Source organism: Lynx rufus, unplaced genomic scaffold, assembly GCF_022079265.1.
Source record: "Lynx rufus isolate CCGP_SWC_20201006 ecotype Redwood Valley unplaced genomic scaffold, mLynRuf1.p SCAF_9, whole genome shotgun sequence".
Lineage (NCBI taxonomy): Eukaryota > Metazoa > Chordata > Mammalia > Carnivora > Felidae > Lynx > Lynx rufus.
Window position 1 is genome coordinate 103919020 of NW_025814897.1, and position 144179 is coordinate 104063198.

At 43.7% G+C, this 144179-nt stretch overlaps 5 protein-coding genes, 1 long non-coding RNA gene and 1 pseudogene across 6 annotated transcripts; 2 read left to right on the plus strand and 5 right to left on the minus strand.

Moving 5' to 3' along the window:
- Positions 1-2243: 2243 nt before the first annotated feature.
- On the plus strand, positions 2244-35540 carry DTX4 (deltex E3 ubiquitin ligase 4). Its single transcript, XM_047071133.1, has 9 exons — positions 2244-2454; positions 10540-11266; positions 18156-18217; positions 18554-18715; positions 20485-20546; positions 22006-22158; positions 25185-25346; positions 30855-30944; positions 35307-35540. The coding sequence occupies exons 1-9, from the start codon at positions 2244-2246 to the stop codon at positions 35538-35540; spliced, it is 1863 nt and encodes a 620-aa protein (XP_046927089.1).
- A 5783-nt stretch (positions 35541-41323) lies between these two features.
- On the minus strand, positions 41324-44260 carry MPEG1 (macrophage expressed 1). Its single transcript, XM_047071087.1, has one exon. The coding sequence runs from the start codon at positions 44180-44182 to the stop codon at positions 42029-42031; it is 2154 nt and encodes a 717-aa protein (XP_046927043.1). The 5' UTR covers positions 44183-44260; the 3' UTR covers positions 41324-42028.
- A 3153-nt stretch (positions 44261-47413) lies between these two features.
- On the plus strand, positions 47414-84252 carry LOC124505846 (uncharacterized). The gene is made up of 3 exons (XR_006960716.1): positions 47414-47801; positions 76391-76636; positions 82174-84252. It is a non-coding gene; the product is annotated as an uncharacterized LOC124505846 (long non-coding RNA).
- LOC124505844 (olfactory receptor 5A1-like) lies at positions 61693-62655 on the minus strand. Its single transcript, XM_047071910.1, has one exon. The coding sequence runs from the start codon at positions 62653-62655 to the stop codon at positions 61693-61695; it is 963 nt and encodes a 320-aa protein (XP_046927866.1).
- Positions 84253-87360: 3108 nt separating the features above from the next.
- On the minus strand, positions 87361-88351 carry LOC124505845 (olfactory receptor 1440-like). The gene has a single exon (XM_047071911.1). It carries the CDS (start codon positions 88306-88308, stop codon positions 87361-87363), a length of 948 nt encoding a protein of 315 aa, XP_046927867.1. The 5' UTR covers positions 88309-88351.
- A 31269-nt stretch (positions 88352-119620) lies between these two features.
- On the minus strand, positions 119621-120565 carry LOC124506344 (olfactory receptor 1440-like). Its single transcript, XM_047072393.1, has one exon. The coding sequence runs from the start codon at positions 120563-120565 to the stop codon at positions 119621-119623; it is 945 nt and encodes a 314-aa protein (XP_046928349.1).
- An 11931-nt stretch (positions 120566-132496) lies between these two features.
- Positions 132497-133413, minus strand: LOC124506086 (olfactory receptor 1440-like; annotated as a pseudogene).
- Between the last annotated feature and the right edge of the window lie 10766 nt (positions 133414-144179).

Sequence of the window (144179 nt, forward strand, 5' to 3'; positions counted from 1 at the left end):
GAGTCCAACTAAGTTTTGAATACCAGTTTCCCTTCTGGCTATATAGGTAAACTGGCTCAAAATCCTCAAATGTCCTAAGTCGCATTTGTAAAATGGGAATAACAATGGCTCGTGGTAGGATAAATTGAGATATCCTTTACTCCTTTCTCTTTCGTCCTTGAAACCCTGAAATTTGATGTCTTAATGAAGGTGTTGACTGAGTTGGATTGGGAGACTGGCCTTAGGGAGAGACTAACCGGATCTCCAGAAGTCATGCTAGGGAGATTTTGGCGCGGGGGCATCATCAAGAGTGAAGCTCAGGGGCGCCTGGGTGGCGCAGTCGGTTAAGCGTCCGACTTCAGCCAGGTCACGATCTCGCGCTCCGTGAGTTCGAGCCCCGCGTCGGGCTCTGGGCTGATGGCTCAGAGCCTGGAGCCTGTTTCCCATTCTGTGTCTCCCTCTCTCTCTGCCCCTCCCCCGTTCATGCTCTGTCTCTCTCTGTCCCAAAAATAAATAAACGTTGAAAAAAAAAATTAAAAAAAAAAAAAGAGTGAAGCTCAGAGTAGACCTTTTTGGAGGCTGGACGAAGAACATGTATGATTGCTTTTTTCTTTTGCTTCTTATCTAGAACCCTGTGAACAGGGAGACGAGGGAAGAAGGATGAAGAAGAAATGGAAAATGCTAACGATAGAACAGGTGGCTGTAATTCAAGAGGGAGCAAGAGAGGGAAAGCAAATCTTCCGAAACAAAAGACGAAGTTCACGACATTATGAAAGAAAATGGTTATTTCAAAGAGATTCATAATCCCAGCCCCTAACACAAACTGTTTTTATTTCTGTATCGTATCCTGCATCTTCCTGACCATATGAATTCATGTATGCGGTCGCCAGTCACCTCAGCAAAACGAAGTTTGCGTTCTCTGGCAAAATTACCGTGAAATCCTGATGTTAATCTGCCCTTCTAGGTTATTTTCCATATTAACGAGCGATGACGAAAATAGCCAAGTCTAGCTCGTGTCTGTCCTGCTCTCCCAATATTTTGGTCCCAGAAACCCTGCAGAATAACTCAATTTAGCCTGTATCTCCCGGACGACAGTAACGTTGAAGCAGACCAGAAAAAAACACATTTGCCCTCTAGGAGGACGATATAAACCCATCACCCTCCAAATCGCTGCAACCCTTTGCACCGGGTCTCAGGAGCAGAGGTTAGAGGCGAGCGGCCGTGCGTGGCCACTGGCCCGCACGCGTCGCCCCGGGCCAGCAGGGGGCGTGTGAGCCGCGGGCGCCCCCCTCCGGGGCCCGGGCCGCCGGGGGCGTGGCTCCGCATCCTTGACGGACAGCTGAGGATGCGGGCGAAGATGAGGTAATAGGAGCCGGAGCAAGGAGCGCGTGGGGGTGCGGGCGCGCGAGTGTGTGCGAGTGTGTGAGTGTGAGTGCGTGCGCGAGCCGGAGACACCGCGTGTCTCGGCGCTGGCGCTGCGGACCCCGATCGCGCTGAATTAAACGCGGAGAGAAAGACCATTCCGTTTCTGGGAGGGAGGCTGCAGAGCGGCGGCGCGCGACAGCTGCGGTCCCGGGGCCGCGTCATGGCCGGCCGCTTTGGGGCGCCTGGGGACGCGGGAAACCCCCGCGGGCGCGCGTTTGCCTTAGCGCCCCGCTCGGGAGGGGCGCTCCATTCTGGAGGCGACTGAGCAGAGCCGCAGGGAGGGGGAGCTCTCGCCGCGGCGGCCACCGCGTCCGCGCGGCCGGAGGGTGGGCAGGGAGGGGCGCGCGGGGAGGGGAGCCCGGCGTGCCTTTCCGAGCGCGAGCGCGCGGCGAGCTCCCACCCCGCCGCCCGCAGAGCCCGAGGCGCAACTGGTGCGAGGGCCCGGGGCTCGCGTCGCCGCCAGCCCAGCTCGGGCCGCCGGGGCTCCGGCCGCGCGCCCGCCGGGGCTTCGCGAGGCGGGGGCCTGTCTGCGCAGGGCCGGGGCTTTGCATGAAGCCGCTCGACCCCACGGAGCGGCGGCGGCGGCAGCGGCGGACCCCGGCGGCGGCGGCGGCGGCGCGCGGTCGGAGCCGGGCGGCCCGGGTGCCCGGGCCCCGGTGGATGCGCGGCTGGGGAGCGGCCCATGGGCCGGAGCTGAGGCTGCCCGGGGCGGCGGGGCGCGGGGCGGGGGGCGCGGCCGAGGCCCGCGGGCGGCGGCGCAGGAGGAAGCGGAGGAGGACCGGCGCGCGGGGCCCGGGAGGCAGGCGGCGCGGCGCGGCCGCCGCGGCCCGGGGCTCGCCATGCTCCTGGCCTCGGCCGTGGTGGTCTGGGAATGGCTGAACGAGCACGGCCGCTGGCGTCCCTACAGCCCGGCCGTGAGCCACCACATCGAGGCGGTGGTCCGCGCCGGCCCCCGCGCCGGGGGCAGCGTGGTGCTGGGCCAGGTGGACAGCCGTCTCGCGCCCTACATCATCGACCTGCAGTCCATGAACCAGTTCCGCCAGGATACCGGTGAGCCGGCGCCCCTGCCCCGCCCGCGCCCACCTCCCCTCCCTGCCCTGGGATCTCCCGCCTCGGGAGCCCACCGGGACCCACCCAGTCCGCAACTCCGTGCGGCGTGTCACCAGGAGGTGGTCGTGGAGGGGGCGCTTTACTCCCCGCCATCCCCTTAAGATTGCCCCCGCAATAAACGTCCATGCAAGTAGTATCCGTGTTCTGCTTGTGCAAATCGAGCTTCAACCGAGCCCCTAAGAACCGTCCCCCCGTCCCATCTCGCGCCCCCCTTTAAGCGCTTGGTGGCCCCAAGTCCTCCGATGTAGAAATTCCAGGGCCGGCCCAGCCCACATGCAATCCCAGCCGCTGGGAAAGGTTTCCTGCATCCTCACACGTTGGCTGACCCTGCTTTGCCTCAGGCACCCTCGGGGCCGCCACCTGTCCCCCTCACCACCCACCTTACTGCCTCTGCCCCTTCTGTGTGGGTTGCCTTCCCGCAGCTGGGTCCTGCGGGGGGAGGGGGACTCGGGGGAGGGAAGAAGGGGTTCCCTGGAGGCATTCGCTGTGGTCTAGCAGGGGAAGGGCGGGCGCCCTGGGAGGAGAGCCTGGAGCTGCTGGGGGATTCCAGGACATGAAACACCCCGGATGCTGTGGCATTGGCCAGTACCGCCTGTGCACTCCAAGTGCTTGAAGCAACAGGCCAGAGCAGATGGAGAGAGGAGGGGGAGGGCCGCGGCTCCGGAATGCCTGGCAGGAAAGCCGCTCCCTTTGTCCGCCTAGGAGGAGGTGGATTCCTAAGGAGAAAGGGTCCCCAAGCTTCCTCCTGAAACTGACACGCTGGTCTTCCAGAGCACTAAACCCCCCATCTTTTCGTGAGAATCGGGTTGCCACTGTGGCCACCACAATCCCACTTGCCCCCTGACCAGGCTTTGCAGGTCAGAGCAAAGAAGAGGGGCTCAGGGTGGTGGGTCAGTGGCGGGAGGGGCAGGACCCAGCTGCTTGTCTTTGCTCAGCTCGGGGTGTCCAGGCTTAACTGAGGACCTGGGACAAGTCTGCCTCCTCTCCAGGAGTCTCTGTCTTCTTGGGGGTGGGAGGTTGTTTCTGGAATTCTGGCCCGGCTTTCCGGAGATTGTGACCCAGGAGCCTGGTGAAGCAGGTGTGGTGGGGAGGGGCTAGAGAGGATGGGGGGGGGGAGTCCCAGGGGATCAGAGAACAGCTGCTTGAGCAGGGCATCCCAGCCTCCTTGGAAAGCCCCCACATCCTGTGTGCTAATTAGGATTGTCATGGGAAAGGGGTGTCTTTCTACCCTTGCGTCCCCATCTTCAGTCCTAACTCCCAACGGCTTCTTTGCCAGGGACTTTGCAGACACCGGCCAACTGAGTAAAGCCTTCTGGGGAAAGGATTCCAGAAGTGTTAGCATCTGGAGGGGCTCCCTTAAACCCCGGTGGTGGGAAAGGCAGGGAGGTGGAACTGAGAGACACTGGGAGGGAGGAGGGAATGGGGAGGAATGTTAGGAGATTGAGAAAGAGGATTAAATGTGGCCAAGGGGAGGGAAGAGAATGTAACTGGGCAATTGGGGTAAAGGTTGTGGAAGTGAGGCTGGAGGCAGCAGACTGTTGGGGGGCGGGGAGGAGGGGGGGTTGGTGCGCTGAGCCCCGGAAGTGGGACCCGGGAGATTAGCAGTTAAGACACCTGACCCAGAATTCCAGTCCTACTCAGAATAAACAGGCAGGTGTTAGCTTCTCTATTTCAGACTAAATCTCTGCAGCATAGAGAGAAACACCCTGGTGACATGCTTGTCCCAGTCCCTGTCCCACATTTGGGTAGGGGTGAATTTAATCAGTGTTTAGGGGTATCTTAAAGAGGGGAATGAAGAGTCATGGCTTGAAACGCCCTTTCTACCATCAGATGTGAAATTATGGAGAAAACTGGGTTAAAGGACGGAAGCCGTGTCCCCCTCCCAGGTCCGGCCACCCTTCCCTGAAGACAGGCTGACCGTGGCCTGGTGGTTAGCAGTTCAGTCCGAGGCTGGGGCTTCTCAGATTTTAGACCAGAGGCAGAGAGCTAGTAGCCCGGATCATTTTAAAGACTGCCTCAGGGTGTGTTTTACATTCTTGCCTGTCTTAGAGGCTCACGACTCAGGCTGCTTCTAATGGTCAGTCGATGAATGATCCCGACGGCCTTCCTCCCGGTGCCAGGCCCTGCGCTGGCTGCTGAAGGCACTGGGCTGAATTCCCAGGAATGCTGGGCTGTCAAGGAGCTTGTCAAAGCAGAATAGAATCTCTGGGCTTCTGGGCTCGGAGCCCCCTCCTCTCCCTTCTCCACCAACAGACACGCAGCTCCTCTCAATGTAGCTCATTGATGAGGCCATGACAGGGTAGGAACTTCATACTGCGGGCGCCCAGGCAACCTCAGCCAAGCCCTGGCAATGTTTAATTAAATTACCCGCCATCCCCAAGCCACGGTTTGAAGCTGGGAACCAGAAACATCCCCAGAAACAAAGAAGAGCTGGAAGTCCCCCTGCCTAGAGACTGAGTCCTCTTTTTTTTTTTTTTTTTTTTTTTTTGCCTCCTCTATGTGGGGACATTTCCTGACACGGGAGCTTTGTTTTTTTTCACAAGTTGCCTGGCTTGCTGCAAGAGAGGCCTCAGACTCTCGGCTCCCCTGGGCTCCAGCCTCACCCACCCCGTCTCCAGGGAGATGGCCGGGAGGGTACATGGGCCCTCTGCCGCCTTTGTTTGCCCCGGGCCCTTCCTCCCCACGCGGCCTCTGGGTTCCAGCTTATTTGCACTCTGCTGGTCTCTGGCCATCGTGTTTCCGTGTTTCCGGCTAGGAAATCTGGAAGAAGGGAGGAGATGAAGCGAGGTAGAGGTGACAGTCTTGGCTGCTTCCAGAGCCTTGCTTGGGCCCTGTGCCTGTACGGTCATTTGCCTTGATGGGGCTCACCTTTTCTGTCCAGGCAAGTGACTGGAGTGCTGTCCTTCAGCATCGCCGTCCCTTGTATCTTCTGGGACACCTGATTGCCACCACCTCCAGGGCTCCAGCAGCAGGACGTGGGGAGCCCGGGCTGTGAGTGGGGAGAGTGACTCAGGCTGTCATCCCAGCCTCGCTGGCTTCTGTGTGACCTTGAGCAAGTCCCTTGGCTGCTCGGGCCACGTTTTTTTCTCTGTAGAAGGAAGAGCAGCCTTGAGAGTCCCCTGGCTCCCTTCCTGTCATCATTCAGATGGGCAGGTGAATGGGTTTGGCCCCCGCACCTGTGAGGATGCTGCTTGGAACTGGCCTGGTGTGAGGGAGCGTCCTTCCCAGCTCAAGAGTGTTCTCTGCAACTTTTGCCTTTTCTATGTCTTTAATGTGGTGACAAAGGTCAGATGGAGAGAGATGACAGGTTTTGACAGAAGCTGATTCTTTGGGCCCCACAATACCCTCTGCCCTGTGTGAGCACCGGAGCGGAAGAGGCAGGTGTCGTGATCGATACAATATGGGGGATGCCCCAGGCCCCTTGCACACACACATTGTCTTGTTTGATCCTCACAGCGATCTTAGGAAGGACCTATTGTCCCCATTTTATAGGAAAGGAAACAATCTGGAAGAGACTGAGTTGCTCTGAGTTTTACGGCTAGTCCATGGCAGAGCTGAGATTCCAAACGAAGTGTCCCACGCTCTACTCTGTCATCAGTGAATGCTTCTGGAGCGCCTACTTCATGCAGGCGCTGTTCCAGGCGTGTGGGATGTAGCAAATGGCGAAACTTCCAGGGCTTTGCCCCCACAGGACATTCCAGTGGGGCTGTGGGGCGCTTGGGAGGCCCGGGATCTCTCTGACACAGCGATGTACAGATGCGGGTAAAGTCCCTTTGAGACTGGCTCATGCCTGAAGGTGTTTCTCCCTTTTCCCAGGAGCCAAAACATCTCCGGTGCTTTGGAATGCAGGTGTCTGAGCTGCCAGGAAAAACTGATCTTCTTTCTCTTTCTCCCCGCTTGGTTTATGAACATTCTTTATTCCTATCCCATTAGCGGCCTTTTCTTTGGGTCACCGCACTCAAGGACTAAATGGATTTCTCAGATCATCTGGTTCGTGGGCCTGACTATAGAGGAGGCCAGGACTAGCACATTCCAGACAGAGCGGACTCTGAAAATGATCAGAGACACGAAATCCCGCGACGAAATTCTTTTGTACCACGGCGTTTGTTCTGAAGTCTGCCTTCTGTCTCTAAATAACCTGCTGGGGCTGAACTGAACTCAGTGTCTTTCCCTCCAAAAACTGGCTCTTCCTCTTGAAACCCCTCTGCCGGCAAATGGTGTCCCCATTTTACCCCTTGCCCGTGGTCGAGACCTCAGGATTCTTTGACTCTGTCACAGTGTTGTTCTGGTGCCCAATGTGTAAGGCAACGTAGACCGTGTGGCCAGCTGTTGAAATTAGTGTGCATGATGAAAATCCAGGACGGTTGTTCGCATGCAGATGCCCAGGCCCAGGCCCTGGAGATGCTGGTGATTCCTCATGGCAGCCAGTGGGTACTCTAGAAGTTGTTAAGTACCCCCAGGAGATTCTGGAAACTCTCTTGGAAAGCATTGAATTCAGCTACTCATGGTCACTTCCTACCCATTTCTTCTCTGTAGGGTCCCTCCAGTCTGTCACCTCCTTTTCGTCTCCACTGCCCATACCCTCATTACTTCTCACTTGGAACTCATTAACAGAGCAACTCTGGTCTTGTCACTTCTCTGTGTCACAGACTTCACTGGCTCCTCATTGCCTACAAATAAAACCTTCACAGCTTGGCGTTCCAGACTGTCTACGCCTCAGCTGTGACATAACTTTCCGGGTTTATCTTCCTCTCTGCCTTATATCTTCCTCAATTCCTGACAAACGGATGTCCCTTTTATCCTCCTGCATCAGAGTTCTCTGACACCCCCTCCCCGAACTATTCACAAAGTCCCTTCTACTGAAACGCCCTTCTTTGCCACTTTCGCCTGTTGAAATTCTCCTTCTCATTCGAGCCTCATCCATTTCTTGAAATGTCCTCCGAACCATCATTGCTTCCTTTATCCAGTCGGTATTTATGGAGCCCCTAGGAAATGTTGGGCATGGGTGGGGGGGGGGTGAAACCACGAGCAAACACCTGGGTGCCCACTCTCGTGGCATTTGGGAGTCCGGTGAAGAGATACAGACATTTACCAAATTAATCACACCAGCAGATGTGTAACTGCACATCAAGATAAATGCTGCAAAAAAAAGACAAGAATGAGAATCTGATCTGGTCAGGGCAGTCCAGAGAAGTTTCCTGGAGGAAATGAGCGGAAATCTGAACTATGGGCAGCAAAGAGGATGCCAGAGTGTCTTGTGGGGCGGGGGGAGTCCCTCGTTGTGCAAAGGCCCGGCCAGGAGAAACGTGGCAGTGGGGAGAGACTGGAAGGGCCAGCGTGGCAGAAATGTAAGCAGAGTTATTAGGGTGTGAGGCGGCTGCAGAGATGGGAGGGAGTGGAGAGGGTCAGGTTTTGACCTAAGGAGAGCGCACGGAAGGGATTCACGCACAGTGGGGATGTGGGCAGGTTTTCTCAGCCCACATGCATTTTGTTGGCACCCTTCCCGTGGCATATTCTGCCTCATAAATAGTCATTCGCCCCCCTTGTCTAGTTTTAGACTGTAAGCTGTTTGAGTAGTGCCTGCATTCCCCAAGGCAGCCAGTGGGGACCCGGCAACATGTGACAAATGACTAAATGCCGAAGTAGCCACAAGTCTACCGTGCCTTTGTGGAGTCCTCATTACTGCCTCCTTGGGCGCTAGAGCAGAGCTGGAGGGTTGTGACTCTGCCTGCACTCGAGGCACCGTAGGAAAAAACGCCAAGACCCTGGTCCACATGGGGCACATGCAGATCTGCACCCCAGACCTCCTGAGGGGGGCCTGGGCTGGGAGAGCATTTCAGGAAATGGATGGCAAATGGCACAGGACCCAAATGAGGACAGTCTCGATAGGTAGAAATGGCAAAGGAGGGCATTTCGGTGCACGGGACCTGGGGAGTAGTAGGGGAGGGGGTCAGAGACCCGTGAGGGAGTGCAGGACGATAAAAGGCCATGCGTCTGCCTGGAGTCCAGGAAAAAAGCAGCATGGGGGCGGTTGGGGGTGGGGGGACATAAACCTGGAAGGGTATGGGAGAGCCACAGCTATTGGGATTGATACCACTGTTGTAAAAAAAAAAAAGCCTCTTAAGCATACTTGTGAGAATCGGACACATGAATTGCCCCCGCTTCGCTGGAGAGAAGAGAAAATAGGGTCATTTAAGCTCTCAAAACTTCATCTCCTTCATTTCATTGATCATATGGGATGAGATAGGGGCTTTCTAAATAAGAAAGATTGTATAAGGGGTTATATGCAAACTCCCCCCCCCCACACCCCACACCCCACAGATATCCTCTGAACTAAACTTACCATGACTTCTCCATCCCGCTTGGACATATAATAGAAAATAAATTACAATGATAATCAACCAACTTTTATTGAGCTCTTGGCATGGGGCAGGTGCGATTTCAGCCCCTTCTATTCATTCCTTCCTTTAATCCTCAAATCCACCCTTTGAAGTAGCTCCCCAGGACCCAGGCAGATGCAGACGAGGAAACTGAGGCTCAGTCGCACAGCTGGAAGGGACAGAGCCTCTGCTGTTGGACCCAGAGCCTGTGCTCTTTGTCCCCCAGTGAGCTGGCTACTTACGAAGGAAATGGAGGCAAACCGGGGAACTACTGCCCACCCCCCTTCTTCCTCCTCTCTTCCTCCCATCCCGCTCCCCCCTCCCCAGATCCCCCAGCAGCGTCCTGGTGCTGAATAGGGGATTGTTTTCTTCACCCTCCTGCCTCTGAATGTTGATGTTTTGGGTCATTAAGGGGCTTGGAGTTGGGGTGGGGGGCGGGTTATGACCCTGAAAAAGGACTGAATAGACATTGTTCCTTTTCTTCCCCCCTTGAATGGAATTCTGTCCCCGGCCTTGGTGTCTCCCTCTGGGTTGGAGGAGGGGATGGGTCAGAGGCCTGTAAAGGGGAGCCTTTTCCCACCACTGATGGATAAGGCCTAAGCTGACAGATGCGAGATTCAGGCACTCTTGGAGCCCTCCCAGGTCCCCTCACCCTGCCTTGACCCAGGCATCTTCGGCCTTGATGTTGATAGCCATGAAATGAGCCCTGATTGGGCATGAGTCTGAATTCAGTCTTAGGGTGGGTCGGGGAGAAAGAGGCAACAGTTACAGACTTCCTTTTCCTTCGAGTCCCTTTGAACCTGTAGGTTCATTTCTTCTGTACTGCTTCCCTGAAATAATCCTGGCCTCTTCCCTGCTCTCCCTTCCCCCAGTGAGACTAAAAATCAAGACAAGCCTATCTTTAGGATGGCTTGAGCTTTGGGAAAGAAAAGTGTTAGAGAAATAGAAAATAATCATGATCATTATTACTGTTTTGATAGAAGATTTAATGCTCGAAAGTGTAAGAGTTCTGGCAACCTGATTTTCTATTTTTGTTTTTGCTGCACCCTTAAAGGGGCAGAGAGGGAGCTCTCACTCCACCAGGCTGGGCTGGCTTCCTGGGGGTCTCATCTTCTTCCTCTGCCCTCTAGGCTGTCCTGACTCTTTGTTCTTTTCCTCCTAGCCCTCCGGGCAGGGGCATTTGCAGGGTAGGGGACAAGTGACAGGCTATTTCTGAGCGCCTACTGTGTGTCGAGGGCTTTATGGGCCTTAGTGCAAATTTGCAGGGCGCAGGAGAGATCCAGGACGTGGCATCCATATTCCAATACATATTTGTTTGTTAGATGAATAAGCAGATCGCATTTATTTTCACAAAAACTCTGCAAAGGAGTCCTTGTTTCTCCGGGAAGGAAAGGATGTTGGGGATTTCTACGTAAACTGGGAAGTGAATGAATTTGGCTGCAAACCAAGGTCTCCGGACTGCAAACCGGCAGGTGCTTTTTTCTGGTACCCCACATAACCCCACACCCTTCACGCTGTCACTCAGATGCTCCCACCCCACCTCAAAGCTGATACCCCAACAGGCAGCCCAGTGCCCGCCGGGACCAACCAAATCCGGTTTCATTCCCTGCTGACCCCTACCCTGTGCTCCGTCCCCCTCTGCCAGGGACCCTGCGCCCCGTTCGCCGCAACTACTACGACCCGTCCTCGGCGCCCGGGAAGGGCGTGGTGTGGGAGTGGGAGAATGACAACGGCTCTTGGACGCCCTACGACATGGAGGTGGGCATCACCATCCAGCACGCCTACGAGAAGCAGCACCCCTGGATCGACCTCACTTCTGTCGGCTTCAGCTACGTCATCGACTTCAGCACCATGGGCCAGATCAACCGGCAGACGCAGCGCCAACGCCGCGTCCGCCGGCGCCTGGATCTCGTCTACCCCATGGTCACGGGCGCCCTGCCCAAGGCCCAGTCCTGGCCGGCCAGCCCCGCGTCGGCCGCCTCGCCCGCGGCCCCGCCCTGCTCCTGCCCACAGTGCGTCCTGGTGATGAGCGTCAAGGCCGCCGTGGCCAACGGGGGGAGCGCGGGGCCGCTGCAGCCCCCGGCCGCCCGCAAGCACATGCCCCCGTCTGGGGCGGCCAGGCTGCCCCCCCCACCAGGCCCTGCGGCCAAGCCGCTGGACAGCACGGGCACCATCCGAGGCCCGGTGAAGCCCGTCCCGTCGCAGGCGATCCGGCGACAGGCCTCCGGCACGCCGGCTGGGGTGACCATGGGCTCTCCTGCCAGCCCCCCCGGAGCCAACGGCAAGACGGGAAGGGTGGCCCTGGCGACCTTAAATCGGACCAACCTGCAGCGACTGGCCATCGCCCAGTCCCGGGTGCTGATCGCCTCTGGGTAGGTACTTTCACCTGATGCCTGTGAGCGTTTAGGGCACAGGACCCGACTGACCTGGGCCAGAGGTGAAAGGGGGCTGCCTGCCAGGACTTAAGCTCCCTGTCCTCTTGTCCTGACCCTCCGGCTGCAGGTGGAAGGCAGCACGGTGTGGTGGGTAAGGGTGGGCTTGGCCTTTGGGGTCCACCGGATCTGGCTTCTAAAGGAGACGCTGCCACAGCTTTGTGATTTGGGGCACGTGCCTAACATCCCAGAGTCCTAACTTCCTCCTCCGTAAATGCCTTCGATAATCCTCCCCATTAGGGTCACTGCTGAGGGTTGAAGGTTATGCACACCACGTCCTAACAGGCAGTATTAAGGGGGCTCCCACCAGGATCTAGGTTGGGGGCTTTATCACCTCATTGAATCCTTACAGCAACTCTTTTTTTTTTCTTTTTACCATGTATTTATTTTTTTTTAATTTTTTTTTAATGTTTTTTATTTATTTTGGGGACAGAGAGAGACAGAGCATGAATGGGGGAGGGGCAGAGAGAGAGGGAGACACAGAATCGGAAGCAGGCTCCAGGCTCTGAGCCATCAGCCCAGAGCCTGACGCGGGGCTCGAACTCACTGACCGCGAGATCGTGACCCGGCTGAAGTCGGATGCTTAACCGACTGCGCCACCCAGGCGCCCCTACCATGTATTTATTTTTGAGAGACAGAGACAGAATGTGAGCAGGGGAGGGGCCGAGAGAGAGAGAGGGAGAGAGAGAGAATCCCAAGCAGGCTCCAGCCTCTGAGCTGTCAGCACAGAGCCCGACACGGGGCTCGAACTCACAGACTGTGAGATCATGACCTGAGCCGAAGTCGGATGGTCAACCGACTGAGCCACCCAGGTGTCCCGATTACAGAAACTCTTCGAAGTAGGCATTTGGATCCCCTTTTACCCAGGAAGAAATCAGAGGTTCTCTCGCTCAAGGGCAGAGAGCTAATCATTGGCTGAGACCAAAATTCAAACTTCAGGAAGGCTGATGCGAGAGCCAGACTCTTTTCTGACTGCCATCCTGCTTCTCAGTCACAATGCCCGGCATACAGCAGGTGCCGGATGAGACTTAGCTCCCTTCCTCTGGTCTCTCTGGAAACTGGAACTCCAGTTTGGAGCTAAGAGCCCATATTTAGTAAGCACTTACTATGTGTGCCAGGCACCTTCCGTGCGTTGTCTCAATTCTTCCCGTGACAGCCCAGTGTTGTCGGTTCTGTGATCACTGCTTTTTATGATCTTCTTGGTCCCCCTAATCGTCAAATGGGGGAGACCCAGGTCCACATGGTGCCCACGGCCTTTGCCTGCCAGCTCCCGATTTCTTGTGAGATTGGCCTCTCACGCCGGCCCCATCTTCCTTTCCTCCAGAGGGGCCTGGCCCTGCCTGTGACCCCTGAGCCCCAGACTGTCCGGGTGGTTTGGACTGAGGTTGTACACCCAAGTGGGAAATTCAGGCTGCCCAGGGGAGGCCATCTGCACACACAGGTTCAGCGCTGGGAGACAAGGAGAGGCAGGTGTAGTGGGGAAGGAGAGACCCGGCCTTCCCTCGGGCCTCTGCCCTAAGCTAAGCCAGAGTCTGCAAGGCCCAATTTCCTCATGTGCGAAATGGGGAACCTCACGCTTGCCTTGCCTGCCCCATGGAGTCCTTGTGGAAACCTCCACTAAGGGAGTGCATCCCTGGAGAATTTACCAGATGCACCTTCCAGTATTATCTCATTCTCTGACCTGGTGCACCCAGTATCAGGCTCGGGCACGCGGTTCAGAATTCACTTCCCAAGGCGGGCCACACAGCCCATGTGTCACAGAGTGGGGGTTGGGGCCCAGGGTTTAGTCCTCTAGTCCTCTGCCCTTTTGGCTAAAGCTCAGCTCCTCGCCGTATGCGAAGGCAGTTTATAAATGGTCAAGTGCAGGTCAGATGTGTGGGGTTTTCACATGACTCCTTCTGAACTGGCAGAATATTTGGTAGAGGGGAATGGGCACCTAAACCACACCACTGCTCAGTTTCTCCCCAAGGCCACACAGCAGCGTCCTGGGGGCCTCTGACAGAGTACCAGGGTAATTATTTGTGCGGCAGAGGGAGGCTCATATAGTGGATGAGAAACCCAGCCTCCAGCACCTGACTGCCCCGGGCTGGAACCCAAGTTCCTTCGTGTGCAACTTGGGGCAAGTTTTGCACCCTCTGTCTTCAGCTTGCTCCTCTGGAAAGTGGGGACAGTCATAGTACCTTCCTTATCAGGGCTGTCATGAGGATTAAAGGCAGTGCTCAGCGTGTGGATTTAGCCCAACGCTCGGCATAGTAAGAGTTTGGTCAGTATTAGCTGCTATTAATATTGTTGTTGTTAATGTGTATCTATTGAATGTGTGCTGTGTAGTCGAACTGAAGTCAAAGCTGAGCAGCCTCTAACGCCCCACCTCATTTCTGGCGCCCTTGGCAAAAGCCAAGTGACCTCGTGCCATAATTGAGGGCAAGGACGCCCTGCTCACTTTAAACCTCACTGAGGAAGCCGACAGCTCTTTATCTCCACTCTATTCCCCCTGCCCGCCAGCCCAGCGGAATCGGAGCCGGAGAATGGAGTGGAGAATGGAGTGGAGGTCCGGGGGCAGTGCTGTTTCAAAAGGCCTATAGAAACACGCTTTTTTCTCCGCTCTGTTTTCCTGACAGGGGAGGCCCCGCCCTACCCTTCTATCTTCCAGCCCCTTCCCTTTTCACCTCTTACCACCACCCTCACCCCCACCACCATTTTCTCCTCCAGTCTTTCTTGGCCATTTAATTAGCGTGCTTATTCCCTTTGTCTGGCATTGCCGTCCACCTTCTGTCGTGGAATGGCCCCTTCCCTCCGCCCTCCCTGTCCGTGAGCTCTTCAAGCAACTTTCCCACGGAAAAAAGGAAGACCGGGGGAGGGCGGGAGAGGTGGGCTGAAGAGAAGGGTTTGAGGGGGAACAAAAGACCCTGTGAATTATTCAGACACACAAGCAGGGGGTTTGTAAAGAGAAAAGAGGGGGGCTGTGTAGTGGGGGGTGGGAGTCGCCCCTCTGGCCCTCTCCTCCAGAATCGAGGCTTCTCTATCTCCAGCGAGACTTCGGTTGCTGGAGAGACGAGACCATTGTCCTGTAGGAGGATTCCTGGGTTGGCTCACAACTCCAAAAACACCCCACTGTTTCTCACCATGGTATCTGCAGAGCTTTTCTCCTGCCATCAGCCCCCTTCTCTGCCACAGTGCCAGCTCTTGTCTTTTCTTAGTTTTATATGTGAGGGACAGAAATGGAAACTGAGAACAGCCCAGCAGAATGGGGAGGGGGTGTCTTCCGATGCTGAGGCCAGACAGCTTTGGCCGAGCTGGAGGATGTGAGAGGCATGCCAGTGATTGGCCTGCTGATTTCTGGAAGGAGGGCTCAGGCATGTACCGGCGGGGAGGGGAATGGTGGAGGGGGGTGTGTGTGACCGGTGGGGACTCCATGGGCCACCTCCACGGCCAGCCGCCTCCACCGCTTTCATTTTAACCAGTCACCGAGGGGGAGGGCTGATCAGGTGTTGCCACCTCAACAATCCTGTGCACTGCCCGGGGCTCCGCTTTGCACTTTGCCCTCCGTGTCCTCAAGAATCAGAAAATTGGACTATTCCAGCAGGAAAAGGCTTTATCAAGCCCGACTTCCTCTTCCAGTTGAGAAACAAAAATGTAAACAACCCCCAATTTGCATGGGGCTGGCCCGTTTATAGAGTATTTGACCTAGATCCTGAATCCTCACAGGGACCCCATGGACAGAGATGTAGGGTGGCCCTGCTCTTGGGTGTGGTAACTTGGATGTGGTCACCGAAGTGCAGAGGGGCCATGGGGCTCTCCCAAAGGAACAAGGTCAGTGCCAAGCTGGGCTGGAAGGCAGGTCTCCTGACCCCTGTGCAAGCCTCCTTCCACTGTACCCTTCTGTATTTGGTCAGCAGATCTCTTCCTCCTCAAGTCCACTGCCACCATCCAGAGACTGCTGACAAGTTTTCCCTTTCCTGGCATGGCCCCCCACCACGGTATTCCCGGGAGTCCTGCGTCCTCATATGGACCCTCCCTCTCTTCAGACCTGGCCCCGTCCCTGGGTCCCTGGGCTGCCCAGGGTGTGCTAGGGGGACTCTTTCCTGGTTAACCAGATTGGGTGTGGAAACCTGCCAGTCCAGTTTGTGGGAACAAAGGTGGCTTTTGTCACCCAGATCACAGCTACTTATCTCCTGGTGGGGGCAGTGGGGGGGGGGGTTGCTCGGAGCTGGTAAGGGGGTGGGAAGGCAGGCGCAGGGCTGGGCTGTGAGCGTTGCCCCCTGGTGGGGAGCCAGCGAACAGACACAGGCCGCCAGACTGCTTCACTCCTTTTCCAGACCAGCAGTGGGGAGGCCAATCAGTCCCCGCAGGGGACCCAGGGCTTAGGTGGCTGCCTTGCTCTTAGGCATTGGGGCAGGGAATCTTCAAGAAGTCCATCCCCCTGGCACCTGCTAACTCCAGACCCTCACAGGTTCACAGGTGAGGTTGTGAGGAGTTACTGGCAGGTTTGGGGCTCCAGTCTGGTTTCCCTGACTCCAGTCCACCATGCCGGGCCTCGCCCTGGGGGGCAGGCCATAGAGTCCAGAAGCAAGGCTGGGCCTCTCTTCTTGGCCAGCTTTTCTTGGTGTTGAATTCAGCTTTCCCCTCTCCCCATCCGGGTTTGATTTATCCTGGGGGTGGAAAGTAGGCTGCGGTGGTCTGTTGAGACACAAACGCTCCCACATCTGTTCTTTCACATCCTTCCCACAGCCCTGGTGCACATGTCATCATCCCGGGGAAGGGACAGGGGCCCCGGAAGACTCAGCGTAGCCGGGGAAGCACCCATCCCTGTGGGCATGTGGGGGACAGGCAGACCCTGTCCTCAGCCTTGAGGCCCCCCACTCCAGCCCCTCTCTCGTAGTCCTAGATTTATTCCACACGCTCTTTGTTCCCCATGTCCTCTGTCTGCCACGTGGGGTGACAGAGGGGTCACAGAGACACAAGAGCCCAGCACGGCGAGTGGCTACAACAGCGGGCTCCGGAGCCAGATTTCCTGGGTTTGAATCCTTAGCTGTGTGACCTCCATCGGGTTTGCTCACCCTCTCTGTGCCTCAACCTCCTTGCCCATTAAATTGGAGCTAATGATAACGGCACCTCCTGTGGAGGTTGTTGGAAGTCTTAGATGGATTTGTGCGATGTGAGCGGTTAGAACCATGCCTGGTACCAGGTGGGCTCTTCAGGGTCACACACGGATGAAGGGCCACAGGCTGTCTTGTTCACCGCCATGTCCCCAGGCTCTAGGGGCGAGTCCAACCGGAAGGAGGGCTCTGTATGAATGAGCACGTAAGCAAATAACGAACACTGCAAAGAAACAACTGAACACGCCCCTTCCCCTCCTGTATTCCCAGCACCACCCTACCCCCCAACCCCCCATAGCAGATCTGCTGGCTTCTCAGGCCCTCTGGCCCCTGGAGTCATCTGTGACCTAGTCCATTGACGTCCTCGAGCTCCCTTTCCCCCTCCGAGCCCATCTGTGGAAGCCTGGGTGGCAGGGGCGATGGCGCACAACCCAGCCCCACATGTCCTCATGTTTTTCTATTTGGCGTCGTGGGAGGCCTCGCCTTTCCAGGCAGCTGTGCGGACTCCTCTCCAGAGCCTGGCTCGGGTTTCTGGGGAGAAGGACAGAAAGAGGAGGAGGCTTTGCCTGGTATTTAGATTTCTCAGCGAAAAGGAGGGGTAACAGCTGTTGGAGCAGTGGTTTCCCAATGTCAGGCTGGGATCAACCTTATCTGGATCCTCTCCGGAAGCGAGAGAAAATGCAGGTTCCGTGCCCCCTCCCCCCCCCATGGGAATTCTGATTCAGGCCTGGGGCTCTGTCTTTTTAAAAGCTTCTCAGGAGCCACTTGGTACACCCACCCGGGCTTGAACTTGCCTCTCCATTTTTCATTCGCTCCACAAACACTCACTGAATGCCTGCTACTGTCAGGCTGTGAGGATATTTGTCCGTGTGGAGTCTTGATTCTGGAGGGGGCGAGAGTAAAGCAACAGCTTATTTTTTAAAAACCATCAGTTCCAGGGCACCTGGGTGGCTCAGTCGGTTGAGCCTCCGACTCTTGGTGTCGGCTCGGGCGATGATCTCGCGGTTCGTGAGTTCGAGCCCCGCGTCAGGCTCCATGCTACGGCCCAGAGCCTCCTTGGGATTCTCTGTCTCCCTCTCTTTCTGTGCCTCTCCCGCTCATTCTCTCTCTCTCAAAATAAATAAACTTAAAAAAATGTTTTTAAACCATCAGTTCCCTGGGGGAAACAAAACAAAAACCAAAGAGAGTGAGGCAAGAGGGCTTGAGAGTCCCGGGGTGGGATGGAGGGGTGGGTCTCGGTATTAAATGAGATGGTCTCAGGAACCTCACAAAAAGGTGAGCCGAGACCAAAGGATCTGTAGGAGGAGGCGAGGCAGAGAGCATTTCAGGCAGAAGGAGCCACATAGGCAAAGGCCCTGAGGCAGCAGTGTGGCCCAGCTGGAGCAGGATAAAATGGTGAGGGGTATGTGAGGAGACCAGGAAGATGAGGATTGAGCGCGGCGGGGGGGGGGGGGACGTTGGCAGGTCACGCGGAGCTGTGTGGGCTTTGCCGGGACCTCGAGAGACTTAAGGAGCCATTGCGAATTTGGGGGGTTCCGAGGGGAGGGGTGACATGGTCGGACTTAGATTTTAAACGTTAACATTTCCTGCTTGTGGTGCTAAGAACCGACTCTGCCTTGAATAGAGATAAGTAGTTTCTGTCGGAAAAGGGACCCCTCAGTGAGGGGATTTTGGGGGTTCCAACCCCACCCCACTTGTCAAAACCGTAATGTGTCTGCCCTTTCCTTCCACAGGGTCCCCACTGTGCCAGTAAAGAACCTCAATGGGTCCAGTCCTGTTAATCCAGCCCTGGCAGGTAAGCGCTTGCTTTACGGCAGGCGGGGGGGGGAAAAGGAAAGCTCGGGCCAAGGAGGTGGTGAGCATTTACCGCAAAGAAAGAATTGAATGAAAGCAAATGTGGATGTTGGGAGCGGGGTGGGGAGGGCGGGAAGAAGCACAGCTTCTGTTGGAGAGGAGCAAACGCACACATTTCTGGGGCAGGCAGCGCGGGCCAGGGGAGGCCGAGTGAGTCACGAGAGCTTGTGCCGGGGAAACGGGGGGGGGGGGGGGGGGGGGCGGGTTCCCGGGGAGGGCGGTTGGTGGGATGCTGGGAACTAACTCTGCAGTCCGAGCTCACGCCCTGCCCTTCCAGGAATCACCGGGATTCTCATGAGTGCAGCCGGGCTGCCCGTGTGCCTCACCAGGCCGCCCAAGCTGGTTCTCCACCCGCCCCCGGTCAGCAAGAGCGAAATCAAATCCATCCCGGGGGTTTCCAACACGAGCCGCAAGACCACCAAAAAGCAGGCCAAGAAAGGTATCAGCCTCCTTGTCTTAGGGGGTGTGGGAGTCAAAGGCGTGGGCCTCGGCCGTGGCTTTGCCGCCATCACCCAAGGTCATACCCGTGGCTTCACCCTCTGTGCCTTCGTTTCTGCGTCTGCTAAGTGGGCCCAACTACCCCCTGTTCTGCTGATTGCACCAAAGTGGATTGTGCGTGAGAAGGAAGTGCAAAAACACGGTCCGGAAATATAGAGACACAGAACCACCAAGCGTGACGCATAAAATACGATACAGGGGACTGTCACTGTGGCCCTGGAGCCAGAACAGCCTGGGTTCCAGTCCTGACTGTGACACGTCCAAGTCATGTGACCGCAGAGCGCCCTTTTTCTTTCCTTTACAATGGGGTAAAAAATGCTCACAACAAGTATGGGGCAGGTGTGCCCCAGAACGCATCCATGACAGGGAGTGACCACTGCCCTGTGTCCCCCCAGAGCCCCTGGGCTGACCATTCGAACCTTCCTTCAGGCACTCCTTCCTCCCTGTGCACAGTCCCGTCACCAGGGGGTCCAGATGTGTGTCTACCCTGTCTCAGTCCTGCGGCCGGTCTTTCTGGCCACTGGTGTTGGTTGTTCAATGTCTTGACCGTCACCCCAGGCCCCCACCTTACAACCTTGTTTTGAAGGGTCCGTGAGATCTCATGTATATTGTAACTGGGCCCAGGGCCTGGCAAGCAAGAGGCTCTCAATGAACAGAAGCTTCATTCTTAGAAGCGGGCTGGTGGGAAGGAAGGGCCTGCATCCTGGGTTTTGGCGGTTGCATGATCTGCTTCCTCAAACCCTTGCCCTACTTTTCTACTCCATCAAAAGTTCTCTGCTTAAATGAACTCAATTGCCCTGTTCATAGTCTGATAGGAAATGACAGGATTTCACACTTTCCCGCGCTTCCTGTGATTATTAATAGCACATGTTGGACCCTTAGCTGGAAAAGTGCTAAAGGTCTATGCGTCCATTAGCTTCTTTAATTGTCAAAGCAACCCTTTGAGTGGGCGCTCTTGCTTTGCCTGATCTCACAGGTGAGAAAATAGAAGCTGAGAGAAGCTAAGAGGGGTCCCCAGGGAGGCACTGGTCCTTTTTAAGGTTGTATCATCCTGTCTCCTGCCTTCAGACTGGGCTGCCTCCTAGAGGTCCAGCCCCCAGAGAAATTCCAGAATCGCTGCAGCCTGTCAGGATGCTTCCCTGCTGCTGGTCTCCCGCACCGTCAGCGGCCAAGGAAGCTGTGGGCATAGCTTCCTGCTTTCCCATGAAAATAAAATCACTTTGACACCACATTACAGACCGAGACAGTACTCGGCACACTGTAAAAAGCATGTGATAAGCCTACCTCATTTCTTTTTTTTTTTTTAACACGTAACAGTTTACACAGTGCTGTCTTCTGCTACCTCGCCTCATCGTTTGGGCATGCCCAGGCTCTTTGATTACACGGAAGAGAGCCCCACACCACCCATCTCAGTTAAAAAGTGGGTTTGGTGAAAACAGGCCCGGGGCGGGGTGGGGGGGGACTGTCAGGAAAAAGACTGCGGGAGGGAAAGACAGGCAGGCACACCTCCCACCTTCCCAGACACCTAGCTCCTTCCTCCTCCTGCCGATTCCCTTTCAAGATTCTTAAATGTGGTTGCAGAATGAATTCCTCCCCCTGCCTGCTTTGAGCCTGGCTGCTGGCTCCCCTCTCCGCATGCCCAGCCTGATGAGGCCGTTTGATCCCTTACCTCTGTCTTGGTGGCCCACCGACCACCCTGTCCCCCCACAGGTAAAACCCCAGAGGAGGTGCTCAAGAAGTATCTGCAGAAAGTCCGGCACCCGCCAGATGAGGTGAGCACAGCGGGGAGGCAGGGCAGGGTTCACCCACAGCTTCTCCTCCGCCGGGGTTTTCCACAGGTTGCAGCAGGAGCGGATTTCTGCGTCTTGGCTGCTACAGAGCCCCTCAGAGTTGACACAGGGCTCCAAGGTTGGTGGTCTGGAGCCGTAGACCGAGGCTGCATTCTAAACCACCTTCCCATTAACAGTCTGAATGTAACAAAAACGGCATGACAAGCTCTGGGAACTGACGTTTATTTCTTCTTCTTCTTCTTCTACTTATTATTATTTTTTTAAGGAGGCTTGAACTCATGACCCTGAGATCAAGAACCGAATACTTAACCAACTGAGTCAGCCAGGCGCCCCATGGGAACTGACTTTTAAATGGGCTTGATGTAGACCGGTGGTTCTCAGCCAGAGGGAGTTCTGCATGGGGGGGGGGGGGTGTCTGGGGGAGGGAACTGCTAATGGGCGGAGGCCAAGGGTGCTAAATAGCCACCGTGCCCAGGACAGCCCCCTCAGCGAAGAAGAATTACCAACCCCAAATGTCAATAGTGCCAAGGTTGAGAAACCCTCTTGTAGGCTTATTGATTTATTTATCCTTAATGTTTATTTTCTTATTGGAAAAGTTTTTTCATGTTCATTTATTTTCGAGAGAGAGAGACATAGCGTTGAGTGGGGGAGAGACAGAGAGAGAGAGGGAGACACAGAATCCCAAGCAGGCTGCAGGCTCTGAGCTGTCAGCACAGAGCTTAACGTGGGGCTCGAACTCATGCACTGCGAGATCGTGACCTGAGCTGAAGTTGGATGCTTAACCGACTGAGCCACCCAGGCACCTCAGTATTTATTTTATTTTTGAGGGTGGGGAGAGGGAGGGAGCATATGCAGTGAGGGAGGGGTGGCAGAGAGAGGAAGACACAGGATCCAAAGCAGGCTCCAGGCTGTCAGCACGGAGCCCCATTCAGGGCTCCGACTCACAAACGGTGAGATCATGACCTGAGCCAAGGTCAGACGCTGAGCTGACCGAGCCACCCAGGCGTGCCTCTTGTTGACTTATTTAAACAGCAGCCCCTCTGGTACACTTGAGATACAATTGCTTTGCAAACGTTCAGCTTAAATAAAGGGTCTGTCAGCAAGTGTCTGTTTCCTCCGCAAGCCATTGGAGAACACCAAGGAAGGACAGTGTCTCATCATCGCCCTAAAGGAGAGGACAGTTTTGGTGGTGAGCCCCAGGTGGCCTGTGCCACCAGCAGCGATTATTCCAGGAACTTTTCTGCTGTGTAAAGTGAGATAAACCTAGATTTCGATTCCCAAAGGCATGTCTGTATATATCCTGGTTTGTGGGTTTTCTAGAAGAGGAACAGGGACACCTCACCGGACGTCTGATCATGCGAGAATCACTGCGGAGATGCTCTGGCCTCCCAGGCTGGGCCAGCGCTGAAGGCCTCTCTGCTCTGTCCCCTCCAACCCCCAGGACTGCACCATCTGTATGGAGCGCCTCACGGCCCCCTCGGGCTACAAGGGCCTGCAGCCAACAGTCAAGCCTGACCTGGTGGGAAGGCTGTCCAGATGCGGCCACATCTACCACATCTATTGTCTGGTCGCCATGTACAACAATGGCAACAAGGTTAGTGCCAGCCTGCGGGGCTGGCCCCTGCCCGCCATGGGCCCTGGAGGAGCAAAAGCGTGAAGGCCCTGTTGGGGTGATTTGGGCTGTCTGAGAGGCACCCTGGGGGCAGCAGGAGTGAGGATCTTGGCTGTTCTCAGCAGGGTCAGCGTCTACACAATTCTAACGTTCGCAAAACCTGTCTTACCCAACTGCTCCCCTCCCCCATCTCTACAGTGGGTGTGATGGTCTGAGAGGTGTAGACTTCAGTCCATGAGAGTTCTTGGGGCGAAGGGGGGTTGACAGTGTGCCCATAGTGAGCGTTCATTACTCCCAGTGTGGGCAGGTTTCTAGTCCCTTCGAAGCTCACTGTTGGAGGAGGGGAAGGCTGTCTGTGATGCTCACCTGGTCCATACTGACGGCAGAGCAGTGTTCCTCCATGAAGCTGGATTCCAGGAATCTGCGAGTCTCCTTAGATGCTAACTCTCTCTTTACACTGTCCGAGCTTTTACTAAGCCACTGACATCCCTCATGTCCTTTGCTGTGCCTGGAATAACCATCACTCCCCTCTCCCCATGAATTCAAATCCTACTTGCTTCTCCAGACCCCGCTTGGCTCGCAGCAGAATTTGAGGTTTCCCTGATGTCCCCAGCTTCTTACTCATCCCCTCCCCCCCAAAAGTCTGCCTTTCGGGGTCTGCTCTGTAGTTCTCCTGCTGTGGGAAAGAGGAGAGGAGAGAGTCAGCAGACCCAAGCTTGAACCCTGGCTTTAGTAACTGAGTGATTGTGGGCAAGATTTTCAATCTCTCTGAGATTTCATTTTCCATCTGGAAAATGGAGATAAAACAATACCTACTTTCCAGGGCATTATTACCATTATTAGTCAAATGGATATCTCCTTGGTATTATAGGTATAATTTTTTTCCCTTCATCTTTATATAGCCCTGTGATTGAAGTTCCCAGAGTGCTGACCTTGGGCTGACCTTGGGACCTTTGTCTCAGAGAGCCCATGCTCAGTCACTGATGGATGATGCGGTCTGAACTGGTTTTCACTTTCCTGACCCTAGGTTAAAAGGTTTCATTGGGGCTTTGTATTTTAAGAGGTTATTTTGGATTTAAAGGGATTTTTTAGCATGTTCATTCTCTTTTTGACGACTATTTTCAAGAACAATCTAGCTCCTCTTTGCACTAATACTTTGAAGCATGCCGTTTAAAATTTTCTTCACACAGAAGAGGAAACAAAAGGACACAGAGAAACGCAGTGGTTCTCCCAAGGCCATGAAGCAAGTTAAGCCCAGAGCAGAAGGTGGAACCCTGGTTCTTGGCCCCAAGCCTTGGGTTCCTGTCCCGTTGACCACATGAAGTAACCTTCTCCATTGCCCTGAATGCAAGTTACTCCTTTAACATTAGTAGAGCTTGAGCTGAAGGTCCCCAAATAGCTCCACAGAGGATCGCTGTCCTCCTGAAATGGTGCGGATGTCCTGGAGAACTTCTCTCCTGGCTGTGTGACAGCCTTTTCTGCACACATGGCTCCCTGCCCACGCCTTCCTTCTCACCCACTTTCTTCTGGAAAGCCTGGGAACAAGGTCTCCTCCCAGCCGTGCAGGCCACGCCTCGCTGGGTCCCAGTGTGAAGCCAAGGCCCCTTATATATCTGCATCCAGAGTCTTGTCCTGCGCCCCAACACAGCCACTGAGCCGTGGGCTTTGTACAGACCGCTGAGGACCAAGCCCTAACTAGTGTCCAAGTCCTTTCATGGTGCTGTGCCTCAGTTTTCTTCTCTGTAAAAGGGAATACTTTTTTAAAAATATTTATTTATTTGAGGGGGAGGGAGGGGCAGAGAGGGAGGGAGACAGAGGTGGGACTTGAACTCACAAACCAGGAGATCATGACCTCAACTGCTCAGGCGCCCCAAAATGGGGAACCATTTAAAACAAAATTTTTTTTTATATTTATTTATTTTTGAGAGACAGAGCACAAGTGGGGAGGGGCAGAGAGAGAAGGAGACAGAATCCAAAGCAAGCTCCAGGCTCTGAGCTGCCAGCACAGAGCCCGACGCGGGGCTCAAACTCACAAACTGTGAGATCATGACCTGAGCTGAAGTTGGACGCTCAACCAACTGAGCCACCCAGGCGCCCCGGGAATCATTTTTAGGGCTAATAATAAATACTAAGGCTAATATTCCTTTAAAGCTGATATCAGGCAAGGCCTATGTGAAACAAGATGTAAAGTCTGTTGTAAGATTTAAAACACCTTCACTAACAACTCATTCCCTCCCTCGTTGCTTGTGCAGACCTTGTCCTCAATCCTTCAAAACCAGTCCAGAGCTCTTCTTTAAGGACCATTTTCTTAAAGTCAGCTTCATCTACTCGGGCACACGACACCCACTTTCTCTTTTCAGAGCAGTGGTTTCTAAACCTGTACGAGCCTTAGGGGTCATAAAAGTACTAATAACAGTTAGAGACACGACTTAGTGGTCAGCACTTCCTGTGGGTTCTCTAATTCAATCCTTCCAACAACCCAGTGAGATAGATACTATTGTTTTCCTTGTTCTGTTACAAAGCCGAGACCCAGAGAGGTTAAGCGATTTGCTCCAGGTCTCCTAGCAGGTAGATGGCAGAGCTGAGAATCCAATCCAAAGTTCTCACTCTTCACTGCTACTTTCTGTAGCGCCCCCCCCCCATCCAGTTTGGTGGCCTGGGGTGGGGTCCAAGCATCTTTGTTTCCAGCAAGCTTTGTCAGGATTGTGATGCTCAGCAGTTGGGCAGAGGCTGCTCCCTAGTGCTTTGTTGTTTGGTACTTCACGGTTCAATAATGACTCCCTGTGTATGTTCCCTGCCCGCATGGGCTGCTCTGCCTTTCAAGGATGGGGGGGGGGGGGTCTCTCTTACATGGCCCTTAGCATGGAGCTAATTTGTGGAATTTACTTATTTGGGTGCATTTTGTCCCCCTGGCCTTTTATCTTTGTCCCCTTCCAGGGTTAGGTGGGGTTAGGGGTGTGTTGCCAAAACTGTTTCCCAACCTGGCTGTTCCTGCCTTGTGCCCTCAGGACGGAAGTTTGCAGTGTCCAACCTGTAAGACCATTTATGGGGTGAAGACAGGCACCCAGCCTCCGGGGAAGATGGAGTACCACCTCATCCCTCACTCCCTGCCCGGCCACCCCGACTGCAAAACCATCCGGATCATCTACAGCATCCCTCCTGGCATTCAGGTGCTCCCGAGTCAGCCACGGGCTTTTATTTACTTATTTTTTAAGTTTCAGTGTTTGCAGGCAATAGGTTTGTCTTTTTTCTTTAATGTTTATTTATTTTTGAGAGACAGAGACAGAGCACGAGGGGGGAGGGGCAGAAAGAGAGGGAGACACAGAATCCAAAGCAGGCTCCAGGCTCCGAGCTGTCAGCACAGAGCCCGATGCGGGGCTCGAACCCACGAACTGTGAGATCATGACCTGAGCCGAAGTTGGACACTTAACTAACTAAGCTGTACAGGTGCCCCGGTAATATGTTTGTCTTAATCTGTTCAGGCTGCTGCAAGAAAATATCACAGACTGGGTAGCTTTTAAACAACAGAAAGTTATTTCCCACAGTTCTGGAGGCTGGGAAGTCCAAGCTCAAGGTGCTGGCAGATTCACTATCTGGTAAGCCCCTGCTTCCTAGGTCACGGACATCTTTATGCTGTGTCCTCGTGGCAGAAGGGGTGAGGGAGCTCTCTGGGGTCTCTCTTATGAGGGCACTAATCCCATTCATGAGGGCTCACCTTCATGACCTTATCACCCACCCAAGACCCAACCTCCAAATACCATCATCTTGGGGGTTAGATTTCAACTTGTTAATTTCCGAGGGATACAGACTCTCAGTTTATAGCAGTCCATTACTTCTTGTACTTCTTGCTTGCAAAATACATTCTGTTCCAATAGTCCCCAAAGTCTCAACTCATTCCAGCATCAACTTTAAAGTCTAAATCCGAGGACTCACCTACATACCATCTAAATCAGAGGTGGGAGAGACCCCCATGTACAAGTTCCTCTCCAGCTGGGACTCCGTGAAACTGAACAGGTTATGTGGTGGGGCCCTCGTGAACAGGATGGGTGCCCTTGTAAAAGAGCCCCCGGAGAGCCCCCGCATCCCTTCCTGAATCGAGGACACAGGGAGAAGACAGCAGTCTATGAACCAGGAAGTGGGCGCCCACCCGACACTGGATCTGCTGGCGCCTTGGACTTCCCAGCCTCCGGAACTGTGAGAAATAGATCTCTGTTGTTTAAGCCACCCAGTCTGTGGTGTCTCATTACAGCAGCCGGAGAGAAATAAGATAATTTTATACTGTGAAAAGTTTCCTTTCCTCCATCCACCCGGTTTCACCTCCTACCCCCACGTTCCACCATTGTTCTTACCTTCTTACGTGTCCCCCAGGATTCTCCGTGCATGTGCAGCAAAGACTGTTTGCACCTCTCCCATTGGTACACAGAGGGGGACAGTTTAGACATATTGTTCTGCACCATGGTTTTTTCAATTAACAATATAGTTTGTAGACCTTCCCATGTTGGTATAGAGGGAGCTTCTTCGTTCCGTCTTGGCTCTGGGTGAGAATCCATAGTATACATGCACCCTAATTTTTTTTTTTTTTAATTTTTTTTTTTCAATGTTTATTTATTTTTGGGACAGAGAGAGACAGTGCATGAACGGGCGAGGGGCAGAGAGAGAGGGAGACACAGAATCGGAAACAGGCTCCAGGCTCTGAGCCATCAGCCCAGAGCCCGACGCGGGGCTCGAACTCACGGACCTTTTTTTTTTTTTTTTTTTAAATTTTTTTTTTTCAACATGCACCCTAATTTATATTCAACAGTCTCCACTTGATGGGCATATGGATTGCTTCCAGTCTTTTTACTACAACAAATAATACTGTAACAGATAACCTTGTATGCATGTGAGTATATCTGTAGAATAATTTTCCAGAAGTAGAATTTCTTTGTCAAATGATATTTGCATTTATAATTCGATAGATGTCCCTTGGCTTTGATTTTTGTGGGCATTTCTTTCCTCTTTTGATTCTTTGAAAGACAGCCCTAAGGAACAAATTGAACCTTATTCCTGACAGTAAATACAAATGTGCCCCTTCCTTCACACATTGAAGATTTTCTAACTGATCTAGGATTCATTTATTTGGCAACTATTTATCAGTTCACCCTTCCTTCCTCCCTCTTCCTTGCCTTCTTCCATTTTGTCTCTTATTTAACAAACATTGGAGGATGGATTATGGGCCAGGACTGTTCTAGGTGCTGGAGAAGCAAAGGTGAGCAGAGCGGACACAGTCTTTTCTCCTCGGAGGCCCCCATTCTAGCGGGATGAGGAAGTCAATGCCCAGATACATAAGCAAGGTATTGCCAGCTAGCGGTAAGAGATGTGGCAGAAATAAACCAGAGCAGGTGAGATAGTCTGTAAAATAATTTAAAGAAAAATATGGTTATTCCTGGAGGGACTTACCAGCCAGTCAGAGAAAATAAGTCTACATCACCGAACTATAGAACACAACATAATGTGCACCATAGATAAACGCTGTGGGGGGTGGGGGGGGCAACACAAGAGGTCTTCAAAGTCTGAAGACACTTGGGTTCTGAATCCTGGGTGATTCTGTATTGGCTGGGACTTTGGACAACCACCAGACCTCTCTGAGCTCGGTTTCTTTTTTCTTTTTTTAACGTTTATCTTTGAGAGACAGAGAAAGACAGAGCCTGAGCGGGGGAGGGGCAGACAGAGAGGGGGTACATAGAATCTGAAGCAGGCTCCAGGCTCCGAGCTGTCAGCACAGAGCCCAGTGCGTGCCTCGAGCTCACAAACCATGAGATCGTGACCTGAGCCAAAGCTGGATGCTTAACCAGCTGAGCCACCCAGGTGCCCCTTGGTTTTTTCATCCGCATAGCTGAGAACCTCCTGTGCAGGGGGCTTTGTAAGAATGGGAGTGAACATTTGTATGTGCTTGCTGTGGTATTGGGCACGGTGGTCAGGGGCTCAGTGCCCGGTGACTGGCATTATGTGAGCAAGCTACTTGTCCGGGTAAAGAAGAAGAGGGCTTATGTCTGTCTGTCTGGGAGGGTCTGAGGAGACTTTCTGGTGCAGGGCACCAGTAGTTGAACCTTGAGAGCCATAAAGAAATGGAGGAGAAGGTTTTTAGTGGGAGGACACAGCAGAGTTGTGGCGGAGAGGAAGCAGGGGTGTTGGTGGGCCACAAGGAAGAGTTTAATTTGGGGACTTGCGACGGTGGGGGATGGGAGGAGGGTGCGTGAAGGAGCAGAGAGTGAAGGAGGACTGTGGGCAGGCCATGGAAGGACGCCAGCATGGTGAGGGCTGCAGCTTTATTTGTCAGGCTTTGTTTGTCCAGCTCACTGCTGGACGCGACCAGCATTTTGGGAAGTTGTGTAGTTGGGACTGCACTTTGGGAAGGTCAGCCTGGCGGAGGAGTGAGGGGTGACCTGATAGACCAGTTAGGAGACCATTCTGGTCATGGGGCCTGAACAAGGAAGGTGCGGAGGATGAGGGAGAGTTAGATGTGGTTGGAGGTGGGGGCAGCTGTGACCTTCTGGAATGACTGGAGGCAGCCAGTTGGGATGGTAGGGACAAGACTGACAATATGGGAGTCGGGGAGTCGGGAGAGACAGCCGGTGGCTGATCTCTGGTGGGAAGTAGGGCAAAGATCAGGGCGGGGCAACCATTTTGCAGGAGATTCTTTTCCCAGCCTCTGGGACTAAAGAATGGAGAGCCAGCACGGGGGTCGAGGGGGTGGGAGGGGTGGTGTTGAGGGGCCGCTTGCTGCCTGTGTAGACGCCATGGATCACGGATCGTCCAGGAAAACTCAAGCTTGCACCAAGGGAAATGCATCTCTCTGCGGTCAGTGCAGCCACTCTGTAGACCACCCCCTGCGAGTCAGTAGCAGGACCCCTCAGTGCTGTGTCCGTCCCTGTCCCTGGAGACTCCAGAGACCACAAGGGCTTGGGGTTTCCAAGAGGAGTCGAGAACTTGGAGTTCTGCCTTCACTTCAGAGAACGAGTCTCCAATCTAGAGGAGGCAGAGTCGTGACTGCTCCACTTGGCGACGTGCAGGGAGCACACAGCCTCCTGGGGTCAGCGCCAGGCGGGTGTCTGTGTTGCAGACAGGCAAGTCCCAGGAGGGTGAGGCGCGGGCAGAGCCGTGCTGGGAATCGTCTTTGGAGTTGGGCAGTCTGGCTTACAAACAGCTGTGGCCGTGAGCGTGTTGTAAATGTGCTGTGATTTCATGGGACTATGAAATTCAGAACTGTCACGTCCTGCATCTCCAAGAAGACGTTGTCACCTCTCTCAGCCCAGGGGTATACTTCCCTTCTCCTGTATCGCGCTTAAGATGTTCAATTTGGAAAGGATAGATGATCTTGAGCCATGCTATTAAAAATCTTTTTAAATCACAGGATTTAAAACTCAGTTTGGGAGGAATGGGTGCCTGGGTAAGTTCAGTTAGTTAAGTGTCTGACTCTTGGTTTCAGCTCAGGTCATGATCTCGCAGTTCCAGAGTTTGAGCCCTGCATCAGGCTCTGCACTGACACGCAGGGTCTGCTTGGGATTTTCTCTCTCTCTCTCTGACCCTCCCCTGCTCTCCCTCTCTCTCTCTCAAAATAAATAAATAAACTTCTAAAAAATAAGTCTGGAACCACCATCCACTATAAGAAAAAAATGAAAAGTCTGTGTTTTCTTATAGTTTCTTCATTCATTCATGCATTCGTTCACTCCTTGACTCATTTTTTTTCAGCCACGGCACAGTTATCATTTGTGTGAGAGCTTGTGCTAGGAGCTGCATGGAATTATCAATATTAGATTGGCTTCATCTAGAAGGGATTTTTTAAATCCCTCAGGGGGTCAGGGATGCTCAGAAATTATAGACAAACATTTCTGTTTGGGGTGGGAAGGGGTTGGGGGGGGGGGAATAGATGCATTGGTTCTGGGAGAAAAGTCCCTCACTTTTCATGAGCTTCTCAAGGGGGCCTGTGGATCCTGATTAGGAATCCTGGCTTCTGGCCAAATTCTGCATCAGTTCCTGTCCCTGCTTGCTTGCTGAATTGGGGTATCAGTGCACCCCCGAGTTCACTGCAGCATTATTCACAATAGCCAAGACCCTACATGCACATCAGTGGATGAATGGATAAAGATGACTCCAAGGCTCCTGGCTCAGAGGCACTTTTGCTATTCTGAGTACTTTAGAGGGAAAAAGTTCATCATGTGCCTCAGGAAGCCTGGGCTTAAATTTTGGCAAAGCCATTGACATTGGAGAAGCCCTGTAACCTCTCTAGGCTGAAGTTTTCCTCTTTTGTAAAACAAAAGAGCCCGTGGCCAGAGCCCCCCCCCCCCCCCCCCCCGGGTGATGATGATGAACGTTTACTGAGCTCTTACTATGCACTGCGGTGCCAAGCTCACTTTAGCCTTCACACTCTCCCTATTCGATGGATGGGGGAACCCACACCCCAAGAGAGGGCTCCAGCCGACACATCGGGAGGTGGCCGCTCTGGGTCCAAACGCAGGTCTAACGACTCCAAAACAGGCGGGAAACCACTGCTATCACTGCTTTGGGATCTGTTCTCTGTCCAGACGCTATGACCGTTATTATTGTCATCATTACTTGAATTAGTCACGCATGGTCTGCACCCCTTCATTAAAAACATCTTGAAAAATGCCCTTCGCCGGCTTCCTTTCTGCTTTCAGGGGCCGGAACACCCGAATCCTGGGAAGAGTTTCAGCGCCCGTGGCTTCCCAAGACACTGTTACCTTCCAGACAGCGAGAAAGGGAGAAAAGTAAGAACGGGGGTTTGGGGGGCTGGGGGGTAGGATTTGCGTCTGTGTCAGGGCCCCAAGTTTTGCTTCCTGCTGTGCACAGGCTAAAGAGCTGAGTCTCTTTTTACCATAGATGCACATGGTAACAAGGTCTTATTTGAGTCAACTGTAGGTTAAGGTGGGGACGATTAGAATGTTTTCTTTTGCAGGATAGTTGGGGCAGGGCTTTTTCCTCTCCTGGATAGCACTGGCAATAATTCATCTATTTTAGGATCCTTTCCCAGGGGGCTTTGCTGCTTAGCAGATGGTCCTGGGACCAGCACCAGTGACAACACCTAGAAGCTTGGTGTTGAGATCAGGGAAGGTTTTGAAAATCCAATCATTTTCTGGCCTTAGCCACAGAAAAATGAACATAAAGATTTTATTCTAATTTTACAATTCATAGAACCACTGAAGCCCAAACCTTGGGGCACCTGGGTGGCTCAGTTGGTTAAGCGTCCGGCTTCGGCTCAGGTCATGATTTCATGGCTTCGTGGGTTCAAGCCCCGCGTTGGGCTCTGCGCTGACAGAGTGGAGCCTTCTTGGGATTCTCTGTCTGTCTGTCTGTCTGTTTCTACCCCTTCCCCACTTGCACTCTCTCTGTCTTTCTTAAAATGGGTAAATACACTTTTTTAAAAAATGCAGAACCTTAGAAACTCCTTCATTTTAACAAGATCCCAGGTGATCTGACAGTACATTAAAGCTTCAGAGGCACTGCTCCAGGGCAGGGATCCTAATTTGTGGGAGATTACCTTTTTTCTTTTCTTTTAATGTACTTCTGTATTCTATGACTTTCCCAAAAGACAGAGGGAAAAATCATTGGGTTTCTGGATCCCCGGTGATTCATGGTTCAAGCTTCAGTGGTTCTATGAATCGTAAAATTAGAATGAAAATCTTTATGTTCATTTTTCTGTGGCTAAGGCCAGAAAACGATTGGATTTCCAAACCTTCCCTTATCTCAAAAAGGAAAAGAACCATTGATCTAAGGGGGTGTCGTGCCCCTTCTTGTGGGGTGCAGTGCTGGACCAGAAGTGGGTTTTAGCTAGCTTTCTCTAGGTCCTGCTGGGTAACAACCTTGGTCTCAGAGGCTGACATCAACAAATGCTGACTCTCATGCACTGTGCATGCCAGTGGCTGTGGCTTGTTTGGCTGCTATGAGTCTACTCTGTCTGCTCCGTGGGGCTCCGTGTCCTGGAATCCAGGCTGAAGGAGCAGCCTTTCTGTGGTCTCTGCCCTTCTCCTGGAAGGGAGCAGAGGAGCAAGAGAGAATCCGAGTGGAATAGTGTGAACCCACTACAGCTGCTGCTGGAAGCTTGTCGCTCCTACTCACCTTTCACAGGCCCCAGCAAGTCATGAACACCACACAAGGAACGGGGTCATGAACTGCCTACAAGGCAGCCCCTTGGGTCACATGGCAAAGGGCATGGGTGTTCTGTTACAGAGGAGGAAGCAGATCATGCGGAACAATGAGAAAATCAACCACATGGTGAAGACGTACCCAGTGCAGGGTCCTCAGATTAGAAGTCAGGACCAGTCCTGATCCTGAGCCCTGAGCAAGCCATATTTCTGTGCCTGAGCCCCAGCTCTACAGTCCCAACCGCTGGCTAAACATGTCTGCTGTGAAGTCCTACTGCTAAAACTTGAATCTTCTTGCCAAGAGCTGCCCCCCCTCTCTTCCAGGCCTCCCTCCTCTTGTTAATGACATACCCAGAATCCCTGGGACCCATATTGGACACAGTAGTCTCCTTGGACTCTCTCTCTGAGCCACCACCCCACTGGCTTGTTTCCCAGTGAACTGCCCGCCAAACCACGTGACTCCTTTTCTAATCCTGCCATACCCACCTAGTAAATACATTTTTTTTTAAGTTTATTTATTTTGAGAGAGAGAAAGAGCATGAGCAGGGGGAGGGGCAGAGAGAAAGGGAAAGAGAGAGAATCCCGAGCAGCCTTCACACTGTCAGCACAGAGCCCGACACGGGGCCTGATCTCACAAACCATGAGATCATGACCTGAGCTGACATCAAGAGTCTGATGCTTAACCCACTGAGCCACCAGGGGCCCCATAAATACTTTCATCTTTTACCTGCCACCAGGTTAAGTATCTTAAAGTACAGTTTCTACCACCAAACTTTTTTGTTGAAAAGAAATAAGGTAGAAAAAAACCCAAAAAATTGTTCTGATATCTTTCCCTTCCTTCTTTACAAAGTACGATCTTCTCAGCTTGGCATTCAAGACCTACTATGGTGGGGGTCTGAACCTTCCCCTCTCACTAATTCCTCACCTTTATCCTTCACATCTGCTGGTCTGGGACCTTAACCTTGGGCTCTTGCACAGTGAGGTAATAAGAGCCTGGGCTTTGGAGACAAACTGGCCTGGGTTCGAGTCCTACTTTAGCAATTTGCCAGATGTGGGGACTGGCATAAAGATGAACATTCTGAGGTCTTAGTTTCTGGATCCATATAACAGTGGTTATGATTTCTATCTGTGTGGACAGGATGTTGTTAAGAATTAAGTGAAAGTATGGGGCACCTGGGTGGCGCAGTCGGTTAAGCGTCCGACTTCAGCCAGGTCACGATCTCGCGGTCCGTGAGTTCGAGCCCCGCGTCGGGCTCTGGGCTGATGGCTCGGAGCCTGGAGCCTGCTTCCGATTCTGTGTCTCCCTCTCTCTCTGCCCCTCCCCCGTTCATGCTCTGTCTCTCTCTGTCCCAAAAATAAATAAACGTTGAAAAGAATTAAGTGAAAGTAGCATTTGTAAAACGCCCAGCATGGTGACAGCTGTTGTTATAATTACACATGCCTTGGCTCATATTCATTTACTGTGTGTGTCTACATGTCCTTTTGTATTAATGGACAGCTGGCCCTTAAACAACTCAGGGGTTAGAGGTGCTGACCTCTATCCTCCCAAAGCTGATATCCACATACAACTTTGACTTCCCCAAAACTTAACCACTAACAGTCTACTGTTGACCAGAAGCCTTGCCGACAACATAGGCAGCCAGTTAACACGTATTTTGTATGTTGTGTGTATGATATACTGTATTCTTACAATAAAGTAAGCTAGGCAAAAGAAAATATTATTAGGAAAATCATAAGTATCATACTGTGAAAATATTTATATTTTATATTTTTATGTATTATATATATTATATTTTATATTATACTGTAAAAAAAAGACCACGTGTAGTGCACCTGCACAGTTCAAACTCGTGTTGTTCAGGGTCAGCTGTACCTCCCCCCTCCTCTCCGACAGTTCAGAAGCATCTTCCCCCATGAATTCTGTATGGATCCACATCTGAGAGTCAACAGAGTAGTAACTCAGACCACGGACTGTAAGTTCAGGCAGTCCTGAAGTCTAGGCCCTCTGCCATGTACTAGCTGGACGAACAGGGCAAGTCTTTATCTTCTGAGCTTCTTCGTGTGTAGAAAGGAGATAAGGAGAATACCTGTCTTGTCGAGTTGTTGTCACTGGTACGTGACCCAGTGCTTGCTACGTAGTAAGTAAACCCTCGGGGGAGGGTCGATCGTATCTCTACCATGTGCCATTACTTCATGTTGGTATTACCACTCTTACAGTTCCCCACCTCCAGCCCACAGCGTGTCGACGGTCATTCTTTTTTGAATCCAGGTCACTTTTATCGGCCGTCTTCATGCTGGGTAGGGTGTTAGGCCCTTGTCTTACTCCACGGCCATTTTTTAAAAATTTAGCTGAATGAGAACACTCTTCAAGCCCGAACACCTCTCTGGGCCTCACCTATGAAATAGAGACAATAGTAGCCCCCGCCAGATCTGCCTCCATGTGTGGTTGTGTGGACCAGGTGAGTAAATGAATGTGAAATGGCCTGGCAGAGGTCACCCCACTTCAACCATGTCACCAGAGAGCTCTGCCACACCACTAGCTGAGGGTGCACTAATGCCGCATTCGGGCGGTGGAGGGAATGGCGGACACGCTTCAGAAGCTCTTGGATCGTGAGTGCCTCGAATTCCTAGATCCTGTCTTTTAGCCAGGCTGCTGTAGCTAACATCTGTTGAGGTGTGGGTGCCAGGCACTGCTATGAAAGCCCTCGTACCATTTAGCAGATCAGAGCGTTGCCATTTTGTAAGTAAGGAAATTAAGGCCCAGAGAGGGGACAGAATATGCCCAAGGTCACACAGTTAGTTGGTGACAGACCCAAGACTTTACCTTGCGGCTCCCTGACCCCACCCCCAAATTCTTTCTATTCACTGTGCCGCTGGGGGCATCCTGATGCCAGAAGACATGGACCCTTGGGAAGACCCCACCATCAAGACATAGTTTCTGACCAACACTGAATGTCTGCCTTTGGTCTCCTGCCTCCCCTCGCTCAGGTGCTGAAGCTGCTGCTTGTGGCCTGGGATCGCCGCCTCATCTTTGCCATCGGTACCTCCAGCACCACCGGCGAGTCAGACACCGTCATCTGGAACGAGGTCCACCACAAGACAGAGTTTGGCTCTAATCTCACGGGTCACGGCTACCCAGATGCCAATTACCTGGATAATGTGCTGGCTGAGCTGGCTGCCCAGGGCATTTCCGAGGACAGCACTACCCAGGAGAGGGACTGAGCTGGAGGGTCTTTGAGCCAGGAGGGGCCGCGGGGACCACAGGGCAGGAAGTGGGAGAATCGAGGTGGAAGTTGGTGCCATGCCCTCCCAATCCCCTCATTTCCCGCTCTGTCCTATCCCCATTCCCCATCCCTCCTGGCCACAGCGGGGAGGGAGATGAATAAGGTGATGTCATTCATAAACCTCATCCACCACAAAGGGGACATGGGATGAGGGCCATCCTCGGTCTGTTCCCATGGAGTTTTCGGTGCTGGGTAGGCAAGAACCCCCCCCCCCGCCCCCCTGAGTAGGGGCACGGTCAGCACACTTAGGGTATGGACAGAGCGTGGGCACTCCATACCTTGGCCTTGTGAAGCCTGAGGTTCAATGCCTCAGCTGGCTTCTTGCTGCTTCCACTCTGCTTTGAGAGCGGAGTTTCTGCTTTTCTCTCCTCCTCTGGAGGCGAGGAGCTCTCACTGTGCAAGATTGGGGGGCAAAGGGGTGAACCGCTAAATTGCTGTGACATCAGATGTCGATGCCTCGGTGTTCAGCGAGGAAGCACTTCTCACCAAGAGGGTCAGAGAAGCAAAGGCTTCTGGGAGCACACTCGGCTCTCAGAATAGTCCTTGGCCTCTCTGGGCCCTCCCTCCTCACATCTTCGACCTGTCCAAAGAGGCATCTGGTTCTCTTGTGTGGATGGACGGACTCTGGGATTCCTCTCTGGGTTGGCATCCCATGATGTTTCCAGCCCCTCTCTGATCAGACCAGAGTCTGCATCCCACTTAGCATCTGAACTGTCCTCAGGGAGAGGAGCCCATAGCCTTCTTCCCAACTCATCCCAGACCAGCTCAAAGATTCCATGAGTTTCATCAAGTCACTGTGAGTAGAGCCCAGGCTGGGTTCTGTGCCATCTATGTATGCGCATATGTGTGTGTGTGTGTGCGCGAGTGTGCACCACTGGGCCAGGTTGGTGGACAGTCCCATCCTGTTCTCCCATTCTGTTTTGCAAACTGTCAAACCCCAGCTCTGATGGGGCTCAAACAGCCAGGCTGTGGTTCCTTGACTTTCTTCACCCTTTGCCAACCCATTTCCACAGTAAACTTGGACCCAAATGGTAACAATCATGCATCTTTCTAGATGCCCCCCTGGAACAGTGCTTGGGGAGATGTGTCAGGTGAGGACTGGACTGACCCCTTTTTATATCTCTTTCAAGACCGTATCTAAACCAGTCTATCCGGTCATGTTTCTATGAGGGCTTCGATCTGTCTCCATGCACGCTTGCTAATCAGAGCCCAGAGGGGGCTGGGCCCCTCATCTATTACAGATTGACCTAGAGCATGGAGGCAGACTTTTTAGCTCATTCCCAACAGGGTTGGGACCACATCATGGTCCAGTCCAACCTGCATTTGGGTTGTGTCCCAAGACTCTGTCTGTCCCCTCCCCAATATTCCTCTTGCTTTTCACTTCCCTTAAGGAATGAATTGGGGGTCAGGGAGGAGAGAAGGGGGATCAAGAAAGGAAACCCAATTCCCCCTTTGAAAGTGGGTTCTTTGAACTATGTGTTTGGGGGAAGTTCCTCTGGATACTAATTTGAATTTATATACCTCATGTTTTGGGGGTTTGACGTATATATATCCATATATATTTCATAATATTTGGAAGGTTTTTGATGCTAGAAAAATGGAAACAAAAGAACCTTCAAAAATGGTACTTAAGTTAGAACCTGAAGCCAGGCTTTCCTGAGAGCTGGCTCCGTGGCCGCTTGCTGTTTGCCTGAAGCCATTTTGACATTGGTGTGGCCAGTGGATGCACCTGAGTGTCGCCCAGTTCCTTGGGAGGTACTGGTGCTGGGCCTTTCCTTATTCTCTGAATGGCTGTCGGGTTGCTGACTGGCTCCAGCAGAGGGAGCTCTGACGAGAGGAATACTTCCTGACAACTCAGCTCTCAGGTCAGCCGGCCACCATCTTCTCTCACCAGCGGACCAGGAGATTGGGCCTGAGTCCACTGCACCACAGGGCACAGTTTCCTGCCAGTCAGGAGGAAACACTTGAACTCAACGGAAGAGACATGGCTGAGGCATTTAATATCCGCTCCCCCCCCGAACCGTGCCCTCTGCCAGGCCACCCTGTCCCAGAGGTCATCGAACAGCCTCACTGCACCCCTAGTACCATCTCTGCCCTTCAGCACCTGGGTCAAGTGTCTTCTGAGCTTCTCACCCACAGGGATGAGGAAACACACAGTTTCAGTGGGTAGAAACACACAGCTGTGGAGCAGGAGGTGGGGAAAGAAGGCAAATGAGGTTTGACAACTGGCCATGGCAGCGGGGACAGGCTGATTTCCCTGCCTCGGGCAGAAGGTATGGGTGGGGAAGGGCACAGCCGAGAAAAGAAGGAAGGGGACTCAGAGAATGGATAGGAAGGCAGGCGGTGTGCCAGGGGTAATACCACTTCGAGGGTAAGTCTTAATACCTTCAAGACCTTACCCCTAGGATGCCGACCGTGTCTGTACCCCCCATTCTTTTCCTCCCTGAGGATGCTCAGCAGGGGGTACCTCCTCCTTGTGCTGCCCTTCGGTGGGACTTTCTGGGCAGAAGGATCTTGAATTTCCTTTTAACGCTGTGCCAAGCAAGGCGGGGGGCAGGGGGGAGGCAGCCCTTTGCCCTTTGTGCCAGCCTAGAAAGGCACGGTCTCAGGCGCAGTGAGCACCCTGCCAGCGGAGGTACTGAGCACCGATCCCTGGGACACGGGACGTTTCCCCACCAGTGTTGTTCCTGCTCTGTTCCCTGGGTTGCACAGGGAACCCCATGCCTTGCCTGTCATGGCCGGACCACCAGCTGCCTGGTTTTCCCCTTCCTGAGTCTCCAGGGATGACAAATGGGATTGCAGACAAACTCTGTCAGATGCCTGTCCCTTAGAGGTCAATTGTGTATATGTGGTTGTGCGTGCCTTTGTGTTTCATACCCTTTCTCCTGCCCTTTTGTAGAACTTGGACTTTCTCTGTGGTTTTACACTTGGTCAAAAGTACTTGTCCTGGTATTGCACTGTCGTGTGCATGAGAGGGGAGGGAGGAGACCCCGCGTGGTACAGGAAGGGGCCTGTCCCCTATCCTTGTCCGTGGTCACTGGCATTTGCGTGGGGGTTTTCTGGGAGAGGGAAGGTGAATGCCCTAATGTAAAAACTAACCGATGTGTTGTGAAGTCCTTGGTGTTGCTCTGTGAGAGGACATCGCCACCTGGTGCTCATGAGGTGTATGTGCAGAACAATAAATGGCAAATGAACAACCACAAATTGCTGTTCCCCTTCTGCTTTTTGTAGGTCAGGGCGCCTATGAGGCATTTGGGGCACCTCTCCGAGTCTGGGAGCAACCACAAGTCCTTCCACTGACTGGGGGCAGGGGATTCCCTTCTTTCTCGGCAGCCCCCCCATATCTTTTCCACCCACACATTTGACCAAGGGACCTGACCTGACTGCTTGTTCCTCTCAAGAAAGAGACCGCATGGCAGGGGAAATGCAAGCGAATCTGTGGGGGAAAGACCGGCTTAAAAAACATGAATGTTTGCTTTTTACAGTGCCCTCCACCCGACAATATAGCATAGGTTTCAATAGTTGACAGGCTGTTGTGTGTCAAATACATGTGTAGTATTAATCCTGATGCTCACACAGACACAAACACAAAATGCAAACACAAAGCTGCCTTTGTCACCCACATGTGTCTCTATTTCTGAGAGTCTGGGGAGTGTGGTTTGGGTGGAAGCTGGGGTGAGCCTTCCCGCAGCGCCCAGTCTGAGCTCACAGATCAGGAAAACAGCCTGTGAACTCCCCTCTCCAGGTGCTGACTTGGCAAAAGGATGATTGCAAACTGCAAAGCCCTGCGTTCTCATTTCCTGTGGATGAGCAGCCGGACAGTGTTCCTTAGGTCCACATTAAAAAAAAAAAAAAATTTTTTTTTAATGTTTACTTATTTCTGAGAGAGCATGAGTGAAGGAGGGGCAGAGAGAGAGGGAGACACAGAATCCGAAGTGGGCTCCAGGCTCTGAGCTGTCAGCACAGAGCCCGAGGCGGGGCTCGAACTCACAAACCATGAGATGATGACCTGAGCCAAAGTCAGTCTCTCAACCAACTGAGCCACCCAGGCGCCCCTAGGTCCACATTTTTAATGCATGGTTATGTGCAACTCTGTGAGAAACAGAAGTTTGTGAAGAACTTTTATTTCTAAGGGCAGTTAGCACAAAGTCTGGCAGCCTGTAGCTGGACTGTTGTCTCTCAGGCTCCGTAATCTTCAAGGGGTTCACGGGGAATTTGCAGAAAAGTGGTTAGCTCAGCTGAAATTTACCCACAAAACACCCACAGGTTTGAGAGAATATTTTAATGCTTAAGAGGCAGGGTTCAGAGAAGAGGATGTAGAAATCAGTGCCTGTGGCTGGCGGTGGGGGGTGGGGGGCAGGGCTCACCTTCTGTGATTCGCTTGGTATTCACAGTGGGAGGCGGACAAGGAACCTGGGATCTTCAGGCTCCTCAGGACTTATGTGAACCTAAGCTCTCGACTGTGAATGTTAACGAGGTGAGGACAGATTATCCTTCATGGAAATGAGCTCATTAATGACATTGGATTTGGTGAAGAGTTGTGTAACTATTAAAAAGTTTGTGGAGGGGCGCCTGGGTGGCGCAGTCGGTTGGGCGTCCGACTTCAGCCAGGTCACGATCTCGCGGTCCGTGAGTTCGAGCCCCGCGTCGGGCTCTGTGCTGACCGCTCGGAGCCTGGAGCCTGTTTCCGATTCTGTGTCTCCTTCTCTCTCTGCCCCTCCCCCCTTCATGCTCTCTCTCTGTCTCAAAAATAAATAAACGTTAAAAAAAAAATTAAAAAAAAAAAAGTTTGTGGAGAAGGGGCTGGCTCTGTCAGTAGAGCACGTGACCCTTGGTCTCAGCATCATGAGTTGGAGTCCCACATCTAGGGTAGAGTTTACTTAATAAAAAAGAAAATTAGAAAAAAAAGATGTTGCGGAGAAGTATTAATAGACTCACCCTATTCATTATAATTCAGTAAGATTGGTATTAAAATTGGGCAAAGCCCCAAATGCCAGGTAACAGGCATGCATCCCTCTAGATGCCTGAGGGAAGTCAGCCTGGGACTGAAATACATGTGTCACAGAGGGTGCTGGGTGCCTTTTTTTGCTTCATTTAAAAACAGGGATTTGATCATATCAGTCCCTTTTCTGCTGGAAAAACAAAAAACAAAAAACAAAGGTAGGATACATAATTGGTAGTTTCTACTCTGTTTTGGTTTTAGGGAGGAAATAATACTTGGGTGTGGGCTTACTTTGACTTTTGCATTTTTCTTTATCTCCCACCCCTAGAGAAATGCAGACTTTTTGTTGGAATGTGGTGTGTGTGTGTGTGTGTGTGTGTCTATGGCTCTGTGTGTTTGGGGTGTGTGTGTTTGGGGGAGTTGGGAGTGGGGTTGTGTTTGGGGTGTGTGTGTGTGCTAGGAGGCCGGGGGAGGGGGGTTGTGGAGGTATGTGCACGTGTGTATTTGGGGATGTGTACACGTGATACAAGGACAGGAAGGGGAAGGACCACTCATGGAAAAAGAAAGGACGGTACTCTGGTAACAGAGACTGAGAAAATGGAACGCTTGTTTTACCCAAATCTGCAGCTCCATAAGCCAAGTAGGTGGTTATGGGTAAGAATTCCAGTTACCCTGAGCACCAGGATCTTTTCCAATTTTCACCCTTTCTTTCTTCATGCCTTTTCTCCAAACCATCCCTTCTCCCTTGACCTCCTAATAGAAGATTATAAGTTAAAATCTGTTTTTGAGGACTTTATGACACTAGTCTGAAGGCCAAGAGTGGTCTGGTCGGAGTAAGTCTGAATTGTGGTTGGAAAGTTGGAAAACATGGACTTAGGAGAGACAACATCTTTCTGTTTAGATACAGTTGTAAGGACCCAGTCCATCAGTACAGAGCCCTCTATGCTGAAAATCAGAGGCCACATGGGACCTCCTGGGTCTTCCAGGGGATCATTCAGCCTCCAGGAGCATGAAATCCAGAGAGATTAAAAACAAAACAAAAAAACCAAAACAGAACAGAGGGAGGGTAACACGTACAGGCAGAAATTCTTATAGCTCATGAATTGGAAACTGTGGCTGACCTCAGATTAAACGCATGGTCTCCAAATCCAAATATTAACATGCTCCCTCCTCTCTTTTCACATATATTCAGATGAAGATAATCCATGATGCACACAGAGAAAAGACACCCTCTTTGTGTTTTAGCCCCTACCCCTGATGACTTTTGCTTAAAAAGTCACATGTGCTCTCCTCCCCCACCCCAACCCCTGTCCACAGAGCTCTCTGTTCATTTCCTGGCCCAGGGCCCTAAGGAAGTCACAAAGTTATACCTGCCTTTTGTTGCACCTGCTGCTGCAGTCCTCAGGCAGAAGTGGAGAAAGAAGGAAGGAGAGGCATGCTTGTGGTTCTGGCCAGAGATGAGAGAAATGTTTCCTGGGAGAAATTTAGGCTGGACTCTGCTCCTGCTCTCGGTCGGGGACATCTCCAGGTGCTGCCGTGCCCGCAGCCAAACTCTGCGTCTCGTCCTCCAATGCCTGGTATCCCCTCTTCTTGTATTTCCGGGTGCCGTAGATGGCCAGGGTGACGGTGGCTGCCAGGGCAGCAGTGACTGCCACTGTGACCCCAGCTGCCGCCCCTCCCGACAGACCGCTGCTGTCTCCATGGATGACCCTCATGGCCCTGCGTAGCTCTAACGGCTCCCCCAGCCTCCACTGGTGGGTCTGGGAATCCTTAATCCAGGAGCTTGCAGTCTCGCTATTGGTCACCATGACAGTGTTGGTGGCAGCCTGACTCATGAGGGGTGGCCTGGTGTAAGGTGGGAGTCTGGCAGGGGGCAGAGACCCTCCTGTGAACAGCCCAGCCTTGACACAGTAGGACACTTGGCACCCATCACTGATGAGGGCGAGATGTTGGCTGAAGCCCCCGGGACACTTTCTTAGAGAAGGTGACTCTAAATCTCCGGATATGGCAGCATTCACCAAGGGGTTCCCCACTGCACAGCTGAAGAACCCGCCAAAGGGGACTGAAAACCTATAGCCCAACTCATAGTCCTGAGAGGCACATACCTTGAGATTTTCAAAAAGTCTCAGTGGAAAATAGCCAGCAGGGCACGACTGTGCATTCGTCAAAGGGTTTATGCTCTTACCACTGAAGAGGCCCCCGAAAAGCAGTCCTGAGTTTTCTGGTATCTGCCCACTGGCCACACACCAAAAAGCCCTAAATTCAGCCTTTGCCACCCGGAACACATCTTCGCACACAGTCTTGCAGAAGATGAGGAGGGTGCACTTCCTCAGACACTCCAGGTGGTTGTAACCCTCCTCATGGATCTGGGACAGCAGGTGGACTGGGGAGTAGCCAGAGGGGCATGAGAAATCACCAGTGAGCGGATTCTTCTGCTCCAGGTTTTGGCAGAGTTGGACAAACTCCTTCCCAGAGAGCTGGGTGCATTCTTGATAAACTCCTCCGAAGGAGAAATTGGTCATTTTTCCCTCGCAAGAGCCATCATCAGTGTTGGCCTGGAAATTGAAGTTGGGTGAATTGACATCTGTGCACCCAGGGTAGGTGTTGAATGTGTAATAGTGTCTCACGGCAGCCTCCACCGTCCTCGACAGCTTCTTCACGAGCGGCCCCGGCAACTCGGGCAGCATGTTGGGGGTGATGAAGAAATGCAGAGGCAGGCCGGCACGGTCGATGGCCACCAGGTGGTTAGTGATGCCCTGCTGCCAGGCCTGGAGGGTGATGCCTGGGTAAAAAGGAAGCCCTCCGATGCTCTGCACCATGGAGTTGGTTCGGTTGGAGAGGTAGCTCTTGGTGAGGGTGTTCTGCGAAGTGTAGTTCTCCTCAAATTTGAAGTTCACGATGTTCTGGAAGGCAGCACCGGCGGACGCGGTCAGGGCAGTACGGCTGCTCAGGCTGTCCTGCAGGAACGAGGCTCTGATGTGGTCCTCCTGGATGAGAGCAGCCCCAGCATCCGTGCTGGTGATGACGTGGGTGCCGTAGTTGAGGACCAGCAGTTCTGCCAGGTAGGTGGCCATCCGTGTCTGGTTGTTCTCCAGGCGGTCACAGATGTCCATGAGCTCCTTCTTAAAGCCCCAGCTGAGTTCTGAAGCCGGGTTGATTTTGACTGTGTAGATCAGGTTTCTCACCTGCACCCGGGTTGTTATGGCTTGGTCTTTCACTTGAAGGGTCTTCATCTTCTGGAAATCAGAGGAGAACTTGCCGTTGACCTTGGAATAAAGGGAGATCTCCAGGTTGATGGAGTAGGAGGTGCTGCTCTGGTAATTCACCCAGGACTCCAGGACTTCGGAGTTCATCTCCAGATTGGTCTGTTTCTGGGCGATGCTGATGACTTGGTCGGGGATGATGTACTGTCCATCCTCCGTGGTCCTGCAGCTCCTGTAAGTCAGGTCCATCACCCGTCCCATGTCCACATTCCGCAGGTTATCCCAGCCACCTCCCGGTAAGACTTCCAGAACAGGTAGTTTTAAGGTATTCTTGCATTTTTGAAATCCGGTCTCATCTGTCTCACCCAGAGACTTATCTGTTTTAGCCCACGCTGCCAGTGCCCACAAGAGGATAGCACCCCTGAGGCTGTTCATGGCTCAGAAGCCCCCGGGCACACGCCAGCCCTAAGGAGCGGCCAGCGAGCTTGGTGCAAACCGAACAGATGGGAAAGAAGGCAGTTGCTGAAACAAAACACATATAGCAGCTCCCCTAAAGCCACCAGTTCCTCTTTGGGCTGATCTAATTGCAAAATGGGGAAATGAGAATCAAATGGAATACTAAGGTCCATCAGGACTTTGAGAAAATCATGTTGTCCTAGCTTTATCCTTACCAGTTAACCACCCTCACTGCCCCCCACAGCCCCCAGTCCCAGGCTGGTTACTCTGCAGCCACGGTGGGTTCTCAGAAAAAGTGCGACCGCATGTCTTAGTGCTTCCTCCATGGGAGATTTCCGGCTTTGAAAGAAAGCTCTCGTTTTGCTTTTTGCTCACTCTCTTGATGTTTTAGTTTCCTGAACTGCTCTCCCCTGGGACTCCAATACTAGTTTCCTTTTACTGTAAATGCAGAGGTGAATGGTAGCATCATCCTTGCTGAGACACACTGCCTCCGCCTTACCTAGGCAAGTAGCTGTAGGTCAAGGCTGAGGGCTGGGTTTCCCATTCACCTGAGGGTAAAGGCAATTCACACACAAGAAAAGACTGAAAATCTTGGACACAAGGACTGTGGAGTTCTACTGTTACAAGCCTAATAGTATAGGCTTTGGCGGTGCTATTTCCTGAAGCAGAGCTGAAGGGACCTGAAGCGGATTCCGTGAACCTCCATCTGCATCGTCCTCAGCATTCAGAGTGAAGGCAAGTGGTCCCCACACTGTGTTGTTTCCTTTCAGGTAGAAATGTTAAAACAAAGAGAAAATCTATACTATAATCTAGATTTTGACCTATCAAAAGCAGACAGTGGCCAAGAAACATATGTGTATGTATTTACACACTTCTACATCCTCTGTGTGTGTATCGTTAGCAATAAGTTGGTACCTGTTGTTATAGTTTTACTTTTTCGTTCTGCTGTTAAGTTCATGTGCTCAGTATAGGTGCATAAAAAAGAACGTGGCTCTTTATTACTCATTTTTTTAAAGCAACAATTCATCCATTCTATCATTAGGAGAACATAATTTCATGAATTTCCTTTTGTGTGCTAATACTATGTCTGTTAGACTCCATACTTTGGAACAGTGTTTCCAGACCCACTGATCTGGTAGCAGGATTAATCGAAGCCCGGCTCCATTACTTCTTTGAGACCAGTAAGGTGCCTCTTAGCACATTCAGTGGTAGCCAAAGGATCCAAGGGAACTAAGGAAGCTCACAAGTGTACCCTCGTGGCCCCCAAAATCAGATCGCAAACCAGATGCAGTGCTGAGGTTGAAAACATCATGTTTCAGGGCACCTGGGTGGCTGTTGGTTGAGTGTCTGACTCTTGATTTCTGCTCAGGTCATGATCCCAAGGCTGTGGGATCGAGTGATGAGTTGGGCTCTGCACTGAGCATAGAGCCTGCTTGAGATTCTCAATCTTTCTCTCTCTCTCTCTCTCCTTCTACCCCTCCGCCTCTTGCTCTCTCTCTCTCTCTCTCTCTCTCATTCTCTCTCAAAATAAAAATATATAAATAAAATTTAAAAGTATTGGTAAAAAAGAAAAAAAGAAAATGTCTTATTTCAGTTTACAGGTATCACTACACTATCACCTGTACATGTCCTGGGAAATGTTTCAGGGAAATGAATGACCATAATATTGCCGCTGATGCAGTGACAAGTGTCTTCAGATAGAATGAGGCCAGTGGTCTAGGTTCACAGGTTGAACTTCACTAGTTATTATTAAAACCTTGGTGATGTTCTGGGTTTATTCATGCCTAGGTTATCATACTTGGAGGAATTTACTTATATCCAAGAGGGATTAATGTATGAATGAGTGTCTGGTTTATATTTGGTCAGAGAAGAAAGCTTGTTCATGGGATGTCCTGGCTAATTTATAAATGAATTAGTTATAAATTTGTAGCTCAGTAGGGCGATCCTAGGACTAGAAAAATTAGTGCTGAGTGCCCTCAAGCATTTCTGGTAAGTCTGTTGAAATTCCCACACACTCGTCTCCAGACTGTCATGGGGCTAGTTCATCATCATGAGAAAACCCTCACATGTTACACGGTTTTGGAGACACGCTGACAATTTGTTACGTTCTGTTTGCCCGGTGATAGATCCTGTTGAGTTTTCACTCTTCTGCGATGAGAATACAAGCAAGGTGAATATAGATAATTCTCTATTCAGGTGTTCCTATATCTCTGAACACCCAGCCATCATGTGTTTGAACTGTCTTCTTCATTTCTACCATAGCAGAAAGTGGAAAATAGCTAAAAGAGCTGATAAGAGTGAAATTAGATTGCATCCCTATCACAAAATATTTTACAGCCATCATCATCATATTTTCTTTTTTTTTTTTTTAATTTTTTTTTTTTATTTCTTTTTGGGACAGAGAGACAGAGCATGAACGGGGGAGGGGCAGAGAGAGAGGGAGACACAGAATCGGAAACAGGCTCCAGGCTCCGAGCCATCAGCCCAGAGCCTGACGCGGGGCTCGAACTCATGGACCGCGAGATCGTGACCTGGCTGAAGTCGGACGCTTAACCGACTGCGCCACCCAGGCGCCCCTCATCATCATATTTTCAAAAACTTTCAGTAACATAAGAAATTCTTGTGCCGGGGGTGCCTAGGTGGCTCAGTTGGCTGAGCGTCCAACTCCTAATTTTGGTTCAGGTCATGATCCCACAGGGATTGAGCACTGCATCTGGCTCTATGCTGAGCATGCTGAGCCTGCTTGGGATTCTCCCTCTCTCTCTCCCTCTCCCTCTCTGCCCCTCCCCTGCTCATACTCTCTCTCTCAAAATAAATGAATAAACTTAAAAAAAAAGACATTCTTATGCCGTAAAGTGAAGTGATAAAAGCATAACAGACTTTCAGTGTGACCTCCACTATGTACATAGATACCATTTGAGAGATAATACATTAACCCATTGACAGCGAAGATATCTTGCTGGTAAGTTTTATAGATTATGTAAAAATTTCCTTCTTACTTTTCTGTGTTTTTTGAGTTTTCAAAAATGAGCATAGCTTCACGTATTTGGCACATTTTTAGTGAGAATCTACCGAGTTCCAAACACAGGGATGGGTATTGAATAATTGTTGCTTTTGTACTCAGGAAAATAAGCAGCAAGGACTCATTTAAGAAACAAAAGATACTGATTATTTTTTTGGAATCTCTATATACCTGTAATGATCTAAAGCCTATGACTCTTTGCCGTGTTCGAGGAAGTTCTCTTTTCTGTTCACAGGGAAACAATGAAAAGAGAAGTGTAAAAGATGGGAATTCCAATACAGCCTGAATTTGCATGCTACCTTCAAGAATAGCTGCTCATGGTGGTCAGGTGGGAGGAAGTGGCCATGAGACTTGGACGACAGGGGTTCACCCATTCCTTTCTTGCTTTACTCTGTTCACCAGCAACTTCCTCTGCTTTTGCCTGTGCTGAAATGCATATGCAATCGCGGAAACTCTCCAGATCGCTGCTCTCCAGGGCCGACAAACGCAACTTTGGTCTATAGAAGAAAAAGGAAACTTTTCTACAAAGGCTGGCATCTCTGTGCAGAAGAGAGATTTCACTTCCCCCAGAAAGAGGTAAGAGGGAAGTCCCATGTCTGCTTTCTTTCTCAGTTTGAGCACGTGCAACTTTCTGAGCCAAACCATGATTCATGTCTGAGCTTCAGTTCTGTGTGGGCTTGGAGCTGGTCCAGGTGTTTCCGACCTCTGCATTTCACCTGTGGTCTGACACGGGCAGGAAATTCTGGCTGTGTTTGCAGGGACCAATCCATTTCTTATTTTTAGCAGGGAGCCAGGAAACCAGCCAAATGGTCACCAAATGAATGGATCAGGGAACAATAACTTTTATACACTCTAGAATAAACTTGGTTCTGGAAAATCCAGGAGGTATCAGTTAACACAGTGACAACATTTTCTTTCCTGAACAGTTGATTGCTAACTTGATGTTTTGAGAGTTGCCTTGTCATCTCCTTCCCCTCTGGGACTGTTTTCACCAGCATTGTTTGTGGTCTGACCCCAAAATAAGAACACTGTATTTCCTCAAATCCTTTTAATCTGGTTGATAAAAACGGAAGGCTCGTGTGAAATTCTGCATATTCCCACTGAAAGCTAGGCCAGGATTTGGCAGCCTATGCCATTTTCCTTCTTTTCTGTGTTGACACTCTTCCCTCCACTCTTCCGATTTTTCTAGTGCTTTTTATCCTCATCAACTATTCCCTTTCTGCTCTTTTTTCTTTGCCATTTCCATATGTAGGTTTGAGGGACACAGTCTGTGATGTAAGATGACATTTCCACTGCATTAAGAAGATACAAATTCTGACTCCGTCTTCAGGCTGTGCTTCCTTATTTCACATCATGGCAGACACCAGTCAGCAGTCACACCATCCATTCTTGCTGATCTCTGAGGCTGCCTCTGAATCCTTCCCTGCACAGTTTTCCAGGACATTCGAATGGAAGCTTGTTTCATCCACCCATTAAACAAACACTTATTGAGCATCTATTTGTCAAGCAATCTTTGTAGGCACCATATTTGGAGTAGCCAATGCCAAATTTGATGCTCTTTTAAGAGTCTGGGTGACCGAGTGAGCCCTTAGAGGTCCCCACCCCTTTCCATCTGCTCTCCAAGCTAAGCTCTGCAGAGACAGAGCAGTTAGGACCAACCCATTCTCCCTTCCCATCTGCCTTCAGGGTTCCTAATGACATCAGCCTAATATGAAGAGTACTCTTGTATTCTCCTTCAGCTGAAAGCAGCTTCACACAAAGGGCTTTGCACATAACAGGGCTGGAACACAGTGGGATTTCTCTGTGTCCTCAATTCTTAGTTCTTAACTCTTTCCTGTCATGAAACTTCCTCCTTGAGGAATATCTGAACAAAAGAAGTAACTGAGTGGCATTTGACCTGAGTCAACTGCTGGCAGATTTTATATTTCTCTATTTGTCTCATTACTTGTTAACACAAAACCAGTCTACCATTCAATCTTTCCCTCTTTAACCACACAATCTTCAAGTGACTTTGAACAGAGACATTTTTCTTTTTAGTTGAAATAATCATGAACAGGTTAAGGTAAAACAGGCAAGTTAGGTGAGGTGGTTCTTCCAGAATTATGTGGACTTGGGAGTTTGGGTCCTCCATTGAAATATTCCTATTGTCTCTCTACTATTTTTTTGGTGATCTAAATGTGACATTAAGAGCATGGGCTGTGTTGTGGGTCCATTCAATCTTTAGACTTTGTTGGGGTTTGTACAGTCACTCAAAGTACCTTCTGGATTGACAAACATGGATGTGAAACAGAGTTTTCAGACTTGAAATGTAGGCAACACCCTGGCTCCATATGTGACTGGGCAAGTTCGGGAGCCTCCCTAAGCCTCCATCACCTCTACTATGAAACAAACAGTAGCATCTACCTGTGTGTAATAGATGAAGTTGTAAAATCATCCATGTAAAGCAATCGTCCATATAAAGTTCCCTATGACCTAGGTAGGAGCTCAGTATGTATCTGCTTTCAGCTTTGTTGAGCTTGCTGCCATGTTCAGGTTGACACTGTAGTTCAAACCTTTCACATGGAAATAGGAGAAAAGAAATGTTAAAGCATCTCAGGAGCTTGACTTTCTTCTACTCATCCATTTGACAGCATGGGAAGTCATATTGACTCAGAGGGATTGCCTGAATATATTTTATTAATATCCTAAACAAAGACATGCATCATTTTAAGGAAAGCAACCTAGTAGCCATACCAATCTGGATTAATGACACAGGTAATCAGAAGTGATTGGTTGCTTTGTCAAAGAATTCATCCTAGGGATTTTTTAGAATGGGGTTGACAAACTTTTTCTGTAAATGGCTAGTGAGTAAAAAATTTTAGGCTTTGCAACCAAATGACCTCTGTGGTAACTACTCAATTCTGCCCTTGTAGTTCAAAAGTAGATGATACATAAATGCATGGAAATGCTGTGTTCCAATAAATCTTTTTTTTTTTTTTTTTTTTTTTTTTTTTTTTAAATTTTTTTTTAATGTTTATTTATTTTTGGGACAGAGAGAGACAGAGCATGAATGGGGGAGGGGCAGAGAGAGAGGGAGACACAGAATCGGAAACAGGCTCCAGGCTCTGAGCCATCAGCCCAGAGCCTGACGCGGGGCTCGAACTCACGGACCGCGAGATCGTGACCTGGCTGAAGCCGGACGCTTAACCGACTGCGCCACCCAGGCGCCCCAGCCAATAAATCTTTATTTACAAAAACAGGGGTGGGGGCTGGATTTTGGCTGTGGTCTGTAGTTTACTCATGCCCAATTTAGAGTCATAGAATCCCATAATTGGAAAGGACCTGCTCTCCCAGCCAAGGTTTGAGTCTTCTCCAATACAGTCTTACAATCCAATACAATGCAAACTCTGCTTAGATGCCTCCAGGGCAGAGTGGTTCCCTACCTACTATCTACAGACAGTTCTGATTCTGATTCTCAGAAAGCTTTTTCTTCAACTGAACCCAGATTGATCCATTTGACCCTTTGGTGACTGAGATCAGACTTTTGTGTTATGGTCATCTTGACAGTGATCCTGTATACCAAATCCAAGCAAGGGAAGGTGGTTGGCTTATATGCTCACCATCCTGAAAGTCCTGTGGGAGTATGGCTAAGTCTATTCTGTTTACTGACTAATCAGAATGGGTGAGGACCATAGTTTGAGGGTCCTAGAGGCCTCCTATTGGCCCAGTTATTCCTTTATTGGTGGATCATGGAGAATATCAGGGTTTCTGGGGCAGGGACCACAGAAGATAGGGTACTTGGCAGGTTTGGAAAAGCATCTGTTAACCTACAAGAGGAATATATTTCAATATTTTAACAACCTAACCACATGAATACCAGTCTTCCCTAGAAGAGCATCTGACACATAGTAGGTCAGTAAATATTTGTTGGAAAAATAAGTGAATAAAAAAACAAATATAGTAAGAAACTTGCAGTCTTAGAACTCTATTCATGAGATTCCAGAACAGTCATTGGCAGAGACCTACAGGCTCTGAGATGATGGAGCAAACAGGTCAAGACATCCCATTTAGGAGGGAAATCCAATGTAAGAGTCCACATCCCAGCAATTATTTTATGCCAGCATTTTGAGGCCTGTCAACACTGGGACTAGACAGACACCAAAGGACAAATACTGTATGATTTCACTTACATGAGGTTCCTGGAATAAGCAGATTCATAGAGACAGAAAGTAGAATAGGGTTTACTAGGGATTGGGGCAGGGAAGGTTGAAGGGTGGAAATACGTAAGAATTTTTTTTTAATGTTTATGTTTATTTCTGAGACAGAGACAGACAGAGCACGAACTAGGGAGGGGCAGAGAGACAGGGAGACACAGAATCCGAAGCAGGCTCCAGGCTCTGAGCTGTCAGCACAGAGCCCGATGCGGGGCTCCAACCAGTCTACCACGAGATCATGACCTGAACCGAAGTTGGATGCTCAACCGACTGAGGCACCCAGGTGCTCAAGAAATTTCTAACCATGTATGTTTATTAGCGGGTGTCATGGAGGCAAACTCAAAGTACAGAGCTGTCTTTTGACATGCTATATTGTATCTGGAGACCCTAAACACTACTGGACCCCAAGAAACTTTGGCTCCTTCTTCACTTTTGAGCTCAGCTAAAGCACTGGGCCATGGCCATGGGATATGGCTTCTCCAGTAGTTGGCCAGAAAATCTGGAAAATGCAACTCAGAAGTACAGAGGACTTCATTCCATGTGCCAGTGAACATGAATGCATTAGTTACAAGAGATAGGTGGGATCTGACAAATCACTTTCTCTTCCTTCCACTGGACTGTTTGGAGGACAGGGGGCTTCGTGTGGTCTGTCTAAAGATATACGCATGATTAAACAATTGTGTCTTTCCTTAAGCTGTGATCAGCTCAGTAACATACCCCCTTAGCTTGCTTTGTCTCCATCCCTGCCTTAGTTTCCTTGCCCCTTTACCTTGGCTGCCCTAGGATTGTACCTCCCAATGAAACGTTAATTAATGTAGAGCATTAATGTTTTTATTTTGTTTTTGAGAGAGAGAGAGAAAGAGAGAGACAGAGCCAGGGCATAAGTTGGGGAGGGGCAGAGAGAGTGGGAGACACAGAAGCAGAAGCAGGTTTCAGGCTCTGAGCTGTCGGCACAGAGCCTGATGCGGGGCTCAAACCTATGAACTGTGAGATCATGACCTGAGCCAAAATCGGATGCTTAACCAACTGAGCCACCCAGGCACCCCTGTCACTGTATACTTTAATGACCTTTTTGTTTGGCCTCTAGTCATCCTCTAGTTACCTCTAGGAAACTGTGAACTCTTTATGGGAAGACACTGTGTCCTTTTGCTTCTTGTTGTATTACAGGATCTAGTGCAGTATCTGGTACATAGCAGGTGCTCAACCAATATTTGTTACTATCGGATGAGTAAGTAAATAAATAAAGCAGACAAAGGTGACAATAATTCTCAAACACGTCTCTGGAAAATCAGGCCACAAATGGCTGGGAATGAGTATTCAAGCCAGAGCAACATTATTATAGGACTTTTATTTCACTTTATACCAATATTTTTGAGCACTTACTCTGGACCTACTGTGTGCTATTAGTTCTTACTGTAAAATAATTTGGTTTTCTGATCTACAATTATATCCTGGGTGAATCTGGGATTGTGTGAGCCTAGTGTCCTACATAACAAATGAATTCTGAAAGCCCGAGGGGATGCTTGTATGGGCCAAGAGCTGTTGCCTTATTTATGTCTGAGCTGGTGTTTAAAGCTTGGGCCCTGTAGGGCTGAACCCATGTGAACTTCCATACTCCCCGTCACCCCCATCCCTGCCAAGTACCTGCAGCTAGTGAGGCTGGCCTGAAGGTATCAGGTCTCCCCACTCCCCTCTCCCTTTCCCCTCTCCTTGATCCTTATACACAGTGCACAAGCAGGGCCTGACTGGAGAGTGGGCAGGAAGGAGAAACTATCAGAACTGACCTGTCCCAATTCTGATGATAATTCTATCATGCTGACAGTCAGGACAAGGACTAAGGAAGGGAGAAGCAGAAGAGGAAAGAGAAACAGGTCAGCAGAATGCAAAACAAAAGATAGAATGGGGTTTATTTAAAATTTCTAGTTATCACACAGCCAAATCTGAGCTTGGCTAATGAGAGCCGGGTCCTTGGTTCTGGGGCTTCCCAGGTCTTGAGAAGGTCTTTCTGTCCCTCCTTTCTCCTGGTCCTCTCTTGAAGCTACGATTTTCATGCCTACCTGGGCAACTAGGGCATCGTGGAGCAGCAAAAGTGGCACAGGGCTAGATCTGGAGTTTGGATTCTGTTCCTCATCTGCTGCTAACCTGCTGGTGGCCTCAGACAAGTCACTTCCCCTCTCTGAATCTCTGTTTCTGCATCTATAAAGTAACGGTTTGTGGAGCTCCTTTGCCACATCTGAATGACGCATAGTCCACGGCTCTGCAATTCAATTACCGTGCTTTGGTTGAAAGCCACAGTGGTGATCTTTGACTAATAAATGTTGGGAATATTCTGTCCCATATGGGTCACAGCATGTACATTTGCCTCCTTGTTGTTCCTGCTGCTACTTCCTCTTGCTGCTGGCTTGTTTCCTCGTGTGGTTTGTAACTTATGACTCCTGAACTGCTTTCCCTCTGGGGCTTGCTGAGGGAGGCCAGTTTGCTCTGGCTTGGGAAGGAGTCTCTCCCAGGTTTTCAGTCTGTCTCTGCTGAGGCCTGATACTCCTACTGGACCGGCATTTAGGTTCATTTCTCGGTTTGCCATCTGTGTGAAGGCAGTCCCCACATTTGTGTGAACACAGGCCCAGGCTTCTGATATCTCTTGGAAGATGGCAAGCATCACAACCATTTTCACAGGCAAGTGGGTGGCAGTCTCACAGGTGGTGGGGGAGACAGACCGCATCTCTTGAGTCCCAGCACTGCCTCCCCACCCCCTTGAACATTGTGCACCAACCCAGTGGCCTGGATCACCTCCCACAGTCCTTCATGCCCCAGTACCCCTGCTTGGAGGTGGGCAGCTGGGTCAGAAAGCCCCTTAGCCACAGCTCTTCTCCTCCCTCCAACTGCTCTGATTCCAAGTTCTCTTTCTGGCACTCAAATATTTCCCTTTCTTGGTTTTGAACTTGAATCTTTCTGTTTGGAGAAATGTATCTTTGCCTGTGTACCTAAGGGGGGCGGAATGCCACCCAGGTTGACTCAGCTTGGCCAGCCACCTTCTGCCCCGTCGTGGTTATTCTGAGTGGTTGATTCCCCACAGACAGAGTGGGTGGCTACGCACGAACTGTGGTATCAGGCCCTGGGAAGCAAACTTGCCTGCTATCACACCCCTCCTTCCCGTGACAGAACTCCTTCACCCAAGTCCTTTCTCCAGAAGGAACAACGCTGTTTCCCCTGGAAGAGCACAGGGTCCAGGTGTGCCCTGCCTTTCCCTCTCCCTGCACCCCCCCAAAGATGAAGGACGGCTGGTCTCACAAAGTGACCACAACAGAACTTTTGCTTAGAGTGGGGAGAGGGAAAGAGAGCTGGTCACTGCACAAGTAGGATGGAGAGAAGGAAAGATGAGGCGCTCTGGGGTCCAGGGTAGAGAAAGGCCTGAGACCAACTTTACTGGTAGCAGGATGTTAACATCCGGTAGCCATCTCTGCCCCCCTTCCCTTCACTTCCCTTCACCTCCCTGGTGTGTGTATTTATAAGTTATGTGATTGTGTATGAGTGTGCGTGTGAGAGAGTATTGTGAGTGTGTGTGTATGTGTGAATGTATGTGAGTGTGCGTGAGTGTATATGTTTGTGTGAGAGCGTGTGAGTGTGTGTGAGTGTGTGTGTGGAGAGAAAAGTGCACGGTCGAGGCACCAGGAGTCAGGAGACTTAAGCTTGAAAATCAGTCTTGTTATCGCCTCTCTTCCTTGGCCTGTCACCTCTTCATTCACAAAGTTAGAGGACTGTGTTAAGTTCATGGATTAAAAAAAGTTGTTTTTTTTTCTAATGTTAATTCATTTTTGAGAGGCAGAGAGAGACAGAGCACAAGGAGGGGTAGAGAGAGAGACACACACACACAGAATCTGAAGCAGGCTCCAGGCTCTGAGCTGTCAAAACAGAGCCCAGCGTGGGACTCGAACCGACAAACTGTGAGATCATGACTTGGGCTGAAGTCAGACACTCAACCCACTGAGCTCCCCAGGTGCCCCTTAAATCCACAAATTATAAATATAATATTACCAATGGAAATATACTTTCAAATGCAAGTTTACATGGAAGCTAATATTTAAAACATGTACAAGGGGTGCCTGGGTGGCTCAGTGGGTTAAGCATCTGACTTTGGCTCACGTCATGATCTCGCGGTTTGTGAGTTTGAGCCCCACATCGGGCTCTGTGCTGACAGTGCAGAGCCTGCTTGGGATTCTCTCTCTCCCTCTCTCTTTCTCTCTCTCTCTGCCTCTCCCCTACTTGTGCGCTCTCTCTCTCTCTTTGTCTCAAAATAAATAAATAAACTTAAAAAAATAATAAAACATGTAAAAAAAAAAAAAAAGAAAGAAAGAAAGGAGCTGCCTTGATGGATTGTGGATTGAACAAGAGCCGGGGCCCAGAGCTCAGTGGCTTCATCTCCTCCCCACCTCTTGGAAAAGGCCTGTGCAGGATCTCTGGGATCCCCTGGAACATGGTTTGCAAACAGCCAGGCCACACGTCTCCTCTCCAATTTCTTGCACTGAGGCATTATAATTATGATGGGAAGGAGGAAAGTGTCCCTGGCCCCGAAATTCCTGCAGCAGAGCTGAAGTGGTGTGATTTCCCCGAAAACAGGACTCAGAGCTGCCAGACCGAAGCCCACACCTCGGTCTCCCTTAGAGCAAGCTTCTACCTCCTGGCTGAGAAGCTGCTGACAGGCAGCTGCCAGCTGTTGTGGAACCACAGGGAAGGGCTGTGGGGCTGGAAAAGGGACGCTTTCACCCTACAGCTGTGAGCCATTAGCAAAGGACTCCACCCCCCAGAGCTTCAAGTCTTTGTTTGTGAAAAACGGGGAGTGGAATGGGTTAGTCACTGGTAGGTCACTTACAGCTCTCTAAAGGCTTTCTGGGATGTGGCCTGAGTATTAGCATCCTCACAAAAATTTATTGTGCACACAGGGTGTGTCAGGCATGGAGACTGTAGTCAAATCGGAAGACAGACATGGAACAGTGATGAAGGGTATGGAAAGGAAGCATGGAGTGCTAAGAGAACATACTAGCGGGCCTCAACTTGGACTAGGGGGTCAGGGCGGTCCTCCAAGACAGAGAGAGAGATACAGAGAGGCAGAGAGAGACAGAGACAGAGGCAAAACTGGGAGAATGATGGGGAGAAGTCCAGGAGGACTACAGAGTAGGGGGATGAGTGGGAGCAGAAGTCAGAGAGATCAGCAGCCTACGTGACCAATTCACTTCCAAACACACCAACCTGGTGTGTAAAGCAAAGTCTTGGGCATTTTTTTCTTTTTTTCTTTTTAAATGTTTATTTTTGAGAGAGAGAGAGAGAGAGAGACAGAGACAGAGAGAGAGCACAATCAGGGAAGGGGCAGAGAGAGAAGGAGACATAGAATCCGAAGCAGGCTCCAGGCTCCGAGCTGTCAGCACAGAGCCTGACGCAGGGCTTGAACTCACGGACCATGAGATCATGACCTGAGCCAAAGTCAGATGCTTGACTGACTCAGCCACCCAGGCGCCCCAACTCTTGGACATTTTTATATTCTCTTTTGCTCCCAAATATTTGAGCAAGCAGTTTGCAAAGATATATAAAATACGCATGGTAATAAAGAATGGTAAGAGACACAAGTTTGGGATGCAGAGGAGAGCCAGGAATAAGAATAAAAGTGCATGCCAGATGACTTAAATTCTTCCTACACATGGGTCACAGATTTTTCTCAGAATTTCTTAGCAGCCAAGGTAGCCAGAGTTCATGTTTCCTTGTTCAGTGATACAGTTCACCCTGTTGATAAGGGGAATACAGAAAAATTGTTGCTAGGAAGGCGGTTGTTAGTCTATTTCTTCTAGAGTCCTCCAGTATAAACAATTCATTGTGGGTGGTGATACAATGTTGTCTCTCTTCTTAACTGGCTTAATCCAGGGCTAGATTTTAAAACATCAATCTTCCTCCTTTATCATCCCCTGACCCCAATGTCTTGATATTGCTCTCAAGACTGTTCTCCCTCCCCTGAGACCACAGCACAGCTGAATATTTCTTTATCTGAACCTAGATGCAAATGCTCTAAGTTGGGAGGGAGCCTCATCACTACTTCTACCTTTGAAAGGCATTACAAATTCATTATTAATTCCATTCTGTTTTTGTTTTAATATTTTAGTTTCTCCCTTGTTTCATGGTCACATGTGATAATTCCGTTTATAAAACTGTTCCACCTAGAAATCCATTTTTGAAGAATGCTGTTCTAAATGAAGGTCGTCACTCCTGGTATATAACATAAGTGATGATCTTACCGAAACTAGGCCTAACTATTTAACAGAAATCAGTTCTCCTTTCTTTTTTTGCACTTAAATTATGCGTGACTTGAGAAAATAGTCAGTTTTTGACAGAATTTGTTTTAGTTTTCTGGGCAATGCCAAGCATACATATGAGAAGGTGTATTTTCAATTAATGGTCTTTAGTGTCATGTAGATATGTACTTAGGATCTCCCTAACTTGTTAGTGTGTGCCTTTGGGTATGTTACTTGACCTCCTTCCTGAGCCTTACATATTTTATTTCCTGGATAAAAATGGTTAAGACCCCTATCTCATATGTGGTTGTGAGAACTGCTGAGAGTGTGTATAAAGAGTCTTTAGGTAGTATATAGTATATTGTATGTGAATGAAAACAATAAACAATCTTATCCAGTAGGATCATTTTAAGGATTAACAGAATACATATAAAGAGGTTATCAGGTAGGAAAAAAATTAAGTTTTGTTAATATCATCTTTCATCAAGGGTATGAAGAGATAGATGCCCTAGGAGGTTGCTGGCAGGAGCATCACAGCCACTTTAGAGAGAATTTGGCAGTGTCTATTAAAAGTTAAAAATATACAAACCCTTCTATATTAAAAAGGAGCCATACACTACTAGGTACTTATCCAAAGGATATAAAAATGCTGATTCAAAGGGGCACATGCACCCTGATGTTTATAGCAGCGCTATCAACAATAGCCCAATTACAGAAAGAGTCCAAATGTTCATCGACCAATGAATGGACAAAGAAGATGTGTGTGTGTGTGTGTGTGTGTGTGTGTGTGTGTATGTATATATATATATATATATAAAATGGAATATTACTGGGAGATCAAAAGAATGAAATCTTGCCATTTGCAATAATGTGGATGGAACTAGAGTGTATTATGCTAAGTGAAAGAAGTCAGTCAAAGAAAGACAAATACCATGTGATTTCACTTATATGTGGAATTTAAGAAACAAAACAGATGAACATAGGGAAAGGGAAGGAAAAATAAGACAAAAACCAAAAGGGAGGCAAACCATAAGAGATTCTTAAATACAGAGAACGAACTGAGGGTTGCTGGAGGGGAGGTGGATGGAATGGAGGTTGATGGGGCTAAATGGGTGATGGAGGGCACTTTTGGGGATGAGCACTGGGTGTCATATGTAAGAGATTAATCAATGGGTTCTACCCTTGAAGCCAATACTACATTGTATGTTAACTAATTTGAATTTAAATTATATATATATATATATATATATATATATATATATATATAGTATGTGTGTGTATAACATATATATGCACAAACCCTATTAATAGCAATTCAACTTCTCTGTTTCTACCAGAAAAATTGGGTATTAGCACGAAGAGGTATATACAACTCATATATTGCAACACTGTTAGTAATAAACTAGCAAAAACTGGAAACCACCTAAATGCCCATCAATGCACAATAAGTACATAAATTTTGGTGTGACAATTCTATGAAATAATTTAAGACTGAGGTAGAGTTATATGTATAGCATGGAAAGAGCTCCAGGAAATCATGTTGAGTGAAAAAGCAAGCAGGGTATGGAAGGATCATTCAGTACAATACCGTTTATGTAAATACACACAGAGCCACATAAAGCAGTATTACATAGGGGTACATATATGAATGTTAACACATAGACAGAAAAACTGTCAATTTACATACCAACATAAACAGTCATTACCTCTTGGGGGGAGCAGGAAGGAATTGAAACTGAGAATTATGGTCAAAGGAGGCATTTTCTTACCATAGTGTTTTCTTTCTTTCTTTTCTTTTTTTTTTTTTTTTTTTTTTTTTTTTTTTTTTTTTTTTTTTTGCAGCAAGGAATCTGTGTGTAAGCTATAGAACTGAAACAGAATTTTAAAAAACTGCTGGGCACAATGCCTGGCATATAATAAGCATCCGATAAGTGTTAATTCCCTTCCTTTGGCATAAAATCTCAAAATTATCTGCCAAGTGCATTTGAATTTTATTCATTCATTAAATGAATATGTATTAAGCACATAATTTTCCCCAGTTGTGTCTTACGTTTCCAAGGAGAGCAGTTTAGACAGAATGTTAACAACTCAGGGAGAAGACATATAACTAAACAAGGAAAAGTAATAAAGTGATAGGTGCTGATAGATGAAATAGAGAATGCTATGGGAACACATTGCAGTAACTCTTAACCTGGTTTGGAGGAGTCAAAGATCAGATCAAGGAACCCTTAACAAATAATCCAAGTGGTCAGAGAATAGATCAAATAGCAGCATGAATTGAAAGAAGGAGCGAAGCAAAGCCAGCTTTGGGGTGCCTGGTTAAATAGTCAACTTCAGCTCAGGTCACAATCTCGCGGTCTGGGAGTTTGAGCCCCGCGTTGGGCTCTGTGCTGACAGCTCAGAGCCTGGAGCCTGCTTCCAATTCTGTGTCTCCCTCTCTCTCTGCCCCTCCCCTGCTTGCTGTCTGTCTCTGTCTCTGTCTCTCAAAAATAATAAACATTAAACGAAAGAAAGAAAGAAAGAAAGAAAGAAAGAAAGAAAGAAAGAGGCAAACTAGTTATAGCCAAAGTTAATATGGCTTAGGGATGGCTGTCATTATTCACCATGACTTATATCCACAACCATTAAAGAAGCAGGACTTCAGAAATCTTTGTCTTTTGCTCAAGAACCATCTTGTAAAATAGGATCACAGGCCATTTAAAATCCACATTTATTTCTGCTGCAAACTCACTGACTTGGCTGTCCTATCTCATGTCCTGGAGTGGGGTTCCTTCTGAGATAATGCATAAAAATGAAAGCAAGGATGTCAGATCTGTGGGACAGGCTGTGGTCAAATTCCAGAGAGATGGGAGACAATATACAAACTCTAGAACACAAAGTGAAAGTAAGTTGGGGATGGGGTGAGGACAGAGAGGAAATATCCATACAGGGCCAAGAGTGAGAACTGTCCAGGGAACAGATGCAGAATTAGAATTTCCAGGGGAAGTCTCTCTTCCCTGATCCTGTTCCTTAAACCAAGTGGTCCCACCCAGTCACTAGGAGGCTTCAGTCATGAAAATGAAGCGTATGGGACCCTACTCTCCTTTAGAGTTTCTCACCTAACCTTATGTTTGGTTTTTGCTCACTGTGACTTCCCAACTTTGGATCTGCTGATTTGGGCTCCTATTTCTGGCCCAGTGGACTTCATGACCCCACACATGTGACCACTGGCTCATCTCAGACATAGTTTATAGGTATCCTATTTTCTCCTGGCTCTGAACAGTCATTGATGGACACAACTATTTAGGGCTCTCAGGTTCCTAAACCAGAGTCAGACTTCCTGTTCAGTATCAACCACTGGATAGGTACAAATCAAGGGCAAGGGGAACAGAAAATTTGTCCCAAGTAATGAATGGATTGGTATGAGCAGTGTTATATTGTAAAGAGGTCTGTGGTGGATGCTTGTGGTCCTGGAATTATGATCTAACCAGCTCTAAGGTATGGCATTCTGGACCCAGCATCTGATGTCATAAAGCTAAAGAATGTCATCAAAAAGCATATTTATTTTCTATTGCAAGTGACCTAAATTGAAACCATATCAGTCCATGACAAGAAAGGTAAAGGGAAGAAAAACCCTTGTTGAGCCTAATTGTGCAACAGACATGTAGGTTGGGGATCTTGCTTGACATAACTTCTTTAATTTATTACTTACATTCTGTGACCCATTTATTATAATGCCTATTTACATATAGCAAAACTTGATTTTTTTAGCAAACTTTTTTTAAGTCTATTTATTTATTTTTGAGAGAGAGAAAGAGTGAGCTTGAGTGGGGGAGAAACAGAGAGAGAGAGAGAGAGAGAGAGAGAGAGAGAGAATCCCAAGCAGGCTCTGTGCTGACAGAGCCAAATGTGGGGCTTGTACTCACATGATCATGAGATCATGACCTGAGCTGAAACCAAGAGTTGGATGCTTAACCAACTGAGCCACCCAGGTGCCCCAATTTAAGTTTTTTTTTTAACTTAGAGAACCATAAGACACAGAGGGAACATCTGCTTCTTCTGGTTCTTGAGTTTTTTCAATGCATCTTTGATCTCCTTGTTTCTCAAACTGTATATGATGGGATTCAGCATGGGAATCACAGCTCCATAGAGCATGGACACCACCTTCTCTTGGTCCTGTGAGTAGCCAGCACTAGAATGGAGATATGAGAAGAGACCAGAGCCATAGAAGAGAATCACTGTGGTCAGATGAGAGGCACAGGTGTTGAAAGCCTTCATCCGCCCTTGGGTTGAATGGATCTTCATGACAGCAGCAATGATGTAGCAATAGGACACCAGGACAACAAGAGCTGATGTCCCACCAACTGCACACACAACAAGAAAGTTCACTACCTGGCTGAGGAAGGTACTAGAACAAGACAAGACTAGCAGAGGTGGCAGGTCACAGAAAAAGTGTTTAATGACTCGTGGCCCACAGAAATACAGCTGGAATATGGAGCTGGTTTGGACCAATCCCGTGAGGAACCCTCCAGTGTATGCTGTAATGACCATTCCCACACACATGGTGGGTGACATGAAGGCTGCGTAGAACAGAGGGGTGGAAATAGCAGCATAGCGGTCATATGCCATGGCCGCCAGGAGACAGCATTCAGTGGCCCCCATGCTGATGAAGAAGAAAAACTGAGTAGCACATCCCACAAAGGAGATGGTCTTCTGCTGCTTGAAGAAGTCACAGAGCATCTTGGGGGTGATGGAGGACGTGTATGAGATGTCAACAAAGGACAAGTTTCCAAGGAAGAAATACATGGGGGAGTGCAGGCATGACTCCATCCTGATCAAGACAACAAGGCCCAGGTTCCAAGTCAGAGTCACAGAATAGATCCCCAGAAACAACACAAAGAGGAAAGCCTGAAGCTCTGGCTGCTCTGAAAATCCCAAAAGGATGAAGTCGGTTGTTATGTTGATGTTCCTTCCCATGGCCATGTATCTTCTCTTTGCTGCCCGCAGGCCCCAAAATGAGATTCCTGGGGAGTGAAAATCCAGATGAAGAAACCACTTTGTTCTGTCACGGAATCATAGACTCCCTGAGTCACAAGAGACGCTGGAAAGCAGGTGTTCTACCTCTTTCCAACATCAAATCCCCCCCTACAGCATTTATTGGGTCTTTTGTGGAGATCATTATCATCCTAATCTGATGCACTGTTCATGCAAAACTGACAGGCCCAGACTAGACTGGCAACTTTGCATTATCTGGATCACCACCTTCATTGTCAATGTCGCCACTTTACTAAAGGAAGTTATTAATACAACTTGCACCAAATACTCCTTTTTTCCCACTTGTTTCCAAGCATTGTGGTTGGATTCTTGGGCCACTCAGATTTATGCTTTTTTCTTTTTTTTAATAAAATAAATATGTCAGAAATTGAAATACCTAAAGAGGCAATTCTGTGTTTCTTATCATCATAGTTTGTTCTGACCAGATTTTATGGGGTCAAGGTGTTTTTTCTCCTTTAATCAGTGGAATGAAGCACATAGAGGTGTAAAACACTGGCATCCCCTTTAGAGATTAAAGAAAGGAGTTAAAAATAAAAGTTCAACACTGAATTGCCAGTGTTCATTCTGTACAAATATTATCAACTGATCACAAACGTTGCACCAGGTTTGATAGACCTAACTGTAGATGATGTAAAAAATAATAAAACATTATTATCAGGTTCAAAATGTTCAACATAATACATGGGACAAACAGAAAGCAGATAAACCACAGCACAATGTGATAGGTGTGCCCAAGAGAAGTATTGTATAGTGTCCTGGATGTTGGGCATAGCAGGTGGAAGCTTCTGAGAGATGTGTTGCAACACATGAGGGTTCCAACAGTGAGTATGGGGTTACCAGGATGAAAATCTGGTGTGTGAGGGGGTTGGGTGACAGTTGGTTCAGGAAAAGCATTTGCAAAAGCAGAGGAGAGCATAGTACTTGGGATACTTTAAAAATGTCAGCATGGCAGGAGTGCAGCGTGAACAGGGTTAAGAGAGGATAACAGGAGTCTAGTTTTGAGAGACAGTGAGAGGTGGGAAAATTGTGAAAGATCTTTGAAACTCAAAGCAAAGATGGCAAAACATTTGTTTCATAAATATATGTGTATACAACTGCATATGCTAGGTATATAATTGCATATGCTGTATATATAATTGCAAATATGTAATGCTTATTCCTATTTAATTTCAACCTTCTTTCCATTTCTGAACTTTTGTTCCACTTTACCCTGCTCTGTTCTTTTGATAGGATGCATCACCTTCTCCCATTGCATAGAATCGATTGGTTGTTGATACTGATTGTCTGTCTCCCTTAGATTGTAAGCTTAGGAAAACCAGGATTTGTAGGAATTTTTGTGTTTTTTGTTCATTGAAATATCCCTAGCACCTACAGCTGTACCTGGCACATAGTGGGTGCTCAATAAATATTTTCTGGGTAAATACCATGCTAAGGGGTTTGACCTTTCACCCATGGGCAAGAGGGAAAATATGAAAGTTTTGTTTTTGTCTGTTTTTAAAATTTTAATTATTTCTTTGTAAACAGGGAACTAGTTGTCAAATATGTGTTTAACAATATAACAGAGCAGTGTTGCTGTGTGGAAGCAGGTGTGGAAGCTGGATAGGAGTGAAAAGGAACTGAGAAGGGAGACCAGACAGTTGCTTTGAGAGCTGGGAGGAAAGTTATTACTGATTTGAGTGAAGATGGGTAGGTTTAGAAGTGCTTGCACCCCTGAGATGTAACAGCACCATTAATTGTGCAGTGCAGTGGGGAGAAAGCCCATAAATGGCCACCTATTCCTTGCCCCCTTTTTTCTCACATTCACAGTCACATCAAAAGAATGTGTTAATAAGTTACACCATGATTCTTCCCCATTTCAACCCAGGAGTCTATAGTATACATCGATTACACTTTTAGTGTGTGATAAAAGTGAATTAGCAATCATTTTGTATGATTACTACATCAATAACCTGCTTATCTTGACCTGAATTACCTGGAGATAAAGATACAGAAGTAGAGTATATGACATGTGTTAAATGTCTCTATAATAAAAAGTACATGTAATGTGTATTATATGAATATATTACACATCATATTTTATATGAATATATTACACATCATATTTTATATGGATATATATGATATATATATAATAGTTTGCATGGTCTGAGAGCCACCACCACTACTTTGATAGCACTTTTGAAATGACACAGCAGTCCTACATCTGCTACCTTATCTGTGGGTATTAAGCAGCGCTCTGATGTCAGCCAGAGTCCATCTCTAACCCCGTATACCCACCTGCAGGCTGTGCGGTCTTGGGCAAGCCAACACTCTTAAATCTCTTTTCATTTCCCTCAACCGCAAAACCAAGACAATGATAGTACTGACCACTTCACAGATCGTGAGGATTAAAAGAAGTAAGTTACATCAAGTATTGGAGAGAAAAAGAAATAATTCCTATTGCTTGACAAATGATCAGCCCTGTAAGGATTTGAATCCCAGTCTCTCCATCCCTAATCTAGAGTTTGTTTTCCACTGCACATGCTGCTTAAAGCCAGGTGCACATGCTTGTACACAACAATGGCTACATTAACCATATACCCTTTGCTGGTGTTATTGCCAATAATTTTCAGCACTATATTGACTTAATTCATCACACTGTGTGCTTTCTTTTGTTTGCTGGCTTGTTCTGTCTACAGCCTTAACTATAAAGTCTGGGAAGACATTATAAGCTCAGTGCCCTGTATAGTTCCTGGCACATAGTAAACCTAAAATAATATTTGCTGAATGAGTTCAATCTACAATAATTTGGAAAGGCACATGTTACAGACCAGAAGCTCATTGAGGTTATAACAGCTAAAGCACTTAAGTGACCAAACCAAGCTTTAAATCACCAGTTCTTTGACTGCACAGCTGCTTCTCTTTCCTGAATGCTGTAAAAGAACTTGAGAAAGGGTCTGAGCAATCCACAGGACCATATTATAGGCATAGCTGCAACAGATATGATCCTTTCCCCATCCTGACTGATTAGACAAGACTGGATATGTGGAATCTGAATTCTGAAAATCACTGTAAAGAGACTTCTTCACGCCCCCCCCCACCCCCCACCCCCCCGCCAAAGGTCTGCTTGCCTTTTAACGAGGTTAAAGCCACGTACCAAGATAAAGTAGAATGAAGCTCTAATGTGGTAACTCCCAAATAAATTATATAACTGAGGTGCAGAGGGTATTTTCAGTTCAGATGACTTTGTAGGGTATGATAAAGAAAACCCAGAAAGATGAACTTGTAGGGAAAGAAATGTGTTTTCTGCTTTCATCACATTTTTCTTCTCATCTTTGCAGTGTTGACACTTTATAGGTACACAGTAAATATTTGACTGGCTCAATAAAGACTTATAACATATTTACTATAAACTTGCCCTAATTCCAAGATCATTGGATCTGTGCTATTTTAAAGATTTTATTTCATTTTATTTTTATTTTTTGAGAGAGAGGGGGGAAGGGGCAGAGAGACGGGTGGGGAGAGAAAATCCCAAGCAAGCTCCACACCCAGCACTGAACCCATGTGGGGCTCAATTTCACAACCAAGAGATCATGACCTTAACCTGAAATCAAGAGTCAGATGCTTAACCAACTGAGTCATCCAGGTGCCCCTGGACCTGTGCTATTTTAAATGCTGCATGGATGTCCAGAAAACTCTGAAGATATACTTAAAATAATAGAAGTAGAAACCATTTAGGCTAGCCTTTTCCCATTATAAATGATAAAACTAAAGCCAAAGAGAGAGATAGTGAAAGTCTGTACAGCTGTTTGACAGGAGAGGTGGAATTAGAACGTATATCTCCTTTTTTAAAATTCATTTATTTTTTATGAATATAATTTATTGTCAAATTGGCTTACATACAACACCTGGTGCTCATCCCAACAAGTGCCCTTCTCAATTCCCATCACCTATTTTCCCTCTCCCCTACTCCCTATCCACCCTTAGTTTGTCCTCTGTATTTAAGAGTCTCTTGTGGTTTGCTTCCCTCCCTCTCTGTATCTATTTTTTCCCCTTCCCTTCCCCCATGGTCTTCTGTTCAGTTTCTCAAGATCCACATATGAGTAAAAACATATGATATCTGTCCTGCTCTGACTGACTTATTACACTCAGCATAATACCTTCCAGTTCCATCCACATTGCTGAAAATAGCAGGATTTAATTCTTTCTCATTGCCAAGTAATATTCCATTGTATATAGAAACCACATCTTCTTTATCCATTCATCAGTTGATGGACATTTAGGCTCTTTCCATAATTTGGCTATTGTTGAAAGTGCTGCTATAAACATTGGGGTACATGTGCCCCTATGAATCAGCCCTCCTGTATCCCTTGGATAAATTTCTAGTAGCTATTGCTGGGTCATAGGGCAGTTCTATTTTTAATTTTTTGAGGAACCTCCCCACTGTTTTCCAGTGCAGCTGCACCAGTTTTCATTCCCATTAACAGTGCAAGAGGGTTCCCATTTCTCCACATCCTCACCAGCATCTGTTTCCTGAGTTGTTCGTTTATATCTCCTTTTCTAGGAGTAGTTCTTTCTGCTTTACATTATTCTAAGTTTTTTAATGTTTATTTATTTTTGAGAGAGATAGAGAGACAGAGTGAGGGTGGGGGAGGGTCAGAGAGAGAGGGAGACACAGAATCTGAAGCAGGCTCTAGGCTCTGAGCTGTCAGCACAGAGCCCGACGTAGGGCTCGAACCACAAACAGCAGGATCATGACCTGAGCCGAAGTTGGACACTTAACCGACTGAGCCACCCAGACACCCCTACTTTACCTTATTCTAAAACATGGAAGTCTCATTGGCAACTAGAGAGGATCCAAGGAAACCTGTGATTTGTTTTGATGCAAACACACTTGCACATGCATACACTCATGAGCCTAGAATAACGTGAAAAGCACTAGACTGAAAGCTTTTTAAAAAAATGTTAAGCAATATAAGTCTGCCAGAGAAAGACAGATATTACATGATTTCACTCATACACAGAATTTGAGAAATGTAACAGATGATCATAGGGGAAGAGAAGGGAAAATGGGATAAAAACAGAGAGGGGGGCAAATCATAAGAGACTCTTAAATACAGAGAACAAACTGAGGGTGATGGGGGTGGGGAGAATGGGTGATGGACATTAAGGAGGACACTTGTTGGGATGAGCACTGGGTGTTTTATGTAAGTGATGAATCCCTCGGTTCTAATCCTGAAGCCAAGACTATGCTGTATGTTAACTAACTTGAGAATTAAAAAAAAAAAAATGTTGATTCAAGTCCTATTCTCCTACCTTTTTGCTGTGTGACCTTGGGAAAAATTATTTGCCATTCTGAGTCTTAATCTTCTTATCTCCTGTCTATATAATAAAAAGAGTGCTTTCTAGTCCACTTTCCTTCCTTTTTTCCACTTGTGAAAAGCAGAACCTTTTTCAAAACAAAATTTTCTGCAGAAGTACAGAATGTAAAATAGGTGAAGTCCAGCTCCTCTGGTTAAGGTCGGAGCAGTAGGGAGAGGGTAAGCCAGCATCCTGTCTGATCTATCTCCCCTTCCTTCAAAAGTCTTTCCAACACTCCCATTCTGTGATTGTGTAATTCACCATTTCTAAAGAAGGACAAAGGGCAGACTCACCTACAACTTCTTAAACTCTGGGCTTTGGTCAGATGGCTAAGACCAGACGCACAGAACTATGGTGAAAACCCATCTCTGCTAGCACCTGAAGCATTGGTTTTGGTTAAAGAGATCAGTAAAATATGGATGGAGCTACTTTAAATTGGCCACTAAGGGAAGGACTTCACAGGACTTTAAAGGGAGGCCAGTTCTCTCCCAAGTACTGGGTCTCTCTTAGCTGTGGGATTATGACATGTCCCAGGGAGCACCTATTGGAAGGTTGGCTGGGTGGTTGGCCTCAGAGGTAAAGAAGACGCCAGCTTTGGTTGGGTGGAGTTGGTTTCCATTGGCCCTGCTTTCATCATATTCTTGGTCTCTGGTCTTATTCCAAAAAGATATCCCCAGAGGCATTGAAAGCCAAGAGTGCCTTTTGGCTTCAAAATAGTGTAACTATTTCAAACAACAGCAATTACCTTTGTAAAGCACTAGATATTTTACAGAAACTTTCCAGTGTAAAAATATCTTTTGGATGACTCCAAGGGTTGGAACCAGGACTAAATGAGTAACAAGAGAGGGAGAGATAGAGAGACAGAGATTATAGGAAAACAATAGGCCAGTCCAAAGGTGGAATGGATGGTCTAGAAAGAGGTAGATTTTCCAGCACTGAAAGTAAGGAGAAAATAGTATACTTGACAGTGGTGGTCTCACCTATATGTAGAATTAAAAATGAACAAACACATAGAAACAGAGAATTGGGGATTGCCAGAGGTGGGAGGTGGGGGTAAGGGAAATGGGTGAAGGTGTTCAAAAGGTACGTACTTCCAGTTATATGATAAATACCTCCTAGGAATATAATGCATAGCATGGTGACTATAATATTATACTTCATATTTGAAATTTCCTGAGTAGATCTTAAAACTCTCATCACAAGAAAAAGATTGTAACTATATGAGGTGATTAGTGTTAACTCAACCTACTGTGGTGATCATTTCACCTATATACAAATATCCAGTCATTATGTTAAACACCTTAAGCTAATGCAATGTCATATGTCAATTATATCTCAATAAATCTGATAAAAATCTGAAAATAGGCTATCAAAAAAAGAGAGAGAAAGAGAAAGTCAGAACTAGTTGACCTTATGGGCTCTGGAAAATTCTAAGATTCTAAGATTCTGTGAAGTAAAGAGAATGAGGAAAGAAGACAGGCATATACTATCACTTTGGGTCTGTGGATTGAGCTTTTTGCAAACTTTATCTCATAATATCCCCACAGTAGCTCTGAAAGGAAAGCATTCTTAAATGCATTTTCAGATAACAAAATGGAATTTTGGAGACATGCTTGCCAAAGGTCACAAGACATATTGAGGCAATGCTAGAATTTGTGCTCAGGTTTTCTAGAATCCAAAGTCCATCCTCGGTCCTTACATCCCACTTCATCCCAGAAGGACAAGAAAAATGGATGGCAATAGGAGGGTGGGAATCATCTGATAGACCGCATTTTTATCTATATGCAGAGAGTTTAAAAGTAAATAACCTTTAGTTGTTTGCCTACAGCATGATTTCCCTTGTGTACATTTTGTTTGTGATTTATCAAATATCCAACTTGAAAAGACTTGAATTCTATTTCTGTGTCCTTGGGAGGGACATGCAAGGAAGAGGAGGAAGTGGGCATTGTGCAAACCCACAGGACTTGTGGCTTCCTTCAAGGATTTGTGAGAAATGGTGGCCACACCCTGTTTATGTTGGCAGCTCTGCAGCTTGCATCTAGACGAGAAAAATCTGTAGTTTCCCTTCTCCACACCTAAGTCCCACCCATTTCTCTTCTACCAAGGCCATAGTCCCCCACTGTGAGGCTAAAAAATTTAGACCCCTTCTACAAATTCCCAGCACCTGACCTTATGCCTACTTTCTTGGGGTCTCTCTAAGACTTGATACGGGGAAAAAGATCATCATTGCCATTGCAGTAGTTTGTATGCAATTAATCTGTTCTAGATGAAAGTAATAAAAATAAAAACAAAACACTCCTTATTGCAGATTGATGGGTATAAAGATGGGGTGCTGGAAGACCGATTTTTTAAAAAATTCTTGCCTTTCTCCTTCCCTCCCTCCTCTCCAAGGCAAAACTTCAGAAAGGACTCTCTTTGGCATTTGCAGAATAAAATACTATCAATAGAATCAAGGCTTCCTTTTGTGACATCTCCACCCCAGCCCCCTTTTGTCAGTGGTTCTAACCTGATTGTTCATCATCAGCCACTGCCCCTCTAACTGGTCTTTCTGCCTTGAGACTCTCTCCATTTTAGTTCTTCCTTCTTAACCTGGAGGTGGACTTCCCCAGAGCACACAGCTAATCATGCTATTCCTTGCTCAAGAATATTCATTAGTTTGTTGTAGTTCATTAATAGCCTGAGGACATCCAAAGTTCTTGTCCTGATCCTCAGCCCTCACCACTCAGTGACACTTGGTGAATATGGTATGGAAATCAAAGAGGAGAAACAGGAACAAAAGGCCATTGGACATAACAAGCAGGAAGGAGGGTGTGATCAACACAGTTTCAATAGAAGCCCATCCATCTCAGATGGGGTACCTGGAGTGGGGACCAGGGAATCTGTGTAAAGCCAGGTGCTAAAGAAAGCGAGATACAAGTTTGATAGTTAAAGAAGAGAAAGAAATGAAAAGTAGGTACAATGGCTAGCAATGTCAAGTGAAAGAATCCTCAAGATTGGGGAAACTAGAACAGATTTGGAGACTTGGCCTTTGAAGGAAAGGCCATGGAGAGGGATTCTCTATAGCAGTTGTTTTCAATTGTGGTGGCTCCCAGATCACGACCAGTTGTTGGAAGACCCATAATGTAAGCCTGTGCCAATCGGAAGAGACGAAGGAAGGCTGCATGAGAACACAAAGGTAAGCAGTAATGAGAAAGACAAGGAACCCAGAATCAGGAAATGAGGGGTTACACGGGAGGAGGCATACAGAAGGCTGAGTCATAGGAGGCTGGTCTTGTCTGCCTTTGTAAATAGTTGTTTTAGCTCATCAAAAATAGCATAGAAGTTTATTTTTCTGGATCCAGGGTAAGTGGAGAAGGTGGTTTCTTGGAATCTATTTTCAGTCTCAGAATAGACCTATAAACCAGCAAGGTGGTATGATCTAGAAAATAGTTGCCCAACCACATATGTCAGGCAGATATGGCCCTCTACAGTGTCTACTGTATATTCTTTTAAAGAGAGTCCGATATTTCAGTCCTGTTTGGAGTGATGGGATGGGTAGAGCTTCTTCTAGGAAGCCACATTGCTGTGTATCCCCTGCTGAGTAAGCCCACACCAGGCCCTTCCTAAAGAAGCCTTGCTAAGACCAGAAGCTTTGACAAATATGGAGCCTTTGGGGATCATGTATCCAATTAAGTTCTGTTCATTGCAACACCGAGTTGTCCCTTAAAATAGATCTGATAATGATCCAGAGCTGATGTGACTTGGGAAATGTACAACCACCCTGAACTTGCTTTATCTTCGTACTTCTAAGCATTATGTCATTGGGGCTCAATTTCAAACAGAAGAGGCAGCTGTGATTAGAGGCAGGCCATTAGGCTGATGAATGTTTACTGGAGAGGACTATACAGCTGGATCCCAGATGCTGGGAAAGGCCTTGTTATGAGGCCATAAAAAGCCAGACGAATAGGGGACACTTAAGTCTATGTGAATATTTGTGTTTTGGGAAGGCAAGAGAAGAGAGGGGAAGACAGCTATTGATTATCAAGTATCTGTTTATTTCACTGGAATTATTAATTAGTCTTGAAAATCTAAAATTAGTCTTGAAATTCTGTCAGCTGTAACAGATAGAAAGGTAGAGGGAAAAACTGAATAGTTTCTCTCTGTGCACTGCCTCTATTACATCTGACTGGTCTCAAGACACCAGTCTTCTCAAGTTGATCAACGAATGGGTTTGGGCAATCAGCTACACAAGGCTAGGAATGGCAAGGAATGATATATTCTTCACCCATTTATTGCCTCTCCCGAAGACCAAATATCAAGCTCAATAATGCAAGAAATATTTCTAGATCAACTTCACCTCACTGTGATTATTTCATTCTTCTGCATGTTTCTCAAGTCAACATTTATTAAGCCCTTTATATTTAAGGGCAAACATAAAGATGAACTAAATGGTTTCAAGGTCAATGCCTCTCCAAATTCTCTAGCTTCACACTGTCTTGACCTCTATACCTCCACCAACTTGAAATTCTATGCCACCCCAGTCACATGATTTGGCAGCCTTCTCCCAGACCTCACCATAATGGGAAGCTGCTTAATTTCAAAATCTAAAATTCTAGAATTTCCCTTTACCAAAACTTCCTGTTTTTCTCCTGTGCAACTCTCAGTCAATCTATTCTTGGTGAGTTGCCGCTCCTTAGACCCTCCAAAATTCATGAGTCCATCACTCTGGCTCTGAGTCATTCCTACCACCACCCTTCACCACTTTCTTCTCTTTCCAGTACTAGTCCCAGATTATGTTGCTGATGGAATCAACTATTTACAGGTGATCTCTAACCCCACAAAGACATTTACTGCCCCATGAAATCCTTCCTGAGCCTCTTGCTGATTCCCTATCATATACCGCACAGCCATTCCAGGATAACCCTTCTTGATACCCTCACCTAGATAGAATTTCTCCCTAACCTAAACTCTCATGGCTTATACATGTTACTCCTTTGTGGCTTCCATCACTTTCTGACTCAGATAATAGTTATGCATCTAATTGTATAATTTCTCTGAGGATTTTCAGACTTTTAACTTCTTCATCTTTGTGTTCCAGTGCCTGTTATCAAATAGATGCTCCATGATGTTTCCTGAATTGATACAGGACAAACTTTCTACAAAGGAACTTTTTAAAAAAGATAACAGCTTCATTGGGATATCAATTGCAAAGTTTAGAGGGGGATAGCTTTACAAAGAAGCAAACTAAAACTTGCCATGGGGATATTAGGTTTCTATTGTCTCATAATGAATTAATGCAAATTTAGCAGCTTCGACAATAGACATACTATCTCAACTTCTTTTCTTTTTCTTTTTTTAAATTTTATTTAAATTCAAGTTAGTTAACATACAATGTAGCCTTGGCTACAGAAGTAGAACCCAGCGATTCATCTCTTACTTATGACACCCATTGCTCATCCCCAAAAGTGCCCTCCTTAATGCTCCCACCCATTTAACCCATCCCCCCATCCACCTCCCCTCCGGCAACACACAATTTGTTCTCTATATTTAAGTCTCTCATGCTTTGCTTCCCTTTGTTTTTATCTTCTTTTTCCCTTGCTTCATACTATCTCAACTTTTGAAAAAAAAAATTTTAATGTTTATTGACTTTTGAGAGAAAGAGAGAGAGAGCACAAGCAGAGAGTGAGGGAGACAGAATCAGAAGCAGGCTCCAGGCCCCAAGCTGTCATCACAGAGCCCAATGTGGGGCTCAAACCCACAGACGGTGAAATCATGACCTGAGCCAAAGTCAGACGCTTAACCCACTGAGCCACCCAGGTGACCCTATCTCAACTTCTTAGGTCAGAAGTTTGAACATAGTTCAGCTGGGTTCTCTGCTTACTATCTTCCTCCTGAACAGGGCAAGGGAAGGTATTGGGTTATTTAGCTCCACCTCTTTCTGCATCTTATGAAGTAGGGAGGGAGGATATTTAGTGTCCCTTTTGCAGATGAAAAGTGATAGGTGGAAGTCACTTGGAAAGAACTTATAGCTTAGTTCAAGGAAGAATTTTCTTACAGTCAGAATTTTCTTATCTTTACTGAAACATTAAAGAGACTGCAAGATTGCTGAGTGCTTGGGATGAAGAGAAGTATCGAAGAGAAATATTCTTATCTCCTGGGCACAACACAGAGGTGGATGTATTCAGCCTCTCTTGGGCATGCATGCCAAGATATTTGAAAGGGTAATCCCAGCTAGAGTGGTAACTAGTGGGGGGAAAAAAGAGTATCCTATCTGGCCCACTATGGCAGAGGTGCTAACTTCCTGTCCCCTTGGGTGATGTTAATAAACACACTAGGTCACCTCAGCAAGTGGAGCTGAGGCTCTGCTTCCTCATTTATTAGCCAAGCTGTCATGAAGACCAAATGTTTGTGGATATTAACTGTGAAGAGTCACACACACTAAAGTTAGTATCATCACTATCACTAGTCAGACCTGCCTACTGCCCTGTGTTAACTTCTCAATCACTACAGACTCTTGCAATGGATCTCCCTCTACTGGTTAATGAAGGTCTAAGAAGATTTCACATTGTTAGACTGTGTTTGGTGTCGCGTTGTAATAGACATATCATACATATGTAAGAAATATACTTCATATAATATAAAATTTATTCCAGTTTACTTGCCACTTCATAATCATTGGTTTGTTTGGTCGTTTTCATAGCCATGCAATATATTCCTGGCAATCTATATGTATCTCTAATTGGCACAAGCCATATTTTAATTGCATAAAGAGAAAAATGGCTATTTCAAGAAATCTATGGTGAATCTCTTTATTTCTACTTCTGACCCAAGGGGCTGCCCCCCCCTCCTCCATTCTTTAATTGGCTCAGTTCTGTCCCAAGAGCATGGAGCTGCCCCGTATGTCTTGTTGGTGAATGATATATCTGTACCACACCACAGCACAACAGGTGGGGGGAATTGCTAGGATCCTGGCAGTAGTAATCAATCATGGTTCTACCAGAGCCTGAGGTCTGAGACTCTGCAGGGCCATGCAGGAATCTAGCATGGTTTTAAGTGTACTGTGTTCCTTAGTTTAAGTGTGCCCTCTTATGTTGAGAAGGAAAGCTGGTAAAAGCAGATAAAAAAAAAGAGTCAGCTAGATGTCCCTGGCTGGATACTCCCCTTGCATACTTTTGGCTTCTGTAATCTTGCTTGTCTCTTGCAGCCCACATAGCACAACTGATAAGTGCCCCCCATTTTTTCCTTGAGCCCCTGCAATCCCACTACCTGTGCAGCCGATAGAAAGTTTCCAAGTACCCAGAAGCTGGCCAGGCATAAAAGTACGCCACATCAGGGCTCAGGGTTCAGCCTTTGGAGGTAACTCTGCTGGGCAAGCACCGGTGAGAAATAAACAGTCTTTTCTGATTCCCCAAGTGCGTGTCCCTTGTCTCTTCCTGGGCACCGAGTATTTGCTGTAACAATGTTGATATAAGAAGGGCAGTTTCTTTTGTGTATGGTGACTTAGGAACTGACATGGGTTTGTATTTTACTTTTTATTTTCTTAGGACCTTTAATTTCCATGGTTCATTTCCTTTTTCATTATTACCAAATCTCTACAGAATACCTGCCACAGAAATGGTGCCTTCCCAAGAATGTCACCTTTGGTCCTACACACTTTCCATCTTTGTTCTCTGTTGTTTTTTTTAAAAGCTTTATTGGAGGGGCATTTTGGTGGTTTAGTAGGTTAAGCATCCAGCTTTGGCTCAGGTTATGATCTTGCAGTTCATGAATTCCAGCCCCGCATCAGGATCTGTGCTTACAGCTCAAAGCCTGGAACCTACTTCAGATTTTGTGTCTCCCTTTCTCTCTGCCCCACCCCCACTCACTCACGTGCTCACTCTCTGTCTCTCAAAAATAAATGAACATTAAAAAAAATTTTTAAATAAAAAGGTTTATTGGAAATTCTGAAGATTTCATTAAAATGGAATCATGTCATATGTGGTCCTTTGTGACTTGCTCCTTCACTTAGCATGATGTTTTCAAGGTTCATCCATGTTGTAGTATGTATCAGTAGGCCATTCTTTTTTATTGTTGGAGAAATGAATAAAGTACTGTGCCAAAGATGGCCAAAGGGACTAAAACAAGCTCTGGTCTTTAGCTTAGAGACCCCTCTCCTGAGTCCTTCTTGCTCTGTTTGCCAAGCGCATGAAAACCCACCACAGATATGGAAGCTGACAACTATAAATTACCCTTTCCACTTGCATTTGGCCCTCAGATCTTTGGAGAAACAGTCTCCTCTGAGCCCACCAATGTTAAATAAGTGTATCCACCAATATCTCTGATTGCTGCTTGGCTTTTCCACCAGCGTTCCAGCCTGGTTCCATAACATATTTGGTTACCTGACTGGGAAATCCAATTGTGCTGGCCCATTGTTGACACCGGTTTGGAAGAATGGCGAGGCAGTGACAGAGAGGAATCTCAAAGGAGAAGGCATGCCCTGCCTGAATTTCAGCAGTCTCCTATTCGTCTCCTCGGGTTAGCCCTGCTGCATCGTTCATGCTGGACTCAAAGAGACCTGGTAGGTGAAGACCTGGACCTGACATCAGAACTGGTAAGACTGGGGCCCCAAAGAAGTCAGGCCTACCCAAAAGGGTGTAAGAGGGACCTGATCACTCCCCAGAGACCTTAGTGGTCTCACAGGTAGAAAATTTTGCAGGAGGGAATGTAATAGCCTCTCGTGTGTGTGTGTGTGTGTGTGTGTGTGTGTGTGTGTGTGTGTATGTGAACGTGTGGCTAGGGTAGTCTTGCCAGTCTAGTTCAAGTTTTTGGCTCCACGGATGGGTGCCCTGAAGGTCCCCCAAAGTCTACGGATCTGAGTGGGCTCTCCTGTCTCACAATGAAAGGCATATGGTCCAGGGCATCATCGGATTAGACTCCAATTGCAAGTCACAAAGCTGAGTCTGCTACAGCCAAGCTTCATCTAAAGTTTCCCTCGGGAATGTGCCCAATGGAGTATCTGATTGGTCCTCTCATCTGAGGGGATACCCTCCCTTTGTCTGTCTCCATGACACCAAACACGAGAAAAGAATTCATAATGGGATAAAAACAGAGTAAGCCTACGATTTTAGAGGTCATGCTCAAGTATTTAAAAAAATGGATTTTCAGGTGATTACCGGATGAAAATGACACCCAGGAAGTTAAGGACCTTTTATGAACTAGAATGGCCCATATTCAATGTAGGATGGCCCCCGGAAGGGACATTAGATGCTCAAATAGTGCAGCGGGTTTGGCTGATATTCACTGGGAACCCAGGTCACGCTGGTCAATTTTGATACATTGATTCCTGGCTTGGAATTGCCCAAAATCCTCAGCCTTGGGTGCAATTCATCCATAGAAAGCAGAGTCAGGCAAAGATTTTAGCTACCTTATCTGGAGACTCACCCAGGGAGCCAAAGAAGCAACCCACCACTTCCCTAGTGTTTGCAGGAGACCCGGAGGAAGATCCCATCTTTCCACCACCTTATGACTCACCGGGCTCCCTCCCCCCTCCCCCTGAGCTTGAAACTCCTCCCCATCTGTCTCTCCTTTGGGCCCTGGACGTGCCGCCCATCTCTCTTCCACTCCCAGACCTGGAGAACCCTCCCCCATCAGGGCTAGAAGCCAGACTGCACCCCAGATCCAGACCTAATGCTCTCCAAATGCCTGTAAGGGAGATGAGAGAGCCTGAAAGGCAGAATAAGGACAGAACAGTCCAGCCCAGCCATTCCATGATGTATTATCAACCTTTCTCTACACAACTGACCTCCTCAATTGGAAACACAACACTCCATCATACTCTGAAAAGCCACAAGCAATGGTCGACTTGATGGAGTCCCTCTTCCAGACCCATCGACCGACTTGGGAAGATTGTCAACAGTTACTCTGTACTCTGTTTAATACAGAAGAAAGAAGAAGAATGAGAGAAACACGACAGTATCTAGATCACGCACCTCCAGGGATCAATAACCCTGCTGTCTGGGCTCTAACTGCCACACCTGAAGAATGCCCAACATGGGATTTCACCACAGAAGAGGGACAAGCCCACATCTGACGATACCAGGAAGCCCTCCTTCAGGGAACCCGAGCTGGACTCAAAAAGCCCATGAACATGACTAAAATATCATCAGTCACACAGCAGCCTGGGGAGTCTCCCAGAGACTACTATGAAAGACTATGTGAAGCATACCATGTATACATCCCGTTTGACCCCGAGGCACCAGAAAGTCAACAAATGGTAAATACCTCCTTTGTGGCACAGGCTGCCCCAGATATCAGAAGAAAACTGCAGAAGTTGGAGGGCTTTGCTGGGATGAATGTCACTCAGCTGATAGAGGTCGCCAATAAAGTTTTCATGAACAGAGAAGTCACAGCCAAAAGAGAAGTGGAGAGAAGCAGAGAGAAGACATAAAGAAGGCCACCCTTCTCGCAACAGTACTAAAAGAAACAGACACTGTAAAGATGGAAAGACCCCAGCCACCAAAAGGGGGGAAGCCCAGAGCCCCCTTAGCAAAGGACCAATGTGCATACTGCAAAGAGAAGGGACACTGGAAGAATGAATGTCCGAATTGGAAGGGGCCCTCAAAACCCAGCTGATATCAGGAGGAACCTCGAGGTGAGAACCTCATTGGTCTGGCTGGGATAGAATCGGACAGAGGGGGACCAGCCTATTTCTCTCTTGGCCCCCATGAGCCCACGGTCGAAATGAAAGTAGGGGGCTGAACAATAACTTTCATGGTTGAGACTGGGGCTGAACACCCGGTTGTTACTTCCCCGGTAGCCCCTTTCAGCCAAAAGACGGCAACCACACTTGGGGCTACTGGGACATAGGCGATACAACAGCCCTTCTGTCAAGCTCGACAATGTAAACTTGGGGGTCACAAGGTCCAATATGAGTTCCTCTACTTACCTGACTGCCTTATTCCCCTCCTGGGCCAAGATCTGCTCTCCAAACTTGGGGCCCAAATAACTTTTGAACCCACTGGACACACTAGCTTCCAATTAAACCCAAGGCAAAAGGAAACCCTGGTCTTGGCAATTACCCTGCCAAGGGAAGAAGAATGGAGACTATTCTGCACCCAGGCCCAACCCTGTAGCCCCTCAGAATTCAGGCTTACGTTCCCCTCTGAATGGGCTGAAGATAACTCACCTGGACTAGCTTGGAGTTAGGCCCCCATCATTGTTGACTTGCTCCCTGGAACCCAACCTCAGAGACAAAGACAGTACCCCCTTCCACTCAAGGCTAGAATGGGTATACAAGAGCACCTGACCAAGCTCAGAGAAGCAGGTATTCTAATCAAGTGCCAATCGGCTTGGAATACCTCACTCTTGCCAGTCAAGAAGCCAGGAGGAGGATACCGACCAGTACAGTATTTGAAGGTAATTAACAAAGTGACTTATTTCCTTACACCAAGTGGTTCCAAACCTGTATACCCTTCTCAGACAAATTCCAGGGTCAGTCAGATGGCTTACATGCCTCAACCTAAAGGATGCTTTCTTCTGCCTCCACCTGGCTCCTCAAAGTCAACCATCTTTTGCCTTTGAATGGACTAAGCCCGTTACAGGGTGCCAGATGCAGATGACCTGGACACGACTTCCCCAAGGTTTCAAGAACTCACCCACTCTTTTTGGGGAAGCACTAGCGCAGACCTCACTGACTTTCCGAGGGAAACCACAGGGTGTGTCCTTCTCCAATATGTAGATGACTCCTCCTTTCCAGCAACACCTAAGAAGACTGTATGAAAGGTACCAATGCCCTCCTGCAGCTCCTGACCTACTCAGGGTACCAGTCCTCTTGGAAAAAGGCACAGATTTGTCAGCAGCAGGTCCGATACTTAGGCTTCCTCCTCACAAAAGGAAAAAGAGAACTAGGACCAGAAAGGAAGAAGGTTATCACCACACTACCACATCCCCAAACAAAATGAGGCTTACATGAATTTTTTAGGGGCCACAGGGTTCTGTCGCATTTGGATTCCCAGATTCTCAGCCATAGCAAGGCCCCTCTGTGACCTGTTGGGAGGGCCAGACCAGGAGCCCCTCACATGGACTGAGGAGGCAAGGGCCACTTTCACAGAAATGAAGTTGGCTCTGGGATGAGCCCCAGCCCTGGGTTTGCCTGATATAGAAAGGCCCTTTAACCTCTTCATACATGAAAAAGAAAATAGCCCTTGGAGTGCTCACTCAGAGCATGGGGCCTTGGCAACAGCCAGTAGTCTACCTGTCAAAAAAACTTGATCCTGTGGCTGCAGGATGGCCACCATGCCTCAGAGCACTGGCAGCCACAGTCCTGCTCATCAAGGAGGCAGACAAACTCACAATGGTACAAACACTTAATGTTAAGGTTCCACACGTGGTCACATCCCTCATGAGCACCCAATGATATCGTTTCCTCTCCAATTCTTGGCTGACACAGTACCAAGACCTTCTCTATGAAAACCCAAGGGTCACTCTTGAAACAGTAAGAACACTAAACCTGGCCACCTTCCTTCCCATGGGGAAGGGAGAACCCAACCATGACTGTTCCAGAGTAGTGGATGAAGTCTATGCCAGCCACCTGGACCTCCAAGACCATGCTATAATAAGCGCGGAGATCATCTGTTCAGCGACAGGAGCAGCTATTTACAAGAGGGCAGCTGAAGAGCAGGATATGCGGTAACCACAACTACCAAAGTTCTGGAAGCCAAGGCCTTGCCGAAAAGATGGTTGGCACTACGAGCTGAACTGTATGCCTTAACCCGAGCCCTCATCCTTAGCAAAGGTAAACAAGTTAACAGCTATACTGATTCTCAGTATGTCTTCACTACTGTGCATGTACACGGGACCATCTATAAAGCAAGAGGCCTCCTTACTGCTGCAGGGAAAACTATCCAAAACAAGGAAGAAATACTAAAGCTTCTTGAGGCCATATGGCTGCCAGACAAGGTGGCTATCCTACACTGTAAGGGACATCAGAAAGGAGATGACCCCATAACTCAAGGAAATCACCTGGCCGAAAAAACAGCCAGAGCAGCTGCCTGTGGTGACCCAGGCAAAGCTCCTGCCTACACTATGACTCTTGCGCCCCAGAAGGAAGTCTCCCCACCCCTGTACACAAACGAGGAAAGAAGTTGGGCCTCAACAGAAGGGGGCACACTAAGCAAAGAAGGATGGTGGGTCATGCCAAATGGGCACATCTTTGTCCCGTCATCTATGGGAAAACACCTAGTGAAGGAATATCACCAACTCACTCACCTAGGGAAAACTGCGCTAGAGGCCCTCTGCAAAAAGAACTACTCTATCAGCCAGCAGCCGGCATTATGCCAAGTTGTTGGTGAACAATGAGTAATGTGTGCCAAAAACAATGCTCAGTCTGCCCCACGGCCCCCACTTGGCACACAAAGGATAGGGACCACCCCTTTAGAAGACTTAGAGGTGGACTTTACCTACATACAACCAAATAAAGGGTTACGGTACCTTCTTGTAGTAATCTGCACATATTTGGGATAGGTCGAAGCATTCCTGACCAGAACGGAATGAAGTAATGAGGTGGCCAAAGCTCTTCTACAGGGGATTGTGCCTCGGCTTGGTCTACCCTTAACCATACACAGTAATAGCAGACGTGCATTTGTGTCAGACATTACACAGACTCTGACAAAGCCCCTCAACATTCCCTGGAAACTGCATGCTGCTTACCGACCCCCGAGCTCCGGGAAAGTAGAGCAGATGAATCGCACCCTCAAGGAAACCCTGGCTAAGTTCCACCACGAGACTCATCTTCCATGGCCAGATTTACTACCACTGTCCCTCTTGCGTTTCTGATGCATGCCTGGGGCACTAGAACTCTCCCCTTTCTAGTTATTATATGGGTGATCCCTCCCCCCACCCCATGTTTAGGAAAACTCCCAGGAGACCTACACCAGACTGGAGACTGGTGAATAAGAGAACAGCTCCAGACCTTGGGGGCAGTCCTAAATAAGTTGCAGAGATACACCATAGAGAGGGCTCCGATTTCCTTAGGGACCCCCGTTAATCCCTTTCAGCCAGGAGACTCTGTGTGGGTCAAAGATTGGAAGAGGGAACCTCTTAAACCACAGTGGACTGGGCCTCATACTGTTATTCTAACAACTCCTACAGCCCTTAAAGTTTCCGGTATCACCCCATGGGTCCATCACTCCAGAGTTAAGAAGGCCAACTCAGAAGAACCCACAAGCTGGCGAAGTGATCCAGATCCAGCCAACCCACTTAAACTGACCCTCAAAAGGGACACTGGCCCCTGAGACCTCCAGCCCTGCTCCAGCCACACCCCAGAAGCTGGCTGGCCTGCGCATGGCAGATGCTTAAGGAATTAATGCGTGAACCAAGCCCAGGGGTTTGGATGCAACTCTGCCAGCCCTTGCCCCTTACTGATGTCATAGCCCTGATCTTACTTCTTACTGTTGGGCTGATAGAGACTGCACCAACGAGCTGGACGTGGGACAAAAGATGCATGCTGGGTCTCACATGCCTCTTCTGGATGAGAGGATTATTAAGTATTGCCTGCATATTATGATAACCTCTCTCACCCTCACAACTGCTGCTTACCTGCTTTTCTCCCAGGATTGTTATATTACAAAAAGGGGGTCAAGGGCATTCAGCACCTTCACCTCCCTCCACAAAGATTGCTACAAGGGAAAAACACCCACTGTCTGTCAGTCACCTGGTGCCCCGAGGACTAAGTATTGGACCATAGAGATAACCCAAAATGTCAGGAACCCATGTCACAACAAGGCCTCCAGAAAGGGAAGTGAGCTTGCTACACTTACCTTCCTCAATGGGGGATCTTGGATGGGGAAGGAATGCAAGATAGTGCTCTTCAAAAAGTTATAAAGGATACCCAGGATAGGGTAATATAAGCCATAAAGGCGACCACTCCCCTGGCAGCCTACCAGGGTTTGAAACTTTCAGCCCTTAATCAGATGCTTACCAATTCCCCACTCCAGCATTGGGCCAAAACTACTCTACAAGTCTTCCATAAAACAGATAATCATACCCAAACCTGCTGGATGTGCTTGCCCTTCAGTTGGAGGGCTTACTTAGCCACTCCCATCCTCCCTTTGACCTGAGAAGCTCCTGAAAATCTCAAAACCAACACTTCTGTCTTAATTGGACCCTTGGCCACTGGGGTCTGTCTCACAAATGCCAACAATCTAATCTGTACAGTCCCTGAAGGTATGAACGGTACCTCTCTATGTGGAAGAAATAGAACCTTAAAGAGGAATGCAACCCTGTGTTCAACCCCTGGGGTGTTCTATCTGTGTTCTAATTTGGCCTACCGATGCTTAGAGGCCAACTGGACTCAGATATGTTATTCCATTTTCCTAACCCCAGAGGTATCCGTATACACTGAAGATCAGTTCCTAACAGCCTTTAGCCCCAAATCCCAGGCTAAACAGGCAATCCTGCTGCCTGTTCTGATAGGAGCAGGAATTGTGACAGGAATAGGAACTGGCTTAGGGGGCATAGGTTCATCCATAGGACTAAACAATAGACTATCTCAAGAGCTACATGAAGACATGGAACGAGTGGCAGATTCTCTGGTAACCTTACAAAGCCAAATAGACTATCTGGCGGCAGTGACCCTCCAAAATAGGCAAGCCCTCGACCTCCTCACTTCAGAAAAAGGAGGGACTTGCATTCTTTCTGGGGAGAGAAATGTTGCTGTTTTGTAAACCAGCCAGGAATAGTTACAACTAAGGTTAAGGAACTCAAGGAAAGAATTCAATGTAGACAACAGGAAAGTATCAGTCAATGGAATGGATGGGATCTCATGGATTGGGCATCCTGGCTTCCTGCCCTGGTGGGGCCCCTCCTCTCCATAATTTTACTTGTATCCATCGGCCCCTGAATGCCATGGTTATGTTTTATTGAAAACACTGTTGCTCGTCAAACTACTGCATGTATCTTACCCTTCTGAGAGTACCAACCTGTAAAACTAAAAGGTGATGCCTACTAAAAGTTTTTTTTTAAAGGAACCAAAGGGAATGTTGGAGAAATGAATAAAGTACAACCAAGATAGCCAATGGGACTAAAACAAGCTCTGATCTCTAGCTTAGAGACCCCTCTTCTGGGTTCTTCTTGCTCCGTTTGCCGCGCACACGAAAACCCGCCACAGATATGGAAGCTGACAACTATAAATTACCCTTCCCACTTGCATTCAGTGCTCAGATCTTTGGAGAAACGGTCTCCTTTGAGCCCACTGATGTTAAATAAATCTCCGATCCACTAAGATCTCTGAGTGCCGCTTGGTTTTTCCGCCAGAATTCCAGCCTGGTTCTGTAACGTTATGGCTATTATTCCACCACATGGATCTACCAAACCTCTTCCCTTTGCTTTTTTTTGGAGATTATAATTGATATGTAACATCGTATTAATTTCAGATGTATAATACCATGGTTTGATGTTCATATATTATTGTGAAATGATCACTATAATTAAGTCTAGTTCACATCCATCTTAATTTTTTTCTTGAGGTGAGAATTTTTAAGATCTACTCTGTTAGCAACTTTCAAATATACAATACAGTATCATTAACTAGAGTCGCCATGCTGTCCATTACATCTCCATGATTTATTTGATAAATGGAAGTTCATTTTGGTAAGCTTCACCCATTTTGCCCATATTACACCCTACTCCCTCTGGAAACCAGCAATCTGTTCTCTGTATCTATGAGATTGGGTTTTCTTTGTTTTAGATTTGACATACAAGTGAGATCATATGTTTGTCTTTCTCTGACTTACTTCACTTAGCATAATGCCTTCAAGGTCCATCCATGTTGTGGCAAATGGTAAGTCCTCCTCCATTTGATTCTCTTGTTTTCAGTGCTCTGAGTGGCCAGGTTTGAGACCTGTTCACAGTATAGCTCCCTTTGAGGAGTGAGTATCTTCTTTCTGGGGGAGATTTAATCTGTTTCACCATGGCTGTTCTTAATTGTCTTATCCTCTTTACTGATAATTCCAATGTCTGAAGATTTTTAGGTCTGCTTATGTGGACAATTTTCCCCCTACTGGTTCTCAGTTATGGGGTCTTGACTCTGTATATAGGGTTGTGCTTTTATTTGCTATAACTCTTTTTTGGTGTTTTTGAGCATAATCTGTGGAATTTCTCACTAATTCACACTGAGGGGAGACTCCTCTGGACTTTATGTACAGGTTTCTGTCTGAATCACCTGGAGCATTCCCTGAGTTTGGCCTTCTAGACTCACCACCCACACAGTCTATGTAGCAGAAGCTCAGGGTCTCCAGTGTTCAGTAAGACTCTCCAAGAAGAAAGCCATTTTTGGCACTTTTTTATTTCCCTGGGTTCCTGGTTTCATTTCATTTGGGGGCTTAGCTTGTTCTTCCTCCTTTTCATTAAACTAAGAGGAAATTCACTTAAAATGTTATTTTATTTCAAATCCAACATTTTAGTTGTTTTGATAGGGAAAAACCTGTTATATGATCGCCGACAGGACTGATAAGGGAATTTCAGTCCCTGCCTGAAGACTTCCCTTCCGGGTTCTTCTTCCCACCCTGCTTGCCTCAGGCACCAAATTACTAATAATGAGGAATGCATAAGTAACAGACTATAAGTTGTCCCCTCTGTTGATGTTCTGGACTCAGACCTGTGGAGAATGATCTCTGAACCCATCGGTATAAAATAAATCTCCTGACTTCCAAGACCTCCAAGTGCCACTTGGTTCTTCTGCCAGGTGATCCAGACCAGTTTCTGTAACAGTTTCAGTTAGGAGAATCATTTGGGTATAATTCACCACATTGCCAGATGAATAAATCCTCAGTAAACTTCATTTTGCTGGTCTTCAAAAGATATTTTAAGTTTTCCTTATTCCTGAACATATCAGTCCATCTATTTTATATTTGTATTGAGACAGTGGCCATTCCTGACATCTTTTATTGGTGTGATGTGGCCATGTCTTCTTGGCTTTCACCCACAAGGTCTTGTTCCTTTGGACTTTGAGATTTGTGTTACCCAATTTTCTTTAAACAGTTATTTAGGAAAATTATTTGAGCCTGGGTTTAAGATTCTCTCTTAAGAATCTTAAATGAGGATTTGCATTTGTTTCTGATTGAGGGTACTACCAACCTGGGATTACTTTAAAATAAATTCTCAGCTAAAGATTTCTTGAACCGCCCAGGTAGGGGGAATTCAGACCACAAACCTCTATTACAGCAGGTGGTTACAAATTCTTAGTTTACTTTTCCCCATACTGAGCATGAAACCTGAGAGAGTCAAGATTTCCTTTCTGTGAGACACGGTTTTTTTCTCTTAATTTCCTCTCATACTGAAGTACAGTGATTGGACCCTCATGTGTATGTCTGGGTCTCCTATCTAACTCCCAGGCAACCCCAGGCTTGGTCTCTATTTCCCCAAGCCTCACATGCCTGTCAAAATACAGATCCTGTCAGAGTTCAGCAGATTCCCCCAGCATGAAAGCCACCTTCTGAGCTGTCTTTACTCTCATGATTCCTGATTTTACTTTATATTTGGTTCTGAAGGTTTCATCTTTTCTTACCTGCTCAGAAATATATTTTTAAAAAACAGTCTCTTAAAAAAAATGGTCTTGTTACAGCTTTGCAGTGATGGGTACATTTATGCTATCCAGTCTGCCATAATAATAGATAATAACTTGGACTCCATTTTACAGTCCAAATGACCATTTCTTTCCTTTGTAGTTTAGCTTTCCCAGATCAGGGCAGTACCATGGAAATCTCCTGTTCATTCACTTGCAAACTACTGATGCTGAGTTCTAGAAATAAAAACCCAGAAAACAAACTCTAGACCAAACTCTCTATAGCAGATCTCCCTGCAGGGAATTAGGTCACAGTCTAAAGTAATGTTTCTTTCCATAGCTCCACCTTATTTAACTGGAATTTTCTCAGACACCTAGAGGGTTTGGAATCTGGGATGAAGTGGTCATGATGCTGCTTGTGATGTTGTGTATGAGAAAGACCACCAGTCTTGTGTTCAGCCCTAATCACTCCAGCCTGCAGGCAGAAGTTCTGAAAGAATATGTAAGGGCTAAACACCAAGGAACTGAAGGCTTATATTAATACAACAGTTAATATAGTTAACTTGTGATGTTATTATCGCTATACAAGAGAAGAGCCAACTGTCAAGATGCAAAGAAGCCACAGGATTTGCATTCCAGTGAACCAGTCCTGGCTTTAGATGGGTTGACTCACTTGCAATCCTGCCAGAGCATCAGTAGGATTGAATAAAGTTAAATGCATTTCTCTGCATAGTCTAGAAACTTCCAGTCACCAGGACCACTAGCCTGCCAGACCTTTAACTATGACAATGGGAAAAAGCTCTCTTCTTACACCTCTTAAAGGCGTCTTTGATTTCCTTGTTCCTCAGACTGTAAATCAAAGGATTCAACATGGGGATCACCACTGTATAGAAGACTGATGCCATCTTGTCATGGTCCAGAGAATCATCAGTGCTGGGGTGCATATACACAAAGAGTCCTGATCCAAAAAAACAGATCACTGCTGTCAGGTGAGAAGTACAGGTATTGAAGGCCTTGGACCTGCCTTCAGCAGAGCTTGTCTTCAGGATGGTAGCAATGATATAACCATAAGATATCATGATGACTGAGACAGATATTACACCAAAAATCACTGCTATCACAAACTTCATGACTTTTAGGAAAGAGGTTTCAGAGCAGGATAGGACTAATAATTGAGGCAGGTCACAGAAGAAGTGGTTGATAACATTGGGCCCACAAAAATTGAGCTGAAGTAAAGCACACAATTGGATCAATGAACCAAAGAGAGCAGTTATACAGGCTCCAACCATCATCTGTACACAGAGGGTGGGTGACATGATGGCGGTGTAGAGTAGAGGATTACAAATGGCAGCATATCGGTCATAAGCCATGGCGGCCAGGAGACAGCACTCAGTCAGACCCAGGCTAGAGAAGAAGAAGTACTGCATGGTGCATCCCAGAAAGGAGATGGATTTAGGCTTCTGGAAGAAGTCTGAGAGCATTTTCGGGGTTGTGGAAGTAACATAGCAGAAATCCAAGAAAGATAAGTTACTGAGGAAGAAGTACATGGGTGTATGTAGGTGAGAGTCCATCCTAATCAGGATGATGAGGCCCAGGTTCCAAGCCACTGTCAAGAGGTAAGAACCCAAGAATACTACAAAGAGAGCGATCTTGATCTTGGGATAATCTGAGAATCCCAAAAGGATGAATCTGATGACTATTGTACTGTTCCTTCCTCCAGCCATTGTCTTGAAGTTTCTTCAATCTGCAGAAGGATCCCTGGGTTAATGATAGACTATCTTAATATTATGCAACATACTTGTTTTAAATATGTTTTCATGATTTAAACAAAAAGTTATCCATAGTAAACATTTTCTAACATAAAAAATTATTTTAAAAACCATTGGAGATTCCATTTCCCAACTACTTTTGATAGTTTGCAATACATTCTTGCAAATATTTTAACACACAGAGACACAGACACAGACACAGACACAGACACATACACACACACACACACACAAATTGTTGCCAAATTGTTATCTAAAATTGGTACCAATTTACACAAGTGTCAAGATTTTATGACACTATCCCTGGCCATTCTATTGTCAACATTACCCATAATGTTTTTTTTTTAACTTTAGTCCTCAATAATCTTAGATGAAAAAATTATTTCATTGTGTTTAATTTTGCATAAACTTTACTGATTTGCTCATATACCTTTTTTGCTTGTTTGTCTAGTTCGTTGTTCATTATTGATTTGTAGGAGCTCTTTATATACCAAGGATAATAACACTTTTGCCCTCATTTTTGTTGTTAATTATTTTCCAAGTTTATTATTATGAACATTGTTTATGTTGTATTTTGCTATACATATTTCTTTTATTTCTAGGTAGTCAATTTTCTGTGATATACAGGGTCCCTGCCTTTGGTCTTATACTGAAAAAGATTTCTTTGCACAATCCAAAAATTTTTTCTTATATTTTCTTTTTGTTCTTTTGTATTTATATCTACATTTAAATTTTCTAGATGATTTTAGTGCATATGTGAGGTACAAGTCTGAGATTATTTTAGTTTTGTCTTCCCAAACTGATTGCCACTTGTCTCAACATAATTCAATGATTTCTCCACAGATTAAAGTTGCGTCCATGATGACATTTTTTTATAGATTCCCTATTCTGCTCAATTTTTTAAAGTTTATTTATTTATTTTGAGAGGGGGGAGGGGCAGAGAGAGAGGAAGAGAGAGAATCCCTAGCAGGCTTCATGCTGTCAGTGCAGAGCCCAACTTGGGGCTCCAACTCATGAACCGTGAGATCATGACCCGAGCCAAAATCAGGAGTCAGACACTTAACCAACTGAGCCAGCCACCCAGGTGCCCACTGCTCAATTTTTAACCTGTCAGTCTGTGTGCCATCTGTCCAGTCCTGTACACTTTCTAATTACCTATAATCATATTTTATTAATAAGTTATATAATTGTAGAGTAAATAATAATTACATAATACATTGATAATGAGTAAGAAAAAGTTCTCTCATTTTTTTCACTCTGAGATTGTTTTGATGGTTCTCATATTTATGCCTTCAAAAGATCTTTATAATGAATTCATCATATAAATAAAATAGTGTTTTTATTGCATTTCATTATTACATTAATTTGGAGAAAAATAAAAGTTGTCTATTTGCTAAGGTGTTGAATTAAATTATATAAGAGATAACACTAAACATTCTTACAAATAGTATAATGTTCAGACGATCAAACTTGACAGGAGCACCTGGATCTAGTAACAGACATGTTGGATTCCAAGCTCTGTCCCTATATTACTATACCTTCTGTGTGTTGTCAGTTTCCTTATCTGTACAATTAGATCATTATTGACATTCTCTTTGTATCACAGGGACTCTATAATGCTTGAGGAAGCAGTAATAATGGCAGAAAAACATAAAGAAAAGCGATCCATTATTCTAGAACATTATTAATCTGATTTTAAATACCCAAAGAAGAGGAATATTTAACTACCTGGAAGGGAAAACTGTCCTGACTACATATTATCTATCAGTGTCCCTGATGACGCCATGAGATCCAGACTATGTTGCCACAAACCTATGATCTGAATCATAGGTTTATATGCTTAGAACACCTTCAATAGAAAGATTCCATCAGCTAAGTTCATAATGAATTTATATTTCAAGAAACTTAGAAAAGGTTTCTTTGGAAACACTAGTTGTTGTGGTATTTCTTTTTCTTTTTTTTTAAAAAAGGATTTATTTATTTACTTAGAGTGAGAGTAAGAGCGATCATGAGCGGGGGAAGGGCAGGGTGGGGATAGAGGATCTGAAGTGGGCTCTGTGCAGACAGCAGAGAGCTCAGTGTGGGACTTGAACTCAGGAACCATGAGATCATGACCTGAGCTGAAGGCAGATGCTTAACTGACTGAGCCACCCAAGCACCCCTGTTGTGGTATTTCTATGGTATATTTTGTCATGTCTGTTTTGAAGGTACAGTGACCTAGCAATCCTGAAACTGTAAAGTTATTTTAGAAATTATAGGAAATGCTTTCGGTGAAGTTGATTTAAGTTTACCCTTTTATATCACTGACATATTTTAAATAAAAAGTGTTTTTAATGACAAGATAGAAGCAGTAAAATATACATTACAATACACTTTTTCTAATTTACTGATGAGAGAAAATGAAATAAAGTATTTAGATAAAGATGATGATTAAAACACCCAGTAGGAGAGAAAGGGTATATAACTGGAAAATAGAATATTTCATATTGATTCCTAAAGTTAGTTTTAGTTCTTTTCCTTTTATTGTTGGTTTTCACTTCCCATTGTTCGTTCAAGACCAACATACAACAATCAAAATCATTGGCTGTGATTAGAAAAAAAGAGCCCAAAATAGTAGTCTCAGTACTGCTGCTCCCTTACTTTCCTTCAAGCATATGAAATGCTTAAGGTGGCCAAGCAGCCCTGGTGATCTTATCATCTCTGATTTCAAAGGGATGGCCTCAAGAACAGTAAACATACTGAATTCTTCTAGAATATTTTACTATGGAAATTAACTGCAAACACATTTTAAGAAACCCATGAAAAAATAAAACTTAGGTAAAAATAGAGTTAGAAGTTTGAAAATAAAGGCAGGTGAGCGGTTGTTCATAAACTTCTGGAGAACCAACAAACAGCAGTAATAAATTATTCATATGTTTACAACCCAAGGGAACAGTACAATGTACCAAGAGCTGTTTAACACTCAGTTAAGAAACACAATCATTTTGAGGTACCTGGGTGGCTCAGTCAGCTAAGTGTCCAACTCTCCCTCTCTGTCTCAGCGCAGGTCTTGATCTCAGGGTCATGGTTTGAGTTCAAGCCTTGTGTTGGGCTCCATGCTGGGTGTGAAGCCTTACTTAAAAAAAATAAAAGAAAAGAAATAAAAGAAACAGTCATTTTTCTGTTCCTGCTTTCTATCTTTCTCCTTTAATACAATATTATATTTCCCAAATAAAATTTTATATCCCATGGGCTAAATGTTTTACATTTATTTCTCTTTAATAATAAAGCTCAAATTAAATCACTATTCATGAGCCACAGAGAATGTTTCTCTGCAGCTCAGAAAATAATTTGATGTTCGTTGAATATCTAACATCTGTAAGGCACCAAGACTATCATTTGGGAAGCAGCAAAAGAAGGATTAAATAAGTATTTCATATGGCTCCTGGGACAATTCATTACAGCTCTTTTTACATTTTCAGAAAGGAAGGCAAAGAAAATAGGTGATTTAGTAGGAAGAGAGAAATACACAATGTATAAAGAAAAGCATATTTTCTTGCTTACTTTGGAAGGCTTTCCCTATTATGAATGTGAATTCCTTCTTCTAAACTCCCACTGCACCTATATTTTTCTAGTAGAGTAAGAATTTCAATGTTTTTATTTTACTTTTATGAGTTTTCCCACTTAGACCTTGGTTTGTGCATTTGGCCAAGAATAAATATTTTTAATACTTAACACCTAATATATCAGTTCTATAGGGCTCTGTAACAAACCAAACTTATTGGCTTAAAACTCCAATGATTTATCATTTCTCATGTTTCTCTTGGTTGACTAGTTTGTCTTACTGACCTCACTTGGATCCCATGTGTGACTACATTCTTCTGGTGGCTTGGATGGGGCTGGATGGTCTAAGATGATCTCAGTCACTTGTTTTGGGCCTCACCTGTGATGGCTTAAATAACTGTGAGGGGCTGAGATTCTCTATGTGGGCTTTCATCCTAGATTCTTCTAAGTGTAATCACAGAGTTCCAAGAGAGCCAGTGCCAGTGACAAGTGCTCATCAGGCTTCTGCTTGCATCATATGTCTGATGTTTCATTGGTGAAAGCAAGTCACATGGCCAAGCAAAGAATCAATGTGGAAGGGGACAATACAAGGACGTGAATGTAAGGAGTTGTGTTTCATTGGTGTCCATTAATGTAATAATATACCACACCTAGGTTGAGGTCATTGGCTGAACCAAACAATGTATGTATGCATTAAATATTTGTGGAATTGTAATTTATTCAACTACCTCTTCTGGAACAGTGTAGAGAAAGTACTTGTTCTCTCTTCAAGCAACAAACTAGATTGTGTCTTCAATCCGAAGAGAAATGAGGCAATGTCTCTAGAATAGACAGAACCCAATTAATTGATTGCTCTTGGATCCTGAAATGGAAGAATCCAATATATTTTACCACTTAGAAGTCTGTAAGGAGACTGAGTAGATCAAGAAGTGGTAGAGTTAGTTGATAATGTACGAGCAACTGCTTATGACATTGCAGTAAGTATTTTATACTCACTTTTGTGTGTAATAAATCTAAGCCATCATTTAGCAAACACTGCAGTCTCCATTTTACCTAAATACATTTTTCTTTGTTTCAAAATCAAATATACAAACAACACAAAGCTAAAGAGTTAACAAGTAAATTTTGATATATTAATGCTCTTACCCTAATAAACTTCATAAGAGTAATTATCCAAAAACTCATAATAGGCTATAAACATCAAAATTATGCCTAATCCTGGATGTTCATCAGTAAAAAACTGATATGTTTATCCAATATTTAAAATATTTTAAAACATACCATTTTCTTCAGATTTATAAATATCTGTTTTTGGCAATAAGCCAAGTCATAAAAACATTCATATCCTTTGATGCAGTTCCTTCTATAGAAAGCTCTTTTTAGGGCCAAAATATTGAAAAACATATATTATTTAAAAATAATTTCAAGCACAAACATATGCATTGTAATGTAATTCATTACATTTTAGTAATAGTTTATTAATTTTCTATTAATTAGCTCCATTCTACACAGTAATTGTATTTCATCTTCCTGCAAACTTCCTGGTGTCTGAGTTTTCTCATCCCATGAGTGCTTGTCCTATCTGCTTAGATAATAATCACTGTCATCACGATCAATATAGAAATCAGTATATAGACCTGGGTAAATTCCAGGTACTAATCTAACCCAGGTTAACTTTCTTTTTCCAGTGAGTAAACAGAGAAGAGAAGAAACTTTAGTTTGAGATCTTTCAAATACTCTGCAGTATAACATCAGATATTAATAACGTGCACTTAGCACAAACTATGTGTCATTAAAATGAAATTCCATTAAAGTATTATTAAAGGACTTCATGTATAAATTAACTAAATTTTCACAGCAAAATAGGGGAGCAGATGATAAACAATAAATATAAATAAGTTCTATAGTCTGAAAATGAGTGCAGTGGCAACAAGTTGAGCAGGATGAGGAGAGTCAGGGCATTGGGGAGAGGGATAACAGGTTGCAGTTTAAATAAGGGGTCAGGGTAGGTGTCAGTGAGAACTCACAGTGGAGTAAAAGCTTTGAAGTTGCTGAGAGAGGTGTATATAACTGGGGAAAAGCATTCTCAGCAGAAGGAACAGCCTATACAGAGGCTGTAAGGTTTGGAATAGCTGAGGTGTTCAAAGATGGTAAGTGTGGTTGGGACAAAGTAAATAGGAGACAGAGATTGAATGAAAGGCTATTGCTTCATCCTGGTCAGATCCTATAGATATTTTAATGATTGACCCCAAATAATTTCTTAATAGATAAGACTCAGATGATGGAAAAACAAAGGGATTTGAGAATGATCTCAAGAGTTTTGGCCTGAGCAACTGGAAGAATAGAGTTGTCATGAACTAAAATGGGAAAAGGGGGAGTGGGGGGCAGATTGAGATGGTGGTGGAAGAGAATCAACAGTTCAGTTTCAGACATGTGTAAGAAAGTTCTATAGACATCTAAACACAAATACTTACTAGGTGGTTTGATACAGAAATATGGCATGTAGGAGAGGGGTTTCTGCTAAACACTGAGAGTTGTCAGCATCCAGGTGATATGAAAGCTGAATGAGATCACTGAGGAAATGAATGTGGAAAGAGAATGAAAAGGATCAAGTATTGAGCCTAGACCCAGGGTGCTCCAAAGATAAGCAGTCAGTAGCAACAGAAAGAGTCAGCAGTACAGGCTGTGTGGGTTGGAAGCCAAGTGAGGAAAGTGTGTCCAAGAGGAGGGAGTGGTCAGTTGGACCACATGGGGCTGGTGACCCATGAAACAAGGGTTGATTACTAGACTTTGCAGTAGGGACATCACTGGGCATCTTGACAAACAGATGCAGTTTTCATGAAGTCATGGGCTAACAGCCTGATGAAGAGCGTTTCAAGCGAGACAGGAGAGAGTTGGTAGTAGTATAGATGCTCTTCTAAAGAACTGTTACTAGAAAGGGAGCTGAGACATGAGGCCATGGCAGACAGAGCAGCTGAATCAAGAGAAGTTGTTTTTTAAGATTATTGAAAGGACTGAATAATTTTATTCTGTTATCACTGAATTAGACTTTTATGCATAAAACATATGAGGTTTTACTTAAATGCATGAGAAAGCTAAATCATTTTATGTCTCTTATTTTTCATCGTATTGAACATCCCTTCAAACGCCTCTAGAAAGACAAAATGAAAACCAGTTAGTTAAAATTTAAGGAAGGACTTTGGCTTCAAGAAGATGAACTAGGAGGATCCAAGATGGCAGAATGGCATGGAAGTTTTTTGTGTGTCTCGTGTCCATGAGATACAGCCAGACCAACACTAAACCATCCTACACATCTAGAAAACTGACTGGAGGATTAACACAATAATCTGCACAAACTGAACCACAGAATTCAGCAGGTATGTGGTGTGGAGAAGTGAACTTGGGGAGCGAGAAGGTGCAGGAAGGGAGGTGCTTTTGTGAGTGGAGAGAGGGCAGAGACTGGGGGGAGGGAGAGAATACAGGAAAAGCACCCCTCCCTAAAAGCAGCTGGAGAGAAAGTGGAAAATTGGAAACAGCTGCAGTGACTAAACTAAAAAGGGAGAGAGGAGAAAGGAGAGTGTTTAAATTCCATTAAGATTGTAAACAAGGGGAGCGCAGTCTGCAACTCCACAGCTCAATACCTGGTGGTGCTCTGGTGGGAAGGGCAAATCCCCAGGAGCAGAGTGGGGTCCGGGAGGTTCTTGGGCCACACAGAGAAAAGCGGTTCCACTGCTGGAAGGATTCGGTAGAGACTGTTGAAGCCACCTGGTCCCAGCAGACCCCAGAAAACGGCCACATTCGCTGGTGCTGGAACAAGGTCGTTAAGGGTGAAGCCTGGTGCCAGATGTGTGTTGCAATTTTCCATAATCCCTGAAACACTGATGCTACACTGTCACACATCTTTTTTGGGGGCGGGCTGGCACCTGGCTGCAGTCTTGGGGCACCGGCAATAGCATGGTCCAGAGGGCGTTCCTGGGCACAGCCGACATTCGGCCATGGCTCATTCAGCCATTGCTTGGTGACACCCTCCTGCAGAGGGGTGGAACGGGTCAAAGCCACAGTCCTTTGGAAGTAAGGGGCTGGGGAAAACATCTGCATCTGAGACAAAATTTGGGAGGGAGGTACTGCCTGGGGCCTGGTCATGGAGAGTGAAAAAGTGGGGAGTGGATGAGAGCTGAAGACAGAGGACAGGTGCGCGATTGCTGATCTGGGAGAACAGATTGGGTAGCTGGGTGGCACCATTTTCACCACTCCCGCGCATGCACATACACACCTATGAGCGTGGCAACAATCCACCCCAGGAGGCTAGAAGGGCCATCTAGTGGAGAGCGGAGCCATTACACTCAGCCCAGCCCAACTGGGCCAACTTGGCTCTGAAGAACACAAGTCTCACTGCCGGCTTAGGTTATGGACTGTAAAGTACTACATGGACTGACTACCAGGGGAAAATGAAATAATTTCAGTCCTACTTCAATCTGTTAGCAATTCCATCTATTCAATTTTCTTTCTTTCTTTCTTTTTCTCTTATACACTTCTTTTTCTTGAATACAGAAAGAGAAAGAACCTCATTTTTATTTTCAATTTGTATTAAAAATATTTTCTTTAATTTTTATTACTATATTTTTTACTTTTGTGTAGATTTTTTCAAATTCTATTTTACTTCCATCGTTTTAGTCTACTTCAGTGTATTCACCTTTTCAAATTTTCAAACGATTTCCTTTTCCTTTCTTTTTTTCTTTCTTTTTTTTGTTTCTTTTTCTTGAATGCAGGAAGAGAAAAACTTCATTTTTACTTTCAATTTTGATTAAAAAAATTTTATTTAATTTTTTTACTATACTTTTTCTTTTATGTAAATTTTTTCAAATTCTATTTACTTCCATTATTTTATTTTAGTCTACTACAGTGTATTCACTTTTTTTTTTTTAATTTTTTTTTTCAACGTTTATTTATTTTTGGGACAGAGAGAGACAGAGCATGAACGGGGGAGGGGCAGAGAGAGAGGGAGACACAGAATCGGAAACAGGCTCCAGGCTCCGAGCAGTCAGCACAGAGCCCGACGCGGGGCTCGAACTCACGGAGCGCGAGATCGTGACCTGGCTGAAGTCGGACGCTTAACCGACTGCGCCACCCAGGCGCCCCTGTATTCACTTTTTCAAATTTTCAAACGATTTCCTTTTTTAAATCTTTTTTCTCTTTTTCGTTTTTTCTTTTTCTTGAATACAGAAAAAGATTCATATTTATTCTTAATTTTTATTAATTTTATTTAATTTTTTTCTACTTTATTCGTTACTTTTGGGCATATTTTTCAAATTCCATTTTACTCCCATCATCTCATTTTAGTCTACTTTACTGTATTCATTTTTCAAATTCTCAAATGATTTCCTTCTTTAAAAAATTTCTTTAAACTAAAAAATTTGTTCTCCCCCTCTTTTTTTCCCTCTAATCTCTCAAGCCACTTTCAACACCCAGACAAAATACACCTAGGATCTAGCATCATTTATTTGATTTTTGTGTGTGTTTTTAATTTTTTAACTTTAATATTTTTTAATTTTAATTTTTAATTTTAATTTTTCTACCTCATTAATTCCTTTTCTCCCTTCAAAATGATGAAATGAATCAATTCACCCCAAAAGAAAGAGCATGAAGAAACGACAGCCAGGGATTTAACCAACACAGATACAAGCAAGATGTCTGAACAAGAATTTAGAATCACGATAATAAGAATACTAGCTGGAGTCGAAAATAGATTAGAATCCCTTTCTGCAGAGATAAAAGAAGTAAAAAATAGCCAGAATGAAATAAAAAATGCTACAACTGAGCTGCAATCATGGATGGATACAGCAGCAGCAAGGATAGATGAGGCAGAACAGAGAATCAGTGATATAGAGGACAAACTTATAGAGAACAACAAAGCAGAAAAAAAGAGGAAGATTAAGGCAAAAGAGCACGATTTAAGAATTAGAGAAATCAGTGACTCATTAAAAAGGAACAACATCAGAATCATAGGGGTCCCAAAAAAGGAAGAGAGAGAAATAGGGGTAGAAGGGTTATGTGAGCAAATCATAGCAGAAAACTTTCCTAACCTGGGGAAGGACACAGACATCAAAATCCAGGAAACACAGAGGACCCCCATTAGATTCAACAAAAACCAACCATCAACAAGGCATATGATAGTCAAGTTCACAAAATACTCAGGCAAGGAGAGAATCATAAAAACAGCAAGGGGAAAAAAATCCCTAACCTACAAGGGAAGACAGATCAGGCTTGCAGCAGACCTATCCACAGTAACTTGGCAGGCCAGAAAGGAGTGGCAGGATATATTCAGTGTGCTGAATCAGAAAAATATACAGCCAAGAATTCTTTATCCAGCAAGGCTGTCATTCAAAATAGAAGGAGAGAGTAAAAGTTTCCCATACAAACAAAAATTAAAGGAGTTTGTGGCTACTAAACCAGCCCTGCAAGAAATTTTAAGGGGAACTCTCTGAGGGGAGAAAAGATGAAAATAATTTTTTATATTTATATTTATATTTATATTTATATTTATATTTATACCAAATGCAACAAAGATTAGAAGGGACCAGAGAACACCACCGGAAACTCCAACTCTACAAGAAACATAAGGCAATAAATTCATATCTTTCAGTACTCACTCTAAATGTCAATGGACTCAACGCTCCAATCAAAAGACATAGGGTAACAGAATGGATAAGAAAACAAGATTGATCTATATGCTGTTTACCAGAGACCCACTTTAAACCTAAAGACACCTTCAGATTGAAAGTAGGGGGATGGAGAACCATCTAACATGCTAATGGTCAGCAAAAGAAAGATGGAGTAGCCATACTTATATCAGACAATCTAGACTTTAAAATAAAGACCGTGTCAAGAGGTGCAGAAGGGCATTATGTCATAATCAAGGGGTCTATCCACCAAGACCTAACAGTTGTAAACATTTATGCACCAAATGTGAGAGCACCCAAATATATAAATCCATTAACCACAAACATAAAGAAACTCATCGATAGTAATACCTTAATAGTAGGAGACTTCAACACCCCACTCACAGCAATGGACAGATCATCTAATCAAAAAATCAACAAGGAAACAATGGCTTTGAATGACACACTGGACCAGAGGGACTTAACAGATATATTCAGAACATCTCATCCTAAAGCAGTGGAATATATATTCTTATCCAGGGCACATGGAAAGTTCTCCACAATAGACCACATACTGGGACACAAATCAGCCCTCAGCAAGTACAAAAAGATCAAGATCATACTGTGCATATTTTCAGAGCACAATGCTATGAAACTCGAAATCAACCACAAGGAAAAAATTGGAAAGGTAACAAATACTTGAAGACTGAAGAACATCCTACTAAAGAATGAATGGGCTAAACAAGATGTTAAAGAGTAAATTAAAAAGTATATGGAAGCCAATGCAAATGATAACACCATAACCCAAAACCTCTGGGATGCAGCAAAGGTGGTCATAGGAGGAAAGTATATAGCAATCCAGGCCTTCCTAAAGAAGGAAGAAAGATCCCAGATACACAACCTAAACTTACCCCTTAAGGAGCTGGAAAAAGAACAGCAAATAAAACCCAAAACCAGCAGAACACAGGAAAAAACAAAGATTAGAGCAGAAATTAATGTTATCGAAACCAAAAAAAAAAAAAAAACAACAACAGTAGAACAGATCAATGAAACCAAAAGCTGGTTCTTTGAAAGAATTAACAAAATTGGTAAACCACTAGCCAGTTTGATCAAAAAGAAAAAGGAGTGGACCCAAATAAATAAAATCAAGAATGAAAGAGGAGAGATCACAACCAACACAGCAGAAATAAAAACAATAATAAGAGAATATTATGAGCAATTATATGCCAATAAAATGAGCAATCTGGAAGAAATGGACAAATTCCTAGAAACATATACACTACCAAAACTGAAACAGGAAGAAATAGAAAATTTGAACAGACACATAACCAGTAAGGAAATCGAATTAGTAATCAAAAATCTGCCAAAAAACAAGAGTCCAGGGCCACATGGCTTTCCAGGGGAATTCTACCAAACATTTAAGGAAGAGTTAGCACTTATTCTCTTGAAGCTGTTCCAAAAAATAGAAATGGAAGGAAAACTTCCAAACTCTTTCTATGAAGCCAGCATTACCCTGATTCCAAAACCAGACAGAGACCCCATGAAAAAGGAGAACTATAGACCAGTTTTCCTGATAAACATGGATGCAAAAATCTTCAACAAGATATTAGCCAACCAGATCCAACAATATTTAAAAAATTATTCACCATTATCAAGTGGGATTTATACCTGGGATGCAGGGCTTGTTCAATACCCACAAAACAATTAACGTGATTCATCACATCAATAAAAGAAAGGACAAGAACCACATGATCCTCTCAATAGATGCAGAGAAAGCATTTGACAAAATACAGCATCCTTTCTTTACAAAAGCCCTCAAGAAAGTAGGGATAGAAGGAGCATACCTCGAGATCATAAAAGCCATATATGAACGACCCAATGCTAATATCCTCAATGGGGAAAAATTGAGAGATTTCCCCCTAAGGTCAGGAACAAGACAGGGATGTCCACTCTCAACACACTTATTCAACATAGTATTGGAAGTCTTAGCCTCTGCAATCAGACAACACAAAGAAATAAAAAGCATCCAAATCGGCCAGGGGAGGTCACACTTTCACACTTAGCCGATGACATGACACTTTATATGGAAAACCCTAAAGACTCCACCAAAAAACTGCTAGAATTGATTCATGAATTCAGCAAAGTTACAGGATATAAAATCAATGCACAGAAATCGGTTGCATTCCTATACACCAAAAAAATGAAGCAACAGAAAGAGAAATCAAGGAATCGATCCCATTTATAGTTGCACAAAAAAAACAAACATGAAATACCTAGAAATAAATCTAGCCAAAAAGGTGAAAAATCTATACACTGAAAACTATAGAAAGCTTATGAAAGAAATTGAAGAAGACACAAAAAAAAATGGAAAAAGATTCTATGCCCCTAGATAGGAAGAACAAATATTGTTAAAATGTTGATACTACCCAAAGCAATCTACATATTCAATGCAATCCCTATCAAAATAACACCAGCATTCTTCACATACCTAGAAGAAATAATCCTAAAATTTGTAAGGAACCAGATAAGACCTCAAATAGCCAAAGCAATCTTGAAAAAGGAAACCAAAGCAGGAGACATCACAATCCCAGACTTCAAGCTATACTACAAAGCTGTAACTATCAAGGCAGTATGGTACTGGCACAAGAACAGACACTCAGATCAATGGAACAGAATAAAGAACCCAGAAATGGCCCCACAAATGTATGGCCAACTAATTTTTGACAAAGCAGGAAAGAATATCCAATGGAATAAAGACAGTCTCTTCAGCAAGTGGTGCTGGGAAAACTGGACAGAGACATGCAGAAGAATGAACCTGGACCACTTTCTTACACCATACACAAAAATAAACTCAAAATGGATGAAAGACCTCAATGTAAGACAGGAAGCCATCAAAATCCTCGAGGAGAAAGCAGGCAAAAACCTCTTTGATCTTGGCCCCAGCCACTTCTTACTCAACACGTCTCCAGAGGCAAGGGAAACAAAAGCAGAAATGAACTACTGGGACCTCATCAAAATAAAACACTTCTGCACAGCGAAGGAAACAATCGGCAAAACTGAAAGGCAACTGACAGAATGGGAGAAGATGTTTGCAAATGACATATCAGATAAAGGGTTAGTATCCAAAATCTATGAATAATTTATCAAACTCAATACCCAAAAAACAAATCATCCAGTGAAGAAATGGGCAAAAGACATGAATAGACACTTCTCCAAAGAAGACATCCAGATGGCCAACTAACACATGGAAAAATGCTCCACATCACTCATCATCAGGGAAATACAAATCAAAACCACCAGGAGATACCACCTTACACCTGTCAGAATGGCTAACCTTAACAACTCAGGCAACAACAGATGTTGGCGAGGATGCAGAGAAAGAGGATCTCTTTTGCATTGTTGGTGGCAATACAAGCTGGTGCAGCCACTCTGGAAAACAGTATGGAGGTTCCTCAAAAAATTAAAAATAGAACTACCCTACGACCCAGCAATTGCACTACTAGGCATTTATCCATGAGATACAGGTGTGCTGTTTCGAAGGGACACATACACCCCCACGTTTATAGCAGCACTATCAACAATAGCCAAAGTATGGAAAGAGCCCAAATGTCCATTGATGGATGAATGGATAAAGAAGATGTGGTGTATATATATATATATATATATATATATATATATATATATATAATGGAGTATTACTCGGCAATCAAAAAGAATGAAATCTTGCCATTTGCAACTATGTGGATGGAACTGGAGGATATTATGCTAAGTGAATTAGTCAGTCAGAGAAAGACAAAAGTCATATGCCTTCACTCATATGAGGACTTTAAGAGACAAAACAGATGAACATAAGGGAAGGGAAACAAAAATAATATAAAAACAGGGAGGGGGACAAAACAGAAGACTCATAAATATGGAGAACAAACTGAGGGTTTCTGGAGGGGTTGTGGGAGGGGGGATGGGCTAAATGGGTAAGGGGCATTAAGGAATCTACTCATGAAATCATTGTTGCACTATATTTTAACTAATTTGGATGTAAATTTTAAAAAATAAAAAATAAAATTAAAATTAAAAAAACCCATAACCCCCCCCAAAAACAAACAATAAAAAAGGACGATGAACTAAACATACTTCTCTCTTTTCCTCCCACTGTGTGTAACTGGAAACCTAGTCAGGATATGCATAGGAACATAAAATGACTCTGTCAGATGGAGAGAAGAAGGCAGACCAGCAAGGGACCCTGAGGCTCAGGGAATGACACAATAATGAATTCCCTGGTTTTCTTTTTTACTCATATATTCCAGGCCTAGAGTTGGAGAAGCCAGCAACATGGAAATACCAACAGGCACAGACAAAATAGCAAGTTTTCTAGCCAAAAGGCCAGGAAAGGGGAAGCCTAGCAATCAGAAAACATTTACATAATAAACACTCAACTCTAGCTATAGGCATCACTGTGTGGCCCCATCTGCACTCAAGGCAGCAAAGGCCAATGGGGGTGCAGACTTCCACACACATACGGTTATAACATAGCACCCAACATCCTTGCTGAGATGATGTCTGAGAAGGCAAAGTAGGGAACCAGTACTTCCATACATACTGGCCAGTAACAAAGGTCACACCACCATGGTGTCAGTGGAAACCATATGGAGAGCATGAAATGCTTACATTAGAAAAGAGGAAAAATCTCAAATCAACAAATTCAGCTCCAAGTCAAGATATACAGAAAAAAAAAAGCAAAATAAACTCAAGCAAGCAGAAGGAAATAAATAATAATAAGAGCAGCAGACATCAAAATGATGTTCAAGAACATTATGAACAAGTCAACACATGTATATTTACACGCTAAATGAACCACCTCAAAAAACACACACTACCACAATACACCCAACATGAAATAGATAATCTGACCATCCCTGTAATAATTAAGAAAATTGAATTTGTAATTTTAAAATACCCCCAAATAAACTCTCTAAACCCAAGATGGTTTTGCTGGAGAATTCTACCAAATGTTTAAAAAAGAACACCAATTCTGTACAATCTCTTCTGGAAAACAGGAGAGGATAGAACACTTCCCAATTCATTTTATAAAACTAATATTATCCTGATACCAAAAGCACACAAAGACAGTACAAAAGAAGAGAGGAAGAGAGAGGAAGCTGACATCATCCTTTATTAAGACAGACCCAATAATCTCTCACAAAATATTAGCAAGTATAATTCAGCAATATATAAAAAAGAATTATACACCATAATTAAGTGGGGTTAGTCTACGGATGTGAGACTGGTCCAATATTCAAAATTCCATCAATGCAATCCACCACATTAACAGGTTAAAGAAGGAATATCATCAAATGACTATACCAACTGATACATAAAAAGCATTTAACAAAAGTCAATATCCACTCATGATTAAAAAAAACCCTCAGAGTAATAGGAATGGGAGGAGTTTATCCAAGTTAATAAAAAGTATCTAACAAAAAGCTACAACTACCATTTACTTAATGATGAAAAACTGAATGTTTTCCCTTGAGATCAGGAAAAAGACAATTACACTGCTCTCACCACTTGTGCTCAACATGACTCTTGAAGTTCTAGCAAATGTAGTAAGGTAAAGCAAGGAAACAAAAGGCATACAGATCAAAATAAAACTGTCCTTATTTTAGTGTGACATGATTGTATGTAGAAAATCCTAGAGTCTATTTAAAAAAAGCTCCTAAAATGTGCATGCATTAGGTTTACAGGCTATAAGATCAAAATACAAATACAAATTCTATTTCTATATACTAGCAGACATGAGGAAATCTAAGTTACAAATAAACACTATTTATAGTAGCTCCAAAAATAATTAAATACTTAGGTGTAAATCAAATTTTTGATTTATGCTGAATATCATAAAAATAATTCTTAAAAATTCAAATGTTTATTTATTTTTGAGAATGGGAGAGACAGAGAATGAGAAGGGGAGGGGCAGAGAGAGAGGTGGGGAGGGAAGACAGAGAATCCTAAGCAGGCTCCAGGCTCTAAGCTGTTAGCACAGAGCCCGACGCAGGGCTCAAACCCACGAACTGCAAGGTCATGACCTGAGCCGAAGTCAGATGTTCAACTGACTGAGCCACCCAGGTGCCCCCAAATGACTTTTTAAAAATCAAAAAAAAATCTAAATAAACGGAGAGATCCATCATGTCCACAGATCTGCAGATTCAATACGGTAAAGATGTGAATTCTTACCAAATTGATAGCTACTTAACTCCAAGTCTCAGTTTCCTACATCACAATGCTAGTAATTTTCTCATTTGGTTTTTCACTGTGCCACATTGTAAATTTTAAAAAGGTGTTTCCTATAGTTATTTCACAATAATTCACTTAAAAACATAACTTCAATATTCCACGTGGTTGTCTTAGTTATTAAAAGATGTTAATTACACTTTCAGCTTTATTCTCAGTCACAAGCTAACATCAAGAATGTACATGCTCATTGAGAGATGTCACCCGTTATCAAGAACTCTTAGTAAACTGAGAAAGACCTTCTCAAAAAGGGGTTCTAAGTATGATCTTCAATGAATATGAATCTCAAAATAGACTTGGAAGAGGAGAAAGAACATGAATGTTAGTCTTGGGTCAACAGCACTTATTGTGTGACTTTGACCAAGTTGCTTTAATCTTTCTGAATCTCAACTTCTTCAGTCATAAATTGGGGATATAACAGCTGTCTGTAGGGTCACAGTGAGGGGTAGCATGGCATTATGCACATAAGGCACCTTACACAATTCCTGGCACAGAGTGGCAAGTTGCTCTCTGATGGATATTAATATTATTATGAAATTACCTGGGACATAAAGGCTTTCAGTACATGTTCCATTATTTACCTCATGTCTGTGACTCAATTTATATTAAAATCCAGAGAATTTTATCTTATGTTGTTCTTATGGCATGAAAATAATAGACAGTGATTTCCCCAGCTAGGTTTTAATTTCCTGAAAGCCAGAGACATTTTTGAATACCCTTGGCCAAGCTCTCTGTTCTCTAGCCATGAATATTGATCCCTAGGCAATGAAACTGAACACATAGAAATAGATGTGGCTGAATTTTTCTATTTATTATATAATGATTAATATACATTTTCAACTCACAAAATATGCTTAATAATAAGCATATTTTGAATTGGACATTATCTTTTTTGAGTATAAAAACAAATATTTCATGGAGTTCCCAGGTGGCTTAGTTGGTTGAACGTCCGACTCTTGATTTAGGGTCAGGTCATGATCCCAGGGTCATGGGATTGAGTCCCAAATCAGGTTCCATGCTGAGCCTGGATCATGTTTAGGGTTCTCTCTCTCACTCTCTCTCTCTCTCCCTCAGTCTCTCTCCCCACTTGCACATGCACTCTCACTCTCTCTAAAATTAAAAAATAATTAATGTTTCATTTCTTTTTAAAAATTTTTTCATGTTTATTTTTATTTTATTTTTTAAATTAAAAAAATTTTAATGTTTATTTTTGAGAAAGAGACAGAGAGACAGAGTGTGAACGTGGGAGGGGCAGAGAGAGAGGGAGACAGAATCTGAAGTAGCTCCAGGCTCTGAGCCATCAGCACAGAGCCTGACACAGGGCTCAAACTCACAGCTGTCAGCACAGAGCCCAATGTGGAGCTCCAACTTATGAACCATGATATCATGACCTGTGCAGAAATTGGACGTTTAACCAACACTGCCACCCAGGCGCCCCTTCAGTGTTTGTTTTATTTTTAAGAGTGAAAGACACAGCATGAGTGGGGGAGGGGCAGAGAGAGAGAGGGAGACACAGAATCTGAAGCAGGCTCCAGGCTCTGAGCTGTCAGCACAGAGCCCAACGTGGGGCTCGAGCTCACAGCTGTCAGCACAGAACCTAACTTGGGGCTCGAACTCATGAACCTCAAGATCAGGACCTGAGCCAGAGTCAGATGCTTAACCAACTGAGCCACCCAGGCACCCCTAAAATATTTCACTTGTACACTCGCTTCTATTATCATTGAATGAGTTTAGAAGCCTTGTGTCTCTAGGCATCTACCCAGAATCAAATACTTCCAATAAAAATTTATCAGCATTTTCCAAAGGCAGAAAACATTTGGACCCTATGCCAACATAGAGTTGGCAAAAACATTTTAGAACTGTAAAGCCATTTTTCTAACAAGACAACTGGTCTACTCAGGAAAAACAAATCAAGCAAACTAAGTACTTGGTATCTTTGTAGACTAAATTTTAATTGACTAAGCCATTTCATTTTCCAATTAGGCCTTGTAGTGTGATTTAAAGAACCATGGGAAGAGTTATTATATGTTACTATCATTTATAATTGAGGTTATGGGTTCTTGTTATTACTGTCCATCATAATTAAAACTACTTTTTAAAAATTTCTCTTAAAGATTTTATCTCAGAGTAGAAATAAATGTGATCAAAACACCATCACTTTCTTTGATTCTTTTTCCTGTTCCAAACCATTAGAAGAAATCAGAGATAACAAATGGTTGCTTAAGACACAAGAAAGTTGATCTTGCTAAGCAGGGGTCTTCAGAAACGGTGATTGATCACAAAGAGATCAGTGTCCTTAGTGTGTTAAGTGCATGGAGAGGAGTGGCTAACATTGTCAAATTAGAAATGTGATGTAATTTTCCAGCCAGAATACCAAGCAGGGGTTCTGAAGTGGCAAGAATTAAAAGGATGGTTAAGAAGGTAGGAAGCCACTTCTCACATCAGTTATTTCCACATATTCCAGAAATGCTATGGGATCTTGGAAAATAGGAATGCACAGCTATTCCCCAATGTTCCTAATAGTAAATAAGGATGGAATTTATACAGGATAAGAACAATATAGGATCATTAAAATGTCAATTCTTTCTTTGGGTTAGAATTCTACTAATTCAGTGTGCTATTAGTTTACCCATTTTAAGTTAAATCATTGCTGCATAGGGATTGCTTAGTTTGGGCCAGGCCCAGTTCTCAATGATTCACATACACTTCATTTATTCTTACACAACTCTATGGGCATTGTTTTCCTTACTATACATATGGGGAAACTGAGGCACAGAGAGACTAAGTAAATTGTCCAAGGTCAAGCAGCTGGTGAGTGGCAGTGCTGAGATTTTGGACCAGGTCTGCTAAACTCCCAAATCTCTTGCTCCTGAGCATGCTGCTAAGTGAATGAAAGTAAAACATTGTTTTAATTATAGTAAATAAATTATGACTTTATAAATTCAGCTTTTGATCAACACAACCTTTTCAAAGCATGACACCGGTAGGGGGGATATGAAGTAGTCAAAGAAATCACACCAAACTCTCCATGCAACAGTGAGTTCCTACATGCAAGATATTCCTTCACCTCATCTTTTTGTTTCTGTCAAAATTTTCCATTGAGGGGCACCTGGGTGGTTCAGTCAGTTAAGCGACTGACTTTGGCTCAGGTCATGATCTCTCCGTTAATGGGTTCATGAATTTGAGCCCAGCAATGGGCTCTGTGCTGACAGCTCAGAGCCTGGAGCCTGCTTCAGATTCTGTTTCTCCCTCTCTCTCTGCCCCTCCCCTGCTCATGCTCTCTCTCTCTCTCTCTCAGAAATAAACATTAAAAAAAATAAAATATTTTTTTCCATTGAGGAGAAACATTTTATTTCCCAGTAGAAAGGACCTGAGCTCTGAGCAAGTCTGAGGCACTGAGAGAAGACAGCCTACAAACAGGAAGATGGTGGGAACACGTGGCGGTGTGGAGGAGGGAAGTTCCCAAATCCAGACTCGGCGTCCCTGAGTATCAACACTAGCACGCTGCCCCCATGCTGCCCAACCAAAGCCTCACCTAGATATTTCTGCAGAAGGTGGGGCACTGCTGGGTGTTTATGGCCTGGGGAATGTGGCAGTACCTGTGGCCCCCTGCAGGCCCAGACTCTTGCCCCAGATTCCTGGGAAAATCACTGAACACCATCTTTCAATTATCTTCTAAAGGAAACTTCCTCTCCTGTGCAGCCGTGATAAGAGAGGTGCTTCCAAGTGGGGTTCATTTAAATGCCTCCCTAGGACCCAAGGCGGAGACAGGATAACTAATTAATGTGTCCAGGGTAATTGTTCTCTAGTAGAAAAACATGAGAGAGTTCCCCTGCTGATTCCATTTTCACTTTACAGATCCTTCAAGTTTAGAAAACTTCTTTAGACTAAGGAATCAATAGAACAGGAATACATTTAATACATCATCTTAATCTAAAACCTTTCATTACAGGTGGATATTTTTCAGTCTTTTCTGTTACACACGGGATGGTATAATGGGTGTGTTTCACTCAACATGTTACAATGCATATTTAAATGACTCATAAACATCATTATAAGGTATTAGTGGTTATATAATATTCCACTTTAAAAAATACACCTCTGGTGGATTTTAAATGAAATCTAAGTTTTTGCTATGAAAAATTATCCTGAGTCAATGTCCAAAGCATCTACACTTCAGATAATTTCTGTAAAGTAAATTTCTAGAAAGGAGAATTACTCCATTGCTACAAATGCATTTTCCTAGCTTTCCATTTTCATTTCATTTTATTTATGATCTCCTAACATTTAGAAAAATCTCATTTTTTTTTCATAGTGAATCTTATGGGTCTAATTTCATCCATTCATTTGAAGCAAAGTTCTTCTCTATTCAGAGTCCAGATAAGTATTTGCCTATTTTTAGCTGACTTTTTTTTTTTTTTGGTTTAATACTTTTTTAACTACTTAAATGATCCAGAATTTAACTTATGGTTGAGGACTTAATTTTTTTCTTTTTTTCTTTTTTCTTTATTAAAATTTACATCCAAATTAGTTAGCATATAGTGAAACAATGATTTCAGGAGTAGATTCCTTAATGCCCCTTACCCATTTAGCCCATCCCCCCTCCCACAATCCCTCCAGCAACCCTCAGTTTGTTCTCCATATTTATAAGTCTCTTATGTTTTGTCCCCCTCCCTGTTTTTATATTATTTTTGTTTCCCTTCCCTTATGTTCATCTGTTTTGTCTCTTAAAGTCCTCATATGAGTGAAGTCATATGACTTTTGTCTTTCTCTGACTGACTAATTTCACTTAGCATAATACCCTCCAGTTCCATCCACATAGTTGCAAATGACAAGATTTCATTCTTTTTGATTGCCGAGTAATACTCCATTGTATATATACCACATCTTCTTTATCCATTCATCCATTGATGGACGTTTGGGCTCTCTCCATACTTTGGCTATTGTCGATAGTGCTGCTATAAACATTGGGGTGCATGTGTCCCTTCGAAACAGCACACCTGTATCCCATGGATAAATGCCTAGTAGTGCAATTGCTGGGTTGTAGGGTAGTTCTATTTTTAATTTTTTGAGGAACCTCCATACTGTTTTCCAGAGTGGCTGCACCAGCTTGTATTGCCACCAACAATGCAAAAGAGATCCTCTTTCTCTGCATCCTCGCCAACATCTGTTGTTGCCTGAGTTGTTAATGTTAGCCATTCTGACAGGTGTAAGGTGGTATCTCCTGGTGGTTTTGATTTGTATTTCCCTGATGATGAGTGATGTGGAGCATTTTTCCATGTGTTAGTTGGCCATCTGGATGTCTTCCTTGGAGAAGTGTCTAATCATGTCTGGGGACTTAATTTTTTTCTTAAGAACCTTTCCATTAAATTGAAAAAACAAGTAGATTTTTCAATGATGTGTGGTAAATCCTTTATCATATATTATATTTAAGGATTATGAACACATTTGGTTACAATTCTGTCTCTACCTTGAACATTACAGGCAGGATTCAAAACTGTCACCTATTTTATATACTTTCAATTTTGCATTTTATATACTTTCAATTTTGCATTTTATTATGTTGCATTAAAATTATTTATTTTTACATCATGCCCCCTACTAAACTGTGAGTTTCCTAGGGAAGGATCTGTAGTATTTATCTCTCTCAGCACTTGGCACTAGTAGCTGCCCACTATATGTTGACATAAATGAAAAGATGAGTGAATATCAGTTAGGTTTAATGATTGAAGAACTTTATACTAAGCTCATTTCTGTGGTTTAAGTTATTAGAGGACATTCTCATGTCCTCTAATAGAGGACATTCTTTTAGCTAGGTCCTGTTTGAAGACATTTCTTTTTTCTTCTTTTCATATTATTTTTGTTTTCAAGAGTTTTATGGAAGTCTAACTTACATATCATAAACTCTACCCATTTTAAGTGTACAATGGGTACACTAAAATCTACTAAACTTTAGTAGATTTATAGATTTATAGAGTTGTGCAATGATCACTAGAATCCATTTTTAGAATATTTCCATCACCCAAAAAAAGATCCCTTGTGCCCATTGTGGGCACAGATTATGGAGTGTACAGATTTATAGTGGCAGAATACCCTGAATACCTGTAGTGACAGAGATAGCATTAAGGACAACTGAAAAATCAGGTGCTGCTGGAAATTATGTGTGGAGTTTTTAATTCTGTAGTTTTAGAGAGTGCAGGATATTATTCCTTTTTTTAAATGTTTATTTGTTTATTTATTTTTGACAGAGAGAGAGAGAGAGAGAGAGAGAGACTGCAAGCAAGTAGGGGAGAGGCGGGGGGGGGGGACGGGGGGAGGCACAGAATCTGAAGCAGGCACCAGGCTCTGAGCTGTCGGCACAGAGCCCAATGCAGGGCTCGAACCCATAAACCACGAGATCATGACGTGAGCCAAAGTAATTACCCGACTGAGCCACCCCGGCATCCCTATTCCTTTATAATAGGTGCCTTAGCCTTTATTTTTCTATGATAACAGATCCTCTCAGGCTTATTCTGGCTCAAGTCCTAAGGTTCTCAGCACCAGTGTTCATCCTTACATTACTCATGCTATTTCAAATAAAGAATTGCTGTCCTCCCCGCCAAGGGTAAAACTATTCACCTGCAGGCAACTGGAGTTTGGCTTCACCAGTGATTCACTTTCTGTCATTCATTTTCCAAGGCTGGCTGTCAAGTCCTGCTTTCATCTGTCTGTGAATATACCCAGGTCACTGACTCCCTTTTTCCACCACCAATTCATTCTGAGTGGGAATAACCCTCTTCCACAGTGGTAAGAGCAGAGAAAATGATCTAAGCAAGAGAGTGCCTCCATCACCGCAGCCACAAGGCATGTCCACTCATGGAATGAACCTTTGTATTCCCGGCATCACATGGTTTGCAGGCATTTCTTCACCCAGCTATATGTCAGTGGCTGTTATCATTGATTCCAAATATAAATGTCTTTGGTAACTTTTGAAAGGCCAAAAGGATCTGAACATCTTGTCTAAGGAAGCTGGAACAGCCCACAGTTGGATGGCAGATGGGACATCAGGTATGTGTTTTACCGTCTTCACTCTAGCCCCCCTCGGGCTCTTCTCTGCTCTTGATTTTTTTTAATTTAATTTAAAACAAACAGGAAGCCTGAAGAATACAATACAATAAAAAAAGTTACCCATAATCCTGCCACCCAGAAACAACTACTAATATTGTTGATTCTCTAGGGGAGCTCAACATTTTATCCCACCTGTATTCATCGCCTAAGGCTCCGTGGGAACTTTGCATCTTACTCACCAAGGGGAAGTGCAATTCAGTGTTTCTGGGCTGGACGAAGTGGTATAAAGGCTTTCTTTCAGGGGTGCATACCTAAGGAACTGGGCTAAACAGAGATTATCAGGGTCTGTTAACCTTAAAAATAAAACTGTCAGTTATTTTACCAGCAAAAATGGGTTTCTTCTAGTAACAGAATTGCAATTTGGGACATGCAAGCTATGGCAAAACCATAAGCAAAGTCCAAAAACAGACAGGAATGTTATTATTTATTTTTTGAAAAGAAGGAGGAAGCTGGGAGGAGTAATTTTGAACAAAAGTCCACTGAAGAGAAGCAAGAATTCAGGGTGATGACCCTGTTTCTCATTGGCTGAGTTGCAGAGGCAGTCAGTTTCTTGTAGGAGATACAGTCTGCCCTGTTGGGGCCTATAACTGATGATTCTTTCCAGTAGATACTGCTATTGGGGTTTGTAATTGACACTTCTGTTAGGATCTGTAACTGATAATTCTTTCCATAATTAACATTTGAGTGATAACTGCACCCACTTCTGGCCTCCTGATTCCATTTTAGTGAGGTTTGCCTTTATTTTCAAAGGCCTACATCTTACCAATTTTATTTATTTATTTTTATTTTTTATAATTTTATTTCATTTATTTATTTTGAGAGAGAGAGGCGAGCAGAGGAGGGGCAGAGAGGGAGGGAGAGAATGCCCAGGCTCCTCACTGTCAGCACAGATCCCCGGGGGCTCCATCTCACGAACTGTGAGATCATGACCTGAGCCAAAATCAAGAGTCAGACGCTTTACCAACTGAGCCACCTAGGCGCCCTATTTATTTATATATTTATTTATTTAATAATTTTTAAATCCTTCTTTGGTCAGCTTCACCTGAATCTGAGATGGCTGTGCATCTTATTCTCTTAAACTTCCAGATTTTCTGCACTGATAAGACAGAAATCTGACTAAAAGAGAAGGGGAAACACCATGAAACCATGTCCAGAAGGATTTCTTGCCAGGCTGTCTCCTACTTGCAAAGGCTGAGTAAATAGCAATGAATTAGACACACAGACAAGCTCAAAAAAAGTACTAAATCCAGATTTCTAATCTGGACTGAGAAATTGAGTCAGCATGGCTTGGTTAACCTCCCACCACTATGGCCCCTGAAAAGTCTAATGAGGCAATCAAGGACTGGCCACAAGTTGGAGGGCATCTTTGACTCATTTCTGGGATGTTGGGGGCCATGTCATGCTTTCGTTGAATCTCTTGTCAGCTTAAAGAAGATGAGTCACTGGAACATACTGGTGGCTGCAGCAGTTGAGTTGTGTCTGTAATAATAAAAAAGATGTGGACACCTAGTTTTGGAGGGCCTCTCAGTGAAATCCTAGGATATGGTGGATAGAGCCCTCACCAAAAGTTTAGTACATAAGTTTGGCTCTTCTGTTCCTTGCTCCTTGCTTCCAAGTTAGTATGTCTGGGGCCTTTTCTCTACTGGAAAATAGTTTCGGTCTCTCACTCTTCTCCCACCCCTCCCCCACCATGTTTCTCTCTCTCTCTCTCTCTCTCTCTCTCTCTCTCTCTCTCTCTCTCCCTCCCCACCTCTGCCATATTCTCTTTCTCTTACCCCTACCCTGTCTCCTTCCCTCTCTCATTTCTCTTCCTTCTGCATGGCAACCACTCCAAGGGGAGCCACACAGTCTAAGTAATTTAGGACATAGTTGTGAGAAGAGTAGTTGATTTTTTCTTTTTTCCCTTTTTGTCTCTTGTGATCATGGTCTATGGATATGCTCTGAACTCAGAATTTGGTCTTAGGAGAAATAGCAGACCACTAGATTGTGACCCATCTCTTTCAACTTTAAGTAGAATAAGATATTTTCATGCCACAAACTGAAGTGTGCAAAATGCATCTTCTTTATTGCCTTTTAATATAATTTCTATTTTGAGCCTCTATTCCATCTGAAGACAGAAACTTAATGCCTTCACTTTTATTTGCAAACACTTTCAAGTAAAGTCACTCACCTCCGGATTTTCTCCCCAGTTACTGAATATCTATAAATCTATCAGTTAAGATGTTCGCTTTCCTTTGCTCCCTGGGATTATTTCTAAGCTCCAAAGCTTGTGAAGTTTTGTAAGCTATGGTAGAGAGGACTTTCAGCTTTCAGATCTGCATTGTCTGGCATTCCCACAACAGGCAGTTTCTCCACATTGTTCTTGGGCAATATCTTCACCCTTGGCATTTAGCCAGTTACAGCCCCATTCACAGCCACCGATGGAGATGTTTGTGGTCTTAATGATTTCTGGTCATTAATCCACATATTCTGCAGTTTCCTGCCTCTAAACATCTGATTCTTTCGGTCCAGCAACCCCTCCCATCCCCTCTTTAGGTGTATGGGAAACTTCATGACCCTCCTCCATGTTTCCCTGCAGCTGTGGAAAACTCAGGATGACTTTCTCAAGATCTTTCTCATCCTGGGCTGCTGCTGCTGCTGCTGCTTCTTCTTCTTCTTCTTTTCTGCTCTCCATACTCTAGGCTACCACCTTGTATTTACGTGGTAAATAGGCAAACTCTAGGACCTGTGTTGCTTGCTCATGTTCCAGTCAAGGAGCACCCATGAATGTCATCTACTTTGGATTCTTCAAAAAGCTTCTTTATCTTTCTGGACACTCAGCTTAACCCAAAATGGTCAGGGAGCAGGGCACAAGACTCCAAACTAACACATCCAAACTTTCTGGATTCACACCCAACTCTTGGCTTCCTCTGTTTATTAGTGAGGAAGATCTTTACTTGGTATTAAGTTTGTCACCTTCTAAACCTTTTTGGTCTAACACTGAAACCAAAGCTTTGAATTTAAAAAAAAAATAAGAATTTTCAACATTTATTCCTTGTTCTATGGCAACTTTCTCCCTAACATGAGTGACTAATGTCTGATTTTCCAGCTTGGGGAAAGACTTTCAAGATTTAAGCAAAGAAACTCAATGAGTACAAAGGGGTAAACATACACTAGTAAATATCATCCTGCCACCATGTAGAAAAGCACAAACACAGGGCACGTGAGTGGCTCAGTTGGTTAAGTGTCTGACTCTTGATCTCAGCTCAGGTCTTAATCTCAGGGTCGTGAATTCAAGCCCCACACTGGGCTCTGTGCTGGGCATGAAGCCTACTTAAAAATAAAGTTCAAACATGAAACTCCCACTGTAGTAAATGGTTAATTCTTGTCAGACTCTCCAAGTTGTAACCTTATCTGTACCACTCATGAAATATTAAACATTAGGACAGTTACTTAAGCATTTTGCTCCAGTTTTTTTTTCATGTTGAAAATGAATATATAAAAATAATGCATCTGTCATGGGATTGTAAGGATTAAAAGTCTATATAGGGGCTAGTATTTCATTAGTATACACTGGCATAGCCATACTGGTAGTTTAGTGATTTTTTTCATTCTGATAGGTTGGTGTTTATCCTGTGTCAAACTGTCAAACAGTTTTTAATCAGCAGTGTAGTGACAGCTGCTAGGTTGGCTCTTCACACTTCATCCGCTTTAGCTGGTAAGAAGAGAGTGAGCAGTGAAAGGATTCAGAGAGGGGGCAGCATGAGTATTATGATTACACTCCCCTACTGTCTCAAGTCCCATGGGGGCAACATGGAGGCAGATGTAGGAAGATCATGTGCACAAGGTATGGGTCCATGTAACAGCTGGGGGACACTGATGCTAAGATGCCCCCAATCTTATAAAGGGCTGCTGGCAGCCAACCCATTCTTTCCTCCAGACAGAGACACTATCATTATTATCCTGGATGGTAAGCAAATATTCTCAAAGGTTGGAAGGAGGTGTCTCTATTTCTACCATCCTGGATTTTTTTTTGACAGAGATTTTTTAAACATTGCACAGTCATTTTGTTACAAGATACGACCTAGATCATCTGAAAAAATGAGTGCAATTGTGTCAGCAAAATTCATTTAATAATCACCATTGTCAGTGTCCCATCTTTGTCCCCAAAGAAAGGAAGAATAATTCACTTCATGTTGACTGGTAGGGATCTCCCATCCTAAGAAATGGAATATTTGACTGTGGGTCTTTTAGAATAATTAAACCCCATTGACTATTTGAAAATATTTTAAATCACCCTTGTGAATTTGACAGGTGAAAAGTCATACACTGCATTGTTATAATCTGCATTTATCCAATTACTTGGAGTTTGAGCTATTTTTCATACATTTGTTTAGACTCACTTTCTCTTTTGTAATTCATCCTCACACAGGATTTGTAATAATCTCACTACTTTTCAGTAGAATGGATGTAGCTTTCATCAAAATGTGAATCATTTGTAGATCATCATTTGTTGCTTTATTTTCCCTTAAATGGCTACTTGTCTTTGAATTTGTGTCACTGATTGAAAAGAAATATAAAGTCTTTAGAGTACCAACTTATTTTCCTTTGTGGTTTCCTCTACTAATTTTAAGCTTGTTAAACTCTTTATTATTTACAAATCACTTTTATTTATATTTTCTTAGCTATATTTCTCAATTTTGTTCACATTTTTTTAAATTATTTACTTGTGGCTTAAATGTGTTTTATTCATATTCTTCTGTCCACATGGCAGCTATATTTTATGTATCATGAAACAAACAAAAACTTATTTTTATATTCCAAAATATTTAACTAAATATAAGATTATAAATTTAATACTTTTATCAATAACTTATAGATGCTTTTATTAAAAATGTTAATTTTCATGTTACTAGATCTTTCTCTAAAATAAATTTTTGTCCCATTTTTCTGTTTTTCAATCTTTGCACCATTTTCACATGGTTTAAATTATTGTATGAATTGAAAACCTAGAGACAAGCCAGTAGTTATAAGTATTTTTTCCAAAATATTCTTATTATTGTCAACCTTTATTCTCCAAATTGAACATTAGTACCATTTTACAAAGTTCTTTCCACTACTTCCCACCCACCACCAAATCCTGTTGGGATTTGGATCAGAATTAATTTTAACAAACACATTCCTTGGTTAAAACAGGCAAGTTTTCAATGTTCTTTCTTCAGATCAAGGGATTTCTCTTTTCTTACAAATTCAACAATCTTGTCTCCACCTGTTTAATGATTATCTTTTGAATCTCCTGTTATATTACACTGGTCTCCTAAAGCACTCCTTCGTGCCGCATCATTTTATTCTCATATTTATCTCTTTGTACTTTGTCTCTGAATTCTTGCAAACGGTTTTTTTTTCATTTTTAAAAACATTTAAAAATTTTTTAATTTATTTTTGAGAGGGGGTGGAGGGGCAGAAAGAGAGGGAGACACAGAATCTGAAGCAGCCTCGAGGCTGTGAACTGTCAGCACACAGGGCCTGACGTAGGGTCAAACTCATGAACCATGAGATCAAGACCTGAGCCAAACAAAGTCAGAGACTTAACCAACTGAACTACCCAGGTGCCCCCTTTTTATCTGAATTCTTAGGAAAGATCTCAGGGAAGTTCTTCAATTCGATGCTTAGTTTTCTGAAACATCCACTTTGCTGTTCACTGCCTCAACCATTTTTTAAATTCTTGGACTTACAGAGCTCATTGTGGTCTCCCCCTCAAATGAAAACAGGGTTGCTGACTTCTGAAGTCAGATGAATGTCAGCCTTCCTGAAGATGCACTTGCAATAGTGTAGCTACTCACTGAGCCACATCCCTGGATATGTCTCAACTTGGAAAGCTTAGGAACCATTTTCAAATCCCACTTTTATCTTCCCTTTCAGAAAACTACTTTCGTTCACCAAAAATAAAGTAGTAGAGCACTTAGGAAAAACGAGACACAGGCATGTTAGTATAAAATAAATATTATTTCCAATTTTAAATTATGAAATAATTGAGATACACAGTGATCAACAAAACAACCAGTCAGCAATCTGTGCTGAATTAGCTTTTAGCCTATGCCCAGAGTCCTAGCAGCTATCAAACCCCCTCCTCTTCTGCTAACATAGCAAGGAAAATGTCACTTCTTAGAACGTAGGATTTACTACTGCCTATCTGGGAGTATGTCCATTCTTAGTCATGGGGCTAAATTCCCGTGGTAACCCAGAAACCCAGGAGATATAGCATGATAGAATTAATGGATGCAGATGTCTTCCCCCACACAACATCACATAAAGTACACTTGTTTCTTTAAAATATCAAGACAAAAATGTTAATCACATGTAGTTACAGAAAGAGAAACACACAGTACAATCCAGAAGTCTGTCTAATCACAGAGCCTCTGTATGATTAATTAATCTCTGGTCCTCTTTTGCTCATGAGACACACCTGCACGAGGGTATGTGTCATATACATCTATATGTTACAGGTGATTTAAGGATCAGAATAAAAAGGAGGCTGGTCTTCTTGGAAATAGGCTCTTTTGCATTAAGACCCATATCACTCTTTTCTGAGGATTATGTTCTTCATAATTGAGATTTTTAATTTTATATATTGAGGTATTTCTCCTGGCTATGGCCTAAGATTGTGGAAAGCAGAATCTGAGGATAAAAAACAGGAGTGTGCTTTCTCTCCCAGCCTCAACTCTCCAGGACTTCACTAGGCCTTGTAGCAGTCCAACCAAGGGTACAAGGGAAACAGCTAAATCTAGACTTTCTTATGTACCAGAAGTTCAGCTTCTTATATCTAATTTCACCAACCACTTCCCATCTGCTAATTATTGGAAAAACAACTTCCTAATGGAGACTTGTTCTACTTAAAATACCAAAAAAAAAAAAAAAAAAAGAAGTAACATGAAGACGTTGTTGATGCCAAAACCAGGCACTAGATCACTTTCTCAGCAGAGTGCCAGTTTCTCATTCCCTTTTCTGGTTTCAGTGAAGATGGATGACTCTATAGCAATAACAGACAAGGAATTTCCTAGGGATTGCTAATGAGCCAACTAGTCAACCAAACCTTAACTAGGGCAGACATGTTCATCATTCTTATTACAATAAATTTCTTTTTGTTTGAAGTTAACAAATCTGATCTGGTATAGTTACTCTTGCGTTGGATAAATCCATAAATGAAGAAATTCATCCATTATTTCCAGAAATGAAAAAATAGGTTAAATCTGAGAACCAACCTAATTACTTAGGAAATTCATTTTAAAGAGATCTCTCAATACTAATAGTAATCTCTGCCTTACCTAAAATGAGTTGCCATAAAGACACATGCTGGTCTCCTGGTAGCCTTGATCAGTACTGGCATCTCTGGTTCTTGAGGTAGAACACTAGGTAGAGATGGAATATTGAAGGTGAAGGGTCATACCACCACAACTAGCTACAAAAACAGTTGTAAATTGTTTGGCCTTTCGATGTATTGGTTCATAACTGATGAAGGATGGAGATGCTGAGCTTCCAGTTACTTTTCATGCATTTTCTAGTCCTTGTGCCAGTCACGGATTTATACTGGGAGAGTGAAGCAACTGTAATTCATCCCACAGTTAGGACAGTTGTGAGTCAATGTTTTAGTCACCAGTCTTTCCTATACCGTACATTTGAAATAAATTCCATAATTAGTAACAACAGAAAAAGATTCTCTTCTTCCTTCTGTTTAGGGCATCTTTGATTTCCTTGTTCCTCAAGCTATAGATCAATGGATTTAGCATGGGGATTAAAATAGTGTATAAAACTGATGCCAACTTGTTTTGGCTCAGGGAATCACCAGAGTTAGGATACATATAAACAAAGATACCTGAGCCAAAGAAGAGAGCCACAGCTGTCAGGTGAGAAGCACAGGTGTTGAAGGCCTTGGACCTGCCTTCAGCTGAGGTGATCTTCAGAATGGTGGCAACAATATAACCATAGGATATCATGATAACCAAGACAGATGTGAGCCCAAAGATCACTGTGAGCACAGAGGTCATGATTTGAAAGAAAAAGGTGTCAGAGCAGGATAGGATCAGCAACTGGGGAAGATCACAAAAGAAATGGTTGATGACATTTGGCCCACAGAAATGAAGCTGAAGTAAGGCACACAGTTGGATAAATGAGCCACAGAATCCAATTACACAAGATCCCCCCACCATCTGCACACAGAGGGTGTGCAACATGATGGCGGTGTACAGCAGAGGATTACAAATGGCAGCATATCGGTCATAAGCCATGGCAGCCAGGAGACAGCACTCAGTCAGACCCAGGCTAGAGAAGAAGAAGTACTGTATAGTGCACCCCACAAAGGAGATGTATTTCTGCTTCTTGAAGAAATCTGAGAGCATCTTGGGCGCTATAGTGGAAACATAGCAGATGTCCAGCAAGGACAGGTTACTGAGGAAAAAGTACATAGGTGTGTGCAGATGTGAGTCCACCCTGATGAGAGTGATGAGGCCTAGGTTCCAGGACACAGTCATGAGGTAGATCGCTAGGAATATTGAAAAAAGAACACTGGCGAGCTTTGGAAATTCAGAGAATCCCAAGAGAATGAACTTTGTAACTATTGTACTGTTCCTTCCCCCAGCCATTACATTAGTATTCCTAGGATAAGTAGACAAAGAAGAGAATAAGTCTTTAATTCAGTTGTTATCCCAATTTCTATTAACACCTTCTACTCACACTAAACACAAAGCCAAGAGAAATATGGAGCCATTTTAGAAAAAATAACCCTGGTTAACTTTGCCCCTAAATAGCTACAATGGTCCTGTGTATCAATTTTCCCACATGTAAAAGAGGACAATTACACTTTTCACTGTTAACCAACCAGGCTCTTACAAGGACAAAGGAAAGTGTAATAACATTCTTAAAAGATGCTTTAGAAATTTTAGGATATTATTGAAGGGGCTATAACTCCTAGGTATAGTTTAGTGACTAAAAGCATGGCCTTAGATGTCACATAGATGTCTTTGGAATGTGGCTCTGCTGTCTGTGGGTTTTATGACTCTGAATAGGTTGTCCGTTATCTTTCTACCTGAGTTACTTAATCTGTAAGACAGAGATAATAGAACCTATCTCATAAGGTTCAGTTGAAATTAAATTAGTTCAGTTATGTACAGTGCCTATCATGCATATAGTAAGTATTGAATGAAGTTGTGTCATTAGCTATTATCTTTGTAATGTAGTTTTGAAGCAATCCTTTGGTTTGTGAAAAACTTTTAAAGTTTAAAAGGTTAGCAATACATATAACATTCTCTGCCTACAGTGGAATTAAGTTAGAAATCAGTAACAAACTGGTAATTAAAGAAACATCATAATTTGAAACTAATCACATATTTTTAAACTATTTAAAAGTAAAATAATAAATTATAATAGAAATTAGAAAGCATCTGTAACTTAAATATAATGAAAAATACTATTTACCAAATCTTGTGGATGTTTTAATTGAAATATAATTGGCATATAATATTGTGTGAGTTTAAGGTGTACAGTGTGTTGATTTGATACATTTATATATTACAATATGATTATCGTCATAGCTTTAACTGACACTTCTATCATGTCACATAATATCATTTCCTTTTTGCAGTAAGTTAAATCTTGTGTATTTAAAGATGGACTTAGATAGAAAAGACTGAAAACAAATGACCTGACCACAATTCTTAGGTAGGAAGGAACAAAATTTTAAAAATATTAAATAAAGAATTTTAAAGTACTACAAGAAAATCAAGAGTTGATTTGTGACATATCTGGTGATACCAAGCAAAAAAAAATTTTTTTTTTTTTTAAGGAATGGAAAGGGGGATATAACTCTAGCTCCTGGAGTTGTCACAAAGGACACTCTAAAAACTTCCATGTCAATAAATTTTTAAAACTTAAAATGTACAAATTTTTAGGAAAGTGTAACTTGCCAAAAGTGACTCAAAAAGGAATAAGAAATATGAATATTTAATAAACACTAAAAAATAGTGTTTTAAAAAATAGTGTCAACAGTAAGGGTCTTCCCATGAAGAAAACTCCAGGCCCAAATGGTTTAATCAGCAAGTTTTACCAAAAACAAAGGAAAATAGTAATTCCAATTATACACAAAATCTAATATATAGATACTTAGATCAGTTTCCAAGTCATTTTGTGGGACTATCATAACTTTATACCAAAAGCTGACAATAATGGAATAAAAATGGAATATTATAGCCATATTAACTATGTACATAGATTAGAAATATCTTGAACAGAATTTTGACAAACTGAATCCAACGATACATAAAAATAATACAGCATGAACAAGTTGTGTTATTTCAGAAAAGTTATTTCAGACAGTTATTTCAGAAAAGCACGTTGCCTTAATATTAGAAAATCATTTAGAGTAATTTACCACAGTAAGAGATTAAAGAAGAAAGCAATATAATAATCTAAATGGATATAACTAAAAAAATTCATTCATGATTTAAAAAAATCAGCAAATAAGGAAAATAATTTAAACTTGTCAAGGATATCTTACAACCAAACTCAGTAAATTAAATTTTTAATGGTAAAATAATGAAAGAATTATCATAAGGGTCAAAGCAAGGAAATAAAGCTCACCGTCACATATTTTATTAATCTTTGCCTTAAAGATTCTAGCTAGTGTAACAAGGGCACAAAAACAATCAATTTCAAAAGTCAACTTTGGGGCCCTGGGTGGCTCAGCTGGTTAAGTATCTGACTCTTGATTTTGGCTCAGGTCATGATCTCACAATTCATGAGATCAAGCCCTGCATCAGGCTCTGTGCTGACAGCATACAGCCTGCTTGGGATTCTCTCCCTCCCTGTCTCTCTGCTCCTCCCTTGCTCTCTCTCTCTCTCTCAAAAATAAATGAAAATAAAAGGTCAACCTTAGAGAAGTATAATTTACAAACAATAAAATATATCAATTTTATAAGGTCGACAAATTTGCTCACCCATTTGCCACCACCACAATCAAGACATAGGACATTTTCTTCCTTCCAAAATATTATTTTCTGCCTTTTTAAAATATAATTCCTCTCTCCTAACCCCCTGTCTTAGGCAACCACCAATCTGCTTTCTGTCACTCTATATTAGGGGACCTTCACTAGATTTTCAAAATGAAATCAAATTGTATGTACTCTTTTATGTTGGGTTTCATTTGTTCAACAATATCTTTCTGAAATTCACCCATGTAATTGTGCTCCTCATCAATAGTTTGTTTCTCTTAATGGCTGAGTAATATTTAATTATACATATATACCACAATGTATTCATTCACCTGTTGATGGATATTTGAATTGTTTCTAATTTGTAGCTATTATAAAGAAATCTTTTATGAATTTTTGTGAGCAAATCATGGTGTAGACATATGCTTTCATTTGGTGGGGGGGGGGGGTAAGTACTTTGCAGTTGAGTTGGTGGATTATATGGTAACTGTGCATTTAACTTCAAAAGAAATTGTCAAATTGCTTTCCCAGTGCATAATTTTTAAAAGTTTTATTGAGATATAATTCACATACCATATAGTTCACTTGATAGTACCATTTTACATTGCTAGCAACAGCTATGAGAATTTCAGCTTTTGAGGATAAGAAAGAAATTATATTTTTCTTACCTCCATGGAATCTGGTTACTTTTGTAGAAAATCCAAAAGAAACTAAATAGCAATATGAGAATTAAGCATTATTCCCACATGATCTGAATGTCTATGTAGAAAATAAAAAAGACTGTACAGGTAACTCATTGTAAGTAATGAGAGTTTAGCAAAATCAACATATAAAAATAATGTTGAAAATCAATTTAATGAAAAAATCACTATCACAGAGATTAAGTTCAAGTTGGAGGCGGCAAAAAAAAAAAAAAAAAAAGGAGACAATATACTGCTGAAAACAAAGTCAAAGACAGAAGGAATAGGCTTTTTAAAAGGGAAGTAAAAGATTGAAAGAGTTGAAAGGATTAATGAGACTGTAACACCGGTAGAAGACAGAGTGCTCTTGTCCCTGAAGAAAGCAAACCAAAATAAAGGAAAGGAATGGTACTGAAAAAAAAATTCGGTAATATATTCTGTAATGAAGAGTTAATGCCACAAATCTAATGAATGCAACTTGTCAAAACAAAGGTCACACACTGATTTAAAAAAAAATCAGAGGCACCTGGCTGACTCAGCGGGTGGAGCATGTGACTCTCGATCTTGGGGTTGTGAGTTTGAGCCCCACATTAAGTAGAGCTCACTTTAAAAAATAATAAAATAAAAGCTTCAAAAGTTAAAAAAAATATCTTCTGAGCAATCAGAAAAATAACAAGTTACCTCAGGGGAAAATACCAACCCATCTTTACATTTCTTCATATAATATTCAACAGCAGAAGAGAGAAAGTCATGGTTTTAAATGTTTAAACATTTAAATATTTAATATTTAAATGTTTAAATATTTAAATGTTTAATGTTTTAAATGTTAAAACATTAAAAGTCATGTTTTTAAATGTTTAAAACAATTAAAGTTTGGGGGCAGAGAAAGTGGGATGCCCCAAATCTGGTGCCAAACCAACCTGTCATTCAAGAGTGCAAGCAAACTTACATCCATTTTTAAAAATGAGAGGGGCACCTGGGTGGCTCAGTCAGTTAAGCAGCCAACTCTTAATCTCAGCTCAGGTCATGATCTCACGGTTTCATGAGTTTGAAACCTGCATCAGGCTCTGTGCTGACAGTTATGGTTCAGTTATGATGGTTTTAGCAAGACTATCCCATAGGTAATACTGGACACTTGTTTTCAATATCCACATTTAGAAAGCACATATCTTCATCCTGTGTCATGTCATAAGTGCAGGGCTTTGTCTGGCTCCCCACTCTGAGCACCTATGAGAAGCCATTAGAAATGATTACACGGCCCACAGATTCATCCTCGTTGTTACATGCCACCTTAGTGGATTTTTAAAAGCCTTTCCCTCCCTCTATTTCCCTCTCCAGCAAGTAAATTTCACAGAACTTTGTTAAATAATCTGATGATTATTTAAATTAACTTCTACTTTTAAACTTGTGCATCTTTCATGTAAATGATTGTTCTCTCTTCTTACTCTAACATTGTCCACTGCAATGTGATGAGATAGCTCTTGTTAAAGAATGTGTACATACCTGTTCAAATATTTCAGAAGAAAACAGAAAAAGAAAAAATCAGTGTTTTTTTTCTCACCTAAATCAAAGATACAGTTAATATTTTGTGTGGAATAGGGAGTGAACATGAGGCAAGAGACTGTCGGTTTACACCGACAGTGTGTGAAATGGGTGTGAGGTCTTCCAGACTGCTAGTAATGTCAATAACAGGCTATAACAACAACAAAAAGCCCAGAAACAGGTGAGGTTAAGAGGATCCTAACAGTTGGATAAGATGTATCTGATATAGATAGCCCTTTGCACCACTCAGATTTGTTCATGCCCTCCCATTGTACCTCTAATACTACAATATAGAGGCTCCAATTTTGTGAGAACAAAATGCCATCAGTTCCTCCCAAGAGGAGAGGTACAGTCAATAGGGCTAATGAAGCAAGTTTCTTCCTTGACGAGTAGCTAGTTCTGAGGTCCCAGCAGATTAATCTTATCTCTCCACTGCTAATTTCAGACTTCCCTCACTCTCAGCCATTATTTCAGATGGTCTAGGCTTCCTGTTCAGAGAATTAACCCACAACTACATCCCTGAAGAATCTGAGTGCTTAGTTTCTTTGCTCTTAATAGTTCTTGGTTGCTGCAATTGCCCATTAACTGTTCTCCTGGGCATCAAAAGATGCCCCGGTGAATTCTCTGGGCTCCAGACACACTCCTTCTAGCTGACTGTGTAGCAGCAACCCTAACTCCTCATGATAATCAGGTCAATTATCCCCACCATACAGTAAGTCCTTTCTTTGCCTGATGGTCTATTAGCATCAGGTGAAAGTCTCAAATTCATTGGAGTCCTTCTGTGTCCCCTGACAGAGTGATTCTACCTGGGATCTAGAGCCTCTAACTTGGTAGAACTTAAGTTTATGGGGAAACAAAAGCACAAATTGTAAAAGTGGGTCACTTGGAATCACAGCGAAGGGATGAAAATCTTATTCCATTCTTTGGTTCCTGGAGCCATATACTTAAGGTACTTGGGAAAAGCACTATATATCACTTGTTTACTTAGTTCACATACAGCTTCCTAGAAGATAGTGCCTTACCTATCAGGAATTTTCTAGCTGACACCTTAATTCAGCTATTAAACCATATATTTCTGCATAAAGACATACAATAAAATATCAATAAATCTCATGATCATACTCCCATTAGTTCACCTTCTTTGCCATAAACTGTATCATTTTAACTGAGGTAATGTCATATGGGATAGACTGGGTGTTCTGCAAGCCTTAGATGGTGGTACTGGCAGAGATAGTGCATGCATGGAAGGCAGGCCTTTAGCTATAGAATGTGTCAATTTAAGTAGGCATAAATCACTCTTCCTTCCAAGGTGGTAGAGTTCACTATTATATACCTACCACCAAGTGGTTGGCTGGTGTTCTTGAGTACTATTGATGGTTCTGGCTTCACTTATTTTCTAGCACAATGGACATTCAGTTGTGTCAGTAATTTGGCCTTGATGAGAAAGAACTTGAGCAGTGCCTTCAACAATTCCACCATGGTCACTCGCTGTTCATGATGGCCATGAACTGTAATATACAAAGAGAGAGGCTGGGTGACATCCGGTCTTTGTCAATCTGTCCATCTTAGTAGGAGAAGTCCCACTGGAATGGATGCTTTCTGGTGAGTATTAACGTGACAAAAAGATCTGTGTTTCATGCCCATAGGTTCATCCATATACTTCTTCCCTGGACGTTCTTGTCCCTGGTCTTCCAATATTGCTCTTTCCAGGCTCCTGACCAACCAGTCAAGCTATCTGACACTGCTTAAGAGCCCATGTGTATCTTTAACCCAGGAGCTTTTTCCCTCAATGTAAATTGGACAACCAGGTGTGCTTCTTGGGACTCTGACCACTAGGAGGATTTCCTTCACCACTGTCCTTTAGGGACACTTTCTTGGGCAGTAACAGTCTGCTTTCCACTCTATTACTACACATTCTTGCCAACACTTGACTTTGTCCTACTTGTTAGTTTTTAGTTAAATGGTAGGTGTGAAATTATATTGCTCTATAATTGAGATTTAAATGCTTTAACATGTTTCAAGACTATTTGTACTTCCTTATGAAATTTCTATTGACTTACTTAGCCCATATTAACTCAGACATTTGTCTTTTTTATTTATAGGAGTCTGTTATATACTCTAGATGCTAATCAGTTGTATTTGTCTTAGTATCTTCTCTGGTCAGGAATGGATCTTTGAGGGATTCCTAGAAGTCTCTTAATAATGTCTGTATGGTTCTTGGTTTAGAAACATGTGAACTAAACAAGTTAATCTGTAAACTTAATCTGTTAATCTGAATACCAGATATGCAATGGTGAAATGTGGATCAAGAAATGGCAATACACACACTTCTTTTGAAAGTTAAGGAGGAAGAGACACATAACACTCACCAGACTATAGCAATCCCTATTCTACTAAGCCGATCTTATGCACTCCCTCAGAGTGGGAGTGCATTATTCCATGACTAGGGACCATTACATCCATTCTTCCTAGTCCATTATTTTCCATGACACTTAATTTCACTTTCTGTAAAGTCCTTACTTTGATATTTCTCCTCTTTGGCCACATTTGAACAGTAAATTGAAGAATGTCTCTTCCTTGGGAGTGTCTGATCAGCTATCTCAGATTGCTTCCTGGACACTGAAAATTGATGGCCCAAAAATTCTTTTAAGTCTCAAAGAGCCAACTTTATGCTAGTCCAGACTAATATTTGAATTATTTTCTTACTTAGGTCAGCTCCCCAGATCAATAGCCATATTCACAATTCTTTTCTAGATATCTCTGTCTTTATCTCTCTATATATTTCATATATATCATAAATATAAAATATCTTAGTCGTATCAGGCTTCTCTGTGAGAATCACACTCTAAGTCCCTAAATTTCTTTTACGTGGACCATTTTGTCAAATTAAAAAGCTTTACTGAGCATAACCTTCAACCACTTAGACTTTAAGACAATGGGGGGTGATAACCACATCCTTGATATGGTCCTTAATGCAAGGCTGGGCTTTATTGCCCCCTCTTTTTTTCTGGGTCCTTCTAATTTTTATCTTTACTGGTTAGAGATAGAAATCAGTTTTCTCCTCTAGTTGTGTAAGTCTCCAAAACTTATTTTTTTCTTTTCTCCAAGTTTTAATTTAAATTCCAGTTAGTTAACATACTAGTAATATTAGTTTCAGATGTGCAGAATTTAGCAATTTATCCTTTACATACAACACCCAGTGCTCATCACAAGTGACCTCCATAACATCCATCACCTTTTCAACCCATTCCCCATCCACCTCCCTCCATCAACCCTCAGTTTGTTCTCTATAGCTAAGAGTCTGTTTCTTGGTTTGCCTCTCTTTTCCCCCCCTTTCCGTATGTTCATCTGTTGTGCTTCCAAAATTCCGTATCTTAGTGAAATCATGTGGCATTTGTCTTTCTCTGACTGACTTATTTCACTTAGCATGATACACTCTAGCTCCATCCATGTCATTGCAAATGGCAAGATTTCATTCTTTTTGATGGCTGGGTAATATCCCATTGCATATACAAACCATATCTTCTTTATCCATTAATTATTCCATAGACCTTTGGGCTCTTTCCATAATTTGACTATTGTTGATAATGCACCAGGATGCATGTATCCATTCAAACTAGTATTTTTGTATCCTTTGGGTAAATACCTAATAGTGTAATTGCTGGGTTGTAGGGTAGTTCTATTTTTAATTTTTTGAGGAAATTCCATACTGTTCTCCAGAGTGGCTGCACCAGTTTGCATTGCCAACAGTGCAACGGGGTTCCTCTTTCTCCACGTCCTTACCAACACCTGTTGTTTCCTGTGTTATTAATTTTAGGCATTCTGACTGATGTGAGGTGATATCCCAGTGTAGTTTTGATTTGTATTTCCCTGATGATGAGTAAGGTTGAACATCTTTTCATGTGTCTGTTAGTTATTTGGATGTCTTCTTTGGAAAAATATCTGTTCGTGTCTTCTGTCCATTTTTTAACTGGATTATTTGTGTTTTTTGGGTGTTGAGTTTGATAAGTTCTTTATAAATTTTGGATACTAACATCTGATAATGGGATACTAACCCTTTATCATATGTGTCATTTGAAAATATCTTCTCCTATTCCAAAGGTTGCCTTTTAGTTTTGTTGATTTAGTTTTGTTGATTCCTTCACTGTGCAGAAGCTTTTTATTCTGATAAAGTCACAATAGTTTATTTTTGCCTTTGTTTCCCTTTCCTCAGGAGACATATCTAGTAAGAAGTTGCTACAACTGATGTCCAAGAGGTTGCTGCCTGTATTCTCCTCGAGGATTTTGATGGTTTCCTGTCTCACATTTAGGTCTTTCATCCGTTTTGAATTTATTTTTGTGCATGGTGTAAGAAAGTGGTCCAGTTTCATTATTCTGCATGTTGTTGTCCAGCTTTCCAACACCATTTGTTGAGGAGACTCTTTTTCCATTGGATATTCTTTCCTGCTTTGTCAAAGAGGAGTTATCCATATAGTTGTGTCTCCCCTTGTAAGTTAGGGACTTCTTTTGTATTGCTGCTTTTAAGAATTTTTTCTTTATGGTTTTATTTTGCAAGTGTAATTACAATATGTCTTACTGTTGGCCTGCTTTTGTTGATTTTGATGTAAGTTCTCTATGCATCCTGGATTTGGAAGTCTGTTTCCTTCCCAAGATTAGGGAAGATTTCAGCTATTATTTCCTCAAATAAACCTTCTGCCTCCTTTTCTCTCTCTTCTCCTTCTAGGACTCCTATGATACAAATGTTATTACATTTCATGGAGTCCCTAGGTCTATGCCTGTGATCCATAATTCTTTCTTTTACTCAGCTTCATTATTTCCAATTACTCTATCTTCTATAACATTTAATTGTTTCTCTGTCTTCCATTCTTGTGGTCATTACATCTGGTCTGTTTCAAATCTGTTACTACATTTTCATTTGATTTTTTTCACTCTTTTATCTCTGCTGTAAGGATTTCTCTGATGTATTCCATGCTTTTCTCAAGCCCAGTGAGTATCCTTATGATTATTGCTTTAAATTCTCCATCAGGCATATTAATTATTTATACCTGTTTCAATTAGATCTCTGACCACAACCTTTTCTTGGTCTTTCTTTTGGGATGAATTCCTCTATCTTGGCATTTTTTCTAAGTCTTAGAAAAGCCTGTTATGCTTCCTGTTCCTAATAGTAATGGCTTTATGAAGAAGTCGTATAGTGTTCAGGGGCTGGCACTTCAAGAAATGTCTCTAGTATGTGCTGCGTGCACTCTGCTGCTGAGTTTTGGCTGCCCTATCCTTCAGGCCAGTTGTCTGAAGAGACTCTCCTTGCCTGCAGTGGGCAGTGTTTAGACCTGGGCCACAGTGTGGTGAGTTTTAACCAGGTGTGCTCTAGTCTGCTTGTTAAATGAGACCTGATGCTACTTCCACTAGAACTGAAGCCTTGCAGAACTCTCTGGTTGGTAGACATGGTGCAGGTGGGGATTTGTGCTGGTTTTCTGAGGAAAGGTTCCACTGCACTTGGACTTAGGCACACTTGCCCAAGAAAAGCAGCACCAAAAGAGCACAGGGGGGTGGGAGTTGGTGTAAGCAGGTTAGGCAGCCAGTGTTGGCACTGTGCTGTTTATGCAAGCTGGTTTATGATGATGGGGGAAGGAAATGGTGCCAGCCAGCTCCTTTGTCCCTGAAGAGGGATCTCTATGCTTGCTGCTCTCAGGGAGGCACTGCCAGAAAAGCGAATAATTTCCCCTCGTGCATCCCGGGCAGTTTTTAGATGGCTGTTTTCATGCTGTATTCATGTTGCTTGCCTGCCTGGAGCAGTGCAGTGCACTTTGGGCTCTATCCCAGACAAGCCTCCTGACTTTTAAAACTCCAAATTTTAGGGACCTGGTGTGGCAGGTCTTCTGGGGGAGTGTCTTGCCATGCTGGGACTGATGCAGATTTGACCCAGAAGGGCAGTCGTGCCAGACCAGAGCACAGAGGCATGGGATTTGGAGCAAAGTATTCTAAAGAACCAGCGTCTGGGTTAGCCACCACCAGCAGGTGTCTCTGTGGCTATGCTTCCCTATGGTGCTCCCTAGCTCTTTTGTCCCTAGAGTGGCATCTCTGTGAATGCCACCTCTCACAGATGCACTCCAGGAAGAGCAAACTGTCTCTCCCCATGCACCACAGGTCATCCTCAGATTACACAGTCTACCCCAGGCTGCTTGAATGCCTTCTCTCCAGGAGTAAGGCAGTACCTTCAGGGCTCTAACCCAGCCATGAACTCCACCTCTAAAACTCCAGTGTTTGAGTTTTTGCAAAAACTCATGAAAATCAGCCCATTTTCCCAGCCAATGGCTTTGGGGAAGCATTCTCTTTGTGCATCCCCCTATGTGCTCCTCTCTCTCTCTCTCTCTCTCACCCTTCTCTGTGACCTGGGCTCCCTCCTCTCTGCAGCACCCATGATCTGTTTCTCCCCCAAACCATGTCTCTGCACTTCCTACCTCCCTCTATGTAGCCTCTTCTGCAGTTTGTTCTGTCAGTCCTCAGGTTGATTTCTTGGGTATTCAGAATAATTTGATAGTTATCTAGCTGTGTTTGAGGGATGAGACAAGCCTAGGGTCCTCCTACTTATGCTGCCATCTTAGCTCCTCTCAAGTCTCCAAATTTCTTGACTCTCTATATTCTCTTTCATTTCTTCCTTGCAAACTGGCCAGTTGTCTCGTGAGCTTCTCTCATTCTGGTAGAACCTTGTTAAATTCATCTAATAGCAACCAATTCATGCTACAAGCATTCCATTTTCCCACATAATCTCCCTTCAAAGTTATCACAAGTGCCGTCGTACCAAATGTTTTATTGTGCCAAACATAAATTACTATCCTCCCAGTTGTCAATAATATATTGCTTAACACCTATTTCCTGGCTCTAAAGAAACTTACAAATGTTAACACTGATTTTTTTAATAGCGTACTACCACCTGTACAGATTTCTGTAACAGTTATGATAGACTGAGTATGTTACAGTAGCAAATAATCCAAAACAGACTTATTTTTTGCTAACAATACATGTTTCTCTTATGTCAGCTGGGGGCTCTTCTCTTGCACCACCATCTTATTCCTTACAAGTCAGCCACTGATTAGACCACTGGGAATAAAAAAGGTAAAAGATCACACATATATAATCTCTACCTAGAAGTGGGATATGTCACATCTGTTCACATTTTCATTTGCCATAACAAGTCACATGCCCAAACCTGACTTCAAAGGGATGAAATACAATCCTCTCTCAGGGAATAGAGGGAAAGCAGATATTTGTGAAAAGTTACACAATATATTACAAGGCTTGTAAGTACTATTATAGCTGTTTTTCATACACTATTCTGCGTATTTTGTGTCCTAAGCCCTAAAAGGCATCAATAATTCCATGAAAATATTCTCTTTTCCTATCTGTTTAAGGCATCTTTGATTTCCGTGTTCCTTAGGTTTCAGATCAATAGATTTAAATCACCACAGTGTATACAACAGAGGTCAGCTTGTTTTGGCTCAGAAAATCATCAGAAGTAGGGCACAAATAGACCAAGGTGCGTGAGCCATAAAAGAGAGTCACAGCTATCAGGTGAGAAGCACAGAAGTTGAAGGCCTTGGACCTGCCTTCAGAATGGTGGCAGCAATATAACCATAGAATATCATGATAACCAAGACAGATGTGAGTCCAAAGATCACTGTGAGCACAGAGGTCCCGATTTGAAAGGAAAAGGTGTCAGAGCAGAATATGATCAGCAGCTGGGGAAGATCACAAAAGAAATGGCTGATGACATTTGGCCCACAGAAATGAAGCTGAAATAAGGCACACAGTTGGATAAATGAGCCAAAGAATCCAGTTACACGAGATCTCACAACCATCTGCACACAGAGGGTGGGAGATATGATGGCGGTGTAGAACAGAGGCTTACAAATGGCAGCATATCGGTCACAAGCCATAGCTACTAAGAAAAAGCACTCAGTCAGACTCAGGGTAAAGAAGAAGTACTGCATGGTGCCCCCTACAAAGGAGATGTATTTCTGCTTCTTGAAGAAATCTGAGAGCGTCTTGGAAGCTGTGGAGGAAACATAACAAATATCTAAGAAGGCAAGTTTATTGATAAAGAAATACATGGGTGTGTGCAGGTAGGAGTCCATCTTGATCAGAGTGATGAGGTTGACATTCCAGAACACTGTCACGAGGGAGATGCCTAGGAAAAAGGATGACTTCAAGTTTTGGAAATTCAGAGTATCCCACTAGCATAAACCTGGTAATTGTAGTGCTGTTTCTTCCTTCACCCACTGCCATGGTGTTTCTGAGAACTGAAGGGAAATAACAAAAGAAATTTCTTATTATTCCAGTATCTTCAGGCTATTAAAAGTAAATACATGGTGTTACTTAGCTATTCAGCCCTGCACTTTAAGTAATTGCCTTGTAAACAATATAACAAGAAAAAAAGAAAAAGAAACTCCCTGTACATATTTTTACTTCTTTATTTTTTAGGAATATTTTTATTAACCTATATTGGAAAAAAAATCCATGTAAGTGTAGATCTTCACCTACATTTAAAAAACAATGTATCTAGAGACACATACCCCATTGGCAATGGATGAATTAGGGGGAAGTGTAGCAAATGAAACTTATGAAAGAATTCAAAAAAGAAACTAAACATTATCTTGAGATCATACATGGAGGACTAACTGCCCAAACTAGCAACTAAAAATGCTGGATAAAATATTTTATAAATTTGCTCAAATGCATCAACTAGTTGGTTTTCTTTAAAAGCAAATAGTATTCAAAACAAACACTAAATGAAAAAGAACACAGCAAGGTAGCACAACAGTTAACCTGGTTCGGTACTGCAGTCATTTGTCAAACTGAGACAAATGAGCATAGATATTTTTTAGCTTCATGGGACTCAGGGATCGGGAATGAGGACCCGATCAAGAGATTCCCATATAAGGTGGGTGCACCCAAAGGAATATACCATTAATACAAAAGTAAAAATTCAAACAACCATTATCCCACAATAATGCAAAGAAAGTTGTATGTCTAAAACTTGGCATTGAATAGAAAGGATAGAGTTATTTTAATCTCCTCAAAGAAATTCATAACTATAAGATAGTTAACACTGGAATGCCTAGCGCAGTCCAATTTCACACTACTTGAAATACCTGAAAAATCTCAAATGGGAACTGAGTTTAAAGAGATACTCAATATAGTCAATTCAATAGGCTAATGCAACTCAATATAGTTAGTCCATAAATCACTTGTCACAAGTCAGGTATGAGATAAGGAGCTTGTGGCACATTATAAATCAATTCACAGTTTCACTGAAAGTATTGCTATGAAATAAATGATAGATGAAGGAAACAATATGCATAATGCTGTAGTTGATTTACATTCTGGGGAAATCTTATCTTGCTGTCATTTGCAAACTGGCACCAGTCCATGTACCTCAATTTGAATAGCTCTGTCCTAGATACCTGACAGAAGTAGATGAAAGTGCTCTCTGGAGAAACCCACCTTCATTTCAGAATTCAAAGTATTTTCATAGATGTAATTCCAAGAAAATTAATAGCTCAAAGTAAAAAATCACTAAGTATGTAAGTATATGAGAGTTAACAAAATATTAGCAGAAGCATACCAAAAATGGCTTTAGATCAATTGGACTTATCAGAATAGGAATAAGTTGCACAAATTTTAAGAAATATGAACATTTGTAAATATGAGTAAAGAGCAAGCAGACTCATATATGGCTAGTGAGAACACCTAGAAAACCACCTGGCTGTGGGTCTGGGAGAAGCCTCACAAATCTGAGTGTTTAGGAGTGCTCTGAGGGAAGCAAAAGGGCAGCTGTGGGCATCCATCCTCGCTTTGAAGGATAAAGAGAAAACATACAATCTTAAGAGTTCTGTCTCAAGAGGAAACAAGAAATGTGGAGCAAGAATATGCATAGAAAAAGTCTGAGAAAACTTCAGAATCCCTACCAGGGCTGACAAAAGATATTTGTCTCCTAAAGCCAGTTGGTAAAGCCTGAAGGAGACAACTCCTTTAAATGCAATGACATCAATGCAAATCTTCAAGGAACATGAAAAAGCAAGGAAACATAACACCACCAAAGAAACACAATAATTTTCTAGTAACTGCCCCTAAAGAAATACAGATCTGTAATATGCATAATAAGAATTCAAAATAGTTGCTTTAAGGAAGCTCAGTGAGCTATATGAGAAAACACAAAAAGAGATCAGGCAAACAATACACAAACAAAATGAGAAATTTAACGGAAAGAGAAAACTCATTAAAAAAAAGAACCTAACAGAAATTCTGGAGTTGAAGAATACAATGAATGAAATGAAAAATGCCATGGAGAGTATCATTATAAGATTGGCTCAAGCAGAAGAAAGAATCTGTTAAGTAGAAGACAGTCCTTTGAAATCATCCAGTCAGAGGAAAATGAAGAGAAAAGTATGAAAAGAAGTGAAAAAATACCTATATGGATTATGGGATACCATTAAGAGAAACATTCTGTGAATTATTGGACTCTAAGAGAAGAGAGGGAGAAAGGGGATGAGAGCTCACTTACATAAATAATGGCTAAGAATTTCCCAAATCTAGGAAGAGATTTGGACAATCAACTTCAAGAAGCTCATGGAGTCCCCCCAAATTTTAACCTAAAGTTATCTTCTCTGATACATTATATTTAAATTGTCTCAAATCAAACACACACAAAAAGAAATTTAAAAGCAATAATTGAGAAAATATCCTCACATACAAGTGAACTATCAGCAGATTTCTGAACAGAACTTTGCAGGCCAGGGAAGACTGGTATACTATATTCAAGGTGATAAAAGAAAACAATATGTCAACCAAGAATACTTTACCCAGCAGAGTCATCCTTCATAAATGAAGAAGAAATAAAAACTTTCCAAAGCAAACAAAAGCTGAAGTGGTACATCACCACTAGACCTGCCTTACAAGAAATATGGAAAATTCTTCAAGCTGAAATAAAAGGGTACTAACAAGTTACATGAAAATAGACAACACACTGACAATGGTAAGTATATAGCCAAATTCACAGCACTCTAATACTGTAATATAATGGTGCGTTAAACCATTATAAACCATTGAAAAAAATCCATGTAAGTGTAGATCTTCACCTTAACTTAATGCCAGTATAAAGGTCAAAGGACAAAAGTATTAAAAAAAATAACTATTGCTGCAGTAATTTGGTAATGGATACATAGTATAAAGAGGTAACTTGGGACATCAAAACCATAACAGGTGAAAGGGGAGGAATATAAGGGTAGACTATTATAATAATAAGATGTTTTATGTAAAGCCACATTATAGCCATAAAGCAAAATCCTACAGTATATGCATAAAAGATAAAGAGAAGCAAAAGCATGCCACTATGGAAAATTATCAGTTCACAAAGAAAGACAGAAAGAGAAGAAGAAGAAAGGAGCAAGGGAACTTTGAAACAGCCATAAAACAATCAATAAAATGTCATTAGTAAGTTCTTACCTACCAATAATTACTTTAAATGTAAATGGACTAAATGCTCCAATCAAAAGGCACAGAGTGGCTGAATGGATTTAAAAAAAAATAAATAAAAAGACCCAACCCTATTCTGCCTAATGAGACTCACTTCAGGTTTAAGGACACACAAAGCCTCAAAGAAAAGGGCTGGAAAAAGATATTTCATGCAATAGAATATCTTTCATTCCATTGGAAGGTTATTTTGTTCAATGAAAATGAAAATAGACCAGGAGTAGCTATACTTATATCAAACAAAATAGACTTTAGGGCAAAAACTGTTACAAGAAACAATGAAGGTCATTATATAATGATAATGGTTTAATTTATCAAGAGGATATAACAATAATAAATACATATGCACTCACCATCAGATCACCTAAGTATGTATTAAGCCAATACTATCAGAACTGAAAGGAATAACAGACAAAAAACAGTACTCCACTTTAAACAAAAGACAGGTCATTCCATACTAAAACTCAATAAGGAAACAATGGACTTGAAATATACTTTAGACCAAATGGACCGAACTGCCATATACAGAATATCCAACAGCAAAAGAACACACATTCTTCTCAAGCACACATGAAATTAGGCCACAAAACAAGTCATAACAAATATAAGACAACTGAAATCATATCAAATATATTTTCCAACACGATATGAAACTAAAAATCAAAAATAGGAAGAAAGCTGGAAAAATAAAAAATATGTGGAAATTAAACAGCACATTCCTAAACAATCAATGGTCAGAGAAGAAATCAAGAGAAATGAAAAATACATTAAATGGAAATGGAAACACAGCATACCAAACTATGGGATAAAGCAAAAGTAGTTCTTTTTTTTTTTAATTTTTTTTTAACATTCATTTATTTTTGAGACAGGGAGAGACAGAGTATGAACTGGGGAGGGTCAGAGAGAGGGAGACACAGAATCCGAAGCAGGCTCCAGGCCCTGAGCTGTCAGCACAGAGCCCGACACGGGGCTAGAACTCACAGACCGCGAGATCATGACCTGAGCCGAAGTTGGGCGCTTAACCGACTGAGCCACCCAGGCGCCCCAAGCAAAAGTAGTTCTAAGAGGAAGTTTATAGAAATAAATGCCTACATTAAGAAAAAGTTTCTGAAATAAACAATCTAAATTTACACCTCAAGGAACCAGGGAAAAAAAAAAGGTGCATACTAAGCCTAAAGTTAGCCAAAGGAAGGAAATAACAAAGATCAGAGCAAAAATGAATAAAATGGACACTAGAAAAACAACAAAAAAGATCAACAAAATTAAGAGCTGGTTTTATAAAAAGATAAACAAAATTGACAAATCTTTAGTTGGATTAACTAAGAAAAAAGAAAGAAGACTCAAATAAAATCAAATGAAAAAGGAGGCATTACAATTGATAATACAGAAATACAAAGGACCATAAGAGACTACTATAAACAATTATATGCCAAAAAATTAGGAAATCTAGAATAAATGGATAAATTACCATAAACACACTCACTACCAAGAGTGAATCATGAAGAAACAGAGAACCTTAAAGATGAATAATGACTAAGGAGATTAAAGCAGTGATCAAAAGCAACTCCACAAATAAAAGACCAGGACCAAATTACTTTATGGGTGAATTTTACCAAACATTTCAAGAGGAATTAATACCAATTCTTCTCAAACTCACAAAGCACAAGAGGAAGAAACACTCCCAAACTCATTATATGAGACCAGCATAACCCCCAAACCAAAGCCAGATGGGGACATGACAAGAAAAGAAAACCATAGCAATATCTCTGATGAATACAGATGCAAAAATTCTCAACAAAATATCGGCAAACCAAACCCAAAAGCATATTAAAAGGATCATACACCATGACCAAGTGGGATTCATCCTGGTGCAAGGATGATTCAACATATATATCAATCAATAAATGTGACACATCACACTAATTAAAGAGAGAACAATCACATGATCATCTCAATAGATGCAGGAAAAGCATTTGACAAAATTCATTACTGTTATGGATAAAAATCCTCAACAAATTGGGTATAGAAGACTATACAGTATGGTGATTATAGTTAATAATACTGTATTATATACTTGAAAGTTGCTAAGAGGGTAGATCTTAAATGTTTTCACCATAAAAACAAAGGTCATTACATGAGCGGATAGACGTGTTTAACACACTGGTCATTTCACAATATATGCATGTATCAAATCTTCACACTGTACACCTTAAACTTACACAATGTTATGCGTCACTTATATGTCATTAACAGTAGAAAAATAATGAAATAGGAAAAGCACTCAAAAATAATTTGGTAATATTAGCCTAAAATTTAACGAGGTTAGACTTAGAGATTGAATGTACGTATCTTATCTGGGGAAAAGTTAATACATAATGATCAACACCAAGTCATCTCCTGGTGAAGTTACAGGAATTCAGTGATAAAAAAGGAATCCTTTGGACATTGAGGGAAAAGAAAAATAGCAAATTACCTGTAGGGGAAAACATCAGCTTGGCCCTGGACTTCTCCACAATAACACTCAACATCAAAAGGCTGTGGAGCAGTATTTACAAAACTCATCTCCTTTTATAACCAAACTGTCATTCCAATATTAAGGCCACATGAAAATATTTTCCACCATAAAAAATCTCAGAGAACACAGTATCCATTAGCCCTTAATGAAGAAAAAAATCTACCAGAATATGAATATGAAACAGCAAAGATTTTTTTAAAAAATAACATACTAGTGATAGCATTTCATTCAGTTAAAACAACCATGGCAATTATGGTTACAGGATACACGAATGCATCATATTTCAGTCATTTGAAATGACAATGTAAACATGTATTTATTGATAATAAAAATATCCAAGATAAAATAAGTGGAAAAATCAGGTTACAGAACAATGCATATTGAAAAATAAAACTTACACAACTCTATATACAGGCACATGTAAGAAAAATTTCCAAAGTATTTACATGAAGATAATAGCAGTGTTTATCTCTGGATGGCAGTAGCATAGGTGATATCATTTTCTTCATAATGCCTTATCTGACATATTTATAAATTTTTAGTGGGAATATTTTGTGTTGACTATTAGGAGGAAATTTAAGATATTTTTCTTTAAAAAGATACAATCCATATAACTCATGTTTTAACTGGTTCAGATAAAGTGAATTAGCTAGAAGAGTCATAAAGTCATACAAGTTTATCAATTTCCAGTGCCTACAAAAATGGCAATAGAAAGCCATTATCAATATTTCAAAAGCTAATGAAAATGTGTACATTTCCATTATACCACATGGAGATTTTACTTATTTATTTTTATTTTATTTCATTATTTATTTATTTATTTAAAAATTTTTTTAAATTTACATCCAAGTTAGTTAGTATATAGTGCAGCAGTGATTTCAGGAGTAGATTCCTTAATGCCCCCCTTTAGCCCATCCCCCCTCCCACAACCCCTCCAGCAACCCTCTGTTTGTTCTCCATATTTATGAGTCTCTTATGTTTACCACACAGAGATTTTTAAACTACCAAATTCCTTTGCTTTGCAGGAGAATAGTCACAATTTACTGTGATTTCTTTATTTCAGACTAAGAGGGAGACTTGATTGTCTTTAATAAAAATGAAGAAATTCATTGAGAGAGAGATTAAACCATTACCTGTCCAGGGTATGTTTTTTGCTAAATTTGTCAGTTGAGCTTCATTTTCATCCTGTATTAAGTGGAATCAATGGTTTGTATTCTTTGTATGGTGAGAAGGTCAAAACCAGATAAACGTATACACTTCAGCTACTGTGATGATCATGACTAACTGAGAGCTTGAAGGAACCGGTGTTTCACCTCCAGTGGGTTTCTCTGCTACAGAGAATCAGTCAGGCCACCCAACCAAGTCCAATGTTCACAAAATAGAGGTGATTAGTTTAAGTTGTTTTTAAATTTTCTTTCTTACTTAGTTCTTTCTCTAAATTTGGATGCCTGTTTTCTTGCAAAATATGCTGTAAGCCTGTATATATTTTTTAAAATTTTTACTAAAGTCCAGTTAGTTAACATACAACATAATATTAGTTTCAGTACAATATAATGATTCAACGCTTCCATACATCACCTGGTGCTCATCACAACAAGTGCTCTCCTTAAACCCCCCCCCCCCCCGCCCCCCACCTATTTCACCCATCCCACCACCGACCTCCCCTCTGGTAACCATCAGTTTGTTCTCTATAATTAAGAGTCTGTTTCTTGGTTTGCCTCTCTCTCTCTCTTTTTCCCTTTGTTCATTTGTTTTGTTTTGTTTGTTTTTGGATTTAAGAATGATTTTTTGTTATGATGAACAGAAATACAAGATTCTTCTGAAAACTGGAAGAGCTGACAGAATATGGTTTAACTTAATTAAACCTTTTTCAATGTAGCCTGTTCTCTCCCTTTAGTTGTGGAGCTTGATCTGTCAGTCTTCAGATCTATTTCTGAGGTATTTAGGATGATTTGATAGTTATCTAGTTGTGTTTGGTGAGTCTAGGGTCCCCCTCCTCTACCACCATTCTCCTCTCCTATAAACCTGTATATTTTATCTATCTACTTGAAGACCTATCTGCCAAACTTAGTTATAAATTTATTGTTTTCTTTTCCCAACATATTTCTGTTTTTATTTTTCCTCCTGTTTTCCTTGCTGTTTGTATTGATATTCTTTTTCCAATTCTTTCAATTACAACCTTTGTTATTTTTATTTCTTTTCAAAAGATTACCTCTGATTTTTTCATTGGCTGCATCAATTAAGTACTATTATATTTTACTCATATTTTCCTTGTATGTTATTTGACACCTTGTATAGAGAAAAGGCTTTGATATCTGCAACCCTGAGTTTGAGTCCTTACCCCTTCACTTACTAGCTTTGGTTCTTAATTCCTCTGGCCTCGGTTTCCTCATCTGTAAAGTTGGTCTAACAGAATTTAGCTAATTTAAACTTAAATTTCTTGAACACAGCACTCATAAATAACAATACCTGACACATATATAGTGTTTATCATGTGCCAGGGTACTCTTCTGAGTTCTTGACAAATATCAACTCACTTAATCCTTCCAAACAATCTAACAAGATATATAGAATATCCCTGTTTTACAGATGAGAAAACTGAGGCACAGAAAGATTATGTTACTTGCCCCACATTACACGGCTGGTGAGTGACAGAGCCTGGGTTTGAATCCAAGTGTTTGGCTCAGGAGAAATTTAATTTCCAATTACAAAACATACTGTTTCACTCTTGCTGCATAACAAATCACCCTAAAACTCAGTGTTTACGGCAACATTCATTTATTGCCACTTCAGGTCAGCTGCAGGTTGGCTGAGATTCAGCCAATCTAGGGGAGGCTTATTAAATGGGTGACTCTTCTGAAGTTGGCTGGTCTAGGATGAGCTTGGCTGAGATAGCTCTGACCCATGTGTTCCTTTCCCTAGGACCAACAGACACTCAGAACATGTTTTTCTCATAGCAATGACAGAAGCACAAAGAAGCAAGTGAAAACACACAAGGCCCTAAGGCCAATGATGAGAACAAGCACTCTGTCACTTCTGTCAGCTAAAGCAAACCACATGGCAAGCCCAAGGTGAAGACAAGAAAATGCACTCTACCCATGACAAGACTGTAGCAAGAATGTAGATGCAGGGAGCCTTGAAATTTGGGGTTAACAATTCAATCTATCACACAAAGTGAATGGATTTTGCTTTACTTTTTCTTAATACCCTTGTGATCAGATAAGGTTACCTACCTGATTTCTACTGTCAGAAATTTATTGAGATTTTATTGTTACCTAGTTCTAGATTCCTTTTTTAAAGTTTTACAAACCTGGAAAAGAAGACATGTATTTACAATAGTCATTTTAAATCTATCACTAATGCTTTTAAATACCATATGTTTAAATTCAATTTTTGTCAACTCTAGATCTTAAAATTGGACATAAAATTCATGGAATTTTAATTGTGGTACCATAACTTTATTTTTGCATTTTTCACATTTAACTTTGCATGTTTGGTGTCTGTTAGTCAATGCAGTTGTTTTATTACATCATTATGAATTGGGTTTTCTGGTCAATACTTGAATTAGTTCACTCTTTCTCTTAAATTCTACTTTGCTTAAACTAATATTGCTACTCATTTAGTTGTTGTTTCTGTATGCTATCTATATGTTCCCCCACCATCTTGTATTTAATTATTCTGAGTCTTTTGCCTTTAGGAGCATCTTTAAATAAACAGAATATCATGGTGGCTGGATATTCTTTTAACCCAGTGAGACAACTGAACTTTTATTTGTCTAATAGGTAGTGTTTTGGGGTCTTTTCCTCTTTAAGAAGTGAGTTTAACTCACACACACACACACACACACACACACACCATCTTTGTAAATGTCTTTTTCTGTTTGGGTGTCATTAGTCAATTGTTTTGCTTTTTGCTTGTTTTTGTTGTTGAAGTTCTCCTGATTACTCAGCTCAAATTCATTTAGTACTATTCCAAGTAGAAGAGGTCAGTGAATTATCAAAGCTTCTCCCTCACTTACTTCCAAACAACACCTTTAGTCTAATCAGTACAGTGACATTAGAAATTTCTCAAATCTCCTGGCATGTGGACTCTTATTACCTCTAATTTCCAGTAGTAATAAAGACGATTCATTATTTGCAACTTTTGCAAGTCATTTTGTTGGGAATGTATTGGGAATGACCAAGATATCAGTGTAAAACCTGCTCTCTTATCTAGAACCCTCCAATAGTTGCATTTTTTTTAATACAATACATTTTCCATTTTAAAAAATTACAAAATTACTTAAGGGAGTAATTAATGTCAGTTTCATTGTGACATACGACAGTTTCTTTTTTCTCTCTTTTTTAACAATTAAAATCAGCATCTATCTATGAACAAAAGTACTCTTTTGGGGAGTTGTGGGATCCAGCACCATCTGCCAAGGATCCTGGGAGGAATCTTTCCCACCTGTTCATCAGGTAATAGGCAGACAAACCTTAGTTTGGGCTGCAGAACAAAAAAAAAAAAAAAAAAAAAAAAAGCCAGCCCCAACCCCTCTGGGCCATGGTTGGGGAAAACCATGAGTGGTTGGCTTGGGCAGACACCCACAGATGACAGGATTTATGGAAGTCCAACATTCACAAAGAAATATTTCAGCACTCATTGGAGGGAAAAAGCTGAATTTGAATCCACTGGAGACAGTAAGAGGAACTAGGCCAGTGTTAATCCCTCCAAAAAGGCAACATAACACAGGATTGAACTAACCGGCAATAATTTCTCCAAAGGGTCAAAGGAAGAATGGTGAGTGAGTGCCTGTCTAGCTTAGTTGTGTTAACCTATTTCTCTCCTGCAGTACCAGAATAGTGAGGCAGGACCTCTATGATTGGGTAAGGAAAGTAATCAAAAACCTCCCAATACAGAAAATTGGATTCTCTGGTAAATTTTGCCAAATATTTCAAGAAAGTGAATAAAAATTTTTCTCAAAATCTTCCCTAAAATCGAAGAGAAGGGAACACTTACAAACTAC

Bases quoted from the DNA above. Each gene is read 5' to 3' on its own strand.
- DTX4 (XM_047071133.1), top strand. From the start codon at position 2,244: ATGCTCCTGGCCTCGGCCGTGGTGGTCTGGGAATGGCTGAACGAGCAC. The intron at 11,267-18,155 runs GTAGGTACTTTC...TTCCTTCCACAG, and splicing joins CGGGTGCTGATCGCCTCTGG to GGTCCCCACTGTGCCAGTAA. The intron at 30,945-35,306 runs GTAAGAACGGGG...CCCCTCGCTCAG, and splicing joins ACAGCGAGAAAGGGAGAAAA to GTGCTGAAGCTGCTGCTTGT.
- MPEG1 (XM_047071087.1), bottom strand. From the start codon at position 44,182: ATGAACAGCCTCAGGGGTGCTATCCTCTTGTGGGCACTGGCAGCGTGG.
- LOC124505844 (XM_047071910.1), bottom strand. From the start codon at position 62,655: ATGGCCATGGGAAGGAACATCAACATAACAACCGACTTCATCCTTTTG.
- LOC124505845 (XM_047071911.1), bottom strand. From the start codon at position 88,308: ATGGCTGGAGGAAGGAACAGTACAATAGTCATCAGATTCATCCTTTTG.
- LOC124506344 (XM_047072393.1), bottom strand. From the start codon at position 120,565: ATGGCTGGGGGAAGGAACAGTACAATAGTTACAAAGTTCATTCTCTTG.